The 144,179-nt window shown below is 43.1% G+C and overlaps 2 protein-coding genes across 11 annotated transcripts in view; one reads left to right on the top strand and one right to left on the bottom strand.

The window, feature by feature from the left end:
- LOC137370017 (centrosome and spindle pole-associated protein 1) overlaps positions 1–33,262 on the bottom strand; it is a 302,437-nt gene extending 269,175 nt beyond the window's left edge. For 6 of the 10 annotated variants that reach the window (XM_068031956.1, XM_068031947.1, XM_068031952.1 and 3 more), the window contains exons 1-3: positions 33,097–33,262; positions 24,723–24,763; positions 16,213–16,325 (exon numbers count right to left, since the gene is read on the bottom strand). In XM_068031956.1, the coding sequence (XP_067888057.1) occupies positions 16,213–16,311 (99 nt within the window). In that variant the 5' untranslated portion in view covers positions 16,312–16,325; positions 24,723–24,763; positions 33,097–33,262. Of the gene's footprint in view, positions 1–2,773; positions 2,801–16,212; positions 16,326–24,722; positions 24,764–24,902; positions 25,050–32,494; positions 32,514–33,096 lie in introns of those variants that run through there. The other 4 variants (XM_068031948.1, XM_068031949.1, XM_068031950.1 and 1 more) reach the window with 4 other exon arrangements.
- A 30,513-nt stretch (positions 33,263–63,775) lies between these two features.
- On the top strand, positions 63,776–122,034 carry cops5 (COP9 signalosome subunit 5). The gene is made up of 8 exons (XM_068031946.1): positions 63,776–64,101; positions 79,110–79,344; positions 91,968–92,096; positions 94,868–94,933; positions 101,069–101,154; positions 108,394–108,505; positions 120,985–121,133; positions 121,589–122,034. The coding sequence occupies exons 1-8, from the start codon at positions 63,959–63,961 to the stop codon at positions 121,677–121,679; spliced, it is 1,011 nt and encodes a 336-aa protein (XP_067888047.1). The 5' UTR covers positions 63,776–63,958; the 3' UTR covers positions 121,680–122,034.
- Positions 122,035–144,179: the final 22,145 nt, after the last annotated feature.

The following is a 144,179-nucleotide window of genomic DNA, read 5'->3' as shown; positions in this document are numbered from 1 at the left end:
AACTGTCAAACATATGAATGAGAGGTACAGGGTACCTCATCATCTTCTACTAATTGTTCAGATTGTTATAATTAATCCCTATTAACCTAGGTGAATTGGCCCTAATAGTTTGACTACCATGTTGGAGAATCACAGTCTTCCCATCACACTCTATCACTTTACCTGAACCTTTGCACTCTTTATGACCTTCTCCCTTATAGTATACTAAATCTCCAGGATTCAAATTTATCTTTGATGGTTTTATGCAACGGCGTAAGGCTTGCCAAATTTTCTCTGAGACTTCTGCCTTGATGAATTCCCTTCTCTCTGCATGTAGGGCATTCAAGTGTGCAGAAAAGGTGGAACTAATTGTAGTCCCTTCCAAGGCGAGGGGAAGGTCTCACAGCACAGAAGGTATTTTGAGATTCCACCCAAAAACCAACTGATCCGGACTATTGCCCCCAAGTATTTGGAGCTAATTCTTTGTGCAGACTGCCCGCGCCAGGGCGATGTTTGTTTGCAATTTGGTTGGTGAGCTAAGTTCTTGTGGAGCATATCAATCACTGCATGATTTCTTTCACAAAGTCCATTACGAAAAGGACTTTCAGCTGCAGGGTGCATCACAACAGCATTCATATTTTCGCACATCTCTAAATTCATCATTGGCAAATTTCACCCCCCCCCCACCCCCCCATTGTCAGTCAGAAATTTCACCAGTGCCCACCCCCGTCCAGTCCCTATCCATTTTTCCATGATTTTATCTACGATCACACTTTTGTCTTTACCGTGTATTACTATAGAAAGACTGAATCTTGTTGCAATGTCTATGAAATGCAAAATTAAAATGTTTCTGTCCTTGTCCCACTCCATTAAATCCATAGCTACTGCTTCAGTAAAATCTCTTGCTAATGGAAGACCTGCAATAGGCCATGATGGTGTCCTCCAATACTTTCTACATATTTTTCACCAATCTGTTCAATCAGCTTTGTGTACTCATCAATGACCCCTACATCTTTTAGAAGGATTTTTCATCTGTGACAAGAGGGATAAGCAAATTGATGCAACTTCAAAACAATTTGCTTCTTGTCTCTCAAACTCATTACCTGATGCCATTAATACCTCTTTAACATTCTTATTGGAGATGCTAGTTTCTGTTAATGGCATGCAATAACGACCTGATTTGCAATTTATCCAATCTACTGGCTGTCCAAATAAAACTGCTTTATCATGTTCCATGTCCAATTTCATTTGTGCCTTTTTCATGGAATGCTTGCTCAGCAGCAAGTGTATCTTACTAGATACCACATCTGTACTAATAAAGTGGCTTACTCCAGCTATTTTGCACAGAATCATCACCCTTTTCAGTGACTTTAATGTGATGTCATCCCTGAACCTGAAGCAAGTCAAACTTTTATACTTCCTGACCTTACTTCGATCCTTACTACTTCGTGAATCTAAATAACATTTCAACCAATCCATCCCATACTGTTGATGTGCAACCACTGTACAACACGGCGCAATTAAAGAGCCCACGACTAGTACAATCACTGCTGGACTGAAGCTTCTTGTGACCAGTACAATTCCCTCAGACTGATCAATATCATCTTCCACTTCTGAACCTTCCGTCTCATGCATCACCTTGAAAGCCTTGTTTAGTTTTGGGCAATTTGCCGCATATTTTAAAATCACAGCTAAAACACCGGTTAATAATTCCCCAGGCATTCCTGGGGTTGATTCGTCTGTTGTTGTTACTCCATTCCTGTGGCCTGCCAGATCTGCCAAAAATGTCTCCATCCTCATTTCTTTTGTCTGAGATTTTTCTGCTGTATTGATACCTGCGCTCCATGTCCGAGTGATCTCGAAATGCCACGACCACAGAGTTCTCCATCCTCTGACACCACTGAATGAACCATTTGTGCCATGAAGCCTGCTGGAAATGACTGCTTTCCCCAGGATTTTTTTTTTAAAAATCATCATACATCTGATCCAAAAGCACGTCTCTGAGAATCTAACTCCCGTTAAGATTAGGAGCCTAGCCATGTGCGGCAATTTAGCACAAACCAAAAATTTGAAAACAAGCACTGAATAATGAATTCCCAAATAGAATTTATGCAGTCTGTAATAGTGTGTTACATTCCATAATGTATTCCTCTATTGAATGACAGTCATCTTTCTAAATTTATCAAAGTCTGACCACGTCTGGTATGCATTTACTAGATCATCTTTCTTATAACTTTTACGCACAAAGCTTAATAGAAGTGCCAAACCTTCCTCAGTGTCCAACTGATGGGCCTCCAGCTCACAAAGTACTTTGCACCTGATCTTGCTTTTGTTCCAAGGCTTTTGTTTTCTCTTCTGTAAGACTGTAACCTGCGTCCACATATCCATTTCATTTTTCCATTGGTCATAAGCTTCAGATTCAGGGATCATGTATGTTCGTATGTATCAGTGGGAAATCATACAGACACTTCACACCTGGTTTCAGCCATTCTTCTCAAAAGTAATTGAGATCATAAATCTCTGTTTGAAAAAAACATTAGTTTCCAATCTTCACCTTTCGGCAACCATTCCATGCTACCATGTTAAATGGATCCAAACCAGACAATGAAGAACGAAACTAGACACAGATCCTTTTCTTGATAATCAGTTTAGTCACAGAGTGCAGCATTACACATCTCTGCCTTCTGTTCACCAACCCCATTTGTGTCCAGGAGGCTCTTTTTATATTCACTTCATATCCTTAATTGAAATATGCCCTTCAGCTATTTACTTTTAACATAAATTAACCATTTACCTTCAACATCATTAACGATTAACACAGAGGCATTCTCCCCTTTGTGCTGAAGAATTAAATCGGATCTCTGAAGTTTATGGAAGCTTTGTGTTCAAGGGTAAGGTGTCCCCATATCCATCTGGTAGGGCAGACAAGCCGATTGTTCTGCTTAGAGATATGAGGCAACCCAGTCATTAATGATAGCAAAGGATGCGAATTTTCCTCTAAGTAGTTCAATTAATGCAAAAGTCCTAGTGCAGGGCATTGACTGATGTTATTTATCCGTTCCACTTGGTATGACACGACCACTCAAGATAAAGCCCCCAATCAAAACAGATGATTCTGACTGCGGTGGGAGCAGCTGACTGTCTATTCAGTCCCATCACTCCACAGATCGCAAAACATATCTTGAAGCTTTCCCAAATGGGTAGGCGGTGGCAGAGTGGCATTATCACTGGATTAGTAACCCAGAGACCCAGGGTATTTCTCTGGGAACATGGGTTCGCATCCCACCACAGCAGAAGGTGGAATTTGAATTTAATTAATAAATCTGGAATTAAAAGCTAGTCTAATGATGGCCATGAAACCATTGCTGATTGTTGTAAAAACCCATCTGGTTCACTAACATCCTTTAGGGAAGGAAATCTACTGTCCTTACCGGGTCTGGCCTACATGTGACTCCAGACCCACAGTAATGTGGTTAACTCTTACATTCCCTCTGAAATGGCCTAGCAAGCCACTCAGTTGTACCAAACCGCTACGAAGTCAATAAAAAGGAATGAAACCGGACGGACCACCCGGCATCGACCTAGGCACCGGAAACGACAACGGCAAACCCAGCCCTGTCGACCCTGCAAAGTCCTCCTTACTAACATCTGGGGGCTTGTGCCAAAGTTGGGAGAGCTGTCCCACAGACTAGTCAAGCAACAGCCTGACATAGTCATACTCACGGAATCATACGTTACAGACAATGTCCCAGACACTGCCATCACCATCCCCGGGTATGTCCTGTCCCACCGGTAGGACAGACCCACCAGAGGTGGCGGGACAGTGGTATACAGTAGGGAGGGAGTTGCCCTGGGAGTCCTCAGCCCGTGAAGTCTCATGGCATCAGGTCAAACATGGGCAAGGTAACCTCCTACTGATTACCACCTATCGCCCTCCCTCAGCTGATGACTCAGTACTCCACCATGTTGAACACCACTTGGAGGAAGCACTGAGGGTGGCAAGGGCACAAAATGTACTCTGGGTGGGAGACTTCAATGTCCATCACCAAGAGTGGCTCGGTAGCACCACTACTGACCAAGCTGGCCGAGTCCTAAAGGACATAGCTGCTAGACTGGGTCTGCGGCATGTGGTGGGGGAACCAACACGAGGGAAAAACATACTCGACCTCGTCCTCACCAATCTGCCTGCTGCAGATGCTTCTGTCCATGACTGTATTGGTAGGCGTGACCACCGCACAGTCCTTGTGGAGACGAAGTCCCGCCTTCACATTGAGGATACCGTCCGTCGTGTTGTGTGGCACTATCACCGTGCTAAATGGGATAGATTTCGAACAGATCTAGCAATACAAAACTGGGCCTCCATGAAGCGCTGTGGGCCATCAACAGCAGCAGAATTGTACTCAACCACAATCTGTAACCTCATGGCCCGGCATATCCCCCACTCTACCATTACCATCAAGCCAGGAGACCAACTCTGGTTCAATGAAGAGTGCAGGAGGGCATGCCAGGAGCAGCACCAGGCATACCTCAAAATGAGGTGTCAACCTGGTGAAGCTACAACACAGGACTATCTGCGTGCCAAACTGCGTAAGCAGCATGCGATAGACAGAGCTAAGCGATCCCGTAGCAACGGATCAGATCGAAGCTCTGCAGTCCTGCCACATCCACTCGTGAATGGTGGTGGACAATTAAACAACTAACTGGAGGAGGTGGCTCCACAAATATCCCCATCCTCAATGATGGGGGAGCCCAGCACATCAGTGCGAAAGATAAGGCTGAAGCATTTGCAACAATCTTTAGCCAGAAGTGCCGAGTTGATGATCCATCTCGGCCTCCTCCTGAAGTCCCCAACATCACAGATGCCAGACTTCAGCCAATTCGATTCACTCCGCGTGATATCAAGGAACGAATGAAAGCACTGGATACTGCAAAAGCTATGGGCCCTGACAATAATCCGGTATTAGTACTGAAGACCTGTGCTCCAGAACTTGCCGCGCCCCTAGCCAAGCTGTTCCAGTACAGCTATAACATTGGCATCTACCCTGCAATGTGGAAAATTGCCCAGGTATGTCCTGTACACAAAAAGCAATACAAGTCCAACCCGGCCAATTACCGCCCCATCAGCCTACTCTCAATCAGTAAAGTGATGGAAGGTGTCATCAACAGTGCCATCAAGCGGCACTTGCTTAGCAATAACCTGCTCAGTGATGCTCAGTTTGGATTCCGCCAGGTCCACTCAGCTCCTGACCTCGTTACAGCCTTGGTTCAAACATGGACAAAAGAGCTGAACTCAAGAGGTGAGGTGAGAGTGATTGCCCTTGACATCAAGGCAGCATTTGACAGAGTATGGCATCAAGGAGCCCTAGCAAAACGGAGGTCAATGGGAATCAGAGGGAAAACCCTCCGCTGGCTGGAGTCATACCTAGCGCAAAGGAAGATGGTTGCGGTGGTTAGAGGTCAATAATCTGAGCTTCAGGACATCACTGCAGGAGTTCTTCAGGGTCGTGTCCTGAGCCCAACCATCTTCAGCTGCTTCATCAATTACCTTCCTTCAATCATAAGGTTAGAAGTGGGGATGTTCGCTGAAGATTGCACAATGTTCAGCACCATTCGCAACTCCTCAAATACTGAAGCAGTCCGTGTAGAAATGCAGCAAGATCTGGACAATATCCAGGCTTGGGCTGATAAGTGGCAGTAACATTCGCGCCACACAAGTGCCAGGCAATGACCATCTCCGACAAGAGAGAATCTAACCATCTCCCCTTGACATTCAACAGCATTACCATCGCTGAATTCCCCACTATCAACATCCTAGGGGCTACCCTTTGACCAGAAACTGAACTGCAGTAGCCATATAAATATCATGGCTACAAGAGCAGGTCATTGGCTAGGAATCCTGAGACGAGTAACTCACCTCCTGACTCCCCAAAGCCTGTCCACCATCTACATGGCACAAGTCAGCAGTGTGATGGAATACTCTCCACTTGCCTGGATGGGTGCAGCTCCAGCAACACTCAAGAAGCTCGACACCATCCAGGACAAAGCAGCCCGCTTGACTGGCACCCCATCTACAAACATTCACTCCCTCCACCACCGACGCACAGTGGCAGCAGCGTGTACCATCTACATGATGCACTGCAGCAATGCACTAAGGCTCCTTAGATAGCACCTTCCAAACCCACGACCTCTACCAACTAGGACAAGGGCAGCAAATACATGGGAACACCACCACCTGCAAGCTCCCCTCCAAGTCACACACCATCCTGACTTGGAACTATATCGCCGTTCCTTCACTGTCGCTGGGTCAAAATCCTGGAACTCCCTTCCTAACAGCACTGTGGGTATACCTACCCCAAATGGACTGCAGCGGTTCAAGAAGGCAGCTCACCACCACCTTCTCAAGGGCAATTAGGGATGGGCAATAAATGCTGGCCTGGCCAACGTCGCCCACATCTCATGAATAAAATGAAACACAGACAAATTGAACAATCTATTAACCCATGAATGAGGCAAACCAAACCAGGTATCTTTGGATATCAACAAATTAACTGTTTATTAGGAAAAAAACAACTAAAAATCTTAAGCACTACTAAGACAAACTAATATCTAAAAATAGAAATAACAGTAGAGTCCTTGTAGATTTACACTTCCTGACGAACAGTCCTCTGATTCAAAGTCCACTCACAATCTTCCAGGGTCCGATGAGGAAAGGAAAACAGTTCTTCATCAATCAGCCATTCAGTAACTCAGTTTAATATTTGAAGCTTCAAACTCTTCTTTCCAGTGATTACCACAGCAGATCAACATTTCGCAACCAATTTCAAAAGAATCAATCTGGCTTAACTTTTAGAATTTTGAGGATAAAAAAAAAATTACATTTACGTCCTTCAGTTTAAATTGACAGAGATCGCTCCTTCAGTACAGGCTGGCCCAGTTGTGTCAACTGTCTGTGTCTCTCAACTATCTCTGCAAAAAACAGTTTTTCAAACGTCAATCGCAACATTGTCTGTCCTGTCCTCGGTCTCTAAATGGTTGTATCCAGGGCAACCAAGATGCACCTTTACTCGGTAACCCCTGAAGCTTGCTGCTTTAAAGCAGTACTGATCCTTTGCTGTCTTAAAAGACACACCGCATACTTCCCCCCCACAAACAAAACAGGATCACGACACACTGCATAAGGTTAACATACAATGTGATTTAGTCACCAGTCCTGTAACTGTGGGAGTAGTCACTGATTTGCATATTGAAGGGATGGATTTGTTGAGGAAATGGCTTAGCTGGAGATAAGGTATGGGCGTCGCCAGTAGTTTCAGAAAAGCCAGTTGAGGTTGCCGAAACTGAAGTTTTGCAGGAAGAATTCCCTGGAATATTTCCAGATTGTGCAGTCATCAGGTTGAGCAAGGTAAGGCAGTCTCAGTGGTTATAAAGGACAAGCTGGATGAAATTTGAGCAGCGAGGCTTAATTGTTTCGCAGATCATCTTTGATTGAGGCAGAACAGTTAGACCCCGATTTAAAGAAAATACCTCAGACAGCATATTGAGACGTGGCTGAGAAAATCCCCGAGTGCTATTCCGGTAAAAGTTACTTATTTGATGAGAAAGTGGAAGCCTCCACAGAGGCCAGTGGATGAGGATTGGGCTGTAGTCCATCAAATTGTTGCCCCTCCCTGCTAGCACAATGAAATTTTGAGAATTGCCCACGTGATTCCGATTGCAGGTCATTTGGGTATTCATGAAGCATTTTTACTGGCCTAAGCTGCACAGGGATGTGGTCAACTTCTGTAAGACATGTCACACATCAAATGATTGGGCAGCCACAGCCTTCGATTAAGCCAGCCACAGCCTTCGATTAAGCCAGCCCCTTTAGTACCAATATCTGTTTTTGATTAACTGTTTGGTAGGGTTCTTGTGGATTGTCTTGGTCCCTTACCCACAACTAAGTCATAGGAACACAGGAAATAGGAGCAGCAGTAGGTCATGCAGCCCCTCAACTAGATCATGGCTGATCTTCTAACAATGCCATTTTCCTGCACTCTACCCATATCCCTAGTGTCATGGTCCTGTAGTTTTTTTTCTGCAGGGAATATGCGGTTTGCCTTTAAAGCTTGCAAAGGATTAGTACTGCTTTACGAACCAGCAAGCCTCAGGAGTCAGAGAAAATGCATTTTCGGTTGCCGTGGGATACAACAATTCAAAGGGTGCATTTCTCGTTGCCATAGATACAGCCACTTGGAGTGAGTATCAATACCTCTTACAATTGAACTGGCTTATTAGTTGAAGACAGTCTAACAGAAGACAGACAGCTGTGATGTTAGCAACTGAAAAAAAAGAGCTCTCAGCCATTTAAACTGAAGGAAGAGAATTTTAGTCTTTTAATTATGATCTCTCAAAATTCTAAAAATAAGTCAAGCCAAAACAGAGATCTCTGGTAATTTAAACTGAAGGAAGGGCAGTTAGACTGTGACGATCTTTTATCCCTCAACAACTCTAAAGTTAAAATTGATTCATTTAAAAAGTGTTTGCATGTTAGCAATTGTTGAAATTTGCTGGAGAAGGAAAGCATCACTTACTGCTGGAATTAGACTACGGACTGTTCTACTGTGGAAGAACTTTATTTTCCCCATCAGATGGCTGTGAGAATTTCAAGCAACATTGGACTGTCAATTTGCAAGGACTCTAATTTTTTCTATTTTAAATGTTGTTTATATCTTTATAAATAAATTAGGTTTTTTTGAATTAAAGAGTTAATTTGTTGTTTTAAAGACACCTGGTTTGGTTAGCCTCATTCGGGGTTTAATAGATAGTACAATTTGGCTGTCTCTTTCTTTAATTTGGAAAATTTAAAATGATATGTTAGGCAATCTGCGGAGGGACAGGATTGAATTACCAGTGCTTAACTCCCACCCCAATCAGAATCGTATATTTTGATTGGGGGCTTTGACTGCAGCAGTCGGTCGTAACACTTGATATCTTTAATATCTAGAAATCTATCAATCTTAGTCTTGAACATACTTCAATGACTGAGCCTCCACAGCCCTCAGGGGGGGGGGGGGGGGGGGGGGGGGGGTAGAAAATTCCAAAGATTCATCACCCTCTGAGTGAAAAAAATTCCTCATCTCTTATGGCCTACCTCTTATTCTGAGACTGTGTCCCCTGGTTCTGGACCCCCCCAGCCTGTTGGGTAACAGGTTTCTCCTAACAATCATAGATTTGTCCACTCAGTTTCCAGAGGAAATACCCTTGAAAAAGATCACAGTAAAGTTGTGATTGAGTGGTTAATTCAGTTTTTCACTGGATATGGATTGCCAAAGAAATTCAGTCAGACCATCGGTCAAATTTCCTGTCAAGGATATTTCAAGACGTCATGTGCAATTTAGCAGTAAAGCAACTCAAATCATCCACTTACCACCTGCAGTCACAGGGTACTTTGGAAATACATCACCAAACCCTAAAGAGCACGATTAAGGTCTATTGTTTTGAATATTCCCATGATTGGGATCAGGGGATACCATTTATACTATTTGCTAACAGGGACAAACCAAATAAGTCTACTGGTTTCAGTCCATTCCAATTGGCATGAGGTTAGGGGTTTCCATAAACTCAGAGATTTTTAGCAAAGGAGGATACTAACCCCTTAGATTATGTGTCAGAGTTTCAAGAGAGACTCTCAAAAGCTTGTGAAATGGACAGAGAGTATCTCAAGGTTTCTCAGCAAGTGATGAAAACCCAAACTAAGCCACAGAGTTTTCAACCTGGAGATAGGGTGCTAATTCTTTTTGCCTTTGCCTGGTGTTATGACAGGTGGTAAGGGGCGTCAGTGGTTCCCACTGTTCACCTCCCAACTGACTGCAATCATGTTTTGTAAAAATGATGCTTTAGCCTAAGTATCTTTAGGGTCAAATAAACAGACAAATGACAGATTTTCTCATAGGTTAAAAAAAAAGTAAATATTTATTTTTAAACAAATCCCAAAGTAATCCCAACCACACACACACACACGGATGGACAGATGGAAAGAAACAGGTAAGAGGTAGTTTAAAGTCCCAAATGAGGTAAGTGTTCGTAGTCTACAGAAGATTACGGAGTCGTCTTGGGAGGAAAAAATTTTTTTTTTTTTAAAGTTGCAGGCCTAATTATTCACAGTCTTGAACTTGCAGAGGTATTGTACAGTTCTAGTAGTTGTAATACAGCCCAAAGCTGGTGGTGTGTAGTTTGTTACCTTCACAGATGGTTAGTCTCAGTCACTGTGATGTCTCCACTGTGGTGGCTTTTCTTGGTCAGCAGGATTCTTCTCTTGCCTGCTGGATCCTTCTCACAGGCTTTCTGTGATGGTGGCTTGATCACCTCTCTCTATAGAGAGAGAGAGAGAGAGCGCTACCTTTTTCAGGTACAAACTTCTCTCATTAGTTTCTGTTAGGAGACATCTGGCCTTCTCCCCTGTTGCAACCACACAATGGGACAAGATATGATAATCATGGCCATTGTTTGATGTTTGAATGAGAATCATTCTGTTATGATGCTGCTTCAGACCTTATTCATCTTGGCTTGGCTATGAGTCATACTGTCTCCAGTATCCTCTGTTAATCCATTCATGTCGATCAGAGTCATTAATATGCAATAGCTCCTTTCAATTTCAAAGGGGTCCTCTGCAGAGCTATTTCAGACATGGTTAACAAGCCTCATATTTGCATACAAGTCTGTGGATTTCCAATACAGGAGGTGGGGTGGGGGAGGTCCAGGGGTGTGTCATGTGAATATGTTGAAAAGTTAATATGACTGAACATTGTCACCAGTAAATATGTGCCAAATGACAGAAGAAGTAGGATAAGGATAGTGTTACTTTTAATGAGCAAGATGAAGCAGCAAAGATGGAGAACTCTCTCAGATTGAAACCCCTGCAGTGAAACTGGCAAACAGAGAAGTGTTAGCAAGTTTAGATGCAGTTTCACACTATCTTCCTTATCAAAAGGACATAGCTGAGCTGTTAAGACACTTTGTGCAGATAAACCAGGTTGAACGCCTCTGCTATTCATGGCGTTGATGTGGGGACATCAACATCTATTAAACAGAACTCTTACTGACTCAATCCTGATAAAATGGCTCAGAGAAGAGGTTCAATATATGCTGAAGAATTATATAACTGAACCCAGTCGAAATAACTGGAGTGCTCCAGTTGTGCTGATATTGAAGCTAAATGGTTCCAAAAGATTTTGTATTGATTACTGGAAAATCAATGTGGTAACTAAAACAGACTCTTAGGCAATCCCACGTCTTGAAGATTGTATTGACAAAGTGGGGAATTTAGTCTTTATAGCAAGATTGATTTGCTGAAAGGCTATTAGCAAGTCCCTTTGGCCAACTGCTACTGTTAAGAGTATAGGATTGAGCTATATTCTCTACTAACAACAAAACTATTCAAAATGAAGTTCAACGTGATACAATGGACTTTCTGGATAAATGTTAGTTTGGTTTTGCTCAAGTCTAAAGTTAATCTGCATCTCTGTTCTTGCAGTTCATTTAGTGCTGTCAGAGGTCAAACCTAACTCTCACATTTCACAGCTATTTTTGCTTTAAAGCATATTTGAAATCACTTTTTAGGAGTGCAAAAGCTGTGTTCTAATCCCCCATGACTAAATTGGATTTTGGTCGTAACGTGCAGTGGTACATGATCCTGCTTTTTTTCTACGTTTATAAAAAATACAATTAATATAATTTACAACAACTTATAATTATATACTTATATTTATAGACCCGCACCAATCAATCGAATAAAATTTACAAAAAATATACTTAATACAGTATAAGAATTTTAGTCTGCGCCACTGATAAGCACAGTAGAATTCAGTAAATTTAAGTTTTTATTTAAAATTGCCTTCAGAAATTGATGCACTTACATAAATTCCAAGATATAACTTATAACAATACTGTTTCTACTTCAGTACGTAAAATTTAAAAGTTGCCTTGAAATTCCCACTGTGTATGCAGGTAATAGTAGGAAAATGCTTCTTAAGTTATATGCCTTGGATACTTCCTCTTGTATGCGCATTTATTCTAAATGGAAAGTAAATGCAACATGAATTCCAGGATTAAGTACTTCAGGAGACATTCTTAAATCTATTTAAGAATGGGGAAGGTGGGACCTGTTCAAGTCAGACGGTCTGCAACTGAACAGGAGTGGGACAAATATCCTTGCAGGAAGGTTTGCTGGTGCTGTTGGGAATGATTGAAACTAGATTGGCAGGGCAATGGGAACCTGAGCGCAGTCTTAGTTAGCACAATTTCAGGGCAGGGAATAGGAGGTGGAAAATTAGCAAGATTAGTGAGTGACTCTGAAAGGCAAATGTAGCAAAGGTTATAAAGTGTGCAACACAGAAATTTGGCAGTGCTAAAGAATATTTATTTAAATGCAAGGAGCGTAGTAAATAAAGCCAATGATTTGAGGGCACAGATAGACACATGACAACATGATATTGTTGCTATGATGAAAACTTTGCTTTAAGAGGGACAAGAATGGCAGCTCAGTATCCCTGGATATAGAGTTTTCAGGCATGATAGTGAGGGAGATAAAAAAGGAGGGGTTGTAGCGTTATTAGTTAAGAAATCAGTAACAGCTTTGAGGAGAGATGATATGCTAAATGAATCATCAAATGAGGCCATATGGGTGCAGCTCAAATAAAAAGGGGACAGCTGCATTACTAGGAGTGTACTATAGACCCCCAAATAGCAAGAGGGAGATAGAACAACAAATATGGAGGCAGATTTCTGAGTGCAAAAACTTTAGGGCAATAATAGTGGGGGATTTCAACTACCCAATCAACTGGGATACAAACAGTGTGAAGGGCACAGAGGGGACACAATTCTTGAACTGTGTTCAAGTTCAAGAGAACTTTTTTAGCCAGCACGTAACAAGCCCAACGAGAGGGGGCGCAATTCTGGATTTAGTCTTTGGGAATGAAGCTGAGCAAGTGGATGAAGTAACAGTGGGTGACCATTTTGGAGTATTAGCATAATCATGGAAAAGGACAAAGATAAAACATGAGGAAATTGTTCTAAATTCAGGGAAGGCAAATTTTACTAAACTGAGAGGTGACCTGGCGAAAGTGGACTGGATACAGCTACCTGAAGGAAAAATCAGTGGCAAACCAGTGGGAGGCATTCAAGAGAGAGATACTATGGGCACACTGTAGGCATGTCCCCACAAAGATTAAGGGTGGTACTGCCAAATCTAGAACCTCCTGGTTATCTAAAAGCTTACAGGGGAAGTTAAAGCAAAAAAAAGCTTATGATGTCATGCAGGCCCCCCACCTGCCAAAAATGAGGCACATATATTTCGCCACATGGACATTACATTTTAAAATTGTTGCTGGGAAGAAAAGGCGGCCTATTACAAGCCCCTGACTGGAAATACATTTTTTGCATACTAGCAGACAGTGTTGCAACAAAGGAACCAGTCCCTGCTTCCCCAATACACAGAAGACGTGGTCAGACCAGTTAAGTCATGACTAACTGGCTGTAGCAGGAATTTGAACTTGCCACAGAGTTTTGAACTGAGACAGAAAGCTGTTTGCTCCTGGACTCAAAAGACCTCTCTCCTGTCTGCTCTCACCAGTTTTGGAAACCATTGAAGACATATGAACCCAAGAGAAAAGTCTCCTACAGTGAACAAGGTTAAAGAAAAATGCTGGGCCCCAACAAAAAGCAAGATCTACCTCCAAGCAAGGACTACAGCAAGCTCGAAGCACAGTAACAAAAACCCCACTTCAGAGATTGCCTCAAAGCTCTCTACTTTATTTTTTCTTCTGCTCTTTTCTGTCTCTGTTTGCATGTGCGTATCGCATATGCTTGCTAGCGTGGGGAGCGGCATGTATCCATAGGCGTTAACCGAATTAGAGTTTAAGTGGACGTTTTAATAAATTTCACTTTTCTTCTTTAACCCTAAGAAAGCCTGTTTGTGCTCATTTCTTTGCCTTATAATTGGAAAGCGGTGAACAAGGATTCACCAAGGGAGAGCTAAAAAGAGTGTGTTTAAAATTAAAACCCTGTTACAATAAGACCAGGTGAAGACTGAGAAAGACCCCTAAATACCTTTCTCACCTGGTCGTAACAATGACGATCACAAATAACTTAATACTTTAGAAAGCCTAGAGGAGTATAGAAAGTACAGGTGTGAAGTAAAAAAGGAAATTAGAAAAGCAAAGAGAGAACATGAAACATTATTGGCAGGTAAAATCAAGGAAAACCCGAAGATGTTTTATCAGTACATTAAGAGCAAGAGGATAACTATGGAAAGAGTAGGGCCCATCAGAGATGTACAAGGGAACATATGCAGAAAATGTGGGCAGGGTTCTTAATGAGTTTTTTGTCTCTGTCGTCACAAAGGAGGGTTGATGCAGACATTGTAGTTAAAGAGGAGTGTGAAATATTGGATACGATAAGCATAATGAGAGGGGAAATGCTTGAGGGTCTGACATCCCTGAAAGTGAATAAATCACCAGGACCAGATGGATTGTATCTCAGGTTGTTGAGGGATGCCAGGGAGGAAATAGCAGATGCGCTGAGGATCATCTTCAAATCCTCACTAGATACAAGCGAGGTACCAGACGATTGGAGGTCTGCAAAAGTTGTACCATTGTTTAAAAAGGGTGTGAGGGATAAGCCAAATAATTATCGGCCAGTCAGTCTGACCGCGGTCATGGGTAAATTGTTAGAATCTATTCTGAGGGATAGGATAAACTGTCACTTAGAAAGGCACGGACTAATCAGGGATAGTCGGCATGGATTTGTTGGGGGAAGGTCCTGTATTACTAATTTGGTTGAGTTTTTTGAGGAAGTAACAAGGAGGATTGATGAGGGTTGTGCAGTGGATGTGGATTACATGGATTTTAGTAAGGCATTTGACAAGATCCCACATGGCAGACTGCTCAGTAAAATGAAAGCCCATGGGATACAGGGGAAGGTGACAGGTTGGATCCAGAATTGGTTCAGGGACAGGAAACAAAGGGTAGTGGTCGACCAATGTTTTTGTGAATGGAAAGTGGTTTCCAGTGGTGTTCCACAGGGCTCAGTATTGGGTCCCTTGCTGTTTGTGGTCTATATTAATGATTTGGACTTAAATGTGGGAGGCATGATTGGGAAATTTGCTGATGGCACAAAAATTGGCCGAGTAGTTAACAGTGAGGAGGAAAGCCGTAGAAAAGTGGCAAATGGAATTCAATCCAAAGAGGTGTGACGTATTGCATTTGGGGAGGGCAAATAAAGCGAGGGATTACACAATAAATGGGAGGATATTGAGAGAAGTAGAAGAAGTGAGAGACCTGGGAGTGCATGTCCACAGGTCCCCGAAGGTGGCAAGACTGGTGGATAGAGTGGTGAAGACGGCATATGGATTTGCTTTTCTTTATTGGCCGAGGTATAGTGTACAAAAGCAGGGATGTGATGCTGGAACTGTATAAAACGCTGGTTAGGCCACAGCTGCAGTATTACCTACAGTTCTGGTCACCACATTACAGAAAGGACACAACTGCTCTGGAGAGAGTACAGAGGAGATTTACAAGAATGTTGCCAGGGCTTGAAAATGACAGCTATGAGGAAAGATTGGATAGGCTAGGGTTGTTTTCCCTGCAACTGAGGAGGCTGAGGGGTGACTTAATTGAGGTGTACAAAATTATGAGGGGCCTAGATAGAGTAGACAGGATGGACCTGTTTCCCCTGGCAGGGAGGTCAGTTACCAGGGGACACAGATTTAAAGTAATTGGTAGAAGGATTAGAGGGGACATGAGGGGAAATGTTTTTACCCAGAAAGTGGTGGGTGTCTGGAATTCACTGCCAGGAATGGTGGTGGAGACAGAGACCCTCAATTCTTTTGAAAGATACCTGGACTTGTACCTAAAGTGCTGTAACCTGCAGGGATATGGACCTGGTGCTAGAAGGTGGGATTAATTTAGGAGGCTAGGTTTTTTGGTCGGCGTGGGCCTGATGGGCTGAATGGCCTCCCTCTATGGTTCTATTATTTTACCCTAGCTCAAGTAAACAACAATTGATTAATATGTTACACTCATCAGCTGCCCATTAACTTATTCAATACTATTCTATTAGATTCTATTCTTTAATTCTGCCATATTTTAACAGCAATACATATCAGAGAATCCACACCTGACTTCATTTTCATTCAAATAATTATTCAAATTATATTTACTGTTTTATTTTCAAAAAACTTGGAAATTATCGACTTACTCGCATCTCCATGTATGGTGGATCTTGATCCAACTCAATTTTATCTTGTGCTAACTTGGCCTTCTGTTCTTCAAGGAACCTTTCCAACTCATCTGCCATTGTCAGCAAAGTACCTTTAAAACATTTAATTTTATGAATTAGAATGCTGGCTCTATGACTAAGCACAGTTCAGCTGAATGGGAACAAACTTTCTATCTAGATTTTGGTATACTTTTACAGTCCATTTGGTGAAACTAATCAATAAGCCACCAAAATGGCAAGCAGCCAGGAACTTCCTTCCAAACAGTACCGCAGACTGCAGCAGTTCAAAAAGGCAGCTCACCACCACTTTCTCAAGGGCAATTAGGGATGGTCAATAAATGCTGGCATAGCCAGCAACCTCCATATTCCTTGAACGAATAAAAAACAAACTCAGACAATGGCTGGGGGCAGTTGGGAGCGGAAAAAAAAAAGAGAATGGAACCAGCAGCGAGCTTGTGACTGCCTTCCCAGTGCTTAATTGGAGGAAACTGCAGCTAATCCAAGACTGAACATCAGACGAGAAGTTTAACAATACAGGGGTAGTGGAGGGGTCAACAGGCACAGTGGTGAATTGAAGGAATTTATTCTCTTTAAAAATCCAATAACAATAACCTGCAATGCTTCACAAGCTTCCCTATTTCAGCATATTGAATAGATATTTAAATTAGACAAGATTCTTAAGAAAGCAGAGTCAAAGTACCTCCACCACCTACAAAGCACAAGTCAAGAGTGTGATGAAATGCTCTCCAGTTGCCTGAATTGGTGAAACTGCATTAATATTAAAGACATTCAATGCCATCTAGGACAAAGCAGTCCACTTGACTGACACCAGTTTAAACATTTATTTCCCCCACCACCAGCATACCATGGATGCAGTGTGTACTATTCACAGGATGCACTACAGCAACGAACCAAGGTTTCAACAGCACCTCCCAAACCCATGACCTCCACCACCTAGTAGGACAAGGGCAGCAGATTCATGGGAGCATCACTGCTTCCAAGGTAACCAAGTCCCAGTTGGACATGTATTGATGTTCATTCATTGTCACTGGAACTCCCTACTTAATGTTGTGGGACTACCCTAACCACATGGGCAGCACTGGTTCAAAAAGGTGGCCCACCACCACCTTCCCAAAGGCAACTAGGGCTAGGCAATAAATGCAGGTCTTGCTAGCAACACCAATATCCCAGGAATTGATTGAAAAGGAAGTACTTCTATATCAGTTACAATGACTATATCCTACGCAGTAATTAGGGACGCTCGAATCAGACAATTAAGTGGATGAGCTCATGAGAGCCAACAAATGCCCAATGACAAAATGTAAATTGAGAACATTTAAAACACGTTATGGTGAAAATAAATCACAACAAAAACTCTTCTTTAAAAAAATGTTAACTATGGCATTTTGCTAACCCTAGCAACTAACAGAGTCATCCCGAAATGCACTTTTAGTAATATGGTAGAGCAGGAGAAAGAGGAAGAAGAGTGAGAGGGGGAACATAGGAACAGGACTAGGCCATTTAGCCCCTCAAGTCTGCTCCACCATTCAGCGAGACTGTGGCTGATCTGTGAGCTAACTCCATATAGCCGAGCTTTGTCCGATATCCCTCAATACCTTTAGCGAACAAAAATCTAGCAATCTCAGTTTTAAAATTAACAATTGATCTAGCATCCTTGTGGAAGAGTTCCAAACTTCTACCATCATTTGCATGAAGAAGTGTTTCCTGATTTCACTCCTGAAAGGTCTGGCTCTAATTTTTTGACTATGCCCCCTAGTCCTAGACTCCTCAAATAGTTTCTCCCAATCTACCCTGTCTGTTCCCCTTAATATCATAAAAACTTCGATCAAATCACCCTTCAACCTTCTAAATTCCAGGGAATACAATCCCAGTCTGTTCAATCACTCCTCGTAGCTCAATCCTTAAGAGTCCAGGTATCATTCTAGTAAATATAACTGCACTCTCTCCAAGGCCAATATCTCTTTGCTAAGGTGTGGTGCCCAGAACTGCTCAAAGCACTCCTGCTGTGGTCTAAGAACAACAGAGAAGAATAGGAAAAATAGAAAAACAGAATATTATTTAAGTGGAGAGACTCTGCAGAATGCTGCAGTACAGAGGGATCTGGGTGTCCTCGTATATGAATCACAAAATGTTAGCATGCAGGTACGGCAAGTAATTAGGAAGGCAAATGGAATGTTGGCCTTTATTGCAAGGGGGATGGAAGATAAAAGTAGACTACAACTGTACAGGGTATCAGTGAGACCACACCTAGAGTACTGCATACAATTTTGGTCTCCTTATTTAAGGAGGGATTGGAGGCAGTTCAGAGAAGGTTCACTCGGCTGATTCCTGGGATAAAATGGGTTGTCTACGAGGAAAGATTGAGCAGTTTGGGCCTATATTCATTGGAGTTTAGAAGAATGAGAGGTGATCTTATTGAAACATAAGATTCTGAGGGGGCTTGACGGTAGATGCTGAGAGGGTGTTTCGTGGAGGAATCTAAAACTGGGGGTGGGGGGTGGGGGGGGGGGGCCAGTTTCAAAATAAGGGGTCTCTCATTTAAGACGGAGATGAGGAGGAATTTATCTCCGGGGGTTGTTAATCTTTAAAATTCTCTACCCCAGAGAGCACTGGAGGCTGGGTCATTGAATATATTAGGGCTGAGCAAGAAAGATTTTGTTCCACAAAGGAGTCAAGGGTTCTGGAGGGTCAGGCAGGAAAGTGGAGTTAAGGCCACAATCAGATCAGCCATGATTTTACTGAAGTAGGCTCAAGGGGCCAAATGGTCTAGTCCTGCTCCTATTTCTTATGTTATGTTCTAACCACGGCTTTATATAGTTAAAACATGATTTCTACTCCCTTGTACTCTATACCTCCAGATATAAAGGCCAGCATTCCATTTGCTTTGTTGATCACGTTTTGCACCTGCTCATGATATTTTAATGATCTGTGTACTTGGACCCCCAAATCTTTGGACACCGTATGTTTTTAGCTTTTCAGAAAGTGGATAGTCTCACATTTGGCTACATTGAAATCCATTTGCCACAGTTTTTCCACATTCACTTAATCTATTAACATCCCTTTGTTTGTTTACACTTCCATCTACACTTACAATGCCACTGATCTTTTGTGTCATCTGCCAATTTGGATAGGAGACCTTATCACATTATCCAAGGCGTTGGCAGATACAGTGACTAGTTGAGCCACGAACACAGATCCTTGCGGGACACCACTAGTCATAGCCTGCCAATCAGAGTACCTGTCCGTTACCCCTAATGTCACCTTCTGGTCAGCCAATTTCCTAATTGGGTCGTGTTACAACCAGGTGAGAAAGGTGTCTAGGGGTCCCTTTCAGCCTTCACCTGGTCTTACCGTAACAGGGTTTAATTTTGAACACATTGTGTTTTTAGCCCCCCTTTGGTGAATCCTTATTCACCACTTTTCAATAATAAGGCAAAGAAACTAGCACAAATAGGTTTTCTTAGGTTTAAAGAAGTTGAAATTTATTAAACTTAAACTCTAATTTGGTTGACGCCTACGGATACACGACACACCCATGCTAGCATGCATATGCGATACATGCAAGTAGAGACAGAGAAGAAAAATAAAGTGGAAAAGTTTGACCCAATTCTAAAGAGTTTTTGTTACAGTTCTTCAAGCTCATTGTAGAGTCCTTGATTGTAGATAGATCTTGCTTTTCGTTGGAGCCCAGTATTTTTCCTAAACCTTGTTCACTCTAGGACTTTTCTCTCTTGGGGTTCATGTGTTTTCAGTGGATTCAGAGGCTTGCGAGGAAGAGATGGGAGCAGGCAGGAGAGATCCTCTCAGTCCAGGAGCAGTCTTTGAGTTTAAACTCTCTATGGCTGGTTCAAAAGACCCCTGGAACAGCCAGTTAGTCATGTGACCAGCTGGTCCAACCAGTCCTGGCCCCTATGGATTGCATCACCCCAGCAGGCCCTGGAATGTGCTTCCACACCTCCTCACTTTCAAGTGATCAAGATCCATTGTGGGTTGAATGTGTCAGGGAATGGTCCTTTGTCTACACAAGCACCATCTATTAATATGCAAATGTCTTTTCCAACCACGCCTGATCTGTTTAACAAGTCATTTTCTCGCTCCAGCAACAGTTTAAAATCAATGTTCATGGTAAAATTAATGTGCCTCATTTTTGGCAGGTGGGGGCCTAGCATGACAGGTCGATACTTCGCCTTCAATTCAAGGGAATTCATCTAATGCCTTCTCGAAGTCCATATACATAGCATCCATAGACATTCCCCTATTACTTTAGCCACCTCTTCAAAAAATTCAATCTGATTCATCAGGCATGCCCCACCCTTTATAAATCTATGCTGGCTCCCTGCTCAGCTGAACATTTTCAAGTTATTCAGTCACTCTGTCGTTAATTATTGACACTAAGTTCCCAACAGGTGAGAATTTGGTGCAGAGGGGGAAAAGAGGGGCTGCTTTTATATATTTTTCAACCCAAAGTAACTGGTGAGTGTTCTTATTTTGTCTGCAAGCTGGGAGACTGTAACTTACTAGTACTTTAGCTAACTAAATTAGTAACTAATTGACTAATTAAATAAATAAGATTAGACCGACAAAGCAGGGATGGTGGTGTGCAGTGACTGCAACATGTGGGAACCTGTGGAATGCACTGCAGTCCCAGACAACCATATTTCAGTTAGTGTCTACAGCTGGAGTTGCTGAGCTGGAGTCTGAGTTGCAGACATTGCGGAGCATCAGGGAGGGAGAGAGTGTTACCTGAACACTTTGTTCTGGGAGGCAGTCACATCCCTTAGGTTAAATAGAATTTTAGAGCTGGTCAATGATCAGGGACATGGGTCTGTGACTGTGAGTCAGGCAGGGATGGGGATCCAGCATGTAGTGATGCAGAAGCCTCAGCCCTTGACGTTAACCAATAGGTAAGAGGTGCTCGCTACCTGTGTGGATGAGCAAACTGACCATGGCACCATGGTGCAGGAAGCCATTCTAGTGGGGGGAGCACAAAGAAATGTAGTAGTGATAGGAAACAGTTTGGTCATGGGAATAGATACTATTCCCTGCATAGGGTCAAGCAGATTAGAGAATTAAACATATGGCTCAAAGAGTGGTGGGAAGAAGGGATTTCAGTTCATGGGGCACTGGCACCAGTAATAGGGAAAGAGGGAGCTGTCCCATTGGGATAGCACTTAAACCGGGCTGGGCGATTCATATAACTTGGGCTGTGGATAGGGTTTTAAACTAACAGAGAGGGGGAAGGATATGGGTGAAGGAAGAATTAGAAATCTAAAGAGAAAAAGTTGAGGCAATCAGACATTGTAGCAATGTGGGTAAAGACAAGCAGATTGTGATGGGAAGGGGCAATAACGCACCAAGTAATGTCCATGCAGGGAGTAGTAAAAAGAAAAAATTAAAAGCACTTTACCTGAATGCATAAAGCATCTGCAATAAGATAAAGGAACTATAGATCAACAGTTTAGCTATAATCACCATTGCAGAGACAAGGTGACCAAGGTTAGGAAATAAATATTCTAGGGTACACATTTCAAAAAGAGACAGAATGGAAAAGGAGGAGTAGTATCCCTGATAGTAAAGGATGACATAAGGATAGTAATGAGAAAGGATCTTGGCTCAGAAGATCAGGAAGTACAATCAGTATGGGCGGAGATTAGGAATAGCAAGAGTCAGAACACGCTGGCGGGCGTAGTTCATAGGTCCCTAACAGCAGTTACACCATCGGACAGAGCATTAAACAAGCAATTATTGGAACCTGTAACAACAGCAATGTAATAATTGTGGGTGATTTTATCTTCATGTAGACTGGCAAAGCTGGTCTGGAAGATGAGTTTGTGGAATGCTTTTCCAGTTTCCTGGAGCCATACATTGTGAAACCAAATAGGACTAAGGCTATTTTAGATCTAGTATTGTGTAATGAGGTAGCCTTAACTTGTATAGTAAACTCATAGTAAAAGCTCTGCTGGAAAATAGTGATAATATAATTAAATTCCATATTAAGTTTGAAAGTAACATACTCCACTCACAAACAAGAATCCTAAACTTAAACAAAGCCAATTACATAGGTATGAGGGGAGAGCTGGCCAAGGTCGATTGGGTAAATAGATGAAAAGTTATGGCAGTAAATAAATGGTGGGAAATATTTAACGAAACAATTTAAAATGTCCAACAAAAACATATTCCATTGAAAAACAAGAACTCAGCAAGAAAGATCCATCCGTGGCTTATTAAGGTTAAGGAAAAGAGGCTTAAAATCTTACACAGAGTCGGAGTAAGTCCGAGGATTGGGAGTGTTTTGGAAAGCAGCAAAGGGCTACAAAATGTTGATTAAAAAGTGAATAATTGGAATAGGAAAGTAAACTAGCCAGGAATATAAAACAGATTCTAAGAGCTTTAAAAAAGGTCTATAAAAAGGAAAAGTAGCTAAAGTAGATGTTGGCCCCTTAGAAGCAAAGTCAGGAGAAATCATGGAGAATGAGGAAATGGCAAAGACATTGAACAAATATTGTGTGTCTGTCTTCACAGTAGAAGGCACAAATTACATATCAGAAATAGAGAAGTTAAAAAGAGTGAGAAAATTAAGGTAGTTAATATCAGCAGAGAAAAAGCATTGGAGAAGCTTGAAGGACTAAAAGCCTACAAATCCCTGGGACCAGATGGCTGACACCCTAGGGATCTAAAAAAGATAGCTGCAGAGATAGTGGATGAGCTGGTTATGATTTTCCAAAATTCCCTAGACTCCGGAATGGTCCCAGCAGATTGGAAGTTCGTAAATGTAACACTGCTATTCAAGAAAGGAGGGAAAGAGAAACCAGGGAATTATAGGCCAGTTGGCCTGACATCAGTCAGGAAAGTGCTGGAATCTAATATTAAGGAAGTCTTACTAATGCACTTAGAAAATCATAGTATGATCAGACAAAGTCAACATGGTTTTACAAAAGGGAAATAGCGTTTGACAAATTTATTGTAGTTTTTAGAGGATGTAACTTGTAGGGTAGATAAAGGGGAGCCAGTAGATGTAGTATACTTGGATTTCCAAAAGACATTCCATAAGGTGCCACACAAAAGGTAATATGCAAGGGCTCGTCGAGTTGGGGGTAATATATTAGCATCGATGAGAATTGGTTAACGGACAGCAAGCAAAGAGTCGGGATAAATGGGGCATTTTCAAGTTGGCAGGCTCGGACTAGTGGAGTGCCGCTAGGATCAGTGCTGGGGCCTCAGCTATTTACAATCTATATTAATGACTTAGGCAGAGAGTAATGGATCTAAGTTTGTTAACAGTACAAATCTAGGTGGGAACGTAAGCTGCGAGATGCAAAGAGGCTGCAAAGAGATATAGACAGGTAAAGTGATTAAGCATCAAGGTGGCAGATGGAGTATAATGCGGGAAAATGTGAGGTTATTCATTTTGGTCATAAAAATAGAAAAGCGGAATACTTTTTTTTAATAAAAAGGCATGAAACTTGTAAATGATGTTCAGAGGGACTTAGGTGTACTCATACAAGGAACACTGTTAGTGTGCAAGTACAGCAAGCAATTCAGAAGGCAAATTGCATGTTGGCCTTTATTCCAAGAGGATTGGAGTACAAGAATAAAGAAATCTTGCTACAATTGTACAGAGCTTTGGTGAGACCATTCCTGGCATACAATTTGCAGTTTTGGTTTCCATATTTAAGCAAGGATATACTTGCCTTGGAGGCAGTACAGCAAAGGTTCACTAGATTGGTCCCTGGGACAAGAGGGTTGTCCTATAATGAGAGGCTGAGTAAATTGGGTCTATATTCTCTGGCGTTTGGAAGAATGAGGGGTGATCTCATTGAAATATACAAGATTCTGAAGGGACTACTGGGCAGACACAGAAGTTGTCTCCCCTGCCTGGGAATCAAGAACCCGGAAGTACAGTCTCAGGATAAGAGGACGATCATTTAGGACTGAGATGAGGAGAAATTTCTTCACTCAAAGGGTTGTGCATCTTTGGAATGCTCTACCGGCGAATATACTTACTGATGAGACACAAATTTTTGGTCTCAGGGAATCAAGGGATATGGGGAGCGAGCAGGAAAGTGGCATTGAAGCCAAAGGTCAGCGATGATCATATTGAATGGCGGAGCAGGCCCAATGGGCTATATAGTCTACTCCTGCTCCTATTTCTTATGTTCTTAAGACAACAGATATTAGACTAACTGGTCTCTAATTCCCTGGATTCTCTCTCTCTCCTTTTCTAAATTGGGGAGGGGACGGGGAGGTGGGGCTGGGGCAGGAGAGAGGGAGCAGGGGGAGGGGCAAGGGATAAATAAGAGATAGAGATTATACACACAGAGTTGAGTAAAAATGTATTGAAAATCTGAAGCGTGCAGCTAATATCAAGTGTGACAGTGAAGTTCAAACTGTTAGAACGAAAAAAAATTGGACTGTTTAATCACACACTCAGGGCATCCCAAGGTGCTTCACAACAAATTTTGAAATACCTCCACTGCAGATAGCATGCCAGTTTTTCTTCAGTAATGTCCTGCAAATAAAAAAATCAGATAAATAACAAGTCATTCAGATTTTGATGGCTTTGGCTGAGATAGACATGTTCACCAGGACAGCAGAAATAATGAATAGGGCCACTGAACATGCAGCGGAGCTGGCAGATAGAGACTTACTTTAATGTTGTATCCAAAACACAGCACTTCAATTTTCCCTCAGCATTGCACTGAAGCAGGATCTTAAATAAAAAGCAATCAAAGCAACGGAGGATTTTGAGAGGGGGAGAAGAAGTGAGACACCTTGGAGTGCATGTCCACAGGTCCCTAAAGAACAAAGAACAAAGAAAATTACAGCACAGGAACAGGCCCTTCGGCCCTCCAAGCCTGCGCCGATCCAGATCCTCTATCTAAACCTGTCGCCTATTTTCTAAGGGTCTGTATCTCTTTGCTTCCTGCCCATTCATGTATCTGTCTAGATACATCTTAAAAGACGCTATCGTGCCCGCGTCTACCACCTCCGCTGGCAACGCATTCCAGGCACCCACCACCCTCTGCGTAAAGAACTTTCCACGCATATCCCCCCTAAACTTTTCCCCTCTCACTTTGAACTCGTGACCCCGAGTAATTGAATCCCCCACTCTGGGAAAAAGCTTCTTGCTATCCACCCTGTCTATACCTCTCATGATTTTGTACACCTCAATCAGGTCCCCCCTCAACCTCCATCTTTCTAATGAAAATAATCCTAATCTACTCAACCTCTCTTCATAGCTAGCGCCCTCCATACCAGGCAACATCCTGCTGAACCTCCTCTGCACCCTCTCCAAGGCATCTACATCCTTTTGGTAATGTGGCGACCAGAACTGCACGCAGTATTCCAAATGTGGCCGAACCCAAGTCTTATACAACTGTAACATGACCTGCCAACTCTTGTACTCAATACCCGGTCCGATGAAGGAAAGCATGCCGTATGCCTTCTTGACCACTCTATTGACCTGCGTTGCCACCTTCAGGGAACAATGGACCTGAACACCAAAATCTCTCTGTACATAAATTTTCCCCAGGACTTTTCCATTTATTGTATACTTCACTCTTGAATTGGATCTTCCAAAATGCATCACCTCGCATTTGCCCGGATCGAACTCCATCTGCCATTTCTCTGCCCAACTCTCCAATCTATCTATATTCTGCTGTATTCTCTGACAGTCCCCTTCACTATCTGCTACTCCACCAATCTTAGTGTCGTCTGCAAACTTGCTAATCAGACCACCTATACTTTCCTCCAAATCATTTATGTATATCAAACAACAGTGGTCCCAGCACGGATCCCTGTGGAACACCACTGGCCACACGTCTCCATTTTGAGAAACTCCCTTCCACTGCTACTCTGTCTCCTGTTGCCCAGCCAGTTCTTTATCCATCTAGCTAGTACACCCTGGACCCCATGCGACTTCACTTTCTCCATCAGCCTACCATGGGGAACCATATCAAACGCCTTACTGAAGTCCATGTATATGACGTCGACAGCCCTTCCCTCATCAATCAACTTTGTCACTTCCTCAAAGAATTCTATTAAGTTGGTAAGACATGACCTTCCCTGCACAAAACCATGTTGCCTATCACTGATAAGCCCATTTTCTTCCAAATGGGAATAGATCCTATCCCTCAGTATCTTCTCCAGCAGCTTCCCTACCACTGACGTCAGGCTCACCGGTCTATAATTACCTGGATTATCCCTGCTACCCTTCTTAAACAAGGGGACAACATTAGCAATGCTCCAGTCCTCCGGGACCTCACCCGTGTTTAAGGATGCTGCAAAGATATCTGTTAAGGCCCCAGCTATTTCCTCTCTCGCTTCCCTCAGTAACCTGGGATAGATCCCATCCGGACCTGGGGACTTGTCCAGCTTAATGCCTTTTAGAATACCCAACACTTCCTCCCTCTTTATGCCGACTTGACCTAGAGTAATCAAACATCTATCCCTAACCTCAACATCCGTCATGTCCCTCTCCTCGGTGAATACCAATGCAAAGTACTCATTTAGAATCTCACCCATTTTCTCTGACTCCACGCATAATTTTCCTCCTTTGTCCTTGAGTGGGCCAATCCTTTCTCTAGTTACCCTCTTGCTCCTTATGTATGAATAAAAGGCTTTGGGATTTTCCTTAACCCTGTTTGCTAAAGATATTTCATGACCCCTTTTAGCCCTCTTAGTTCCTCGTTTCAGATTGGTCCTACATTCCCGATATTCTTCCAAAGCTTCGTCTTTCTTCAGCTGCCTAGACCTTATGTATGCTTCCTTTTTCCTCTTAGCTTGTCTCACAATTTCACCTATCATCCATGGTACCCTAATCTTGCCATTTCTATCCCTCATTTTCACAGGAACATGTCTCTCCTACACGCTAATCAACCTCTCTTTAAAAGCCTCCCACATATCAAATGTGGATTTATCTTCAAACAGCTGCTCCCATTCTACATTCCCCAGCTCCTGCCGAATTTTGGTATAGTTGGCCTTCCCCCAATTTAGCACTCTTCCTTTAGGACCACTCTCGTCTTTGTCCATGAGTATTCTAAAACTTACGGAATTGTGATCACTATTCCCAAAGTAGTCCCCTACTGAAACTTCAACCACCTGGCCGGGCTCATTCCCCAACACCAGGTCCAGTATGGCCCCTTCCCGAGTTGGACTATTTACATACTGCTCGAGAAAACCCTCCAGGATGCCCCTTACAAATTCTGCTCCATCTAGATCTCTAACACTAAGTGAATCCCAGTCAATGTTGGGAAAATTAAAATCTTCTATCACCACCACCCTGTTGCTCCTACATCTTTCCATAATCTGTTTAGATATTTGTACCTCTATCTCACGCTCGCTGTTGGGAGGCCTGTAGTACAGCCCCAACATTGTTACCGCACCCTTCCTATTTCTGAGTTCTGCCCATATTGCCTTACTGCTCGAGTCCCCCATAGTGCCCTCCTTCAGCACAGCTGTGATATCCTCTTTGACCAGTAATGCAACTCCTCCACCCCTTTTACCTCCCTCTCTATCCCGCCTGAAGCATCGATATCCTGGGATATTTAGTTGCCAATCGTGCCCTTCCCTCAACCAAGTCTCAGTAATAGCAATATCATACTCCCAGGTACTAATCCAAGCCCTAAGTTCATCTGCCTTACCAACTACACTTCTTGCATTAAAACAAATGCACCTCAGACCACCAGTCCCTTTGCGTTCATCATCTGCTCCCTGCCTACTCTTCCCCTTAGTCACTCTGACTTCATTATCTAGTTCCTTCCAGGCTTTAGTTACTACCTCCTTACTGTCCACTGACCTCCTCATTTGGTTCCCATCCCCATGCCACATTAGTTTAAACCCTCCCCAACAGCGTTAGCAAAAGCACCCCCAAGGACATTGGTTCCAGTCCGGCCCAGGTGTAGACCGTCCAAATTTGTAATAGTCCCACCTCCCCCCAGAACAGGTCCCAATGTCCCAAAAATCTGAACCCCTCCCTCCTGCACCATCTCTCAAGCCACGCATTCATCCTGACTATTCTTTCATTTCTACTCTGACTATCACGTGGCACTGGTAGCAATCCTGAGATTACTACCTCTGAGGTCCTACTTTTTAACTTGGCTCCTAACTCCCTAAATTCTGCTTGTAGGACCTCATCCCGTTTTTTACCTATATCATTGGTGCCTATGTGCACAACGACAACTGGCTGTTCACCCTCCCCCTTCAGAATGTTCTGCAGCCGATCTGAGACATCCCTGACCTGTGCACCTGGGAGGCAACATACCATTCGGGAGTCTCGTTTTCGACCACAGAACCGCCTATCTACTCCCCTTACAATCGAATCCCCTATGACTATAGCCCTTCCACTCTTTTTCCCGCCCTTCTGAACAGCAGAGCCAGCCACAGTGCTATGAACCTGGCTACTGCTGCCTTCCCCTGGTGAGCCATCTCCCTCAACACTATACAAAACGGTATACCTGTTTTGGAGGGAGATGACCGCAGGGGACACCTGCACTGCCTTCCTGCTCTTTCTCTGCCTTTTGGTCACCCATTCCCTTTCTCCCTCAGCAATCCTCATCTGCGGTGTGATCAATTCGCTAAACGTGCTATCCACGACCTCCTCAGCATCGCGGATGCTCCAAAGGTGGCAGGACAGGTAGATAAAGCGGTGAGGAAGGCATATGGAATGCTTTCCTTTATTGGCCGAGGTATAGAATACAAAAGCAGGGATGTGATGCTGGAACTGTATAAAATGCTGGTTAGGCCACAGCTGGAGAATTGTGTACAGTTCTGGTCACCACATTACAGCAAGGACATAATTGCTCTGGAGAGAGCACAGAGGAGATTTACAAGAATGTTGCCAGGGCTTGAAGGTTGCAGCTATGAGGAAAGATTGGATCGGCAAGGGTTGTTTTCCTTAGAACAGAGGAGGCTGAGGGGTGACTTAATTGAGGTGTACAGATTTATGAGGGGCCTAGATAGAGTAGACAGGAAGGACCGGTTTCCCCTAGCGGAGAGGTCAATTACCAGGGGGCACAGATTTAATGTGATTGGTAGAAGGATTAGAGGGGACATGTGGAAAAACTTTTTCACCCAGAGGGTAGTGGGTGCCTGGAATTCATTGCCCAGATGGGTGGTGGAGGCAGAAACCCTCAACTCTTTTAAAAGGTACCTGGACCCGCACCTGAAGTGCTGTAACCTGCAAGATGCTGGAAAGCGGGATTAGATTAGGTGGATAATTTTTTTGGCTGGTGCAGACACGATGGACTGACTGGCCACTTTCTGTGCTGTAACTTTCCAATGGTTCTAAATCATGTGCTCAAATCCTGGAATGAGGCTTGAAAACACAACCTTCTGGCTCAAAGTTAAGATTACTACAACTAACATAACTGCGAGTAACTTCAGGGGATGAATTAAGCACATTACACAACATTAGAAATATTGGATTAGGTGTAATTTAACCTGTAGAATATTGGGACTGACAACAACTAAACCAAAAATCTAACAGCAAGCTCACATTATAGGGTCAGGCTCCCTGCCATATCGCAGCCTTGAAAACAGGAGATGTGAATGACATTGGGCCTTAAGTTGTGGCAGGGCACCTAATGGTATAAGCTGTTAGACTTGCATATTTATGTTTTTACATTTTTTGTGCAAGTTGCTGAAAGTGCAAGCCGATAATGTCACAGCGGAGGAAGCAAGGAATATGGGATTTAAGTGAACAGGACAAGCAACTGAGTATTTCTTTAATCAATCAGATTGAAGGAATATGAAATTAGCAGCTCAAGGACAGAGAAGGAAGTGTAAATTATATTGGATGAATTCAATGCCAAGTCAGGTAAAGCCACAGGGAAAGAAAGATTGGATTGAAAGAGAAAAAAAAAGGAAAAGTAAAAGAAAATTAAATTTTACATTTTTAAAATCTCGCACAATTAAAACTTGAAAGAATGAGACTCCACACTTCATTTTCAGTAGCAGCGAGGTTGTTTGGCAGCAATTAACACTCATCTCAAAAACAGAAAAATAACTTGTATCTAAATAGCATATTTAACATAGTAAAATGTCCCAAGGTGCTTCGCAGCAGCAAAGAAAATGCGACACTGAGCCACGAGATATTAAAGCTTAGTAAAAAAATTAGGTTTTAAGGTGCATCTTAAAGGAGGAGAGAGGAGGTGAGGCAGAGAGACTGAGGGAGGAAAATCCAGAGTTTAGGGTCTTAGCAGAAGGTACTGCCACCAATGGTGAAGCAATTAAAATCGGTGATGTTCAACAGACCACAATTAGAGGACAGCAGGTATCTCAGAGGATTGCGGGGCTGGAAGATCACAGAGGTAGGGAGGGTGTGGTCACAGAGGGATTTGAAAAAAATGGATGAGAATTTTAAAGTCAAACCATCGTTTAACCATGAGCCAATGTAGGTCAGCCAGTACAGGGGTGATGAGTGGATGGGACTCAGTGCAAGTAGTACACAGGCAGCACAGTTTTGGATGATCTCAGGTTTTCTGTGGGTAAAATGTGGGAGGCCACCCAGGAATGCATTGGAATACTCAAGTCTAAAGGTAACAAAAGCACAGATGAGGGTTTCAGCAGCAGATAAGCTGAAGCAGGGGTGCAGTTGGGTGACATCCGAGGTGGAAATATGTGATCTTTGTGACGGCGCAGATGTGGTCAGAAGCTCATCTCGGCGTCAAATATGACATCAAGCTTGCGAACAGTCTGGTTCAGCTTCAAGACAGTTGCCAGGAAGAGGGATGGAATCAGTGGCTAGAGAGCGGACATTGTGTCAAGGATCAAAGTTCCCTGTAATTTATTTTGCATACGCAACCAATTTCTTTATAGGTGCGTCCCTTTAAATTTTTTTGCATAGCCACGCACACACAATAACTTAAAGCAGCCAACTTGTGTGCGGTCAGCATGGGGACTTGCGGGTAGCTGCGTAGCCTGGGGGAACACTGGCAGGGGCTGAAGACAATGGCTTCAGTCTTCCCAACATTTAATTGGAGAAAATTTCTGCTCATCCAGTACTGGATGTTGGACAAGCAGTCTAACAACTTAGACACAGTAGAGGAGTCAAGACGTCATGATGATGTAGAGCTGGGTGTCGTCAACATACATGTGGAAATTTGCAGTGATTTCGGATGATATTATCGCATAGATAAAAAACAGGAGGGAGCTAAAGATAGATCCTTGGGGAACACCGGAGGCAAAAATGCAGGAGTGAGAAGAAAAGCCACTGCTCCAACAGTGTAGCTCTCCCCCAGTACTGGGAGAGCATAGATTATGTGCTTGTTTCTCCAGTGGGGCTTAAACCTAATGCAGAGACAAGCGTACTAACATGGAGGCAAGGCTGATACTTGTACCCAAAACAATAACTGTCCTTCTCAATTTACAGTACAATCTAGCCTGTGTATTTACAGCATTTACAGTTGTTACAATATATCCGATTACTAGAAGTTAAAACAAGTCAAAAGGCTGGAAACATGCAAGACTTGACTAGAACAATTTTGTACATTTTCCATTTCCTTCTTCTCATCAATCACTTCACATTATATCCATCATCAAGACTGTTGCCTCCACGTACCTCATCCCCATTGACATCAAAACCTTTATCCATGCCTTTCTGACCTCTAGAAACAATTTTTCCAGCATCCTCCTCGCTAACTTCCCATCCTCCTAAAATTCCAACTTGTCCAAAACTCAGCCACCTGTCCTACAGAGTCCAGCTTGCGCATCAATTCTTGACCACACTGGCTCTCTGGCATCTAGAACTCTCTCCCCCAATAGGCTGTGGACGCTGGGTGGATTGGAGCTTTCCAAACTAATTATTGTTTAGTTAAGGGCATCAAGGACAATGGAGGTACAGCAGGTAAATGGAGTTGAGGTACCTATCAGCCATGATTGAAATGAATAGCAGAATTGGCTCAAGGAGTTGAATGTCCCACTCCTGTTCCAATGTTGCTATGACCCCCAATCTTTCCATGGTCTTGCCACACCTCATTTCTGCAACCACCTTCAGCAATATCACTTCTCTTCATTCTCCAACTATGGCCTTGTATGTATCCTATCCTCATTTCACCACACCACTGGCGGCAGAACCTACCTTAATCCCATGGCAGCCCCTTCTTCAACTCGTCGACTACTCTCTCTCCTTTAAAATCATCTTCCACGCAAACTTTCAGTCACCTCTATCACTTACTCCATGGCACAATCCACTTGCAAAGCACTTAAAAACATTTTCTACATTAAAGCACTATAAAAATACCTTTATGTAAAACCTCAAAATAAAAACAGGTAATTTTCCATCAAGAAAGAGAAATGGAAAATAACCTGGCTCCACAGAATGGCGCACTCGTTGTCAGGCAACTTTGGTACACAAATTTGGTATTGAAACCAATCCTCAGACAACCTGCGATCAGTCTCGGAGCAGGATGTTACCGCAAAATGCACTCAACGCAAAAGGAAATTATTTTTTAAGCGGCCATTCAGTGACGGCTACAAAGCCTAAACGTGCAGCTCGACAGTTGTCAAGGCGATGAAACACGCACAGGGACTGGACTCGACGTTCCGGGGCTGAAACAGTGTAATTGGCAACGCGCACCACTGTTCCACAACATCGGCAGTGGCAGGGCACAGAGATATACAGTAAACTCCACAGTAAACGACCACAGCTGCCGGATAACACGGGGTCATCAACTAAAAAACACGGAGAGAAATGGGGCGGGCGCTAGATAAACGGTAAAAATCGTGAAAGCACAGAACAAGGAACGAACAACTCAATGGACTCGGGTCCTGCTCATTCTGGCAAAGGCCCTGAGCAGAATATCCGCTGGTAAAGCAGAGCTAAGTTTGCCGCCGGCTGCTTACACTCTGGGTCGCCCCTCACACTCTGCACTGAAGATTTAAACCAGTCTGCACGAGAGCCACACGCTTCTCCCACCAACCGTCCGCTGATTCCTCCGGCCCTAACTCCTCAGGCCCATCATGCATCACGGCCGCACAGAGCCAATAAACCTTGTTTTTCCAGTCTCAGACTGTGGCTTTAGCAAATGGGAGAGCCAAGAGTCATTGTGGAGACACCCGTCATCGTGTCTGCATGTCAGCCCCTACTGGGCTGGAGGCTTCAAGCTGAATAAGTTTACGATTAAACAGCTCAATCTCTCTTTTTTGTTTTTCCTCAGTCACATCTCATTCATTTTTATACCTCGTCCCGTGTTCCTTATTTTTTATTTTCCACAGTCATTTTATGTTTATTTTCGAGTTTCGTGGTTTATTCTCTAGTTTAGTTTAGTTTTAGTTTTTCCAATTGATCACTTCTTAATTGATTTATTTCCCCATGATCTTTTACAAGTGACACCACTCAATGTTGTTCCAGCTCTAATCCGGACCATAATCTCGGATAGCACTTAAGTGCGGTATTTAAGGGGTGCTGGAAATGCTCAGCAGTTCTGGCGGCATCTACAGAGTTAAGGGGCTGAATTTTTCAAGCAGGTAAGAAGGTAATATCCTGGCACGACAAAATCAAAGGCAGAGCTCGCAAGTGTGTTGGCACTAATCAAACAGAGGCGGCTTTGGTGGATCGGACACATCTGCAGGATAAAAGACAGTCGCATACCCAAGGACCTTCTGTATCGTGAAGTAGCCACGGCCAGACGATCAGTGGGGTGCCCAAAGTCGAGGCCTGCTTTAGGTCGGGAAAAAGAACCTGACCCAAACCCGACTGAACTACAGCAGACCAGAGCTCGACCCGGCCCAAGTCCCTCCGATTTTGCCCCGAGCCCGACCCGACCCGGCCCAAACCCGCCACTACTCGACCCAACCCAAGCCCGACTATCTGTTTACTTACCTTCCTGACACTGGACCTGCTGGAAGCTGCAGCACATGCATGATGACATCATAGTGACGCTAGTCGCTCTGTGCAGACTCCGTTTCATCTCAGACTCCCAACTCAGGTAAGTTTTTTTAAATTCCAGCAGAGCACTTACCGTGTGTGTCCGCCCGGCACAGCCCGACCCGACCTGACTCAAACTGGACTCGGCCCGACCCGACCCGACCCGACCCGAGCCCGAAAGCTGGCCCCGGAAGATGGGCCCGACCCGAACCGAACCCGACACATGTCGTCGGGTTCGGGTCGGGTAGCAGGCCTCTAGCCCAAAGCTCCACTTCAAGGATGCTTGCAAGCGTGACATGATAGCCCTAAATGTCAACTATCACACTTGGGAGTCACTAGCTGGCGAAAGAGGGAAATGGCGACACATCCTGTGGACTGGTGGGCACTGCCATGATGACCAGTTGCTACTGCAGCTTGGCAACAGGCGCCAACATCAAAAACAACAACTTGCAACGTCACTTGGTAGCTTCAGGTGCAGCACTTGTGCAGAACCTGCCTCTCAAGGATTGGCCTTCACAACCAGCAGCAAAGGTGCACCAAGAGAAGACACCCCACCTAAATGGATTGTTTGCTCTGTGTCCATCATCTTTCGTAGATGGAAGGATGCCAACCCAGAAGTCCCATTGTCAGGACCGAAAGCAGAACCCGACCCTGACCGGGACCCCGGGGGTGGCATTTGACTGCCATTTGCCAATTAAGAGGCCACCAGGCCTGCTGTCCATTCGGGAACAGTGGCCCATCTCCCAGAGCTGATGGCCCAATCAGAGGACCGCCAGCTCAGCAGCACCACTGGTAGAAGTGGTCAATACTGAGGCTTCATGATGAAGGAGAGGGCACCTCCATGGCAAGGTGCCTATGAAGCCAAGATAAGTTTTATTTTTAAGCATACCAGGGCCAGGCTGGCAGGCCCGGTTATTGTGCGGGAGGGGGATAACCTTGCATCAGTAGCGCCATAGCCGTGGGGGTGACTATTGCCAACGGGGACAGGGGGACGGCCCTTCCATGGACCATCGAGCAGTCATAAAGTCGGGACCACACCACCCTGGGAAGCCACTGGGAGGCCGCCAGGGTTTAACTGACTGTCTCCCCACGCTGCAGCGGTCCCTCCCTATGTCGGTAAAATGCCAGTGGGAGCGGGATGTAGTGGGTGGCCACGCCGCTGAGGTGCCCCCAGCTGGTCATATGTCGTGGTGGTTGGGAAGACGTCGCGGTCCCCTCCTGATGCCTTCTGCTGCCATTTACCAGCCCTCCCACCTCCCAGCCTGTCTCCAAAGGGCTGGTAAATTCCAGCTCAAGGTTTCAGGTTGATGACCTTTCATCAGAACTGGGAAAAGGTAGAGATGTAATAGGTTTTAAACAAGTGAAAGGTGAAGGTCTGTGATGGAGTGGAAGGCAGGAGAGATTGCCACATGCATGCTCATGACCTCTCTTCAGTAGCAGCAACTCAGTAGCTGCAGTAGCGGCACAGTGGCGCAGATGTTAGCATTGCAGCTCCAGCGACCCGGGTTGGGTTCTGGGCACTGCCTGTGTGGAGTTTGCAAGTTCTCCTGGGTTTCTCCTGGTGCTCCAGTTTCCTCCCACATGCCAAAGACTTGCAGTTTCATAGGTAAATTGGCCATTGTAAAAAAAAAATTGCCCCTAGTGTAGGTAGGTGGTAGGAGAATTGAGGGAAGGTGGGGATGTGAGAGGGAAAATGGGATTAATGTAGGATTAGTGTAAATGAGTGGTTGATGGTCAGCGCGGACTCGGTGGGCCGAAGGGCCTGTTTCGGTGCTGTATCTCTCTATGACTCTAACTAAAAGCTGTCCTGGTCTGCAGTTTCATTTCATCATTTGCCTCACCCACTATTCTAACAAAAAACTTTTTTTCATCCTTTCAAGTGCAAAGGATCACAACTTCAACAACTCATGATACCAACCTCCTTCAGATCCTTCTTCCCCTTCACTTTCCTCTGACCCCATCCCTTCTTCCAATCTCACCCCTTTCCATATATTCATGATACCCTCCAACTTTCCCTTCTCTGTCCTTAGTAAAGGTCTCAGCTTCATCCCCTTACACTGTCCCATGTCAATCAATTTCAAACTCAGCAAGACACTGCAATCTTCTTCCATCACCTTCGCTTCTGCACTCACTTCTTTGGCCAGCAGTCTTCCCCCTGCAGAGAGGACTCTTATCCATTTTCAGAATTCTTTCTCTACTTGGACCCCTCCGTCTCGCCCCTTACCTTCTCCAGAACTTTTCATTGAGAACTGCTGGGTGGCATCGGCCATCACAATTTCTCTGCTCCTCTCACTAAGTCTAACCTATCTTCCTCTGAACTTGCAGCACTCTATTCTCTTAGGTGCAACACTGACATTGTCATCAAACCTGCTGACAAGGGTGGTGCTGTTGTTGTTTGTCATACCGACCTCTACCAAGCAGAGGCCAAATGCCAGCTCTCTGACATTTCCTCCTACCTCCCCCAACCATGACCCAACCACAGAAAGTCAAGCCATTGTTTCTCAGGCTGTCCCTGACCTCTTTTACTCAGGACATCTTCCCTCAACAAACTGCAACCTCATAGTCGCCCAACCCCAAACAGCCCACTGCTACTCCCTTCTACCAAGAGGTAGAAGCCGACCCGTGAAGGATAGAAGTGGATCCAATCTTTACACATCTTCATAAACTTCTATTTACAGAGATACACATTATACACATGTACCTCCTAACCCAACAATCCCAGTTTGTCTGTTTTTATTTGTAGGAGTACAAGTGAAACCGCAGGTAATGACCACCACCTGCATACAATTAAAGACAACATATAACTAACAGATTTCCATCTCTTTCCTTAAAAAAAAAGGGAGACTTTGTACGTACAAGCAAAATTTTAAAACAAATTAAATCAAAGACTTCTATATTCTGTACAAAGCATTACGTTGCAAATCACCCCTCCTCTAGGACCCCTAACAATTTCTTTGTACATGTATTTCTCTTTGTAACACTATCTAACAGTTGATGGCTTACATCCACCCATTTCATTGTAAAGATTTCCTTCCCCCACAGCATTTGCTTCAAGCCAGCAAGGTGAATCCATAAGCTTTTCTCACTCATACTATTCGTAGAGTGTACATTATCCCACAATGAACGATTATCTACATAACATTCAATGGGTATACTATCTTCAGTACGTCCATTGTAAAGAATGGCATTTGAAATTTTTGACAAATAGATTCCCATACCCAATGCCTCCACAAGAGCCAGTGTTTCAGCAGCCAAATTATTTTTAATAACCCTTTTCATTTTCTTTGCTTCCCAAGCCAGTGGATAACATTATAACATTTTCTATTCTGAGAAACTAGTTTAACTGGCCAATCAAGCTTCACAATTGCTCTGTCTTTTCTTTAGGTATAATATAATCTTTCTGTGATAACCCAGTACAATAACCAGGATGGGAGTAACACTTTCTAAATAAGATTGTTGATTTAAAGTTCTTCCAGACCTACTTTGCTTAATATCTAAACTAATATATTTAAAATCTCCACAAGTCTGACTCCCAATTTTAAATTCTACTCTAATCTTATCAATAACATATTTCTCAAATTCCGCAGTGCCATCCTATAAGGAATCATCAACATGCATCATGAGGATGCCTGAAGTTTTCCTTTATGATGCTAATAAAATCTTGTGGGATCTACTTTTAATTGAACACAGCCTATTTTCAGCAAATTATATCTTACTAAAAAATACCATACCCTGGAAGCATCAGTCATAGATGCATTTGTTTAGTTTCCATAGTTTTCCTTCTGCATCTGCTGCCTCTTTGGGCAGTTTCAAAAAGACTTCTCTCTGAAAGGTATTGCCCTGCAGAAATGTTGCTTTTATGTCGATTTGTTTTTCATTTGTTCATGGGCACCGCTGGCTAAGCCAGCATTTATCGCTTATCCCTAATTGCTCTTGAGAAGGTGGTGGTGAGCTGCCTTCTTGAACTGCTGCACTCCTTGGGGTGTAGGTACACCAACAGTGCTGTTAGGAAGAGAGTTCCAGGATTTTGACCCAGTGATAGTGAAGGAACAGCGATATAGTTCCAAGTCAGCATGGTGTGTGGTTTGGAGGGGAACTTGCAGGTGATGGTGTTCCCATGCATCTGCTGCCTTTGTCCTTCTAGGTGGTAGAGGTTGCAGGTTTGGAAGGTGCTGTTGAAGGAGCCTTCTTGAGTTGCTGCAGTACGTCTTGTAGATGGTACACACGGCTGCCACTATGCGTTGGTGGTGGAGGGAGTGAATCTTGAAGGTTGTGGATGGGGTGCCAATCAAGTGGGCTGCTTTGTCCTGGTTGATGTCGAGCTTCTTGAGTCTTGTTGGAGCTGCACCCATCCAGGCAAGTGAAGAGTATTCCATCACACTTCCGACTTGTGCTTTGTAGATGGTGGATTGGCACTGGGGAGACAGGATGTGAGTTACTCGCTGCGGAATTCCCAGACTCTGACCTTCTATTGTAGCCACAGCATCTATGTGGCTGGTCCAGTTCAGTTTCTAGTCAGTAGTAAATCCCAGGATGTTGACAGTGGGGATTCAGCGATGGTAATGCCATTGAATGTCATGGGGAGATGGTTAGATTCTTTCTTGTTGAAGATGGTCATTGCCTGGCACTTGTGTGACACGAATGTTATTGCCACTTATCAGCCCAAGCCTGATGTTGTCCAGGTCTTGCTGCATATGGATATGGACTGCTTCAGTATCTGAGGAGTCGTGAAAGGTGCTGTACATTGTGCAATCATCAGCGAACATCCACATTTCTTTCCTTATGTTGGAGGGAAGGTCATTGATAAAGCAGCTGAAGATGGTTAGGCCTAGGACACTACCTTGAGGAACTCCTGCAGTAATGTCCTGGGACTGAGATGATTGACCTTCAACAACCACAACCATCTTCCTTTGCACTAGGTATGATTCCAACCAGCGGAGAGTTTTCCCCCGATTCCCATTGACTCCAGTTTTGTTAGGGTTCCTTGATGCCATACTCTGTCAAATGCTGCCTTGATGTCAAAGGCAGTCACTCTCACCTGGCCTTTGAAGTTCAGCTGTTTTGTTCGTGTTTGCCTTTGGAGTTCAGCTCTTTTGTCCATGTTTGGACCAAGGCTGTAATGAGGTCAGGAGCTGAGTGGCCCTGGCGGAACCCAAACTGAGTGTCAGTGAGCAGGTTATTGCTGAGCAAGTGCCACTTGATAGCACTGTCAACAGCTTCCATCACTTTGCTGATGATCGCAAGTAGTCTCATAGGGCGGTAATTGGCTGCGTTGAATTTGTCCTGCTTTTTGTGTACAGGACATACCTAGGCAATTTTCAACATTGCCGGGTAGATGCCAGTGTTGTAGCTTTACTGGAACAGCTTGGCGTGGGACGCGGCCCGTTCTGGAGCACAAGTCTTCAGTACTACTGCCAGAATGTTGTCAGGGCTCATAGCCTTTGCAGTATCAAGTGCCTTCAGCCGTTTCTTGATATCACGTGGAGTGAATCGAATTGGCTGAAGACTGGCATCTGTGATGCTGGGTACCTCAGGAAGAGGCCGAGATGGATCATCCACTCCGTACTTCTGGCTAAAGATGGATGCAAATGCTTCAGTCTTATCTTTTGCACTGATGTGCTGGGCTCCCCCATCGTTAAGGATGGGGATGTTTGTGGAGCCTCTTCCTCCTGTCAGATGTTTTAATTGTCCACCACCATTCATGACTGGATGTGGCAGGACTGCAGAGCTTAGATCTGATCTGTTGGTTGTGGGATCGCTTAGCCCAGTCTATTGCATGCTGCTTCCACTGTTTGGCATGCAAGTAATCCTGTGTTGTCGCTTCACCAGGCTGACACTTCATTTTTCGATCTGCCTGCTACTGCTCCTGGCATGCCCTCCTGCACTTTTCATTGAACCTTTATAAAGCTCTGGTTAGGCCTCAACTAGAGTATTGTATCCAGTTCTGGTCACCACACTTTAGGAAGGATGTGAGTGTCCTTGAGAGGGTTGTCACGCTTACAAAACATATGACGATGAAAAAATACAGCATCAAACTGAAGAGTTATAAAAATTGACTTTAACTTTAAAAGAAAATGGATGATGCTGCAAAAGATGCATCTGTATTCAAACATTGCCACACTGTAAAGGATGTCTAACCAGGTTGAGAGGTGTCAATTACACCCATCCTGAAACATTCCTGAATTGAATGAGTTCTACTGGAACAAAGAAGGTGTGAAGTGCAAACATCATAATCAGATTATTCTCACTCTGGGCTACTGTGTGATCACCATGGGGGAAAGACCAAACTGTCTCCTACCAGCATCTGATTTGACAAACCTTTTACCTTAAAAAGGCAGCGTTTGAGGCAGAGAGAGAGACTCAGAAAGAAGCATCAAAAAAGCTTGTCCAGCTGCAAGCTCATAGAAAATCCAACAAGCCAAGAAGGAATGCACCCTGCTGTAAATTCTACATTTTCAACTTGTACAGCCGTGAATTGGAAGTGATTCTCTGTCTTCAAACTGAACTTTCAACCAACAGAGAAATCTACAAACACATCAGGCCTGCAACCAACAAAAACCTGCCTTCTGAGAGAATTCAACAGGTTTACCATGAACCACAAATCCCTACCTCACTTGAAAACCATTTACCCCTTTTCCTCTCTTGTGTGTGTGTGTGTCAGTGTGTGCGCGCGCGCAGTCGAGTGAATGCCTGTGTGGATGCGGTTGCGACAATTTCGGAATAAGGCATATTTCTCCACAAATAATATATCCTCTGTTTTAAACCTACAAGAAAACCTGTCGCTGCCTGTTTATTTGAAAAATAAAACACAAAGGGGTTAAACCTTAATAACAAAAAACACTTGCTGCAGTCAGGTGGGAGTTGAACAGTGGGAACCATCCATAACCCTCACCATATGGCCATAACAGGGTGTAGAGGAGATTTACCTGAATGGTTCCAGGGAACGGGGATTTTAGTTACAAGGTTAGGTTGGAAAAGCTGGTGTTGTTCTCTGTGAAGCAAAGGAAATTGAGGGGAAATTTGGTATGGGTTTGCAAGAAGATTATGACAGGCTTAGATAAGTTAGGCAAGGAAAAACTGTTCCCACTAACAGACGGTAAAAAGACTGGGGGATACAGATTGAAGGTTTGGGGAAAGAGACGCAGGGGGAATGTGAGGAAGAACTTTTTTATGCAGCAAGTAGTAATGACCTGGAGCTCACTGCCCACGGGGGCGGAGATAATCAATGATTTCAAAAGGAAATCTCTGCAGTTGAGGCAGATAAGGGGACCCAGAGGACAGGAGTGCAGGAGCCTCAGCCATTGCGATTGTCCAACAGGTCTGAGATGCTTTCAGCTTGTTTGGATGAGAGTGGGGTCTGCAGGGTGGATGAGCCAACCTGACCATGGCACCATGGTACAGGAAGCCATTCAAGTGGAGGGAGAAAAAAGGAACGTAGTGGTAGTAGGGGACAGTATAGTTAGGGGGATTGACACTGTTCTCTGCAGAAAAGAGCGAGAGTGCAGACGGCTGGGTTGCCTGCCCAGTGCCAGGTTTCGGGACATCTGCTCAGGACTGGCGAGGAACTTACAGTGGGAGGGGAAAGATCCAGGCCTCGTGGTCCATGTAGCTACCATAGGCAGGACAAGGAAGAAAGTTCTGCATCATCAGTATGATGAACAAGGCACCAAATTAAGAAGCAGAACCTCAAAGGTAATAACCTCTGGATTATTCCATGAGCCACATGCAAATTGGCATAGGCAAATAAGATTAGAAAAATTAATGCATGGCTCAAAGACTGGTGTGGTAGAAGTGGGCTCCAGTTCGTGGGGCACTGGCACCAGTACTGGGGAAAGTAGTGCTGTACCGTTGGGACGGTCTACACCTGAACCGTGCTGGGGCCGGTGTTCTAGCGAGCTGCATAACTAGGGAAGTAGAGAGGGTTTTAAACTGAATAGTGGGGGCGAGGGATCAAATTTGGGAAGATATAGTAAATTGAAGTAGAGACAAGGCAAGAGAGAAAGGTATTAATATGGAAAATGATAGACTGTGACAGGAAGGGACAGAGCAAACAAATCTAAGATTAAATCAACAGATAAGGCTAGAGGTTACAAAAATAATAAAAGGACAAAACTAAAGGCTCTGTATCTGAATACACGTAGCATTCAAAACAAACCAGATGAACTGAGAGCGCAAATAGAAATAAATACATATGATCTGATAGCCATTACAGAGACATGGCTGCAGGATGACATAGATTGGGACCTGAATATTGAAGGATACGTGGCATTTAGGATGGACAGGAAGCTAGGAAAAGGTGGAGGGGTAGCTCTGTTAATTAATGATGGTATTAGCACAATAGAGAGGGGTGACCTAAGTTCAGAAGACCAGGATGTGGAAGCAGTTTGGGTAGAGATGAGAAATCATAAAGGAAAGAAGTTACTTGTGGGAGTGGTGTACAGGCTACCTAACATTAACCACACTATAGGACAGGGTACAAAGGAAGAAATAATGGTAGCTTGTGAGAAAGGTACAGTGATAATTATAGGGGATTTTAACCTACATATGGACTGGAAAAATCAGATGGGCAGAGGTAGCTTAGATGAGGAGTGCATAGAATGTTTTTGGGATAATTTCTTGGAACAATACATTCTGGAGCCAACCAGAGAGCAGACTATACTAGACCTGGTATTTTGCAACGAGGTACAATTAATGAATGACCTCATAGTTAGGGCGCCCCGAGGTAGTAGCGATCATAATATGATTGAATTTTACATTCAGTTTGAGGGAGAGAAGAGTGGGTCCAAGACTAGTATTTTAAACTTAAATAAGAACAATTATGAGGGCATGAAAGCAGAGCCAGCTAAAGTGAACTGAAAAATCAGGTTAAGGAATGGGTCAACAGAGATACAGTGGCAGACATTTAAAGGGATATTTCAGAATACACAGAATAGATACATTTCAACAAGAAAGAAAAATTCAAAGGGTGGGATCTGTGGATAACTAAAACATCTGTGGATAACTAAAACAGTTAAAGATAGTATCAAACTTAAAGAAAAATCCTATATTTGCACAAAGATGGGAGGCAGGTCAGAAGATTGGACAGAATATAAAAAAACAGCAAAGAATGACTAAAAGATTGATAAAGAAGGTAAAATTAGAGCACAAGAGAAAGCTAGCTAGAAATATAAAGACAGTAAGAGTTTCTATAGATATTTAATAAATAAAAGAGTTATTAAAAGTGAACATTGGTCCTATAGAAAGTAGGTCTGGGGAATTAGTAATGGATAATAAGGAGATGGCAGATGAATTGAACAGATATTTTGTATCAGTCTTCAATATTGAGGATACAAGTCAGGAAATGGAAGGGAGGGAGGAACTCAAGGAAATTACAATCACCAAGGAAGTGGTCATAGAGTCATAGAGTTATACAGCACAGAAACAGAACCTTCGGCCCATCGTGTCTGTGCCGGCCATCAAGCACCTAACTATTCTAATCCCATTTTCCAGTACTGAACAAATTGTTGGAGCTGTGGACTGACAAGTCCCCAGGTCCTGATGGACTTCATCCTATGGTGTTAAATTGAGATTGTTGATGTGATAGTTTTAATTTTCCAAAATTTCCTAGATTTGGGAAGGTTCCATTAGATTGCAAAATAGCGAATGCAACTCCTTTAATCAAAAAGGGAAGGGGGACAGAAAGCAGGAAACTACAGGCCAGTTAGCTTAACATCTGTCTTAGGGAAAATGTTAGAAGCTATTATTAAAGACGTTATAGCAGGGCATTTCGAAAAATTGAAGGTAATCAGGCAGAGTCAACATGGATTTGTGAAATGGAAATCATGTTTAACCAATTTATTGGAGTTCTTTGAAGAAGTAACATGCTGTGGATAAAGGGGAACTGGTGGATGTATTGTACTTAGATTTCCAGAAGGCATTTGATAAGGTGCCACATTAAAGGTTTTTGCAGAAAATAAAAGCTCATGGTGTAGGGGGTAACGTATTGGCATGGATAGAAGATTGGCTAGCTAAAGGAAACAGAGTGTATTCATAAATGGGTCATTTTCTGGTTGGCAAGATGTAACGAGTGGTATGCCACAGGGATCTGTGCTGGGGCCTCTACTTTTTACAATTTATATAAATGACTTAGATGAAGGGACCAAAGGTCTTCTTCTTCTTCTTCTTCTTCTTTGGCTTCCTTATCGTGAGAGACAATGGGTAAGCGCCTGGAGGTGGTCAGTGGTTTGTGAAGCAGTGCCTGGAGTGGCAATAAAGGCCAATTCTAGAGTGACAGACTCTTCCACAGGTGCTGCAGATAAAATTGATTGTCGGGCTGTTACACAGTTGGCTCTCCCCTTACACTTCTGTCTTTTTTCCTGCCAACAGCTAAGTCTCTTCGACTAGCCTTTAGCCCCGCCTTTATGGCTGTCTGCCAGCTCTGGCGATCACTGGCAACTGACTCCCACGACTTGTGATCAATGTCACAGGACTTCATGTCACGTTTGCAGACGTCTTTAAAGCGGAGACATGGACGGCCGGTGGGTCTGATACCAGTGACGAGCTCGCCTACTGTGTTAAATTCCCTGTCCCAAGCCCAAGGAATATACCTGCTCAGCTAGTTCACAACCAAAACATGACTCAGAAATATGGAAATAATAGAACAGATAACAGACTCATGCTTTCAACATTAAAGCCAGACTACAAAGGGTTAACGAGTGTTCGCTCTACAGAATACAAGTTACACAGATACGGACATTCATTCATAGAAGCTTCCAACATTCATACAGATGTGAAAAAAGACACTGTAACTTGCTTTTATTCACTTTGAATTTCACTAAAAGCATCTTATTTACGTTGTCCCTCTTTCCTCGACCTAATAACTATCACTTTCCCACTCTGGCTCACCCCAATCTACGTTTCCACCCTATCCTCGTAGGAGGCCGGGACAATGCCTCCCAAGGTTACTGCAGACAGAATTGCCCGTTGTCCCCCCAATCTTCCTTGAAGTTTCAAATCTTTTCTTAAACACTCATTCTCCTCCTTCTGTTGTTTCAACTGACATTTAGCTTTCTGAGTATCAATCACAGCTGCGCCAGCGTTCAGGTTAGAGACATGCTGCTGTTGTAAAAGAGCAGTCGTACACTTGTGGCACAGCTCCAAATCTCGAACCCACTGGTTCAGTCGCTCAACCTCTTTATCTCCCTGGGTAGTGGCCTCTCAGATCTGCTGAATGCTATAAGCCAGAAGGTTTTTTGCCTTCTCTACTTTTAACTTCTTCTGGCCTATCTTAGCTTGAATAAACTCTATAACTTCCCTGTATTTCTGCTCGAAGACCTGTTTAACATCTTTCGATGACATGACTTTATTTATTCTCTTTATATATTCTGAAATAAGTCCCTTTGATCACTGGTGGGTCCGTTAAGATCTCCACACTCCCCAAAAGGGTTTCCCTCCCAAGATGCCTTTGGCCCCACTCACGAACTCGAGATTCTTCCTTTCTTCCAAAATGCGTTCACAACGCGCCTAGTCCAATCTAGGGTGCCAGATTGTAAGATTGTATAATATAGGGGTGGTTTATGCCCCCTTCTAAGGTGGGAACAGACTTGGCAGTACAAAGCTTGTTGTGAATCGACTTTATTGAGATAAAGGTAAGGACACGTTTAATAAGTTTTCAGATAAACTATAGTCACAAACTCAGGCAGTGATTAACAGTCTAACGTAGATACTACCCATACTAGAGACTAGCGGCAGAGCACATGACTCTTTCTCTTGCAGCTTTTGGTTTTCAAGTTTTTTCGGTGTCTCTCTCTTGACTCTTGTTGTTGTTCGAAAATTCTCTGCCGTACAGGGACACAGTCAAAGCTTCTTTAATCCTGGCTGCTATCAATTAACTCTCCCTTTCCCCAATCATTGATTAGTCTTGTGTTAAAGGATGCCTTTGTTAGCCAATCAAGGATAATTCTGGGCTATTGCTAACTTTTTGGATTTATGTAGGTAATACCCCTTTGTGTCGACCAATGTATTCCAGGCTTTTACATTCCGAGGTTCCTTATCTAATTACAAGACAAATCTACATTTTGTTCTCACAGAAACTGTTTTTACTGTCTGCTCTCAAGATCTCACCCTTTTACTGCAAGTAAGCATTTTCAAACTTGACATAATCTCCCAGAATCCCTCTACCTTGACATCTTGCCTATACTCTGCCCTATTTCCTAAGTTTTCCGACTTACCACACTACAAAGAAGGGTTCTAATAAAGTTAAATGTTAATTTAAATAATGTCAGTTATTAGTTTATAATAGCTAAATTTTAACAATTAGTTTTCTGATTAGTAACCTTTTAGTAACCTAATAATGTTACACTATGGCTCTATTAAATTTCATCTGCCACATGTCCACCCATTCCACCAGCCCGTCTATGTCCTCTTGAAGTCTACCGCTATCCTCCTCACAGTTTACAATACTTCCAAGTTCTGCGTCATCTGCAAATTTTGAAATTGTGCCCTGTGCTCCCAAGGCTAGATCATTAATATATAGCAAGAAAAGCAGTGGTCCTAGTACGGACCGTGGGGAACATGACTGTATACCTTCATCCAATCTGAAAAACAACCGTTCAGCACTACAATCTGTTTTCCAACACTGAACCATGCTGCCAATGTCCTTTTTTATTCCACGGGCTTCCTGGCAAGTCTATTATCTGGCACTTTATCAAAGGCCTTTTGAAAGTTCATATACAGCACATCAACTGCATTACCCTCATCAACACCTTCTGTTCCCTCATCAAAACATCTGCCACAATTTCCAGCCTAACTCCTTCAGCATCCTTGTAGCATCCCATCAGGTCCTGGTGACTTAACAACTTTAAGTGCAGCCAGCCTTTTTAAAACCTCTTTATCATTTTTTAGCCCATCCAGTATCTCAACTACCTCCTCTTTCACTATGAATTCTTCCTTGGTACAGACAGATGCAAAGTACTCTGACGTGCTAGGCCCCCACCTGCCAAGAATGAGGCACATTAATTTTGTCATGAACATTGCTTTTAAACTGTTACTGAGTGAAGAAAGGACTTGTTAAACAGATCAGCCATGGCTGGAAAAACATTTGCATATTAACAGACAGTGTTTGGAGGGACAAAGCGCCATTCCCTGACACATTCAACCCAAAATGGACCTTGATCACCAGGTATTGTGTGTAAGATGAGTATTCCAGAGTCTGCTAAGGTGATACAATCCAAGACCAGTGTGTCACATGACTAACCTGCTTGGCAACCTGGGGTTTTCTGAATTGTACAAACAGTTTGAACTCAGAGAGTGTCTGTTTGCTCCTAGACTGAGAGGATCTCTCCTGTCTGCTCCCATCTCTCTCTCACAAGCCTCTGAATCCACTGAAGACACATGAACCCCAAGAGAGAAGTCTCCTACAGCGAACAAGGTTTAAGAAGAATACTGGGGCGCAATGAAAAGCAAGATCTACCTCCAATCAAGGACTCTAACGTGAGCTCGAAGAACTGTAACAAAAACTCTTCAGATATTGCCTCAAACCTTTCCACTTTATTTTTCTTCTGCTGTTTTCTGTCTCTATTTGCATGTGGGTATCACGTATGCATGCCAGCATAGGCACATCGTGTATCCATAGGCGTCTTTCAACTTTTCTTCTTTAAACCTAAAAAAGCCTGTTTGTGCTGGTTTCTTTGCCTTATAATTGGAAAGCGGTGAACAAGGATTCACCAAGGGGGAGTTAAAAACACAGTGTGTTTAAAAACAAAACCCTGTTTCGGTAAGACCAGGTGAAGGCTGAGAAGGGCCCCTAGACACCTTTCCCACCTTGTCGTAACAGAAAATTTGGGTGCTACAGTCTGGAGTTTTAACCACAGATAAATGAGAGAAATTGGAAGTGGGAAGCTAAATTGTTCCCAATCAAAAAAGAGCAAGATTTCAATGCAGGTTTTCTTGTGGTTCTGTGTGCTTGAATACGAACATGTCTGTGACTGAAGCTAGTACCCGCCCCCCCCCACACCCCTCAAGCCAGGGTGAAGTAACTTGGGATAAGTTAAAAGCACTGTCTATGGAGGAGTTGAGGGAAATGGCTGAGCAGTGTGGGATCACTGTACGTGGCAAGGCTAGGAAGTCTGAACTCCGAAGACTGGTGGTTAACCATTTTTCTCTTGAATCTGAGGAAGCAGAAACATGGTTAGAAGTCAATCCCAACAGGGTATTGCTAGTAATGCTACATTTGGAACAGAGGAAACTTGAATTAGAGGAGAGAGAAAGAGAGAGACAGGAGAGGGAGAAAGAGCCTTCCAGAAGGAATGTGAAGTAAAAGAGAGAGAGGAGAAAGAAAGCAAGCGAGGAGAGAAAAAGACTAAGAACCTTCCAGAAATAATGCGGAGACTGGAGGGCGACAGTGTAACCCCAGTGAAAGCGTCGCCAATATGGAGGAGCATAACTCAGGATTGGGTACAGAATTGTTGAAACGAGCTCAACTAATTCCAAAATTCAATGAGAAAAATGTAGAAGATTTTTTGTGCCCTTTGAGAAACTGGCAAAACAGCTAAAATTGCCAGCTGAGACCTGGCCGCTTTTAGTACAAAGCAAGCTAACTGCAAAAACACATGAGGTTTATTCCCTGTTGCCAGATGAGAGTTCATCAGATTATGAACTGACCAAAAATGCTACCCTTGGGGCATATGAATTAGTACCCAAAGCCTATCGCCAAATGTTTAGAACCCTCAAGAAGCAAACTAATCAAACTTACCTGGAGTTTGAAAGAAGTAAGCAGCTGGCTTTTGACCAGTTGCTGTGGGCTCTTAAAGTACAGCTCAGCTAGGAGAATCTCAGAGAAGTAATTCTGTTTGAGGAATTTAAACACTCTCTCCCACTCTCCATAAAGACCCACTTAGAGGAGGAGCAGGTCCAGAGAGCCCGGCAAGCAACCGTTCTGGTCAATGAGTTTGCTTTAATTTATAAGTCAGTTTCCCAGGGGAGAACCTTTCCTAGTCACCCCACAAATCCGAAAGGGATAAAGGGTGGGAAGGTGATAAGAGTCCAAGCAGTCCTGGGAGAGAAAGGAAAGCAGGAGACACAGTGAGCCCTCCTCTAGCCAAAAAGGAAGTTGCTGTGAGCAAGAGTGAGACCCGGAGACCTGTGTGCTTCCATTCTAATAAAGCAGGGCATTTAAAAGCTGCTGGAAACTAAAGGAAAACCCTGTAGGGTTAATCAGGGCACACCTGCTCAGTGAAGAAGCAAACCTGATGGAAAGCACAGAACAACAAACTGTGTCTCTTACTGCAGTAAGACTGAGACCCAGAAAGCTTACGGCTGCAAGTGCAGGAAAATTTAATAGGATTCCTGAAGATTTTGTGTCTGAAGGGAATGTAACCCCATACCCCTCGAGTGGAGCAAGCAAGCCCATAGTGATTCTCAGGGACACAGGGGTCACTAGATCCCTTTTACTGGGAAAAGGCCTGACCTTTCCCCCGGAGAGTGCAGTGAACACCAGAATGGTGGTGAATGGTATTGGAGGGCAGTGTATGCCTGTACCTGTACACCAGTGACCGTAGGGATTGTCCTCAGTTTGCCTGTGAATGGGGTTAACCTGCTTCTAGGTAATGATCTGGTGGGAGTGAAGTTTGTAGCCCCCCAGTAGTGAAAGAAAGACCGCAGGAGGTCAGAGAGACAGGGCAGTGGCAGGAGACGGACCCCTGCAGTTTCCCTGAATGTGTAGTGGATCAGACAATGATCAAACCAGCTCCCCCAGAGGAGACTGAATTGGCACCGCAGGCAGATGACCAGGTCTGCCTGTCTGACCTTTCTTTGGAAAGTTAGGAGACTCAGGGAATGAATTAAATGTATTTTCCCTAGGTGAGGCTCAGCGAGCCAACGCAGTATTATAAGAGCACAGGCTGCCCAGTCTGAAAGTGAAGCACAGCTGTCCCTGATTGCTGCTATTTAAAGAATGAGGTACTGATGAGAAAGTGGAGTTCTCCTCACAGACCTGAGAGCAAGGAGTGGGCAGTAGCTCACCAGTTAGTGATGCCGCAGAGATACCGAAGAGAAATATTAAGAAGGGCGCACAAAACTACAGTGGCTGTACATGCCGGTATACGAAAGCCCGTATAAGACAGCGGTTTGACTGGCCAAAACTCCACAAAGATGTGGTGGAGTAATGCAGGAGTTGCCACATGTGCCAGGTTGAGGGGAAACCCCAACCTACAGTAAAGCCTGCACCCCTAAGTCCTGTACCGTGATTAGGAGGACCCTCCAGCAGAGGGCTGGTTTAAACTTACCTCTGAACCAGAAGAAGAAAGCATGGAATCAGAGACTGAAGAAATAATTCTAGCTAGAATAAAGTTGCAGATGAAAAGGGAGGAAATACAGTTGGAGCTGAAACGAGAGGAGATGCAGTTTCAGAAGGAAAAAGGGGAAAGCAAGGCAAAACAGATAGAGTTAGCAAGGCTGAAAACCCAAAATGAAAATGCCACCAGCCACTCAAACGTTATCCCCAATGCAGAGCAAAACTTTGGTGTACTGAGACACTCATGGTTAGTGCCAAAATGTAATGAGGAGGAGGTTGAGTCATATTTTATCTCCTTTGAGAAAATAGCTATCAGGCTAAAATGGCTGAAAGAATTGTGGATTCTCCTCTTACAAGGCAAGGTCGTGGGTAGGGCTTGTGAAGCTTTTTCCCTGTTAACAGAAGAGAGTTCCTCTGACTATGAACAAACTAAAACTGCAATTCTAAATACATTTGAGTTAGTGCCTGAAGCATATAGACAGAAATTCAGACACACCAGGAAAAGACCCGCACATGCTTACATTGAATTCAAAAGAATTAAACGTATGGCTTCCGATTGCTAGAATCCTCATATGAAAATTTGACAGAAGTGATGTTGCTGGAAAAATTTAAAAATAGCATCCCAGTTAGTATAAAGACCTACATTGAAGAACAAAGAGTGACAAGGAAATGAGAAGCAGCAAAAATGGCCGACAATTATGAGTTAATACACAAATCCCTAACTCAGAATAAATTTGGGTCCAGTAACTCTTACAGGCTCGGGAGAGATAGCAGGGATGCAGATGAAGCAGAAATGGGCTTGAAAGAAAAGAAGAGTAGGGGAGGAAAACCAGATCAGTCTCCAACTTTTAAAAGAAGGAACCCAGGTGATAAACCGTTAGGGGCCTGCCCGATGTGCTTCCAGTGTGGGAATCTGGGCATGTCCAGGCAAATTGTTGGTATTCCAAAAAACAACAGGGAGGTGCTGCAGTCAAACCAGTGTCTGTGGCTATGAAATAAAAACAGAAAGTGCTTGAAATACTCAGCATGTCTGGTAGCATCTGTGAAGAGAGAAAGAGAGTTAATGCTTCAGGTCTGTGACCTTTCATCAGAACTCAACATTATGATCAAACCTGCTGACAAGGGTGGTGCTGTTGTTGTCTGGTGTACCGACCTCTACCTTGCAGTGGCAGAGTATCAGCTCTCAGATACTTCTACCTACCTCCCCCGGACCATAACCTCACCGTCGAACATTAAGCCACTGTCTCCAGGACTGTCACTGACCTCATCTCCTCTGGAGATCATCCCTCTACAGCTTCCAACATCATAGTCCCGCAACTTATACCTGAGAGAACTACATGCAGCAAGTTCAGAGGGAGACAGGTTAGAGTGAGTGGGGGGAGCAGAGAAATTAAGATGGCTGATGTCACGCCAACAGTTCTCGATGAAATGATCAAGAACGGGTAAGAGGCCAAAGGGAGGGGTCCAGGTGGAGGGAGAATACTGGAGATGGGTGAATGAGTCCGCTGGTCAGGGGGAGAATTCCTGGCCAAAGAAGTGAGCCCAGAGGTGAAGGTGATGGAACAAGAGCTCAATGTCATGCCAAGTGCCAAAATCATTGAGGTGGGGGCGTAAGCAGATAAAGCTGTGTCTTTTGTTAAGTACAGGTCGTTCAGCATGAGAGATGGGAAGGTCAGAAGGTATTGTGAATAAATGACATTGGGTGAGATTAGGAGAAGGGATGAGGTCAGAGGGAAGTGAAGGGGAAGAAAGATCTGGAGAGGCATTGGTCCCGTGAACTGCTGGAGCTTGTGTCCTTTAAGACCTGAAAGGAAGAGAAAAAGTTTTATATTAATGCGCCAGATAAGGTGAAGGGTGAAATGAAACTGCGGAGCAGAACAGCTTTGTGATAAGGTGAGTCAGTGCTTCTGGAGGGAGAGGTTGAGTGTATACATGTGTCAGCATATGGCACTGAGTGTGGCTTTCAGGATGTGGCAAGAACAGCAGTCCGAAGAACGTTGTATGTCTCAGTGATACCTGTAATCCTGGGTGGATTTGAAACATGAAGGATGAAATTTCAGTTGGAATTCACGTGGAATAGGAATATAGGAGCAGGAGTAGGCCATTCAGCCCATCTAGCCTGCTGCACCATTCAATTAGATCTTGGCCTCAAGGCCACTTTCCCACACTATCCCCATTTCCCTTGATGTCATTAGTATCTAGATATCTGTCCTTTTGTGTCTTGAACATGTTCAATGATTGAGCTTCCACAGCCCTCTGGGGTAGAGAATTCCAAAGATTCACCACTCTCTGAGTGAAGAAATTCCACCTTTATCTCAGTCTTAAATGGCCTACTAATTATTCTGAGACTATGTCCCCTGGTTCTAGACTCACCAGCCAGGGGAAACATCCAATCTACATCCACTCTATCACACTCTGTAAGAATTTTGTAAGTTTCAATTAGATCACCTCTCATTCTTCGAACCTCTGGAAAATACAGGCCCAGTTTCCTCAATCTCTCCTCATAAGACAATTCTGCCACTCCAGGGATTAGTCTGGTAAACCACTGTTGCACTCCTTCTATGGCAAGTATATTCTTCCTTAGATGAGGAGACCAAAACTGTACACAAAACTCCAAGTGCGATCTCACCAAGGCTCTGCACAATTGCAGCAAGACTTTACTCCTGTACTCAAAACCCCTTGCGATGAAGGCCAACATACCATTTGCCTTCCTAATTTTTTTCTGCACCTGCATACTAGCTTTTAGTAACTCATGAACAAGGACATCCAGATCACTTTGGACATCAACACTTCCCAACCTCTCACCATTTAAGAAGTACTCTGTCTTTCTGTTTTTTTCTACCCAAGTGGATAACTTCACACTTATTCACATTATATTCCATCTGCCATGTTCCTGCCCATTCACTTAGCCTGTCCAAGTCTCCTTGAAGCCTCCTTGCATCTTCCTCACAACTTACATTCCCACCTAGTTTTGTGTCATCAGAAAATTTGGAAATATTACATTTGGCCCCCACATCCAAGTCATTTATATAGATTGTGAACAGCTATGGTCCCAGCACTGATCCTTGCAGTACTCCACTAGTAACAGGCCGCCATCCTGAGAATGATCCGTTTATTCCTACTGTCATGAACACATGCTACGCCGCATGATGATTTTTAAAAATCCATCGGTTTGAAACCTGAATTAAACTTTAATAAGAAAGCAAGAGACAAAAAACTTATAAAACGATCCCTGCTAGCAGCTAAAATGGCCACTGAAATTTGCATCTAAATACCTCACATGCCAAGGTATCGAGATGGAGATGAATGTCTGGTTAATCTTCAACCAGAACAATGGCTTGTTAGTTTTAAATGAGCTACCTGCCTTACCTTCATTAACAAGATATTTAAGGCAACCTTGTAACATTAACACTGGTGGAGACAAACCATTCAAAGGGTAATTACTGAAACAATGGGACCTGAGAGAGTTTGGAATTCTTAGACGTGATTTAATTAAGATTCAAAAGAGGGAATACACTGGGCCATCATGTGAAAAATTGCAGTTTCTTCTCTCTACAGCAGACAAGCACCTGAGTTTGACCAGTGCAGGACCCAGGTGGGGGTGTTTCTGTCTGTCTGTCTGTCTCTCTCTCGTTCAGGCCACCCTACAAGTCTGAACCCTGTCTGCTATAAAACATCCAAATCTATCATTGCTGCAGACAGAGATCCTGGGAAGAAAACCATCTGCATCACTGTCTCCAAGAAAACCCTGAACCAGTTGGCCACCCTACCGGCCAGAAACCTCAGGACCATGAGTTCAGCCAGAAGACAATTGAATTACCAGACTCCATAGACTGTTTATTCTTTTTTTATTGATTTGGACTCTAATCCAATCAAACTATTCTTCTTCACTCTGAACCTATTTGTGTGTGTGATTCTTGTGTGTGTGTGTGTGTGCGCACACGCGTGAAATTTGGAGCATAGTTTATTATTTTACTTTGATTGGATTTTGGTTTTAAGTACAATAAACTAACCTCTTTCTTGTTTGAACTTAAGAAAGCCTGTTCGATTGGTTCTTTTATGATCATAGCGCATTAAGGGTTAAACACTCACTGAATTGGTAAGCATATCCACTGTTTGAAAGAAATAAACCCGGTTGTGGCCAAACAAGGAGAGGGACAAGAGGGCAACCTTTCAACCCCTCCTCACCTGATCGTAACACTACTCTCTCTTTTCTATCTGTTAACCAATTCTCAATCCATACCAGTATATTACCCCCAATCCCATGTGCTCTAATTTTGTTTACTAACCTCCTGTATGGGACTTTATCAATAGCCTTTTGAAAATCCAAATACATCACATCCACTGATTCACAAGTAATATCCTCAAAAAACTCCCAACAGGTTTACCAAACATGATTTCCCTTTCATAAATTCATGTTGACTCTGCCCAATCATATCATTATTTTCCAAGTGTCCATTTATCTCATCCTTTATTTTAGAATCTAACATTTTCTCTACGACTGATGTTAAATTAACAAGTCTGTAGTTCTCCGTTTTCTCTCTCGCTCCCTTCTTAAATAGTGGGGTTACATTTGCTACTTTCCAGTCTGCAGGAACCTTTTCAGAATCTATAGAATTTTGAAAGATAACCGCCATTGTATCCACTACCTCTATAGCCACCTCGTTCAATACTCTGGGATGTAGCTCATCTGGTCCAGGGGATTTATCAACTTTTAATCCAATTAATTCTTCAAGTATTACCTCTTTATTGATACAAATTTCTTTCAGTTCCTCATTTTTACAAGAAGGACAAGGGCATTAACTCCCCATTTTCTCTCTCCAGAGGACAAACACTCACTTTACTATTCTTTTCCTTTTTAAATACCAGTAGAAACTCTTGCTATCTGTTTTTACATTTCTAGCTAGCTTCCTCTCATACTCTAATTTTTTTTCTCCTGATTAACCTTTTAGTCATTCTCTGCCTTTAAAATATTTATCGACTGTGATTTAACCATTAGTTCATGTTTAAATTATGGTGGTTTTATAAAAGTGAAATCTTGTCCATTTGGTGTTTGGTTTCCTAAATTGTGGTCAGTCAGTGGATTTGATTCTTTTCATTTGGTGGTGGTCTCCACGGGGATCATAACAAAATATAGAAACATCTCCAAGAGAAAGCTATCAATTTACTATTCTTAACTGTGCTTTTCTGACTTTCACTAGATATATTGCATTGAATTGCATTCAGGTGATTTTTCCCATTCCCATTGGGAATCTGACTTTCCTGTCTCTATTTTCTATTTTAAGTTTCTTCCTTTTATTTTATTTTACACATCCCATCAATTACTATATTCTATCTCATTCATGATCCCTAGAGGATCTTTACTGTCCAATGCGATATTCTGATAGTATCTTTGTTAATTGTATGTCTTCTTTGGCCTCCTAGTCGCGAGAGACAATGGGTAAGCACCTAGAGGTGGTCAGTGGTTTGTGAAGCTGCGCCTGGAGTGGCTATAAAGGCCAATACTAGAGTGACAGACTCTTCCACAGGCGCTGCAGATAAAATCGGTTGTCGGGCTGTTACACAGTTGGCTCTCTCCTTACGCCTTCTGTCTTTTTTCCTGCCAACTGCTAAGTCTCCGACTCGCCACTTTTCAGCCCCGCCTTTATGGCTGTCCGCCAGCTCTGGGGCGATCACTGGCAACTGACTCCCACGACTTGTGGTCAATGTCACAGGACTTCATGTCGCGTTTGCAGACGTCTTTAAAGCAGAGACATGGACGGCCGGTGGGTCTGATACCAGTGACGAGCTCGCTGTACAATGCGTCCTTGGGATCTTCCATCTTCCATGCGGCTCAAATGGCCAAGCCATTTCAAGCGCCGCTGGCTCAATAAGGTATATATGCTGGAGATGTTGGCCGCCTCGAGGACTTCTGCGATGGTGATACGGTCCTGCCACCTGATGCCAAGGAGGGAGACGGAATGAGTTGAGACGTCGCTCTTGACTGACCTACGTTGTCCAGGCCTCGCTGCCATAGAGCAAGGTTTGTATATCAGTTGTGTTTAATTATATGCAGGTGGAGGGCATTAATTGAGGTTTCACTTAAACACATATAAAGAGACACTTACTGAAATTGTGGTGTGCTTGAGTTAGGAGATGTATGCTTGTAATGTTTCACTCTGAAAATAAATGTTAGACTGAATAAATATAGGCTCCAGTACTATCCTTGACCAACTGGCTTTCTGCAGCACAACAATCTTTAAAACACAAATCAATCATTCCCATGTGGTCCCATTTATTAACGCATTTTTCTTCTTTATTCTTAATTTTATGTGACCTTTTCCCCCAAGCCTCCATTATATTGTGCCTGACATATTACAATTTCAAAATTATCCAAATTCAAATAGCAGTATTGCTGTACTGACTGGTTTGTTAATATTCAATTTCATTTCCCCTAAACTTTCCTCCTCGATACTCAGGAACCACCTAGACTAATTTCCATCAGTTTCTTTCAATGAAATGCATAGCTTCGTGAAGAGCCGGCATGGACTCAATGGGCCAAATGGCCTCCTTCTGTGCCATAAATGACTATATGACTCTCTGAAAATTTGATTCACCCCTTAAATCTCAGGTACATTTTCCATTTAAGTGTTTGAAATAGCAACTAATATCAATTTATCTTATCAATTCCAATTTCAGAAACAATGATACCCAGGCTTGGTGGCTTTACATGGTGTTTTTACATCAGATCTAAAAGTGCTTGGAAGTAACTTCCATAACTCCCCTTGTCAAGCACTTTGTCTTGGAAGATAACAAATTACCTGAATGGGTTATGGCCAAGTCTTTGAAAAGCGAAGGCTTTTAGTCCAAATCATCATTATGCTGTGACATTTGATGTCTGCAGATATGTTCTTAAATTCGCAAAAAACTGCCAGATTTCTTGCTGCACCATCAGTATTCAAGCAGACCTGAAAACCATCATCACCTGTTTAAAAACAAAACAGAAAAAACATTGTGGCTCCCTTAAGCTCCTTAGGGGTTAATGTGTCATATTCTAATTTCTTCCTTTCAATTTAGAAATGTAAAATTTGATAATGGCTTACATATATTTATATTTGTAATACAAAAGTTGTTGCATGGTGAATAAAACAAAAAGCTGTAAGCAAAAAGAGTTAACTGCTCTGCTTGTTTGTAAGAAGGCAGAGTGAAACATTTCCAGGTATACGCAACTGCATCACTTCACTTTTTTTTTTAAACTTTCCCAATCGAAAAAGAACCAAACTCCATTTTAATTTTTTTTCCCAAGTCTTGGTATCTTTATTAAAAACTTGCACAATTTTTTTCTCCTTTCATTGAAAATTCATTAAAATAGTGGAAATCATTAGTAACATTATTATTAACTTTAAATAGAACATTCTCATGAGGGAAGACAGCATTATAGATTAAACTCCATTTCCAAACTATTTAGCATTTTAAGAGGTTTCAAGCTCAAGATTTTCTAGTACAACCAAGATGATTAAACAATCCGAATCACCTCTAAAGTCCCAAATTCCAATTGATAGCATCAAACATTAAAAAAATTCAAAACTGCCAATTTTTATATGTGGAAGTTTTGTGTCAGAAACTAAAAACCTTCACATAAGTTACAATTTAGAACAATAACCAGAATTTCACTGTGGTTGCAAAGAACTCCTGGTTTTCACAATATAACAGATTAATTAACATCAATAATACCAATGTAATTCAGGCCAACATTTATTAACTAAATACACAACACAAAATAGCACGTGCTTACAAAGAAAATAAATTACTTCATTTTTCCTGTTCTTTCTTCAGGTGCCTTTCCAAATGTCTGCAACATAACTAAAAGAAAAGTTAGCTTTCAGAGTCATAGAATGGTTACAGCACAGAAGGAGGCCATTTGGCCCATTGTGTCCATGCCAGCTCTCTGCAAGAGCAACTCACCTAGTCCCACTCTCTCGCCTTTTCTCTGTAGCCCTGATCTTCTGATAATTATCCAATTCTCTTTTGAAGGCCTCGATTGAATCTCCTCCACCACACTCTCAGACAGTGCATTCTAGATCCGAACCACTTGCTGCATAAAAAAAGTTTTTCTTCAAGTCATCATTGCTTCTTTTGCCAATCACCTTAAATCAGAGTCCTTTGGTTCTGGATTCTTCTGCCATTCCTCCACCAAAGTGTTAAAACGGATGGAGCTTCCTACAGCCATGGGCTCCAAACATTTCATAAAGGCATTTGTAAAAAGACGAGATTGCAATCTTGCAGCCTTTAACAGAATCTTTCCCTTTTATTCCATCATTTATTAATTTATTCTTTATCTTGATTTCTACCGATTTTTCAATTTCTGATGTTTGCTACCTAACCTCATTTAGAGAAACAGTCAATAAGATCACGTGTCTTTAATTTAAACTGTAATAGAATAGAATAGGAATAGAAGTCTTTTAAACTCTAGTCCAATTAAAGCAAAGTATTCTAAGAGTTAAAATTGACAAACTAGTGTAACTTCAAGGCTGAAGCTTATTTTTTTAAAAACAAACTCATTGGTGCCTTTAATCAAAATAAATCCATACCAGCTTCTTTAATTTAAAATGTAATTCAGGTTTTTTTAAAAATCTCAATTCTGGGTGCACAATCTTACATTGAAATGAGCAGACCTGATAATCACATTCAGACTTTCACACTTCTATGCAACTTAGAAATATTGATCCCAGTAATGGATTATAACAGGTTTGAATGCCTCCTTCAGTTCAGTATATGACTTCACCAAGTTCACCTTCAATCCAATATGCAACACCCCTAAGGCTTGAACCGTCTCTCTGCTCATGAGCGGTTCTGCTTTCTCTTCCATGAACATAAAATCTGCATCTATCTTTTCATCACCTACTTGCACCACAGCTTTGAAACATCCCACAGTTTGAAACGGTATTGTGGATGTGTATCGTTACAACTTCATCACACATTTCCATGATGGGCACTTGATTCTCTTCTTCTACAATTCTTCCCACAATGTCCTATCTATCACTGCCGGAATCCACAGTGATGTCCACCTTCACCCCACCAATCAAAACTGGAACTTTTCCATGTTTCCCATCATTAACTGCAAACATGTATCCCTCATCACATTCACCATCATTCTTGCAATCCTCTACTCAGCATACATTTCTGCCCTTGTTCATTCTTCTGTTCCGTTTCTCTTTTCAAACTTTTGTCTCTTCTCAGTTTTGCTTCTGCACTTCCCAGCAAAGCGATCCTTTCCTCACAATTTCTGCAGGTCTTGCCTTTAGCAGGGTAGCAAGAATCCTTCCCAAAATGTCCCAAATTTCCACATTTGAAACACTCTCAGTCTTACTTGGGCTATTCCTACCTTGCCCTCTGGAGGATCTAAGCTTATTCACTTGGTTTGAGTTTAATCCAGGATATTCCTGAAGCTGAAGTGTCTGCATCCAACTTCAGCAACTGGAATTGAGTTTCCCCAGTTTCAAACAAAGCTCTCACCCTCAATGTTTCCGCCAAAGTTAATACATCCCCTTCCTCAAGCAACTTGCGCTTCAAGTAGTTCAACCGGCAAATTTGTATGACTTGATTCCTGATCTGACTATCCAAATCATTTCCATAATTACATATCGTAGATGCTTGGCGCAATCTAGTGACAAATTGCACAAAAGTTTCCTCATCTGTCTACTTCATCTGTCGAAAAACATCTCACTGAAATGTTGCATTTATCTTCACCATATAATGTTTGTTTAATGCAGCCACAGCCTTGTTATAATCATCACAGTATTGGTAGGAGTGACCACTGCACAATCCTTGTGAAAATGAAGCCCACCTTGACACTGAGGATACCTTCAATTGTGTTGTGTGGCATTAGTTTAGTTTAGTTTAGAGATACAGCACTGAAACAGGCCCTTCGGCCCACCGTGTCTGTGCCGACCATCAACCACCCATTTATACTAATCCTACACTAATTCCATATTCCTACCTCATCCCCACCTGTCCCTATATTTCCCTACCACCTACCTATACTAGGGGCAATTGCTAATGGCCAATTTACCTATCAACCTGCAAGTCTTTGGCATGTGGGAGGAAACCCACGCAGACACAGGGAGAACTTGCAAACTCCACACAGGCAGTACCCAGAATTGAACCCGGGTTGCTGGAGCTGTGAGGCTGCAGTGCTAACCACTGCGCCACTGTACCACAGTACTAAATGGGATAGATTCAGAACAGATCTGGAGCTCAAAACTGGGCATCCATGAGGCACTGTGGACATGAGCAGCAGCAGAATTGCAGTCAACCACAATCTGTAAACTCATGACCCGGCATATCCCTCACTCTGCCATTACCATCAAGCCAAGGCATCAATGCTGGTTCAACAAAGCGTGCAATAAAGCCAGGAGCAGCACCAGGCATACCTAAAAATGAGGTGTCAACCTGGCGAAGCTACAACACAGGACTACTTGCATGCCAAACAGCGGAAGCAGCATGCAGTGGACCGAGCTAAGTGATCCCACAACCAATGGATCAGATCAAAGCTTTGCATTCCTGTCACATCCAGTTGTGGAGGAGGAGGCTCCACAAATAGCACCATCCTCACTGATGGAGGAGCCCAGCACATCAAAGCAAAAGATAAGGCTGAAGCATTTGTGATCATCTTCAGCCAGAGGTGCCGAGTGGATCTTGGCCTCCTCCTCAGATCCCCGATATCACAGATGCTAGTCTTCAGCCAATTTGATTCGCTCCACATGATATCAAGACAGGGCTGAAAGCACTGGAAGCTGCAAAGGCTAGGGGTCCTGACAACTTCCGGCTGTAGTACTGAAGACTTGTGCTGTAGCTAGCCAAGCTGTTCCAGTACAGCTACAACACTGGCATCTACCTGGCAATGTGGAAAATTGCCCAGGTATGTCGTGTCCACAAAAAGCAGGACAAATCCAATCGAGCCAATTACCGCCCCATCAGTCTACTCTCGATCATCAGCAAAATGTCATCAACAGTGCTATCAAGCGCCACTTAAACAGCAACAACCTGCTACTGATGTTCAGTTTGAGTTCCGCCAGGGCCACTGGACAAACGAGCTGAACTCAGGAGGTGAGATGAGAGTGACTGCCTTTGACATCAAGGCAGCATTTGGCAAGAGTATGGCATCAAGGAACCCTAACAAAACTGGAGTCAATGGGAATCAGGGGGAAAACTCTCCGCTGGTTGGAATCATACCTAGTGCAAAGGAAGATGGTTGTGGTTGTTGAAAGTCAATCATCTCAGTCCCAGGACATTACTGCAGGTGTTCCTCGAGGTACTGTTCCAGGCCTAACCATCTTCAGCTGCTTTATCAATGACCGTTCCTCCATCATAAGGTCAGAAGTGGGGATGTTCGCTGCTGATTGCACAATGTTCAGCACCATTCTTGACTCCTCAGATACTGAAGTAGCCCATGTCCATATGCAGCAAGACCTGGACAACATCCAGACTTGGGCTGATAAGTGGCAAGTAACATTCGTGTCACACAAGTGCCAGGCAATGACTATCTCAAACAAGAGAGATTGTAATCATCTTCCCTTGACTTTCAATTGCATTATCATTGCTGAATCCCCCACTATCAACATCCTGGGAGTCACCCTTGACCAGAAACTGAACTGGACCAGCCATATAAATGCTGTGGCTACAAGAGCAGGTCAGAGGCTGGGAATTCTGCAGCGAGTAACTCACCTCCTGTCTCCCTATGCCTCTCCACCATCTACAAAGCACAAGTCAGGATTGTGATGGAATATTGTCCACTTGCCTGGATGAGTGCAGCTCCAACAAGACTCAAGAAGCTCAACACCATCCAGGACAAAGCAGCCCACTTGATTGTCATCCCATCCACCACCTTCAAGATTCACTCCCTCCACCACCAACACACAGTGGCAGCAGTGTGTACCATAAGATGCATTGCAGCAAAGCACCATGTGTCCTTCGACAGCAATTTCCAAATCTGCGACCCCTTCTACCTAGAAGGAGAAGAGCAGATGTGTGGGAAACCATCTGTAAGTTCCCCTCCAAGCCACACACCATCCTGATTTGGAAATATATCACTGTTCCTTCACTGTCGCTGGATCTAGATCCTGGAACACCCTCCCTAACAGCATTATGGGTGTACCCGCACCAGATGGACTGCGGTGGTTCAAGGCACAGTTGCGCAGTGGTTTGCACCGCAGCCTCACAGCTCCAGCGATCTGGGTTCAATTCTGGGTACTGCCTGTGTGGAGTTTGCAAGTTCTCCCTGTGACCGTGTGGGTTTCTGCTGGGTGCTCTGGTTTCCTCCCACAGCCAAAGACTTGCAGGTTGATAGGTAAATTGGCCATTGTAAATTGCCCCTCGTGTAGGTAGGTGGTAGGAGAATGGTGGGGATATGGTAGGGAACATGGGATTAATGTAGGATTAGTATAAATGGGTGGTTGTTGGTCAGCACAGACTTGGTGGGCCGAAGGGCCTGTTTCAGTGCTGTATCTCTAAAAAAAAAGGCAGCTCCCCACCACCTTCTCAAGGGCAAAGGGATGGACTACAAATGCTGGCCTTGCCAGTGACGCCCACATCCCATGAAACGAGTAAAAAAAATCCCGTTCTCCTGTGCCATTGAGTGTTTTATTGTCGCTCTCACCGATGCCCCAGCAACGCTAGAAAGCAACAAAGCCCTCCGTGCGTTAGCTGCATCAACATTGCCCCATTGTAAAACAGATCCCCGCTGTCTGCGTAAGGCTCAAATTCTTCCAGCCATGCAACCGATCGCACACTTGTTACACTGGTTTCACCATCGGGATCAAACGAATTTACTCCTCTAATCCCAACAGATTCCGAGCTGCCAAAAGCCATATCCAACTTCAACCTTTCAGTAACCTAATCTAATATTGTCACCACTGCCAGATTCTCTAGTAATGGCACTTAACAAGACTTGCTTCACAGACTGTTTTTAGCCATCTTCACTCTACACATACAGTCCTTCAAAATGTGCTATCTGACCTTTGAACTCCCAGGTTAGCTGACCTCCTAACTCGTACAGCAAATACCGTATTGTATCTAATATGTAAATCCACATAACACTCAGTTATCATCATGACAATGGTCACAGTTACATTTCTTCTTGGTGCCCAATGGGCTCCAGCCATTGTAAAGCCCAATTGCCCTGCCTGCCGGTTATTCCACTCTCCTCCTAGAGGGTGCAGCACAGTCGGACGGCTCGAGAGGCCTCACAATAAGAGTTTGTCATGATATTGCCTCCTGTCAAATTAAGTAAGCAAAATGAAATAGGAACACAAGGTTTTACGAATCTATTGGAAACGACATTTATAATTTATCTGGCTTGTTTTTACTTTGTGAATAATTTTGCTCCCCCCCCCCGCCGCTCTGTTGGAGTGGGCGGTTCCAGACCGGGGCTGGAACAGAGGCTGACCCTGAGTTCAGCTGAGGCTGTTTGCTGACGGTTCGGTTGTAATTTTATTTTCTTAATATTAGAATTGATGAGGAGGTGTGACGCTGAACGTTAGAAGCAGTTGGCACGGTGTGGGGTGAAGGGGATATTACGGTGGAAGAAAATGGCTGGTGTGAGTGGTAACATCGCCCAGAAGACCTGGGAGCTGGCGAACAACATGCAGGAGGTTCAGAGCATCGATGAAATCTACAAATACGACAAAAAACAGCAGCAGGAGATCCTTGCTGCTAAACCCTGGACTAAAGAGTAAGTCAGCATGTTTGAATCGTTGTTTTTACTCCTGGTAGGATCTGTATTTGAAAAGGAGCAGTTATCAAGACGTCTGGTAGGCCCGACCGTTGTTACATCATTATAAAGACTTGTATATGTCAAGAAAAACAGCCCCAGTAAAGGCAACTTATTCAGTCAAATATTTTGGACAAAACTTTTTGGGGAAAGGGAAAATGTGATTTTATTACAACCACGACATGCAAGTGATAGTGCGTCTTGTTTTGTTCGATTATTTATATGTAAGCTAAATTTCCTAAGCTTTACCTAAAGACTGTTTTAATGTTGCAGTACCGACTTTGCAAATGGCAGATTACTTTTATTAGCCGGTAACAGAAATATGCAGAAGACGAGCAGAAGTAGACTATACGCTCGAGCCTGCTCTGTCGTTCCATAAGATCATGGCTGCATTTTTGCATCAACTCCACTTTCATGTCCTCATCGAGTCATAACGGCGCAGAAGGAGGCCATTCGCCCCATCGAATCCATACCAGCTCACTGTCGATCCCAACCCCTCCCCTGCTTCGCATCTAACGATATTTTAGTTTACAATAAAAATGATCATCTTGGTTTATTATAATTAAACACACCAGAAAACAAAGTGTTTCTACCTGTCCATGGCAGTTTTTCCTGGAGACCAGCAGTACTATTACATCTAACTGCTGGATCCCAACTCCTCCAAGCCAGTCCCTTCAAGAGCCATGTCAACTGGAAACTCTCGAGGTCAGTGTGTCTGATCTGACAGTTCATCTGGGTGCGAAGGTCTTCCCTGTACAGGATATTGATGGGGCAGTCTTTGCTGAATCAGGAAATCCAAGAAGCTGATCTTTTTCAGCCATTACTGCTCATAAAAGGGATGAACATTTCCACTTGATACAATATAAATAATCTCTTATTTCCATATCCCTTCATTGCACACAAATCTATCCGTCTCAGCCTTGAATATACTCATTAAATGAGCATCCACATTCCTCTGGGTAGAAAATTCCAAAGATTCACAATCCTGAGTGAAGAAATTTGATTTCATGTTAGTCCTAAATAGTGAATCCTTTGTCCTGAGACGATGCCCTCAAGTTCTAGTCTCTCCAGCCAAGGCAAACAGCCTGTCGCAATCAATCTATACCGTGGCTACAAGAACAGGTCAGAGGCTAGGAATCAATCGAGTGAATCTTTGCACCCCCTCCAAGGAAAGTATATCCTTCCTTGGGTAAGGAGACCAAAACTCTCGGTACTCCCGGTGTGGTCTCACCAAAATCCTTCTGTAATTGCAATATCACTTCCTTACTCTTAAACTTCATTGCAAGGGGTTGACGTATAACACCATTTTTTTTTTATTTGTTCAAGGGATGTGGGCGCTGCTGGCTAAGCCAGCATTTATTGCCCACCCTTAATTGTCCTTTAGAAGGTGGTGGTGAGCCGCTGCCTTGAACCGCTGCAGTCCATGTTGGGTAGGTACACCCACAGTGCTGTAAGGAAGGAAGTTCCAGGATTTTGACCCAGCGACAGTGAAGGAACAGCAATATAGTTCCAAGTCAGGATGGTGTGTGACTTGGAGGGGAACCTGCAGGTGATGGTGTTCCCTTGCATCTGCTGCCCTTGTCCTTCTAGGTGGTAGAGGTCGTGGGTTTGGAAGATGCTGTCTGGGGAACCTTGGTGAGCTGCTGCAGTGCATCTTATAGATGGTACACACTGCTGTCACTGTGCGTCGGTGGTGGAGGGGGTGAATGTTTGTGGATGTGGTGCCCATCAAGCGGGCTGCTTTGTCCTGGATGGTGTCGAGCTTCTTGAGTGTTGTTGGAGTTGCACCCATCTAGGCGAGTGGAGAGTATTCCATCACACTCCTGACTTGTGCCTTGTAGATGGTGGACAGGCTTTGGGGAGTCAGGAGGTGAGTTACTCGCCGCAGGGTTCCTAGCCTCTGACCTGTTCTTGTAGCCACGGTATTTATCTGGCCACTCCAGTTCAATTTCTGATTAATGTTAACCCCCAGGATGTTGATAGTGGGGGATTCAGCGATTGTAAAGCCGTTGAATGTCAAGGGGAGATGGTTAGATTCTCTCTTGTTGGAGATAGTCATTGCCTGGCACTTGTGTGGCGCGAATGTTACTTGCCACTTATCAGCCCAAGCCTGGATATTGTCCAGGTCTTGCTGCATTTCTACACTGCCTGCTTCAGTATCTGAGGAGTCGCGAATGATGCTGAACATTGAGGTCATTAGCAACCATCCCCACTTCTGACCTTGATCATTGAAGGAAGGTTATTGATAAAGCAGCTGAAGATGGTTGGGCCTAGGACAGTAGTACCCTGAGGAACTACTGCAGTGATGTCCTGGGACTGAGGTCATTGACCCCCAACAACCATAACCTTCTTCCTTTGTGCTAGGTACGACTCCAACCAGTAGAGAGTTTTCCCCCTGATTTCCATTGACTCCAGTTTTGCTAGGGCTCCTTGATGCCATACTCGGTCAAATGCAGCTTTGATTTCAAGAGCAGTCACTCTCAGCTCTTTTGTCCATGTTTGAACCAAGGCTATAATGAGGTCAGGGGCTGAGTGGCCCTGGCAGAACCCAGACTGAGCAGCACTGAGCAGGTTATCGCTAAGCAAGTGTCGCTTGATAGCACTGTCGGCGACTCCTTCCATCCCTCTACTGATGATCAAGAGTAGACTGATGGGGCGGTCATTGGCCGGTTGGACTTGTCCTGCTTTTTGTGTACAGGACATACCTGGGCAATTTTCCACATTGCTGGGTAAATGCCAGTGTTGTAGCTGTAGTGGTACAGCTTGGGTAGGGATATGGCTAGTTCTGGAGCACAGGTCTTCAGAATGTTGTCAGGACCCATAGTCTTTGCAGTATCCAGTGCCTTCAGTAGTTTCTGCTTATCACGCAGAGTGAATCGAATTGGCTGTAGTCTGGCATCTGTGTTGCTGGGGACTTCAGGAGGAGGCCAAGATGGATCATCCACTCGGCACTCTGGCTGAAGATGGGTGCAAGTGCTTCAGCCTTATCTTTTACACTGCCTTCCTGATTGCTTGCTGTACCTGCATGTTTACTTTCCGATTTGTGTGCGAGGACCTCTAAATTCCTATGAATACCAAGCCTTACTGGTCTCTCAATTTTTATTAAAGTCTATCTTTCCATTCTTCTTACCTAGATGGATATTTCCACATTTCTCCTTGTACTCCCATCTGCCACCTTCTTTTCCAGCCACTTAACCAGCACAGCACTGTTGGTGTACCTACACCTCAAGGACTGCAGCAGTTCAAGAAGGCAGCTCACCATCACCTTTTCAAGGGCAATTAGGGGAGGGCAATAAATGCTTGCCTAGCCCGTGACACCGCATCCCCCCGAACGAATAAAAAGGATTCATCCGTCTTGTTATGAATGCTTTAATTTTAACTGCCTTAAATTTTAACTTAGTTTTTTTTGCTATTATGGCCTTAGTAATTAGTGCCCTATTACTATTATTTAACTCTGTCCCTTCCTGAAAGAATCTGCTTGATTTTTACCCAAAATACTACTTTCCTCTACAACCTTGATTTTACCCTGACCTGAAACCTCTCTTTCCCCCCCCCCATTAAGTTAATGGCCTACCTACCACCCTAGTTATTCGATTTATCTGGGCAGTGGTCCCAGCCCGGTTTAAGTGGAGCCAATCCCAATGGAACAGCTCCTTTTTTCTCCAGTTCTGGTACCAGTGCTCCATGAATTGAAACCCCTGCCTCCCACACTACTCCTTTCAGCCATGCATTTGACCTCTAGTCTGTTTGACCCTATGCCAATTTGCACATGGCTCAGGTAATACTGAGGTTACTTCTGCGATTCTACTTGCTAATTTGTACCCTGGCTCCTCAAACTCCCTCCGCACCTCATTCTTAGTTCTATCTATGTCATTGGTTCCTGCGTGGACCACAACAAATGGATTGTTTCCTCCTCCTCCCCCCCCCCCCCCCCCCCCCCAACGCAGCCTTTGGAACTCACAGTCACAGCTGTAGAAAACAGTATCTGTCTCCCTGCCTATACTGTCTCCTATCAGTACCATGTTCCCTTTTGCTCCCTAAACTTGAGTGGCCTCCTGTACTACAGTGCTGTGCTCAATTTGCCCATCCTCTCTGCAGTCTTCTCATCCACACCAGTAGAAAATACCTCGTGCTTGTTGAACAAAGGCAAAGACTGAGGCCCCTCCTCCACCACTGCATCTGCAGTCCCCTCACCTGCCTGAGTCTCAGTCACATTCTCCTGACCCTGGCCATCAGTCACCTCTAAACCACGACCTAACCTAAGGGCTGTAACAGATGCCTGGTCCAGGTAACACTTTCACCCTCCCTGATGCATCACCATATCTGCACCTTTGACTTCAGCTCAACAATCAGCCAAAATTTCTTGAATTGCAGACAGGAACTGCAGATGTGGTTACCTGGGGCCAACTGCTCTCCATGAGTTCTCACATCTGGTAAAAATGGCCCACCTCCTCCACTGCTATTTCTATCTAATCTTATTTTAGAAAATCAAAGAATGGTTCCAACACAGAAAGAGGCCAGTTGGGCCATCGTGGCCGTGCCAGCTTTCTATCCAATTCCCTTTTGAAAGCTACGATGGAATCTGCTTCCATAGTGCATTCCAGATCCAAAACATTCGCTGCATAAAAATATTCCTCATATCGTCGTTGCTTCTTTTGCCAATCACCTTAAATCCGTGCCCTCTGGTTCTTACCCTTCTACCAACGAGAACAGTTTCTGCCATCTACTCTGTCTAGACCCCTCACGATTCTTAAGGCCGCTATTAAATCTCCTGTCGATCACCTCTTTTCCAAGGACAACCACCTCCGCTATCCACGTAACTGAAGACCCTTATCCCTGGAACCATTCTCGTAAATCTTTTCAGCTCCCTCTCAAGTCTTCACACTGCTCCTGAAGTGTGGTGCCCAGAATTGTACACAATACTCCAATTGAGGCCTAACCAGTGTTTTATTAGGGTTCATCATAACTTCTTTGCATTTGTACTTTATGCTTCTATTTATAAAGCCCAGGATCCCATATGCCTTAATAACCACTTTCTCAACCTGCCCTGCCACCTTCAAGGATTTGTGCACATGTACCTCCAGGTCTCTCTGTTCTTGCACCCTCTTTAGAATTGTTCCCCTTGATTTTGTATTACCTCTCCTCGTTCTTCCTGCCAACATGTATCACATTGCACTTCTCTGCATTAAATTTCATCTGCTACATGTCTGTTCATTCCACCAGCCTGTCCATGTCCTCTTAAAACCTATCACCTTCCTCCTCATAGTTCACAATACTTCAAGATTTTGTGTCATCCATGAATTTTGAAATTGTGCCCTGTACATCCAAGTCTATGTCATTAATATATATCGAAAAGCAGTGGTTCTAGTACTGACCCTTGGGGAACCCCACTGTATATCTTCCTCCAGTCGGAAAAACAGCCGTTCAACACTACTCTCTGTCTCCTGTCACTCGGCTAGCTTTGTATCCGTGCTGCCACTGTCTCTTTTATTTTATGGGCTTTAACTTTGCTGGCAAGCCTACTACGTAGAGCAGAGCACGGCTACTGGACCCAAACCCGACCGGGCCGATGACATGGTTCGGGTTGGGTTGCTTTTCCAGGTCCGGCATTCAGGCTCGGGTCATGTCGGACACAGTGACAGCCAGGGCGTCAAGGTGGAAACGTGCATTTGGACTCAGCACTAGTCTGCAGTGAGCTATTCCATCCAAGGTAGAGCACAATCTCTTTATTAAAGTTGATTATATTCTGGTGGTCGGGTCGGGCACGGAAAAAAGTCAGAGGACTCTGGTTGGGTCGGGCTCGCGTCGGAAGTGGTTCTGGCGGGCTCGGGTCGGATTTCATCTGCAGACCCGAGCAGGTCTTTAATGTAGAGCTTCATCAAAAGCCTTTTGAAAGTCTGTGTATGTACTTCAACCGCATTACCCTTATCAAACCTCTTGATTACCTCATCAAAAAACTCAACCAAGCTAGCTGAACATAAATTTTTTTTTATTCATTCATGGGATGTGGGCGTGGCTGGCCAGGCCAGCATTTATTGCCCATCCTTAATTGCCCGTGAGAAGGTGATGGTGAGCTGCCTTCTTGAACCGCTGCAGTCCATTTGGGGTAGGTATACCCACAGTGCTGTTAGGAAGGGAGTTCCAGGATCTTGACCCAGCGACAGTGAAGGAACGGCGATATAGTTCCAAGTCAGGATGGTGTGTGACTTGGAGGGGAACTTGCAGGTGGTGGCATTCCCATGTATTTGCTGCTCTTGTCCTTCTAGTTGGTAGAGGTCGCGGGTTTGGAAGGTGCTGTCTAAGGAGCCTTGGTGCCGAGGTCGATGCCGGGTGGTCCATCCGGTTTCATTCCTTTTTATTGACTTCATAGCAGTTAGATACAACTGAGTGGCTTGCTAGGCCATTTCAGAGGGCATGTAAGAGTAAACCACATTACTGTGGGTCTGGAGTCACGTGTCGGCCAGACCAGGTAAGGACAGCAGATTTCCTTCCCTAAAGGACATTAGTGAATTGCCGTCAACAAATTGTGCTAGCTTTCCTTAATTAATCCACACTTTTCGAAGTGACTGCTAATTTTGCCTCAGTTTATTGTTTCTAAAAGCTTTCCCACTAATGAGGTAAAAGTCACTGGCCTGTAGTTGCTGTGCTTTTTTAAATCGTTCATGGCATGTGGGAATCGCTGGCTAGCATTTATTGCTCATCCCTAATTGTCCTTGAGAAGGTGGTGGTGAGCTGCCTTCTTGAACTGCAGCAGCCCATGTGCGGTAAGTATGCTCTTACTGCTCTTAGGAAGGGAGTTCCAGGATTTTAACCCAGTGACAGTGAAGTAACGGTGATATAGTTCCAAGTCAGGATGGTGTGTGGCTTGGAGGGGAACTTGCAGGTAGTGGTGTTCCCTTGCATCTGCTGTCCGTGTCCTTCTAGGTGGTAGAGGTCGCGGGTTTGGAAGGTGCTGTCTAAGGAGTCTTGGTACATTGCTGCAGTGCATCTTGTAGATGGTACACACTGCTGCTACTGTCGGTTGTGGAGGGAGTGAATGTTTGTGGATAGAGTGCCAATCAAGTGGGCTGCCTTGTCCTGGATGGTGTCGAGTTTCTTGACTGTTGTTGGAGCTGCACCCATACAGGCAAGTGGAGAGTATTCCATCACACTCCTGACTTGTGCCTTGTAGGTGGTGGACAGGCTTTGAGGAGTCAGGAGGTGAGTTACTTGCCGCAGGATTCCTAGCTTCTGACCTGCTCTTGTAGCCACGGTATTTTTATGGCTACTCCAGTTCAGTTTCTGGTCAATGGTAACTCCCAGGATGTTAGTGGGGGATTCAGCGATGGTAATGCCATTGAATGTCAAGGACCAATGGTTTGAGATAGTCATTGCCTGGCACTTGTGTGGCACGAATGTTACGTGCCACTTATCAACCCAAACCCGGATATTGTCCAGGCATTGCTGCATTTTTACATGGACTGCTTCAGTATCTGAGGAGTTGCAAATGGTGCTGAACATTGTGCAATCAACAGCGAACATCCCCACTTCTGACCTTATGATTGAAGGAAGGTCATTGATGAAGCAGCTGAAGATGGTTGGGCCTAGGACACTACATTGAGGAACTCCTGCAGTGATGTCCTGGAGCTCAGATGATTGACCTCCAACAACCACAGCCATCTTCCTTTGCACTAGGTATGCCTCCAACCAGTGGAGAAGTTTCCCCTTGATTCGCATTGACTCCAGTTTTGCTAGGGCTCCTTCATGCCATATTCAGTCAAATGCTGCCTTGATGTCAAGGGCAGTCACTCTCGCCTCACCTCTTGAGTTCAGCTCTTCTTTCCATGTTTGAACCAAGGCTGTAATGATACAGGAACGGAGTGGCCCTGGCAGCTCCAAACTGAGCGTCAGTGAACAGGTTATTGCTAAGCAAGTGACGCTTGATAGTATTGTCGACGACACCTTCCATCACTTTACTGATGATCGAGAGTAGACTGATGGGGCAGTAATTGGTCGGGTTGGATTTGTCTTGCTTTTTGTTTACAGGACGTACCTGGGCAATTTTCCACATTGCTGGGTAGATGCCAGTGTTGCAGCTGTCTTGGTTAGGGGCGTGGCAAGTTCTGGAGCACAAGACATCAGTACTATTGCTGGAAGGGCCCATAGCCTTTGTAGTATCCAGTGTCTTCATTTGTTTCTTAATATCACGCAAAGTGAATCAAGCTGGCTGAAGACTGGCATCTGTGATGCTAGGGACTTCAGGAGGAGGCTGAGATAGATCATCCACTCAGCACTTCTGGCTGAAGATGGAGCAAATGCTTCAGCCTTATCTTTTTGCGCTGATGTGCTAGGCTTCCCCATCATTAAAGATGGGGATATTTGTGGAGCCACCACCTCCTGTTAGTTGTTTAATTGTCCACCACCATTCACGACTGGGTGTGGCAGGACTGAGAGCTTAGATCTGATCCGTTGGTTGTGGGATCGCTTGGCTGTGTCTATCGCATGCTGCTTCCACTGTTTGGCACGCAAGTACTCCTGGGTTGTCGCTTCACCAGGTTGACGCCTTATTTTGAGGTATGCCAGCTCCTGCTCCTGGCATGCCCTCCTGCACTCTTCTTTGAACCAGGGTTCATCCCCTGACTTGATGGTAATGGTAGAGTGGGTTATATGCCAGGTCATGAGGTTACAGATTGTGGTTGAGTACAATTCTGTTGCTGTTGATGGCCCACAGCACCTCATGGATGCCCAGTTTTGTGTTACTAGATTTGTTCGAAATCTTTCCCATTTCGCACAGTGGTAGTGCTGCACAACACTATGAAGGGTATCCTCAATGTGAAGATGGGACTTTGTCTCCACAAGGATTGTGCAGTGGTCACTCCTACCAATACTGTCATGGACAGATGCATCTGTGGCAGGCAGATTGGTGAGGACGAGGTCAAGTATATTTTTCCCTTTTGTTGGTGCCCTAGTCACCTGCCGGGAGTAATGCACTGTTAATTCAGTCCCACTATTCCACAGGTCACAGCATATTCATAAAGTTTCTCACCTATCAGAAATTAGCTAAATTAAACACTTTATTTATCCCCCAGAATAAAGCACTCTAAACCAGGTTTCTTCAAATAACAACAAAACTAACTATTCATTATTAAGCTAAGTTTTAAACATTAATGAGAGAAATCTACATGTATGAACAGATTTTATAACTCCTTATTCTTTCTAACCCTCATGCACACATCTATACATTTTAAACGATTGGCTAACTGGGGGAAAAAGGGTGTTTTGAGTTGTAACTGTTTGTTAGGAACAGTAAAATAATTGTTTGTCAGAGTCTGGTCGGATATTTTCGGATTGGTGAAGTGTCCCAGAGTCGAATAGTCGGATGCCACTCGATTTCTCTCCAGGTGGGTTTGATAAACAGTCTGTGATGGATAGGCGCTCAAGGCAATTCGTCCGCAGCAGGCGTCACACAGATCTTTCAGCTTCAGGTGTAGCAACAGATCTACTTAAATATTAAAGTAGCTGTCTAGCAGTAGAAACATTCTTGAGGTTTCAGGATCTTCCAAAAAAACACAAAAGGCAACAGAACTCACTCTTGAGGCAGAGATTTACCAGAGACTGGAGACAATAGGGATTTGCAGGCTTCCTCTCTGCAAATAAGCCTTTCACCACAGAGAGAAGCAATTCTTTCTCTGGATCTTTTCCTTTTCAGGGGTCTTTTCTCTCTCTTCAGGCAGGTCAAAACCATACCTTAAATGTAGCACTTCTTTCCATGAAATGTAAATATTATTTTCAGAGAGAATAGGTCTCTTTTTTTTTTTAGAGATACAGCACTGAAACAGGCCCTTCGGCCCACTGAGTCTGTGCCGACCATCAACCACCCATTTATACTGATCCTACACTAATTCCATATTCCTACCACATCCCCACCTGTCCCTATATTTCCCTACCACCTACCTACCTATACTAGGGGCAATTTATAATGGCCAATTTACCTATCAACCCGCAAGTCTTTGGCATGTGGGAGGAAACCGGAGCACCCGGAGGAAACCCACGCAGACACAGGGAGAACTTGCAAACTCTGCACAGGCAGTACCCAGAATTGAACCCGGGTCGCTGGAGCTGTGAGGCTGCGGTGCTAACCACTGCGCCACTGTGCCGTCTTTTCTCTGGTCAATGAGCAAATCACAGCTCCAGTTCACTGCTCGCTGGTCTCTCTCACTGCAGAACCAAAAACTAAAAGCTTTTCAACAGTGAAGTCACAAGATAGTTGTTAAACTTTCTGGTTGCTTGGATAAGAGTTCTGCAGCCTGCAGTGCAAACACCAAATGTCAGCATTCAGTGCTCACAGGAAAACCCCCTTCTCTCAGCTCTTAAAGACACATAGACAGTTTAAAAAAACAAAACTCTTATGACAACCTACCAATACTGTCATGGACAGATGCATTTGCAGCAGGTAGATTGATGAGGACAAGGTCAAGTATGTTTTTCCCCCACTTGGTTCCCTCACCACCCGCTGCAGACCCAGTCTAGCAGCTATGTTCTTTAGGACTCGTCCAGCTCGGTCAGTAGTGGTGCTACCGAGCCAGTCTTGGTGATGGATATTGAAGTCCCCCACCCAGAGTACATTCTGCACCCTTGCCACCTTCAGTGCTTCCTCCAAGTGCTGCTCAACATGGAGGAATACTAATTCATCAGCTGAAGGGGATGGGGGTGGTAGGTGGTAATCAGCAGGAGGTTTCCTTGTCCATGTTTGACCTGATGCCTTGAAACGTCATGGGGTCCGGAGTCGATTTTGAGGACTCCCAGGGCAGCTCCCTTCCAACTGCATTCCGCTGTGCCGCCACCTCTGCAGGGTCTGTCCTGCCGTTGGGACAGGACATAGCCGGGGATGGTGGGGCAGTGTCTGGGACATTGTAAGGTATGATTTGGTGAATATGACTGTCAGGCTGTTGCTTGACTAGTCTGTGGGAAAGCTCTCCAACTTTGGCACAAGTACCCAGATTTTAGTAAGGAAGACTTTGCTTACACTTTTTTTTTTGAACAAGTTTTGTAATGTTTGAAATTCTCCAGTGCTCTGGCATCACCCCTATATTTAAAGAGGATTGGAAGCTTATGGCCAGTACCTCCACAATTTCCACCTTCACTTCCTTCATCCACTGATGCATTCCATCTGGTCCTGGTAACTTATCAGTCATATATTTAAAGTCTTGTGTAATTAATTTGGTTTATTTTTAGTTTTTTAAACTAATTTAACAAGTCTAAATTATTAATTTAATGAAATATTAGTTATAGGTTCATAGTTTTAAATATTTATTGCCTCAAGCTTGTACAAACCACCATAAGAGTTAAAGGCAAAAATGACCACCTATGTTCCCCTTGCACCAAATTCTCACTGTCACCAGTTTCTCACCTTCCTATTCTGTTTGCAATGTACTCAGTTAATGTGATCTGTGGTTAGGATCTGTTCCTATTTAAAGCTTTTCCACAAAATTTGAATGTTGAAGTTTGAAGCCTAATGAGAAAATAGGTTTGTCTTTTAGTAAGTCACTGGTTAAACATGAAAATGTAGGTACTTGTATGAAGATCTATAATAGGGATGTCCAAGCATCAACGATCTGGCACACGCAAATCAGTCCTATTTGCACTTGTATTTCTTCCTGGCTTGTTTTTGAAATTTGTAGGCCGAGAAATTTACAAAGGACAGTTCTTAGCACTTTTGCCTAATTGGATAAATCCTAAATCAGAACACTAATATTTCTGTTAGTGTCAGCAACTTGAAATCTTTGCAAAATAAGTCAAAATAATTGAAATGGTACACGTCGCTCCAAATTGTGCATTTAAGTGCCTCACAAAGACACAAAACTTAAGACACACCTAATCCAGTTGCAAAGCATATCGTGTTTTGTACCATTTATTGGAAGGTGACTAAATTTGCGAAGATCAGACCATTGCAGCAGTGACCCAGTATAATCCTTTATCACAAACCTTGGCAGTCTCCCCACGCTGGTTAAACTGGCGTCGGGAAACCAGCATGCTGGCTGGCTCTGGTATTTTCGACTTCCACCTTCCCCATTCCCGCCCCAGCAGGACTTGAAAATCCAGCTCACTGTATCTATCATACAAGAAAATGCAAGTTAAAGATCACCCTCCATTTGGGAATAACATTTTATAATAAAAAATTTGCTCCTCTGCTTTTGCAATTTCCCTTCCACAAAGAGGATGAAAAATAACAACAGATTTTCCCAGTGGGTTCCAGCGTATGCGGGGAGGGAAATCCCAGACACTGATGTCCGGAAGTCATCCCGCTCTCTGCAGACTTTGCCTGGGGTGGGATTAAACACAAGCTGGGAGACCGCTTGGATATGTCCGGTCAATAATTGAGTGGTTAAGGTTTTATACAGCGAGTAGTTAGAATCTGGAATGTACAACCTGGATTGTGGTGGAGGCAGATACAATCGGAGCTTTCAAAGGGGAATTGGATAAGCACCTGAGAGAATTTACAGGGCTATGGGGAAAGGGCAGGGCAGAGGGACTGGCTAAGCTGCTGTTGCAGAGAGCTGGCACAACACAGTGGGCCGAATGACCACCTCCTGTAAGACATGGTGTTTATTTCCTACAAAAAATTGAAAAGTGATATTTGTAAAAAGATTTCTTGCATTTTGTCATTCCTCTTATTTGTGTCCATAGTGCACATTTGATATTGCTGCACTTGTTTCTTTTCGGAACTTTCCATTTTACTGCTGTATCTCCTGTTGCATATCGTTTCCCAGCCAAAAAATTACACTGTTTAACTACGTGGACTAATTTTAATTTTAAAAAAACTTTCATATACTCACAACACAGGTAAATGTACTTAACATGTATGTTTACATAACAAATATCAACCATCATTCAGCAACCAAGAAAATAAATCCTTCAATCATACAAGACTTGCACATGCTACTTTTCAGCTTGCCAGTATACTAACAAATGTACAGCAGTTATACATACATGAATTTGAAGATTGAGATAATGAGTAGAAATTTATGAGCGCTCTGCCTTTCGCGGCTGCATGATCCGATATCGCTGGTCTTCTGGCGCGGATATGCCGTCGCTGAGACCCAGCGATATTTTGCGTGGAGGCTCATTTAAATGAAGGGGGCAGAGTGGCCACCCCCAATGGCGTAAAGGGGGCAGCCACAGTGCCCCCAGCTACAGCGCCGTTTTTTAAAAGGTTTCAAGCCCTTAGAGGAAATTTTAATTTTTAAAATGACATTTTTATAAATGTGAACTAAAAATTTTAATAAAAGCTGGAGGCCCTTTCAACCGCCCCCACCACCCCCTTGTCTGTTTTAGGGCTACTGACCCTAAATAAACATGATTGCCAACGCGAACTCCCCTCTTTCCCCCCCCCCCCCCCAAAAACCCCGCTCGCCCCAACCTCATAATATTTGCCCTTCAACCCCTTCCCACTATCCCCACAGCCAATAAAAAGCATTTTCCCCACTCCTCCTCTTTCTCCCACCCCCGACCTGATAATTTCATTCCCTCCACCACCCCACCAGTGTCATGCCTCAGAACAGGCCACCAGGACAAGGTAAGTTAATTTGCATTTATTTTACTTCATTTTAATATTTAAATGAAGGCCCCGCACTTGGTGGCGGGCGTGCTGCACCAAGGCCTCACCGCCACTGGTAAAATGCGGCAGGGGCTTTTTGGTGTTGGGGCTCGTGGCGGACCTCTTCCGGAAGAATTTCCCGGGCCCCTCCACCATGATCCAAAATCCACCCCAATGTGTCTGATTAGTGTCAGTTACTCATTTGTTTTATTTGCAAATCAGAAGTGCAATTAGAATGAAAAAACTTGCATTCATATGATGACTTTCATAACAGGATTTCCCAAAATACTCTACAGCCAATGAAGTACTTTTTGAAGTGTTATCATTATAATGCAACAAACTCTGCTGCCACTTCGTGCAAGGTCACACAAACAGCAATGAGATAAGTGACCAGGTAATCTGTTTTTGTGATGTTGGTTGAGGGATAAATATTATTAGGATTACTTTTCTGTTCTTCAGTAGTACCATGGGATCATTTATGCCCACCTGAGAGGGCAAACAGGCCGCAGTTTAAAGCCTCATCTCCAACAGTGGCACTCTCTTTGTATCGCACTGAAGTGTCAGTCTGGATTATGTGCTCAGTATCTGTTGTGGGACTTGAACACAATTTTTTGACTCTGGCAAGAGTGTTACCACTGAGCCACGGCTGGTGCATCTGTATTCCTAATTAGCTGGTAACGGCTGGCATATTGAACAACACTTTTGTAGGCTCACGCCCCCGTGTGGACGAGCGCAGAATCTCAGCTAGTGCAGTGCTGAGAGAGTGCTGCATTTTTAGAGTTAGTCTCTTTCAGATGAGATGTTAACTGATGGCCTATCTGTCTGCTAGGGTGGGTGTAAATGATCTCACAGCATTAAGAAAGAAGAGCAGTGAGCTCTCTCAATTGTAATTAAAATTCTTCCCTTAACCAGAACCACCAAAAACTGACCATCTCCCTGTAATTTGCTGTTTGTGGAACCTTGTCATATGTAAATTAATGGCCATGTTTACCTACATGACAAAAATGCAGTCACTCATTATTTCTGCTCTGGTGTTTAGCTTTCATTTTGGCATTGACTTTTATATATTGAATAATATAGAATACTAGTGAGATACCTGACATTGTTTTTGCTTGCACAAGTAGTCAATGTCTGCCCACACGCTTCATCTACTATTCCAGACAGGTGTCCATCTGACAGAGAGTGATCTTGATCGCTCGCTCTCTGTGTGTCTGTGTATATTTGTCTATTCAAGACTTTGTTTTATTTTCCATTCATTGACATATGCATTTTTGTAACTAGTACTGAGCACTATTTTGTAAGATTTTAGTGAGCAATGCAGGAAATTTGTTTTTTGATTGTCAACAAAATGAGCACTGCCTTTTTCTAATTATGGTAACTTTATTTCTTCCAGTCATCATTACTTCAAGTATTGTAAAATCTCAGCTCTTGCACTTTTGAAGATGGTGATGCATGCCAGGTCAGGTGGAAATCTGGAAGTGATGGGCTTAATGCTAGGTAAAGTGGATGGAGAAACAATGATCATAATGGACAGTTTTGCTCTCCCAGTGGAAGGGACAGAAACAAGAGTCAATGCTCAGGCTGCTGCTTATGAATACATGGCTGCTTATATTGAGAATGCTAAACAGGTATGGTTGAAATAACTTTACAGATTCTTCCATCTTCTGAAATTATTTATTTTAAAGTACTGATATTCAAGTGGCAAATTTCTGATTTGTAAATCCAGTTTAAAGCTTTGAATAGTACATTGCTAACGTATACAAATTATTTCCAGGTCTTCGTAAACTACTTTTTGTAACTCATATCTATCTATAGCTTAGTATAAATCTTGCATCTGTCTGCACGGTCTCCTATTATTATGTTGTTGGCATGATATTTGCCAACTTTTTCCCATTCTAAATTCCTCTGCCACATTTTCTTTGCATTAATAATGGGATTTGTCTATGTAAGTCCACCCCACATTCAATCTGGTCACTTGACTCTCACAAATCACTCACAATGGTTTTTAAAAAAATACTTTTTTTCTCCTCAGTAACTGAAATTTCTATTGTCAAAGTAAGGCTTTAAACAAAAGAAAAAAATACAGCATGATTACATTTATCCATTGAAATATCTTCAATCACTGTATTGAACTGTTTATTTGAAGATCTCCATCTTAAAGGTCTGTACATGGATTTCATATTTTTGCCAAGAGCTGTGATATTGTGGGTTCAACTTGGATTGTATAATCTGAACATATGCAGAGTGCATTATTTCCCAGGATTCATCAGTACCAGTCAGCTGCATGGAAGAAATACTTTTCTTCAGCTTCGCATTCTGCCCTGCAGCTTTCCTCCAAATAATTTTGGAAAGACTATAAGACAAATTTCTAAAGCTTAATTGAGGTAACACTTGTGCGTGTTTTTTTTAAACAAGGCTTTAGCTGTGTGTGAGAATGATGGTTACAATGACATGTTGTGAGGTAGGGCTGGAGATGTACGGTCTTCATAATGAATGTGGGTTGGATTGAAGCTTAGCTTGTGGTCACATGCAACCTTTGATTCAGCCTGGCCAGGTGAGGTGGATTCAGTGGTGAGGATATAGAGTTTTTGGAGAGGCTGAAGACAATGGTTTCAATCTTCCTATATTTAGTTGGAGGAAATTCCAATTCATCCAAAATTGGATGCAAGTTAAGTAGTCTGAAATATAGAGGCAGCAGAGGAGATGAGAAAAGTGGTTGCGAGCTGGACTCTGGTGTTATCAGTGTACATGTGGAAGCTGATTCCATGTCTCTAGATGATGTCGCCAACAAAAAGAATGTAGCAGAAGGAGTGGGGCCAAGGAATAGATCCTTGGGGGAGCCCCCATGCTGATGTGGAGGTGGGAAAAGAGGCCATTAGTAGAGAGAATCTGGTTATATAAGACCTCACTCCTGAGAACTGTTATTTAAGTTCGAACCCTAGAATTCTGAAATATTGACAAATCACTCAGACACGATTTCTGCTTCGTGGTAAGTTTATTAAAGCAGATTCAAATCCATGGGGATTATGTGAATAGTCTCTCAAAGAATCTTACAAAAGTTGTACGCCAGTGTCTCTCAAAAAGTTATATGTACAATCTGCCCGAGCCAAACGAATTGATAGTTGAACTTTCAGTTCTAAGTGATTAGCCAAATCGCTCTATCCTGACCGCAGTAAGAAGTGCTCTTTTTTTCAACATTTTTATATCCCTTTTCAGGGGTGGACTTCGGTTGTTTTATTGACGGGGCCTCATTGTCCAAAATATCCAATGGTGCGTGAGTTCTTTGTTTAAACCATGGAGTGAAAGCCCGTGTTGACTTTGTCCATTTTCCATGAACTTCTGGGGCCTTATCAATTCGGTCTCCCCTCCCCAATCTCATCCTGTAACTTTCACATTCCAGCAAGCAGTCCTTAATTAGGCATATTTTAACTAAAAGATTTAACACCGCTTTGAAGTGTGGTTGCCTGTTTTTAGGGCAGTTTGCTTTCCATCACCGTCCAATGGTTCTTGCTTAATCTGTGAAAAAGTACCTTGCCGCATTTCAGATTATTTTGAAAAAATGTCTTTTAGCCTTACAAAGTTTGCTGGTACATAGAATTTGGTACAGGAGGTTTTCCTCCAATGCAGGCTGGCCACTTTTCGAACATGACTATTAGCTGTCTTAAACTTTGAAGATCGCTCACACAACGAGAACTTATCTCCTGTCTTGCTGAATTTCCAAGGTCTGTCTCTGTCTTCCCACAGACAGATGTTGCCTGTATCCCCCTCAGACTGATTGCATTGTCTGATCTTTGTCAACTGTTGCAAAAGCAAAGTAAATGTGTTAGTTCAGCAGTTTTAAAGAAGTTTTCCCAGCCAGCTTCTCAAATGATGCTGGTAAATTTGATCAAGCTCTTAGCTTTTTGCTTATTAAAGTTGGTTGTACAGCTTATCATGCTCAGCAGTTTCTATTTTACTTAGGAAAATGACTGGCCTTATAAAGCATTCTAATATACACAAAAATATAAAGGTTCAGGAGTCTGTGTATTCTTACAGTTATCATTGAATAGGTAAGAATGGAACCAAGTATTGGGTAGTCATATCAGGCTGGAAAACTGAGAAAGACTTTGAAGGAGATGATGTGGCCGACCACACTAGGGTTGCAGAGCGCGTGAGCAGGGATATTGCACCATGGTTTGCAGTTAGAGGTTGCCATTCATGACTTTGGTTACGACCATTTTGATGCTGTGGGAGGAGGAGAAATCTGATTGGAGGGATTCAAACACAACATAACTTTGGAGAGCAAAGGGAGGTTGGAAAACCAGATGGTAGTTTGCAAGAACAAAGAGGTCAAGGAGTGGGGATGATGCTAATTTTCAAAGGATGGAGTAGCTGTGCATTATGAGAGGGAGTAATTTACAATGTAGGCTGATATGCGGACCAGGGGAGGTAGCCGGGCAATTATCAATTTAGTGGCAGTGGGGTTGATTAAGCTGGAGAGGCGCCTCATCTAACCTCAGAGAGGGTACGGAGGTGGAAGAGAAACTAGAGTGAGTTGGGGTTCAGGGCTAGGTAGAAGGATCCTTGGGACAGAGTTGGCTTAAACAAGGAAAGGAGTGAGGAGCCATCAGCAGCAGATGAATGAATGATTTCTATCTAGGTGACATAGAATTCAGTGAGCTCCTTGCATTTGTTAGAAGGGTGGGTGGAAAGGGACAGGGAGATGGGTTTATAGTGGCGATTTGTTAGAACAGAGAAGAAGCTGGATTTGTAAATTTGCTTTTCTATGTCAGTGGGCAATTTTGGCAAAGGAGAATGAGGCTTGGTGGAAATTGATGGCAGTCCAGTCATAACTGGTAATGGATAGCTAAGCCAGCCATTGACCTCGAGGAAGCAATTCTGCACAAATCTCTTTCCTACACACTAAATATTCTTCAAGAAGCCTTTGAAGAGGTCTCACATAGCAAATTCATGACGAAGGTCAGAGCATGTGGAGTCAGGGGCTAGGTAGCAGAATGGATAGTAAGCTGTCTACAGTGCAGAAAACAGTAGTGGTTAAGGGCAGCTACAGACTCACAAAAGGTGGAAAGTGGTGTTCCACAGGAATCGGTACTCTGACCACTATTGACAATTTATGTAAATGATTTGGACTTGGGAATTGAACGTGCAATTCCCAAATTTGGGATGACACCAAATTGTGAGGTGTACTTGTATTTATAAATAAAAAAGGAAGTTTGTGACAAAATACAAGATGACATTAATAAACTCGCAGAATGAACATTGGCAAATTAATTTCAATATTGATGAGTGTGAGGTGGTACATTTTTGTACAAAATATAAGGCGGGAACATTCTGCTTGGATAATTGTCTAAAATGGGGTAGAGGAGCAAAGGAATCAAGAGGTACTTGGGTACACTTCCCAAAAGGTTAATGAGGCCTTTAAAAAAAAAAAATCAAGCATGGGGATTCATTTCTAGAGTGATAAAATTGAAAAGCAGAGATGTTATGGTAAACTTGTACAGAACGTTGGTTAGATCACACTTGGAGCACTCTGTACAGCTCTGGTTACCAAATTGTAAAAAGGATACGGAGAGGCCAGAGAAAGTGCAAAAAAATTTTTTTTACAAGGGTGATGCCCGAACTGAGAGGCTAGAATTATTAGGAAAGATTAAGCAGACTGGTGCTCTTTTTCTGTAATAAGGTGACCAGAACTGCACACAATACTCAAGTTGTCACCACCTAATGAGTTATATAGTTCCAGCATAACCTCCCTGCTCTTATATTCTATACCTCAGCTAATAAAGGAAAGGATTCCATTTGCCCTTTTAACCACCTTATCGATCTGTCCTGCTACCTTCAGGGATCTGTGGATATTCACTCCAAGGTCCCTTACTTCCTCTACACTTCTCAGTATTTTCCCATTAATCGTGTATTCCTTTGCCTTGTTTGACCTCCCCAACTGCATCACCTCACACTTGTCCGGGTTAATTTCCATTTGCTGCTTTTCTGCCCATCTGACCAGACCATCAGTATCTTCCTGCAGCCTGCAGCTCTCTGCCACATGGCCAATCTTTGTGTTGTCCGCAAACTTCTTGATCATGCTCCCTACATTTACGTCCAAATTTTTAATGTATGCCACAAAAAGCAGGGGACCAGTACTGAGCCCTGCGGTATGCCACTGGAAACAGCCCCCCAGTCGCAAAAACACCCGTCAACAATTACCCTTTCTTTCCAGTCACTAAGCCAATTTTGTATCCACCTTGCTGCATTTCCCTGGATCCCATGGGAATTTATTTTTTAACCACTCTGCAATGTAGGACCTTGTCAAAAGCCTTGCTAAAATCCATATAGAATGCATCAACTGCACTACCCTCATCTATCTTCCTTGTTCTTGAAAAGATTTGATCAAGTTGGTCAAACAAAATCTTCCCTTAACAAATCCATGCTGACTATCCATGATTAATCCGTGCCTTTCTAAGTGACAGTTTATCTTGTCTCAGAATAGATTCCAATAATTTGCCCACTATTGAGGTTAGACTGACTGGCCTGTAATTATTCGGTCTACCCCTCGCTCGCTTTTTAAACAGGTGCAACGTTAGCAGTTCTCCAGTCCTCTGGCACCACACCTGTATCCAGTGAGGGCTGGAAAATGATGGTCAGACCTTCTGCTATTTCCTCTTGTCATGCAGGCCCCCACCTGCCAAGAATGAGGCGCATTAATTTCGCCACATGGACATTAAATTGTTGCTGGAAAGAAGAGAAGGCCTGTGACAAAGGGTTGCCAGGCCCCTGGCTGGAAAGACATTTTTTGCATATTAACAGATAGTATTTGGAACGAAGGAGTTATCCCCTGCTCCAATACAATCCACAAACCGACATGGCCAAACCAGTTAGTCACATGAGTGATCTGCTTGGCAGTCTGGGTTTTTTTTCTGAATTGTACAGTTTGAACTGAGAGCCTGCAGAAAGCAGAATGCTCCTAGACTGAAGAAGACCTCCCGTCTGTCTGTCTGTTCCAATCTCTTTCTTATGGAATTCCAAAACCCACTGAAGACACATGATCCCCAAGAGAGAAAAGTCTCCTACAGCGAACAAGGTTTAAGAAGAATACTGGGCCCCAATGAAAAGCAAGATCTACCTACAATCAAGGACTCTACAGCGAGCTCGAAGCACAGTAACAAAAACCTCTTCAGAGATTGTCTTAAACTTTTCCACGTTATTTTTCTTCTCTTTGTCTCTATTTGCATGTATGAATTGCGTATGCATGTTAGCATGGGCGCGTTAAGAATCCATAGGCGTTAACCAAATTAGAGTTTAAGTTTTTAATAAATTTCAACTTTTCTTTAAACCTGAGAGAGCCTGTTTGTGCTGGTTTCTTTGCCTTATAATTGGAAAGCAGTGAACAAGGATTCACCAAGGGAGATCTAAAAACGGTGTTTAAAATTAAACTCTGTTACAGTAAGACCAGGTGAAAGCTGAAAAGGAACCCTATACCTCTTTCTCACCTGGTCATTACACTGTCTTGCTTCTTTTAACAACCAGGTACATTTCATTCGGCCCTGGTGATTTATCAACTTTCAAGAATGCTAATCCCATGAATACTTCCTCTCTCCCTATGTTTATCACATCCAATACTTCACACACCTCCTCCTTAACTACAATATCTGCATCGTCGCCCTCTTTTGTGAAGACAGATGCAAAGTATTCATTAAGAACCATACCAATATCTTCTGCTGCTACACATAGGTTACCTTTTTGGTCTTTTATGGGCCCTACTTTCTCCTGAGTTATCTCCTTAATGATGCCAAAACAAAACCCGCATCTAGTCAGCCAAATATTCCACCTCCCGTATATGTTGAAGGAGAGACTGTGGAATATGTTGAGCACTTTTCATACATTGGCTGTTACTTCTCAAAAGGCCACCATTGACAAGGAGATCCAATACTGGGACAGTTGTGCCATTTCAGCCTTCTACAAACTATAGCAGCGAGTGTTTGACATCAAAGACCTCCTGCAAATCAACAGAAGTTTTACTGTACAGAGTAATTGTCGTCACTATGCTCCTGTACTGCAGCTAGACCTGGGCTGTGTGTTAGTGACACATGAGTGCTTGAGAAATTCCATCAGCAATGCCTCCGCTGCATCCTCCGGATTTAATGGGAGGACCATCAATCAAAAGCGAGCTGCCTTCTTGAAGCCAGATCCACAAGCATTCAGCCAAAACACCTGCAAAATTGCCTCCAGTGGACTGGCCACTGTGTCCGCATGGCTGAAAATGGTCTTCCGCTTCCAGGTCCTTTTCTCACAACTCTCATCGTCAGTGTTCTGGGGCTGACAACGAAAACACTTCAAAGGCATTCTGAAGCTCTCCTTGAAGGGTGGCTGCATTGACCTTAATGACTGGGAGGAGCTTGCTACCAAGCGTTCAGAATGGCAGCAACTTGTCCATCAAGCTGCATCACACTTTGAGTCCCAATGCCTTAATGATGAGGCGAAGCGATGGCAGAGAAGGAAAGTAAAGGAAGCAAATCCTGCACTCCAGATCCCACTACTTCTTGGGAATTCCTGGCCCATGTGCCCAAAGATCTGGGGGTCAAAAATCGGCCTGTTCAGTCACATGAAGACCCATGGCAGAAACTCACAACCCTGAGTAGATGTCGTCCTTGAAATGAGGGACCGCCAACTACTATGGTTGACTAAAGTCACCCATTCCAATAACTTTCTTGCTTCTTTGTTCTTGTTTCAACCAAATGGAAAGTAATTTTATATGATGGCTGCAGAAATATATCCACAGTCAGTAGATGCAAAAGTAAAATCAATTGAGTACATTGTTACCCAATAGAAAAGCGTTGGTAAGAAAAGAAAACAGGCAATTTATTGGTAACTGCAGATATTGTGGTTTAAAAATAAGCAAGACCAGCAGCTGTCACCGTTATTAAGGAGTAAATTGGACAGCAACTTCCAGTGACTGTACGTGCATAGTTAAATGCATAAATCGGGAAGTTGCTGTCCAAGATATCCTGCTCCTTCAGAAGCTTTGATATAATTGGTATCTTGCTAGAGGCCTGGCTTTCAAATACGTGGAACACATGAAGTTTTGGTACTGACTAAACGTGCCAGAAAAAGTTATGGCTTACTCATTCAAGCGTAAGTGAATTTTTAATGGCATGATAAGTCTTAATTACTGCTGAACTTTTTCTCAGGCTCCCCCCTGCCCTAGCCCTGAACTTGTCTTTCTCTAGTTTCTCTCCTATCTCCCCTCATAGAGCCATATTTATACAGCATAGAAACAGGCCCTTCGGCCCAACGCGTTTGTGCCAACCAACAAGCATCCAACCAATCTAATCCCATTTTCCTGCACTTGGCCCATAGCCTTGTATGCTATAGCGTTTCAAGTGCTCATCTAAATACTACTTAAATGTTGTGAGGGTTCCTGCCACTACCACCCCTTCAGGCAGTGTGTTCCAGATTCCAACCACCCTCTGGGTGAAATAAATTTTTCCTCAACTCCCCTCTAAACCTCCTCCTCACCTTAAATCTATGCCCCCTGGTTACTAATCCCTCCGCTAAGGGAAAAAGTTTCTTCCTATCTATCCTATCAATCACCCTCTTAATTTTGTTGTGCTCTCCAAGCTCATCTTATCCATGAAAGCCCATCTCCTGCTCTCTCGACCCTATTCCCACTAAACTACTGACCACCTAACGTCCATTCCTGTCTTTCATGTTCGCTGACATTAACAGTTCCCTCTCCTCAGGTTCTGACCTCCTCTCCTTCTGTCATCATCACTCTCAAAACAACCAACCTTGACCTCTCCATCCTTACAAACTACTGCTGCATCTCCAACCTCCTTTCCTCTCATCCTTGAACTTATTGTCACCTCCCAAATTTGTGACCATTTTTCATGGAATTCATGTTTCAATCCCTCCAATCAAGTTTTCACCCCTCTTAGGATGTCATTTATCACTTTGATACATGACTGTGACAAAGGCAAACTATCCCTCCTTGTCCTCCTCGACCTGTCTGCAGCCTTTGACACAGTTGATCGCACCATCCTTCTCTGACTCCTTTCCACCATCATCCAGCTTGGTGGGATTGCACTTCCATTCTTATCTGTCTAATGGTAGCCAGAGAATCAGCATCATTGGCTTCTCTTGCTATTCCCGCACCATTCCTTCCAGTGTCCCCCAAAGATCTATCCTTGGCTCCCTCCTATTTCTCATCTGTATGCTGCCCCCGATGACATCATCCGAAAATATGTCAGTTTCCATATATATACTGTTGACGCCCAGTTTTATCACACCATCTCGCTTGACCCCCTACGCTATCTTTAAGTTGTTAGACTGCTTGACCAACAACCAGTCCTGGATGAGCAGAGATTTCCTTCAATTAAATATTGGGAAGACTGAAGCCATTGTCTTCAGTTCCTGCCACAAACTCCACTCCCTAGCCACTGAATTCATCCCTCCCCCTGCAACTGTCTGAGGCTGGGGATTAGACTGTTCACAACCTTGGTGTCATATTTAACCCTGGGATGAGTTTTCAACTACATGTCTGCACTGTCACTAGGACCACCTGTTTCCACTTGTGCAACATCACCTGACTCTGCCCTTGCCACAGCTCTTCTGTTGAAATCCTCATCAATGCCTTTGTTACCTCCTGACTTGACTATTCTAACACAATTATAAAATCATAAGAAATAGGAGAAGGAAGAGGCCATTCCGCCCCTAGATCCTGCTCCACCATTCAATAAGATCGTGGCTGATCTAATTGTGGCCGCAACTCCGCATTCCTGCCTGCCCCCATAACCCTTGACTCACTTGTAGATCAAAAATATGTCGAACTTGGTCTTGAATGTACTCAATGTCCCAACCTCCACTGCTCTCTGGGAAAGAGAATTCCAAAGATTAACAACCCTGAGAGAAGAAATTTCTCCTCCTCCGTCTTATTTTAATACTGTGCCCCCTAGTTCTAGATTTTCCCACAAGGGGAAACATCCTCTCAGCATCTACCCTGCCAAGCCCACTCAATGTTATATGTTTCAGTAAGGTCACTTCTCATTTTTCTAAACCCCAATTAGGCCCAACCTGCTCAACCTTTCCTCATAAATCAATCCCTTCATCCCAGGAATCAGCCTAGTGAACCTTCTCTGAATTGCTTCCAATGCTAGTATATCTCTCCTCAAGTAGGGAGACCACGTACTCTAGGTGTGGTCTCACCAATGACCTGTACTGTTGTAGAAAGACTTCCGTACTTTTATACCCCATCCCCCTTGCAATGAATGCCAACATTCCATTTGCCTTCCTAATTACGTGCTGTACCTGCATGCTAACTTTTTGTGATTCATGTGCAAGGGCACCCAGATCCCTCTGTACTGCAGCATTCTGCAGTCTCTTTCCATGTAAATCTGCTTTTCTATTTTTCCCACCAAAGTGGACGACCTCACATTTTCCCACATTATACTCCATCTGCCAAATTTCTTTCCACTCACTTAACCTATCTATATCTCTGTGTCCTCTTCACAACTTGCTTTCCTACCTATCTTTGTATCATCTGTAAATTTGGCTGCAATACACTTTGTCCCTTTATTGAAGTCATTAGTATAGATCGTAAATAGTTGTGGCCCCAACACTGATCCCTGTGGCATTCCACTAGTTACAGTTGCCAACCTGAAAATGCCCCATTTATAACGACTCTGTGTTTTCTGTTAGCCAATCCTCTATCCATGCTAATATATCACCCGCAACACCATGAGCTCTTATCTTGTGTTGTAACCTTTTATATGGCACCTTATCGAATGCCTTTTAGAAATCTAAATACCCTACATCTACTGGTTCCCCTTTATCCACCCCGCTAGTTACATCCTCAAAGAATTCTAACATTTTGACTAACACAGTTTCCCTTTCATAAAACCATGTTGACTCTGCCTGATTTCATTATGATTTTCTAAATGTCCTGCTACTACTTCCTGGATTCGAGGATTTTCCCAAAGACGCATGTTAGGCTAACTGGCCTATAGTTTCCTGCTTTCTGCTTCCCTCCTTGTATAGAGGTGTTACATTTGCAGCTTTCCATTCCGCTGGGACCTTTCCAGAATCTACGGAATTTTGGAAGATTATAACCAGTGCATTCACTCTCTGCAGCTACTTCTTTTAAGCCTTCTGGCCAGCATCCCACATTCTACATTCTCTAAACTTGAGGTCTTCTAAGACTATGCTGCCTGTGTCTTAACTCGCACCAAATGCAGTGCACCCATCACCCTGTGCTCGCTGATCTACACTGGCTCCCAGTTAAGCAGCACCTCGATTTTTAAAATTCTCATCCTTATTTTCAAATCCCTCCATGCCTTCGCCTCTCCCTCTCTCTGTAACCTCCTACAGCCCTCCAAGCTATCTACACTCCTTTAATTCCCGGCATCTTGAGTATCCCCAATTTTAATGGCTCCATGATTGGTGACTGTGCCTTCAACCTAGGCACTATCCTCTAGAATTCCCTCCCTAAACCTCTCCGCTTCACTACCTCGCTTTCCTCTTTTGCGACACTCCTTAAAACCTAACTCGGTAACCAAGCTTTTGGTCATCTGCCCTAATGTTGTATTTTGTTTTATAATCCCTCTGAAATGCTTTGGAGCATTTTATTATATTAAAGGTGCCGTGTAAATAGTTATTGTTTTGCAACCTCTCTGGCACTCAAAATTAACTTTACAAATGTAGAGTCTCGTCTTCAGATTTTAATTATTGTTGGAGATTTTAAAAACTTTTTCTTTGTCTCATCTCTTAATTCCATCTTTCTTTCCCTCTCTTTCTCATTTTTGTGCATTAAATTAAATATTCTAACTTACACTTCCTTGTTCAGACTCTGTCTCATTTAACAATTATCAATCTGATTAGTTAAGGAAATACAGTTGCTTACCCTGTTGACACAGGTCCCAAATCCCCTGTAGAGGGTGCCGTGATGAAATGGATTTCTGATCACCGGAGAGCCCATAGAAAGTCTGAAGAAGTGTAATGAACAGTGCTGTTCATTTGCTGCTGGCTGCAAAGTCTGGGCCATGATCTTTGTAATCAAATGTGGTGTCTCTATAGTGACCATTTAGTCTGTCACTTTCTCTTGGTTAAGGCTCTGGTTTCTCTGGTTATTTTCTTCCCAGCATAAATTGTTTTTGCAGGTGAAGAACTATTCAGTAGATGTGAATGCTTGTGAAATCCCTTAATTGAGGTCCAATTGGGCAGAACTGTTGTCTAGAATGGTTACCTGGGTATAGAATCAGAAACGAGATAGGTGTATGCAACAGTCCATAATCTCACCTAGTGGTGATATACCCTAGTGCAGAAATATTTGACATACATATGATGTAAGAATAGACATCCATCTGTAAGTTAGGCATGATCAGACTTGGATTTTAATAGCTAGATCAATTTGTACTTGAGACAATTTCTTTTATTTTGTCTCAAAACAGAAACAAAAAGTGTTTTTAGTAAGCCAGCAGATGGTGCTATTTAGCTTTGCTAACTGCCAATGAGCTAAAATGACTGCTTTAAGCCATGTTTTCTAAATTCATGAAGTCTTATTGGGACCAACTTTTAAATATCAATTACAAAGAATTATAACTAATAACATTATTTCGTTTGTCTTGCCTTTTTTTTTTTAATCAGTGCTTACTGTTAAGTCATTTTAGGGATATGGTTTTTCAAATTGCTGAACCTGACTAGTGGTATTGAGTGAACTGAAGTAGAGAAACAAGTATAAATCCAGTAATAATTTGGCATCAGATGTACATGTTGAGCTCCATCACTCAACTAGACTCAATACTTGTTTCAAGCCTGCTGCCATCAGCATTTAGTGTTTACCATATTGAACAAATACATTTTAGAAGACACAGTGCAATTGAATTTATTTTTGTTAAGAGGTTAGTCGGCATCTGTGAAGAGAATTAATGAGTTCACATTTAAGGTGTATGCTGTTCATCAGTTCTGATAAAGGTCTACACCTGAAATATTAATGCATCTTTTCTCACTGCAGATGCTGACTGACCTGTTGCTGTTTACAGCATTTTCTGTTTTTGTTTTGAATTTTCAGCATTTGCAGTTTTTTGCTGTTGATAGTTACCTTCTCTAACAAGACCTCACACCAGTTTTGCTCACACTGTCATGAGACATAGTCAGTTTAAACAAAACCTGTGTTGAGGGGTTTTGTGCTTTAAGAATGCAATTTAAATGTTTTTCCTCTTTTCATAATCTGTCTGTATTTAACTTTATTTTCCAATTACCTTAGGTTGGCCGTCTTGAAAATGCAATTGGCTGGTATCACAGTCATCCAGGTTATGGATGCTGGCTTTCAGGAATAGATGTTAGTACTCAGATGTTGAATCAACAGTTCCAAGAACCATTTGTAGCAGTTGTGGTATGTACCCTGTTATATTTGTATCTGACCTGATGTCTATTAATTAAAAATCTTGCATCTGCATGCAATTCATGTCAACTTTTTCCATTATAAGTTCCTATGTGATTATTTATAATGGAAACTGTTAATGTAAAACATGCCTTCGAAGTTGCTGTAATTTCCATTATAAATGTTCGCACTGGATTTTTTAATTGGAAAAAGGACTAAAAATGTACAATTTCAAAATGAAGAGTGAACTAGACATCACACTCGGTCTGTCTTCAGATTGAATCAGCTTTAATGACAATCAACAGTTCACATTCATTACTCACAAAACTGTAATTAGACATTTGTATGTTCAGTTTAACTTATTTAGCTTTGCAGCATCCAAAATTTGATTTGTCTTTAACTATTTAAAATCATAAAATTTACAGTGTGGAAAGAGGTTATTTGGCCTATGTCTGCTCTCAGAGATATCTACTTAGTCCCATCCTCTGTCCTAATCCTATACCCTTTTTACATTTTCATTTTTCAAATAAACATATCTACTTTGTTTCATTTCCGCCTACGCTATTCTTCCTGAGTATTTTGTAATCGGGGATGTTCAGTTCTCAATCCCTGCTATAACCTAAACCATGTCTCAGTTAATGCCATGTTATACTACACCAAAGCAATTTGTAACTTTGGCTAACCAATTTTATTCATAAAATACGTTGTGCATTAATATGTATAGAACTTAAACCTCCCTCTGCTAGTAATCTTACTAATTTTAATTTCTTCTCTTTTCTGTTTTTCTTTAATATTTCTTTGGCCATTTTTTACTTCCTTTCTGCTTTGTCACTCTTTCCCCCCCCCACCCCCCCCCCCCCACCCTCCCCCTGCCATATTGATTCTGACAAAGTTAAACCTTTCTCCACAACACTCTTTACCCTGGCAGTGAAGACGTTGGTTCCAACTTTAACTCAGGTGAGGGCCTTCTGTCCAGGACATTTGTTCCCCAGATCTAATCCCAATGACACAGGAATTGGAGGAGATTTCTGTTCATCCAGTACTGTATGTCACATAACAGTCTTGATAATTCAGCAACAGTAGAGGTGTCGAGAGAGGTGGTGGTGACGTTAGAACTAGGTGTCATAAGCATACATGTGAAAACTAAAGCTGTGATTTTGGATGATACCATCAAGGGGCAGCACATAAATAAATAGGAGGAGGCCAAGGATAAATTCTTTGGGGGGGGCTGCGGGAGGAACACCAAATGTAATGGTGCAGGAGTGGGAAGTGAAGCCTTTGCAAATGATCTGGCTATGATTAGATAGATAAGAATGAAACTAGCTGAGAGCAGTCCCACCCAGCTGGATGATCGTGGAGGGCATTGGAGAAGGATGGTGTGGTTAAAGGCTGTGGGCAGGTCAAGAAGAACGAGGAGGGACAATTTACCTTTGTCACAATCACACAGGCTGTCATTTGTGACTTTGATAGCCATTTAATTTTGGAGGAGTTCAAACATGGACTTCCGGGAAAGATGGGCATGGATTTGGGAGGCAACAACACATTCAAGGATGATAGGTTGGAGATGGGTGGTAGTTTGCAAGGGCTGTGGGATCAAGGGTTGGGATAACCGTTAACAATATCCATTAATATGGAGGCCAGGAAGGGAAGTTGGGTGGTCAGCAGTTTAGTAGGGAGCAGGTGTTGTGTTTCGTGGACAAGTTGAGCTCAGAGAGGGCATGAGGGGAGGTCGAAGAGAAACTAGAGAAAGATGCGAGTTGAGGGCTAGGGCAGCAGGGAACTTAAGAGGAAGTTTTGCCCAGTGGGCAAGTGGAAAGGAGGGAAGCGGTAGAGGCAGCTGATTGGATGGTCTTGATCTTAGCGTCAAAGGCGTCCAGGAGCTCCTCACACATCATTTAAGGTGAGGGTGGAAGAGACATGGGAGATGGCTTAAGGAGACGATTTGCAGCAGAGGAAAGAAGCCATGGGTTATCTTTACATACCAGGATGATCCTGAAATAATGAGCAGTTTTAGAAGATGAAAACAGGACCCAATCGTGCTTTATGTGGTCCACCCAGATCTGGCAGTGGATAGCTAAACCAGTTGTCCTCCATATCCATTCAAGTCTGTATTCTTTGGACTTAAGGGAGCGGAGATGAGAGGGAACGGCCAGGGTGAAAGAGAATTTTGGATTTACTGGGGACAAGGGCATCAAAGGTGGAGGTGAGGGTGAGGTTGAGCAAAATCAGAAGCTGCAGTAATGTTGTGGGGAACAGAGGGCCAAAGGCTAGATGGCTGGGATTTTGAAAGTGCAGTGGTAGATGAATTGGGGGTTAGTTTTTTCCAGGGCGGTTGCAGAAGGCGATAGGGTTGGCGTGTGGAAGGGGGATGTGGTGCAGAGTGGTACAAGGAAGTAATGTGATCGATATGATGGGAATAGTAAAACCATGTGAGATGGTCAGGTCAAGGATGGGGCAATGAATATGGGATGGGGGGTTTACAAGGAGGGAGAGATTAAGGAAGGCTAAGAGGGCAGTGAACTCAGAACTTTAAATTTAAAAGAGTTCAAAATAGTCTTTCATAACTGCATCTATTTCAATTGTCAAAAAGTAACTTCATTTAATAAGTATTCTGATGGAGTAAATTACAAGTTTTACTGTGTGCAATGTGCCAAAGATATGTTCATACATGAGCTATTTATGTGCATGTGCACATTTCAGTTGTCTTTTTTAAGGTAATTTCTGTTTTTTTAATACTGTTAAGAATTTATAAACATTTATGTTGATCAAACTTATTTTTTCAGATTGACCCTACAAGAACTATATCTGCTGGGAAAGTAAACCTTGGGGCTTTCAGGACATATCCTAAGGTAACTCATTATGCTAATTTTCTCTCTTGGCTTCCTTTCTTCTTCTCCAGAAGATATTGGCAGTTACAGGCTCCACTCAATACCTTATGAATCTGTCCAACCTGGCTATGATTCATTAAAAATAGTCACTGTTTTCGATTCGCTATTTGATACCGATGAATAGGCCAGGAGACCCCTCCCTCCTTTTGGAAAATGAGAGTAATTTTAGTGCACTTACTGTCACTCTGCCTGAGAGTAGGAAATTCTGCACAGACCAGAGATCAAATGCCAGATCTTCCTAATCCAGGGGTCTGCAACCTGGGCTCTGGAGCCGCATGTGGCTCATTAAGGACTCCTTTGCAGCTCCCAACCTGGATCGAGTGAACCCATTTTGATGGTAATTAAATGGCTTGTTTCATTTTTTTTAAAACATTGTGCTTGTGAGAAAGTATCATTCAATTAACAGCTTTTTTGTAAACACCTTTAAAATGTTGTTGAAATGTGTCTTTCTTGTTTTTCATTATTATTGGCATTTGAATAACAGCAGTGTGGCTATTAAGATTTGCATTTTTGACAAAGGTTGCTGCCCCCTGTCTTAATCCATATGGCTCCACTACCCACCACTTCAAACATTGGGAGAGAACCTAACATAAATGTAGAAACGGAAAGTGCTGGAATTACTCAGCAGGTCTGGCAGCACCTGTTTCTCTGAGTATTTCCAGCACTACTTGTTATTTTAGATTTCCAGCATCTGCAATATTTTGCTTTTATTAACATAAATGGAACCTGGATCGTAAGAATCTTCAGCTTTGTGGCTTTTAAAAAAACATCCTGTATTGGAAGCACGCACACACTTGCAATCCACAAACATTTCCCATTAAATTTTGCTGTGTCAACTAGCACAATGCAACTGTAGCCCTCCCACTAATCATAAGATCATAATAAATAGGTGCAGGAGTAGGCCATTCAGCCCCTTGAGCCTGCTCCGCTATTCAATAAGATCATGACTGAAACTGATCTGATTGTGGCCTTAACTCCATCCACTTTCCTGCCTGTCCCCAGAACCCTTGACTTCCTTGTAGATCAAAAATCTATCTAACTCAACCTTGAATATATTCAATGACCCAGCCTCTACTGCTACCTGGGAAGAGAATTCCAAAGATTAATGACCCTCTGAGAGAAGAAATTCCTCCTCATCTCTGACTTAAATTGGAGACCCCTTATTTTGAAACTCTGCTCCATAATTCTGGATTCCCTATGAGTGGAAGAATCCTCTCCGCATCTACCCTGTCAAGCCCCCTCAGAATTTTATGTTGCAATAAGATCACCTCTCTAGCACTGTAATTTTTGCCACTACCATTGTGCAGATAAATGATCCATATAGCCACACTTCCGAAGCTTGTGGTTCTGCAATTCACTTTAAGTATCTTTAACTTTATTTTTGCTTATGTGCTTCTGAATTGCTTGTTTTGGTCTTTGCTGTCCCTCATACCTTGCTGTCTGGGCCCTTTTTGTCTGTGCCTCGACTGCCCACTTGGATTTTAACCCTGCACTGGCCTCAGCCACGTCTACACTCTTGCTGGCTCTTCCCAGCTGCCCTACTGATATTTGTAATCTCTGCTAGCTGTCCTGCTGCTCTTGGTGACTTCTGGCAGCCAACCCACTGCTCTTGGCCTCTCAACAACATAGTAAATCGTAGTAAAACGTCCCAAGGCACTTCTCAGGAGCATGATCAAACAAAAGTTGACACTGAGCCACATTAGGAGATATTAGGGCAGATGACTAAAAGCTTAGTCAAAGAGTTAAGTTTTAAGGAGAATCTTGCTGGAGGAGAGGGGGATATAGAGAGGCAGAGATGTTTAGGGAGGGACACCTCGGAGGGGTCATGCAGCGAGGCAATATGGGTAGAGCTCAGGAATAGGAAGGGTGCAGTCACGATGTTGGGGGTTTTCTACAGGCCTCCCAACAGCCAGCGGGAGGTAGAGGAGCAGATATGTAGACAGATTTTGGAAAGATGTAAAGGTAACAGGGTTGTAGTGGTGGGTGATTTTAACTTCCCCTATATTGACTGGGACTCACTTAGTGCTAGGGGCTTGGATGGGGCAGAATTTGTAAGGAGCATCTAGGAGGGCTTCTTGAAACAATATGTAGATAGTCCAACTAGGGATGGGGCCGTACTGGACCTGGTATTGGGGAATGAGCCCGGCCAGGTGGTCGAAGTTTCAGTAGGGGAGCATTTCGGGAACAGTGACCATAATTCCGTAAGTTTTAAGGTACTTGTGGATAAGGATAAGAGTAGTCCTCGGGTGAAGGTGCTAAATTGGGGGAAGGCTAATTATAACAATATTAGGCAGGAACTGAAGAATTTAGATTGGGGGCGGCTGTTTGAGGGTCAATCAACATCTGACGTAGTCTTTCAAACTTCAGTTGATTCGAATCCAGGACCAGCATGTTCCTGTGAGGAAGAAGGATAAGTTTGGCAAGTTTCGGGAACCTTGGATAACGCGGGATATTGTGAGCCTAGTCAAAAAGAAAAAGGAAGCATTTGTAAAGGCTGGGAACAGACGAATCCCTTGAGGAATATAAAGACAGTAGGAAGGAACTTAAGCAAGGAGTCAGGAGGGCTAAAAGGGGTCATAAAAAGTCATTGGCAAACAGGATTACGGAAAATCCCAAGGCGTTTTATACGTATATAAGGAGCAAGAGGGTAACCAGGGAAAAGGTTGGCCCACTGAAGGACAGAGAAGGGAATCTATGTGTGGAGCCAGAGGAAATGGGCGAGGTACTAAATGAGTACTTTGCATCAGTATTCACCAAACGGAAGTACTTGGTGGATGATGAGTCTAGGGAAGGGAGTGTAGATAGTCTCAGTCATCTCATTATCAAAAAGGAGGAGGTGTTGGGTGTCTTGCAAAGCATTAAGGTAGATAAGTCCCCAGGGCCTGATGGGATCTACCCCAGAATACTGAGGGAGGCAAGGGAAGAAATTGCTGGGGCCTTGACAGAAATCTTTGTATCCTCATTGGCTACAGGTGAGGTCCCAGAGGACTGGAGAATAGCCAATGTTGTTCCTTTGTTTAAGAAGGGTAGCAAGGATAATCCTGGAAATTATAGGCCGGTGAGCCTTATGTCAGTGGTAGGGAAATTATTAGAGAGGATTCTTCAGGACAGGATTTACTCCCATTTGGGAACAAACGAACTTATTAGCGAGAGGCAGCATGGTTTTGTGAAGGGGAGGTCATGTCTCACTAACCTATTTGAGTTCTTTGAGGAAGTGACGAAGATGATTGATGAAAGAAGGGCAGTGGATGTTGTTTGACTGTATGGACTTCAGTAAAGCCTTTGACAAGGTCCCTCATGGCAGACTGGTACAAAAGGTGAAGTCACACAGGATCAGAGGTGAGCTGGCAAGATGGATACAGAACTGGCTCGGTCATAGAAGACAGAGGGTAGCAGTGCAAGGGTGCTTTTCTGAATGGAGGGCTGTGACTAGTGGTGTTCTGCAGAGATCATTGCTGGGACCTTTGCTGTTTGTAGTATATATAAATGATTTGGAGGAAAATGTAACTGGTCTGATTAGTACGTTTGCGGACGACACAAAGGTTGGTGGAGTTGCGGATAGTGATGAGGATTGTCGGAGGATACAGCAGGATATAGATCAGTTGGAGACTTGGGCAGAGAAATGGCAGATGGAGTTTAATCCGGACAAATGTGAGGTAATGCATTTTGGAAGGTCTAATGCAGGTGGGAAGTATACAGTAAATGGCAGAACCCTTAGGAGTATTGACAGGCAGAGAGATCTGGGCATACAGGTCCACAGATCATTGAAAGTGGCAACGCAGGTGAATAAGGTAGTCAAAAAGGCAAATGGCATGCTTGCCTTCATCGGTTGGGGCATAGAGTATAAAAATTGGCAAGTCATGCTGCAGCTGTACAGAACTTTAGTTAGGCCACACTTAGAATATTGCGTGCAATTCTGGTCGCCACACTACCGGAAAGACGTGGATGCTTTGGAGAGGGTACAGAAGAGATTTACCAGGATGTTGCCTGGTCTGGAGGGCATTAGCTATGAGGAGAGGTTGGATAAACTCGGATTGTTTTCACTGGAACGACGGAGGTGGAGGGGTGACATGATAGAGGTTTACAAAGTTATGAGCGGCATGGACAGAGTGGATAGTCAGAAGCTTTTTCCCAGGGTGGAAGAGTCAGTTACTAGGGGACATAGGTTTAAGGTGAGAGGGGCAAAGTTTAGAGGGGATGTGCGAGGCAAGTTCTTTACACAGAGGGTGGTAAGTGCCTGGAACTTGCTGCCGGGGGAGGTGGTGGAAGCAGGTACGATAGCGACGTTTAAGAGGCATCTTGACAAATACATGAATAGGATGGGAATAGAGGGATACGGTCCCCTGAAGTGCAAAAGGTTTTAGTTTAGGCAGGCATCAAGATCGGCGCAGGCTTGGAGGGCTGAATGGCCTGTTCCTGTGCTGTACTGTTCTTTGTTCCAGAGCTTAGAACCTAGGCAGCTGAAGGCACGGCCACCAATGGTGGAGTGGTTAAAATCGGAGATACGCAAGAGGCCAGAATTAAAGAAACGTAGAGATTTGAGTGTTGTAGAATTGGAGAAGGTTACAGAAATGGGGAGGAATTTGAAAACCAGGATGAGAATTTTAAAATTGAGGTGTTGCTAGAACAGGAGTCAATGTAGGTCAGTGATCACGAGTAATGGGTGAATGAGGCTTGATGTGAGTTAGAATATAGATAGCTGAGTTTTGGGTGAGCTTTAGTTTATGGGGGTGGAAAATGGGAGGCTGATCGGAAGAGTACTGGAATAATCAAATCTCGAGGTAACAAAGTCATGGATGATCTGCTTTGGTGTCATCTATGTCTGTTCTACCGTTCTTTTTGGCTGTCCTGCGCTTCTCAACTGGCCAACCACGATTGTTTTTTTTGGCTGCATGTTAATTTTACTGTAGCCGAGAGACACAGATTGTACCAATGGAGAGATCCAGGGTGCGAGACAGACATTGGGAGCTGCAAAGAAATGGAAAATGGAGAGAAGCTGTTGGAGAAAAAAGGTGTGGGTGCGAAAGAGCGGAGTAGATATGGGAGAGCAAATCCAATGGCATAAAGATGGTTAGGGATTGGGAGCAGATAGCGAAATCACATCACTAATCAGTTATGGGAGGCAGAAATCACAGATGGAATGAAAGTTAAGAATCAGGGAGGCAGAGGGCTCTCCATAAGCAACTTCTTGAAAGATTTACTGGTAGAAATGCGTATTAATTTTAATTGTAGTTGCTCGGTTTTATTTAAATGAAACAGGAAATTTAGTGTTCAGTTCTAAAGAGTGTGCAGGGACAGGGGGACCTGAGGTGCATGTGTATCTTTGAAGCTGCATGACATATTGAGAGAGAGGGTAGCAAAGCATATGGGGTCTTGGGCTTCATAAATAGAGGCATTGAGTTCAGAAACAGGGAAGTTATGCTGAACCTTTTTATAAAGCTCTGGTTAGGCCACAACTAGTGTATTGTATCCAGGTCTGGTGACCACACTTTAGGAAGGATGTGAGGGTCCTTGAGAGAGTGCAGAGGAGATTTACCAGAATGATTCCAGGGATGGGGCATTTTAGTTACAAGGTTAGTTTGGACAAGCTGGGGTTGTTCACCTTGGAGCAAAGGAGATTGTGGGAAGATTGGATAGAGGTGTTCAAGATTATGACAGGTTTGGATAAGGTGGACAGAGAAAAATTGCTCTCATTAGCTAACGAGGACTAGGGAACACAGATTGAAGGTTTCGGGCAAGAGATGCAGAGGTGATGTGAGGAAGAACATTTTTATGCAGTGAGTGGTAATGACCTGGAACTCGCTGCTTATGAGAGTGTTGGAGACAGAGACAATGATTTCAGAAGAAAATTGGACTTGAAGGAAATAAACTTGCAGGGCTACAGGGATAGAGCGGGGGAATGGGACTGACTGGATAGCTCTATGAGTGGACTCGATTGGCCAAATGGTCACCTTCTGTGAAGTAAATGACTATAATTCTATTTCTTTTAGGTATAAAAGGAGGGAAGAACATTCATCAATTTTACCTATTTTCTGATCAATTTAAGACCACCTTGCTTTTAAAATATCTCATTCTATTGCATGTTTTATTTTCTAGGGTTATAAACCACCTGATGAAGGACCTTCAGAATACCAGACTATTCCACTTAATAAAATAGAGGATTTTGGAGTACACTGCAAACAGTAAGTGAACACCCAGGTAGTTTTTGTCTCATGTGCATATGCTTTTTAATAATAAACTTTGTATGATGTACATTTCCGATAAATGTTGCACTTTAGAGTATTCTCTGACTTAACCATGACCAACATTGTATAGAATATATTGGCCCGGATTTTGTGGGAGTAATGATTGTAGAGCTGTCAGTTTCAAAGGAGTAATGCACTGTCAGCGTTTGCCGCATTACTCCTTTGAAACTGATAGCAACTTCTGGAGTTGCAAATGCATACTTAAATATGGAAATCCAGAGGTTGCTGTCAGTGATTCTACGCTTCTTCAGAGGATATGCTGTTGAGGTCCCCTGTTACGGACAGAATTGAGAGATAACTGAAACGCCACTTCTTTTCCCTTTACTGTCCGTAATCAGTGTTTTTTTGACAAGTAAGATGTGTGTGTTTCTTGACCCCTAAGTGTATGGCCAATTTGAATAACCAGCAGCATGTTTTTCGTAGGTTTAAATAAAGGGGATTATTTTTATTCACGCGTTCATTTGAAAGTCTGATGCTACCTCTCTCTCTCTCTCTCTCTCTCTCTCTCTCTCTCTCTCTCTCTCTCTCTCTCTCTCTCTCTCTCTCTCTCACACACACACACATTCGAAAGAAAACTGTTAAAAAGGATAGTGCACTTGTACAAATTACAAGCAGAGGAATAGTTCGTAAATCACGTGATGTGGCTCGTATTGAGGAAAAGGCATGTGTTGCAGGCCCGGTGAAGAAGGCGTTTTCGCTCCTGAAGTGTAGTTAGGTGGATTCGACAACCGGAGTCATAGATCGAGTCATTGCAGGATTCTCTCGCAGGGGTGGATTTTCAGCAGGTCACAAAGTTAGTTGCTTGTAGTCTCATTACTAGGAGATTGGTTTTCTGTACTGGTGGACTTGTAAAGGAACAGACTTGAAGACCTTAACATGTCACAGCGTCCAGTTCCTTTAAGGCACAATGGTACTGCCTTGTCTGCTTGCTGCTTTTTTTTTTGCGGTCTGTATTTTGAAAGATTTTTAAAAGGAGACCAACATGGCTGCCCCACCATGTGACTTCTCGCAGATTCTTTTTCAGACATGGTGGCGGTCTAAGGCATTCATCCTGAGGAGGGTTAAGACAGTCACCTTCTTTGTTTCAGGAGAAACCCATTCACTTCAGGAATGTCCCTGGGTCCTGATGGACTTCATCCTAGGGTGTTAAAAGAAGTGGCTAATGAGATAGTTGATGCGTTAGTTTTAATTTTCCAAAATTTCCTAGATTCGGGGAAGGTTCCGTTAGATTGGAAAATAGCGAATGTAACTGCTTTATTCAAAAAGGGAGGGAGACAGAAAGTAGGAAAGTATAGGCCAGTTAGCTTAACATCTGTCTTAGGGAAAATGTTAGAAGCTATTATTAAGGACATTGCAGCAGGGCATTTAGAAATAATCAAGGTAATCAGGCAGAGTCAACATGGTTTTGTGAAAGGGAAATCATGTTTAACCAATTTATTGCAGTTCTTTGAGGGAGTTACAGGTGCTGTGGATAAAAGGGAACCGGTGAATGTATTGTGCTTAGATTTTCAGAAGGCATTTGATAAGGTGCCACATCAAAGGTTATTGCAGAAAATAAAAGCTCATGGTGTAGGCGGTAACATATCGGCATGGATAGAAAATTGGCTAGCTAACAGGAAACAGAGAGCAGGCATAAATGGATCATTTTCTGGTTGGCAAGATGAGTGGTGTGCTACAGGGATCTGTGCTGGGATCTCAACATTTTACAATTTGTATAAATGACTTAGATGAAGGGACTGAAGGTATGATTGCTAAATTTGATAATGGCACAAAAATAGGTAGGAAAGTAACTTGTGAAGAGGACATAAGGGGGCTACAAAGGGATATAGATATGTTAAATGAGGGGACAAACACCTGGCAAATGGAGTAGAATGTGGGAAAATGTGAAATTGTCCACTTTGGCAGGAAGAATAAAAATATAAGCATATTATCTAAATGGTGAGCAATTACAGAGCTCTGAGATGCCGAGGGATCTGCATGTCCTTGTCTATGAATCGCAAAAGGTTAGTATGCCGGTACAGCATGTAATTAGGAAAGCTAATAGATTGTTATAGTTTATCGCGAGGGGAATTGAATACAAAAGTAGGGAGATTATGTTTCAGCTATACAGGGCATTGGTGAGACCACATCTGGAGTACTGTGTACAGTACTGGTCTCCTTATTTAAGGAACGATGTAAATGTGTTGGAGAAAGTACAGAGAAGGTTTACTAAACTAATACCTGGAATGGGCGGGCTGTCTTATGAGGAAAGGTTTGTTAGGCTAGGCTTGTATCTGCTAGAATTTAGAAGAGTAAGAGGCGACTTGATTAAAACATATAAGATCCTGAGGGATCTTGACAGGGTGGATATGGAAAGGATCTTTCCCCTTGTGGGAGAATCTAGAACTAGGGGTCACTGTTTAAAAATAAGGGGTCGCCATTTAAGACAGAGATGAGGAGAAATTTTTTCTCAGAAGGTCGTGAGTCTTTGGAATTCTCTTCCTCAAAAGGCGGTGGAAGCAGAGTCTTTGAATATTTTTAAGGCAGAGGTAGATAGATCCTTGATAAGCAAGGGGGTGAAAGGTTATTGGGGGTAGGTGGAAATGTGGAGTAATCAGTTCAACCATGAATTTATTGAATGGCGGACCAGGCTCGAAGGGCCGAGTGCCCTACTCCTGCTCCTAATTCGTATGTTCGTAATGTCTTCTGATGTTTTCAGGAAGGGTGTTAAGGACACCTTTTAGTCTGGAAGGTATTCTTTAGTCCTTTTGAGACAGAGAGTCAGTTTTTGAATACACAGACCAAAGGTCAGCTGACTTTCGGTGACAATCTTTGCAGCCCATGTCGACTTTTAATGTTCATTGTGGTTCATTTAAAACAAAAAGAAAATTCAGTTCCAGAAGATGCTATGTTGAATATAGTCCATGTTTAAAGTTATGAAAGGGACATGCCTCTACTGGGCATGACATCCCCACCGCTCCCCCCAACAGAATGCAATCAATTAGAAATAATTGAAGTGATAAGAACTTGTGCTCTTGGTCTTGCTGTAAAAATCTTTGAAAAGGTTGCACCTTGTTGAATTTTTATTTTTTTATTTCGAGATACAGCACTGAAACAGGCCCTTCGGCCCACCGAGTCTGTGCCGACCATCAACCACCCATTTATACAAATCCTACATTAATCCCATATTCCTACCACATCCCCACCTTCCCTCAATTCCCCTACCACCTACCTATACTAGGGGCAATTCAAAATGGCCAATTTACCTATCAACCTGCAAGTCTTTGGCTGTGGGAGGAAACCGGAGCACCCGGCGAAAACCCACGCGGTCACAGGGAGAACTTGCAAACTGCGCACAGGCAGTACCCAGAATTGAACCCGGGTCGCTGGAGCTGTGAGGCTGCGGTGCTAACCATTGCGCCGCCCAGTGAGGTGTAAGTGGATTTTTAATAGCGTACTAAGTTCATAATTACTACTAGACAGCCTCACTGGCCCTGAAGGTGTAATTTTATATTCGTGGAATGTCAAATTTATCATGATAATTCCACATTTTTAAAATGTTTTAAAGATTTGTTTCTGATACACATAGGATTAAGGTAGAAAGTAAAATGTCCCAATGAAATTGAAAGTGAACGGATTTAGTGCTTTTTAACTCTCTCTGGTTTGCTGTCTGCTAAAATATTTCACTGTGATTGATAGCTTGCCCTGCATGGTGACATTACTGCTGGATGCCTGGAGATCTGATGAAAGATCACAGAGCTGAAACATTGGCTGGAGTTTTATGTTGGGCTGAAGACCCCATCCCCCAGCCGAAAAAGTCCATGAGTGCGCCTCTGCCGGGCCTGGAAGCCATACCATAATTTTACGTGGCCCAGTCCCTTAATTGGCCTTGGGTGGGACTTCTGCTCCTCCGAGGCAGCAAGTCCTGCCTCCAAAAGCTGCTGGCCAATCAGCAGACCCTTAAGTGGCAGTAAATTGAACATGTAAGGGCCGTAATTGGCCTGGGGCAGGCGGGCTGCTTCCAGCTGCCACCGCTCGTAAAATTGCTGTGGGCCAGGAAGGCGACGGGAACGACACCCCCCCCTCCCCTCCCCTCCCCCGCCTCGCACTACTGTATGAAATTTTGATAGTGCCATTATAAATGCAGACATAACTTTTAAGGAAAGTGCATGCAGACAAGATGTTTAATGTCTATAATAAAAAATCTTAATTGCGCACACTTCCTGCTTTCGAAACCTTATTACCTGTCATACTTTTGTCGATGTCCATATTTAGAATGAAAACCTGAGTACAAACTTGTCAGACCATTATTACACACTGCCTTAAGTGAGTTGGTTTTGTATCTCCAAGGTCTTCGGCCTGTACCGCAGAGAAATAATGTATTTAAAACAAATTATGTCTAAGTCCTAGTCTGGTTTTTTTCTACTTCACCTGAAGACCAAATTTGGTCCTAACTCTCCATGTGTATAAAATTTACAATGGGAAAAGTTGACGCTAAAGTGACAACAGAAAGAAATGTAAGTAGACTGAAAGTGTGTGTGACTGTAACTTTATTATATCTATCCATTTATTAATTCTCACCATGTACAATTTATGAGTGAGCAGGCAAATAAGTTTCAGGATTATGTCTATGTCACTCTTCAACAAAGTACCTGGGAAGTGTTCAAAAATAGTTTGAGATCAAGATTGAGGATAGACTCGCACTCCAACAGTCTGCAGTTGAACATGTTGGTGAGGCATACTGCTGCCTTTACACGTGCGGTATATTTGCACCCAAGCTTGCAAACTATTGATCACCATTAGCTGGTGATTAAAATATACACAAAAGTACAGTACTGGATTATCTTGCCTGAGAATCTAATTTTAATTCTATTCCTCCCTCATTTTAAAAAAATAATTCAAAAAACTTACATTTTTAACAAGCCTTATGATGTCAACATTTCAAGTACATCAAACAAAAGTTCAGTGACTGTCACGTAAGTAAACCCAGTAGTCAGTATGTGGCAGTAGTATTTCACAGAAAGAAGAGTGGTTAATCTGGTTTTTTTTTTGGTTGAGGGAAAAGTATTTTCCAGGGCATTGAAAAGCCCCTCTTGTTCTTCAAAAAGTTACAAACATATGAATTAGGAGCAGGAATGGCCACTCAGCCCTTCGAGCCAGTTCCGCCGTTCAATAAGTTCATGGTTGAACTGATTACTCCACATTTCCACCTACCCCCGATAACCTTCTACCCCCTTGCTAATCCAGAATCTATCTACCTCTGCCTTAAAAATATTCAAAGACTCTGCTTCCACCGCTTTTTGAGGAAGAATTCCAAAGACTCACGACCCTCTGAGAGAAAAAATTTCTCCTCATCTCTGTCTTAAATGGGAAACCCCTTATTTTTAAACAGTGACCCCTAGTTCTAGATTCTCCCACAAAGGGAAACATCCTTTCCACATCCACCCTGTCAAGACCCCTCAGGATCTTATATGTTTCAATCAAGTCACCTCTTACTCTTCTAAGTTCCAGCAGATACAAGTCTAGCCTGTCCAATCTTTCCTCGTAAGACAGCCCACCCAGTCCAGGTATTAGTCTAGTAAACCTTCTCTGTACTTTCTCCAACGCATTTACATCCTTCCTTAAATAAGGAGACCAGTACTGTACACAGTACTCCAGATGTGGTCTCACCAATGCCCTGTATAGCTGAAGCATAATCTCCCTACTTTTGTATTCAATTCCCCTTGCGATAAACAATAACATTCTGTTAGCTTTCCTAATTACGTGCTGTACCTGCAAACTAACCTTTTGCAATTCATGCACTAGCACACCCAGATCCCTTGGCATCTCAGAGTTCTGCAATCTCTCACCATTCAGATAATATGCTTTTTTTTATTCTTCCTGCCAAAGTGGACAGATTCACACTTTTCTACATTATACTCCATTTACCAGGTCTTTTCCCACTCACTTAACCTATCTATATCCCTTTGTCCTCTTCACAAGTTACTTTCATCCCTATCTTTGTGTCATTAGCAAATTTAGCAACTATACCTTCGGCCCCTTCATTTAAGTCATTTATATAAATTATAAAAAGTTGAGGCCCCAGCACAGATCCCTATGGCACACCAGTTATTACATCTTGTCAACCAGAAAATGACCCATTTATGCCTGCTCTCTGTTTCCTGTTAGCTAGCCAATCTTCTATCCATGCCAATATGTTACCCCCCTACACCATGAGCTTTTATTTTCTGCATTAACCTTTGATGTGGCACCTTATCAAATGCCTTCTGGAAATCGAAGTACAATACATCCATCGGCTCCCCTTTATCCACAGCACATGTAACTCCCTCAAAGAACTCCACTAAATTGGTTAAACATGATTTCCCTTTCATAAAATCATGTTGACTCTGGCTGATTACCTTGAAATTTTCTAAATGCCCTGCTATACCGTCTTTAATAGCTTCTAACATTTTCCCTAAGACAGATGTTAAGCTAACTGGCCTGTATTTTCCTGCTTTCTGTCTCCCTCCCTTTTTGAATAAAGGAATTACATTTGCTATTTTCCAATCTAACGGAACCTGCCGCGAAACTAGGGAATTTTGGAAAATTAAAAAGCATCAACTATCTCACTAGCCACTTTTAGCACCCTAGGATGAAGTCCAACAGGACCTGGGGACTTGTCAGCCCGCAGTTCCAACAATTTGTTCAGTACCACTTCCTTGGTGATTGTAATTTTCTTGAGTTCCTCCCTCCCTTCCATTTCCTGACTTAAAGCTATTACTGGGATGTTACTTGTACCCTCGATAGAGAAGTTCTTTGACATACATCTGAACTACTCAAACATATGAGGCTTTCATTTAATGTTTTAATGAAGAACGGTATTGCTGATGCAAGGCATGTTGCCTGTGTTATGAGCTCAAATCAGGTATGGGTCTTTACTGGACCAAGATGAAGTTTTTTTTTGTAGAAGGTGTGGTCTGCTAAATGTTGGCAGGTGCATTTTATCTTGCAATAGCGTCCAGTGCAAAGCAGTTTTGTTGATGGCTGTAACAAAGTCCATTGCCCAGCTGATTTTTTGTGAATGATGATGCCAGCAGAGGAAGATTGAATTATTACAAACGGTATTTTAAATCCTAGTGAGCACACTATTATAGATTGTATACAATCAGAAAATGTTCCAGTTTGATGTTGTAATGTGAAGGATTTATTTTTCATTAGGTATTATGCCCTTGAGGTTACTTATTTTAAATCATCTCTGGATCGTAAACTACTTGAACTTCTGTGGAACAAGTATTGGGTAAACACACTCAGCTCATCAAGCCTGCTCACGGTGAGTTATCTACACTTCTGAATTGATTTAATTTGACATGGTGTTGAAGGCAATGAGCAAAAGTTAATTCTGTTTTTTTACAGGTACAACATTATCTGTCTTGCTCATTATTTGCAAGAATTTTTTTCTTGTGCTTGTGGCCCACATACAAATCAAAAAGTGCAGACTTGACATGTATTTGCAACTGTAGCATTGGGGCAGTGTAGTTTTGCATTGCACCGACGCTAAGATTGTAGTAGAAATGGCGCCAAAAATAATCCGGTTCCAACCTGACATTGGAGTGAAGTAACATGAGACTCCTTGGAGTTTTGCTCCTCTGCTCCAATTAGATCAGTCCTAACATGCAGACCAAAATTATTAAGCTTTTTACAAATACAGGTGAACTGTTGGATCAACTTATACAATTTTTAAAAATTGAGAAGTATAATGACTGCTTGAAGACCAAGGAGTTGAAAGTTAGGATCACAATGGGAAAAGTTGTGTTTAATAAAAACAAAAGAGGATATTGACTGGGCGACAGAATAGAGAACGAAAGAAAAATTAATTAAGTGTTTACTATGGAATGTGGTGCTGAAACATGGACACTGAGAAAAGAGAAGGCCAGACTTCTAGAGAGCTTTGACATGTGGGTTTGGGAAATTCTTAATGAATGAAGTGGTTCCCTCCCCTCCTACAATTACTCCTCACTGGGAAAAATAACATTTGATGTAAAATCTATATCATTTGTGTTTTGTAAATATCATCTTTTTCAAAGGATACGTTTATTCTTGTGTTAAAGGGAGGTTACATCCACAAACTGTGACATCAGTTTTAATCAGCTAACCATTTGAAAGAGCCTGAAGGGGGGTGGGTGGGAGTATTTTTTTTAAAAAAGGGAAAGACTATAACTAATGTAACTATGAAGTTCTTCCCTGCCTCTCCATCCCCCCTGCTTGTGCCATGGCCTGCCTGCCCTGCTCCCCCTCGTCCCTGCCCCTCCTCGTCCTCTTCTACCTGACTAGCATTCGAGTAGCTTTACAGGCTTCCCTTATCTGTGCAATTTTATACTTTATATGCCTCTAAGGTTCACTCCATCAACTTTCCCCTTAGGGTGTCAACCCAGTAACAGAGGCATGTTGTCAATGGTATGTTAATTATGTTGTTAGATGCACAGGTGAAGAGCATTGTTTAATTAAGGACTTAGAGCAGATATAAAGAGAGACTGCTGGGACACTGGGTGAAAAACAGGAGGCAGTGATATGTAATGCTGCATTCTGTGAATAAACCAACTATCAAGAAAATGATCTGTGTCTAGCTTCATTCTCCATTTTGCTTGGATCTGTTTAACACGTGTGCCAGGCTCCGCCTACCAATTCATCCCACCAAGCATTCAGAAAATGCAGATAGCCAGAAAATGTATTATTGTACAAGATGTCATTTAGTATATACAGAATGATGGACAGAGCTGTGCGAGTCTGTCCTCTACACTAGTAAAAATCCAGAATTCTTTGAATTGGTCAAATTCCATTTTATTTTGAGTCACTGTCTATCAGAGGCCTTTACATGATGTTACCACCAGGTGAGAATGGTGTCTAGGGGTCTGTTACTGTCTTCACCTGGTCTTATTGTAACAGGGTTTAATTTTAGCCACACTGTGTTTTGAGCTCCCCTTTGTGAATCCCTGTTCACAGCTTTCCACTTGTAAGACAACGAAATGTGCATAAACAGGCTTTCTTCGGTTTAAATAAGAAAAATAAAATTTATTAAATCTTAAACTTAAACTCTTAATACGGTTAACGCCTACGGATGTATGACACGCCCACGCTAACATGCACACTCAATACACACATGCAAATAGGGACAGAAAAGAGGGGAGGAAAATATAGTAAAGCGTGGTTTGAGGCAATATCAGAAGAGTTTCTTGTTTACTGTACTTCGAGCTTACTTGATTGTAGGTAGTCTTGTCATTCTTCAAAGCCCACTGCTCTTGAACCTTGTTCACGTAGGAGACTTTTCTCTCTTTGAGGTTCACGTGTTTTCACAAGATTCAGTTCTGTGGGAAAGAGATGGAGGCAGGCAGGACTGGAGAGAAGGTTCTGTTCCAACCAGGAGCACATGGCTTTGAGTTCAAATTCTGTTTTCCCAATTTAAAACTCCCCTAGTTGGCAGCAGGTAGTCATGTGACCGACTGGTTTGACCAGGTCTCTTCTGCGTATTGGGGCAGGGGCTGGTTCCTCATTGTTCCAACACCGTCTGTTACTATGCAAATATCTTTTCAGTCAGGGGCTTGCAATTTTAAGTTTTAATGTTCATGTGCTGAAATAATGCGTGCCTCAGTCTTGGTAGGTGGGGGACTTGCCTGACAATGACCTAAACAATTATTTTGCGAAACACTGAATCCTTGATGCTCTCAGCAATGCCACAGAGATTCACTAGTAATATATTCAGGATCTTGTGTCTGTGTGCCTTTTTGTCATTTTTGTCTTTATTGTTGCCTATGTCTGCATTTTAATGTTACACAGGTCATGCTATAATACCCTGCTGTCAGTTGAGATGCTACAGCACCATCACAGTGGAATGATGTAATTAAAGTTTTATGTGGATAGTTTCCATTATAAATATGGAAATATAAAACCAAAGACAGAATCTATTACTTTAAAATGGAGACTGAATTAAAGTCTACATTCCATGGTTCAATGATCCCCTGCCATTTACCACCGCTACACCTGTAAATTACTCTTGGTGTTGACTCTCGATGTACAATGCAGGATATCAGCATGTATTACTAAAACTACTGAGGTATTAGTATCTTAATTGCTCGTTAACCTAATTAAATAAACACAAATTTGTCTTTTCTCATTCATCTAAATCATTGCTTCCAATTTTATTCTTTGAATTTTATTTCTATAAAAAAAGTGTGTTTAACCTTTATTCAGTGTTCTTTAAAGTAATACTTGTTTATCCTTTATCCAGAGTCTTCTAGGTCCTATTAGCCTTACAGTTGTGGAACCATATTTTTAAAAATAAATTGTCACCTGATTGGGTGAAAACTTTCTGAATGTCATCTGAGGCATAGAACTATGAAGATTGACATAAAAGCAGAAAGTGTGGAAATAAGAGGTTTGGCAGCATCTGTGGAGAGAGAAACTGAGTTAATGAGCTGAATTTTATTGTGGCGCCGCCGCTGACTGCGGCGCCTTGAACTCAGCAGGGCGCCCGCATTTGTCGGCCGCTGCCGAGCCGCTCTCAACATGTTACACGGAGAGGTGGGGCATTCGGCGCAGTGAGAGTGTCTTCGACAGCTGTGCAGCAGGTGCTGGAGCCCTATTTTAAGTGCTTTAGCACCTGTTTCCTGACAGTTTTCAAAAAATACGTACCTGACTGCTGAAGAGTGGGGCTGCTGTCAATCTGGCAGCAAAGCAGAAAGTACTGCAGAAATCCAGCAGGTCAGGCAGCATCTGTGGAGAGAGAAGCAGAGTTAACTCGTCCAAGTTCACAGACCTGAAAGTTAACTCTGCTTCTCTCTCCACAAATGCTGCCTGACCTGATGAGTTACCCCAGCACTTTCCGCTTTGCTGCCACATACTTACCCTGCTGTGTCCCAGTGTCCTGTGAAGTTGCGATCCTCTTCTCCCACTCAAGTGTAATGTTCCTTCTTGTAGGTGTGCCAGACCTGGGTGAATAATCTTAATTTTGCAGTCTAGGACATGAGACTTAAATAGACCATAAACGGTATTAGAGATTTACAGAGAACACACTGACACAAATGGGAATGCACGGGTGTCACAGCAATGTAAATACGTCTTTCACGAAATGTTCCTCACCAACATGTGTGTCCTTTTCTCTGTGGGAAAGATGTGTGCCAGCATGTAGTGCCAATGCAACATCCCTTCTGGATGTTGGCCCTTCAGGAGAGCCAATGTATGCAATAACAGCATTGCCATGCCACTATTACTCATGAGCATCTCCACGGACTCAGTGACATGGACATTGGCTCAGTCAGCTGCTGCCTCTAATGGTTTACACAGGGATGCTGCAGATGTAGACTGGTGCACAGCAGGTGAGCGAGGGTGATGTGTGGCTTGCAGAGCTCATGTCAGTTCCGATGGAGCAGACAGCCTTTGTCTGATAAGCCACTTCCGTACGTCCCTACCTCACTGCTGGTCCTGCGTGCAGAGCCTAGATGCCACCTGCCCTCCCATGCGTCTTTCATGTTGTAGGACTTCAGCGTTCTCATAGTCCAAGGGGGAATCCTGTCGACGTCTCTCCTCATCATGCCAGGCCTGGCCCCTATTGGGTGCGTAGTTGTACTGAGTAGCAAAGAAAGGAGCTGGCCTTTTCGGCCCGTAGTACAGGGCATCGCCCTATCCATCCAGGCATTGGAGGAGCTCCTTCAGCATGCCGTTCTCCTGCTCAATGTGACTCATGTAGCTCAGTGGCTGGCATCGTATCTCTCCTCTGCAGCAGTGGTGGAGTCTCTCACTGGTGTTGGGAGCCCATGTCTGCAAAGGATAGCCCTTCCATCTGAGCCAGTTTAGTGAACAGAGGTGGCAGCCAGGACTGGCACAAGACCCAGGTGTCATAGCAGCTGCCTGAGAAGCAGTCACACATTCGCTGCAGACATCTGCAGTGTTCACATGCCAGCTTCACCTAGATTGGGAGGGTCTAGATTGAAAGGTCTCTGGTGGGCCCCCAAGAGGCTGCAGAGGTGTGAGAACTGCTGCCACTATGAGGAACAAAGACATGGGGTGTCCACCGGAGCCCATGGGCTGCAGGTCATCCTTGAGCAGGGCACAGACACGTGTCACCCCCCTCTCTACATGCACAATCTCCTCTGACACTGGTGCTCTGACATCCAATGGCATGTCATGTGGGGCCTGTGGATGCACGGCAACCCTAATGGCGGGCTCCCCTTGGGGGCTGGTGCTCACGACTGGGGGCCTCTACATGGATCGCACCTGCCTGTTGGTATTGCCTCTGGCACATATGGATCCTCACGTGCAGAGGATCACACAATGTAGGATGAGCCATACCTCTTTCCATGTAATAAAGTTGAACGCTGCATGTATTCAAAGGTTCCTAACGGCATGGATTAGTGTTGATGGGTACATCAGCAGCTTTCCTGGATCAACTTTGTGGTGTGCCATGGTATTGCCCATCTTGGCCAACACTGAGTGGCACAGCATGACCACATCAAGATCCTACCAGCTGAATTGATTTCCCCCACCATCCATACAACTTTAATGCTCCTGCCCTTTCTGGCACCCTCCCCACACACAGTGTCGAGTGTGCCATTGCCCACCTCGCAAACCCAGAGCATACACTGTTAACGGAGGGATGGTACACAGTACCTCCTTTCATGCCAGCGCAGTTTTCCCTCCAGTAATCACAGACCCCCTCCCTTTCAGAATGCAGAGTTAGACCCCTGTGTATACCCCACTCCCTCCCAGAATGCAGAGTTAGACCCCTGTGTATCCCCCCTCCCGCTTCCCTTTCATAATGCAGAGTGAGGACCCACCAGCTTTTCAGATCGTGAATGGGACGGCACGTGACTGCAGCCCATTCAACGAAAAGTCCAGCCGTGTCAGTGGAGAGGTTGGGGGCTGCATAATCAGCATAGGTAAGTAAGCATTACACTATGCTAATTGTGGTGCCGCCGCTATGCATGGTTTCAAAAAAATATATAAAATAAATAAAAGATAGAACAAAAAAGCCTGAAATCTGGTCATAATAGTTCTTTTACGCTTGTAATCTGGATATATTTGACTACCAAACCATTCAAGTTGCTGGACTCTGTTCTGATTTCGTAGGTTTCCATGCAATAGCTTGTAATTAACATTTTTTAAAAGTATCTCCCATAAAATTCATAGGCTCAAACAAGCTGTCCAGTTGATCTGCCCAGTTCCGAAGAAGGGTCACTGACCCGAAACGTTAACTCTGCTTCTCTTTCCACAGATGCTGCCAGACCTGCTGAGTGGTTCCAGCGTTTCTTGTTTTTATTTCAGATTTCCAGCATCCGCAGTATTTTGCTTTTATTATTGTCCAGTTGATCTTGTGTTTATAATCCCTGTGCTTGGCAGAAAATGTGATGTGGGCCAAGATTATCAGGAAGAAAAAAGTACCTCAATTTCACAATAAATCTTTTGTAATACTACTAGGTTTGTCATGAATCAGTGATACTTCAAACCAAAGCTTGAAAGCTTCCATTATTGTTGGAATGCACCTGGCAGTTTGCAGAGGCTAATTTAATACCTAAAGACAAAACAAAAAATGTCATTGCTGATTAAATGAATACAGATTATCTGTTTATATATGGTCTTCAGGTAGTGACATTTAAAGGAGCCATCTTTAAATGGGATGATGCCAGTGGCAATAAGTAGTGTAGAATAATAACTTGTAAGGTTGGATTGCTTTTCCTGTTTCGTTGTGATTGTTCTTGAGCTGGAATGATTATATAGCCTGATAGCTTTTTACCTTAAAGAAACAGAAATTACTTCATGTCTTTATCACTCAACAATATTGGGATCCTATGGCACATATAGGACCCTGATGTCATTTGTATGTCGAAACAGATGGTGTCCATGCTGCACATGCTCCAACTCACCTGAATGGAACACAGCTTAAACCAGTGTCCCTTGAAGTGATCATTGGAAGCTACTCGGACAAATCAGGTTTATGGTAAAATTTTGGAGAACCAGTTGGGAATGCTCTTTCTGCGGCTGCACATGAGTCCTTCCAGCCGTTGCCTAACCTATTGGCCTCAGACGATTATCCTGGCCCTCCCATTTAAAGGTGAACAGATGGATTGGCTATATGGATGGACCACTGACCATCCCTGAATGGTGCCTACTTTGTTTAGTGCAGATGGTTCGCTAATTCTATTCATGGCCTAACCACAAAAATGATTCAAACATCTGCAAGCTTTATCAGGTGGTGGGCTTACTGCAGTCACCATCCACCTAATGAATTTAACTCTTTCAACAGCACCTTCCAGACCTGTGACATGTACCACCTAGAAGAACAAGGGCAGCAGGCACATGGCAACACCAACTGCACGTTCCCCTCCAAGTCATACGTCATCCTGACTTGGAAATATATTGCTGTACCTTCACTGTCACTGGTTCAAAATCCTGAAACACATGAGCAAATGATCTAGGAGTAGGCTATTTGGCCCCTCAAGCCTGCTTTGCCATTCTATAAGATCATGGCTGATATGTTTGTGGACTCAACTCCACTTTCTTGCCTACCCCCAATACCCTTTGACTCTCTTGTTTGTCAAGAATCTGTCTACCTCTGCCTTAAAAATATTCAATGACCCTGCCTCCACCACTCTCCAGGGAAGAGTGTTCCACAGACTCGCGTCCCTCGGACGGGACGGCGCAGTGGTTAGTACCGCAGCCTCACAGCTCCAGTGACCCGGGTTCAATTCAGGGTACTGCCTATGCGGAGTTTGCAAGTTCTTCCTGTGACCGTGTGGGTTTTCGCCGGGTGCTCCGGTTTCCTCCCACCACCAAAGACTTGCAGGTTGATAGGTAAATTGGCTATTATAAATTGCCCCCAGTATAGGTAGGTGGTAGGGGAATACAGGGAAGGTGGGGATGTGGTCGGAATATAGGATTGGTATAAATGGGTGATTGATGGTCAGCACAGACTCGGTGGGCCAAAGGGCCTGTTTCAGTGTTGTATTTCTCAAAAAAAAAAAATTTTTTCCCTCATCTCTGTTTAGTTTTAGTTTAGTTTAGAGATACAGCACTGAAACAGGCCCTTCGGCCCATCGAGTCTGTGCCGACCATCAACCACCAATTAATCCCATATTCCTACCACATCCCCACCTGTCCCTGTATTTCCCTACCTATCAACCTGCAAGTCTTTGGCATGTGGGAGGAAACCGGAGCACCCGGAGGAAACCCACGCAGACACAGGGAGAACTTGCAAACTCCACACAGGCAGTATGTCTTAAATGGGAGACCCCTTATTTTTAAACTGTGCCCCCTAGTTTTAGTCTCTCCCACAAGGGAAACATCCTTTCAACCTCCACCCTGTCAAGTCCCCTCAGGATATTATATGTTTCAATAAGATCACCTCTCCTCCTTCTAAACTCCAATGAATACAGACCCAACCTTTCCTCAAGATAACCCTCTCATCCCAGGAATCAGTCGAGTGAACCTACTCTGACTGCTTCCAATGCAATTATATCCTTTAAGTAAGGAGACCAAAACAGTACACAAAACTCTAGATGTGGTCTCACCAATGCCCTGTACAACTGTAGCAAAATATTTCTACTTTTATATTCCATTCCCCTTGCAATAAATGACAACATTGCATTTGCCGCCTTAATCACTTGCTGTGTCTCCAGACTAACTTTTTGTGTTTCATGTACTGAGACACCCAGATCCCTCTGCATTTCAGAGTTGTGTAGTCTCCATTTAAATATGTTGCTTTTTTATTTTTCCAGCCAAAGTGGAAACTTTATCACATTATACTCCATCTGCCAAATCTTTATCCGCTCACTTAACCTATCTATATCCCTTTGTAGACTCCTTATGTCCTCTTCACAGCTTACTCTCCTACCTTTTGTGTCATCAACAAATTTAGCAACTGTACATTCTGTGCTTTCATCCAAGTCATTGATATAGATTGTAAATAGTTGAGGCCCCAGCACTGATCCCTGTGGCACTTCACTAGTTACAGCTTGCCAACCTGAGAATGACCCATTTATGCCTACTGTCTGTTTCCTGTTAGCTAACTAACCCTTTATCCAGGCTAATATGTTACCCGCCCCCCCACCCTAATATGGATTATTTTGTTTAGTAACCTTTGATGTGACACCTTGTCAGATGCCTTCTGGAAATCCAAGTACATCACATCCACGGGTTCCCCTTTATCTATGTTGCTTATTACTTCCTCAGAGAACTCTAATAAATTAGTCAAAAATGATTTTCCTTTCACAAAACCATGTTGACTCTGCCTAATTGCATTAATATTTTCTAAATGACCAGCTACAACCTCCTTAATAATAGATTCCAGCATTTTCCATATGATAGATGTTAAGCTAACTGGCCTGTAGTTTCCTGCTTTCTGTTTTCCTCCTTTCTTGAATAGCGGAATTACATTTGCTATTTTCCAATCCGATGGGACCTTTCCAGAATTTAAGGAATTTTGGAAGATTAAAACCAATGCATCCACTAGCTCAGCAGCCACTTCTTTTAAGACCCTTGGATGAAGTCCATCAGGACCTGGGGACATATCAGCTTTTAGTTCTATTAATTTTCTCAGTACCCTTTCCTTGATGGTAATTGTTTTAAGTTCCTCTCTCCCTTTCAACTCTTGTTTCACAATTACTTCTGGGATGTTATTTGTATCCTGTACGGTGAGGACGGATGCAAAAAAATCTGTTCAGTTGCTCTGCCATTTCCACTGTCGCTAACAGCACTCTGGGTGTACCTACACCACATGGACTGCAGCAGTTCAAGAAGGTGGCTCACCACCCCCTTCTCGGGGGCAATTAGGGATGGGCAATTGCTAGCAACACTCGCATCCTATGAGCAAATTTTAAAAAAAAATTCCTGCAACTCCATGTTTAAATCACTCCAATCAGGCTTCTGCCCCTGCCACAGAACTGAATGGGCCCTTCTCAAAATCTCACATGACACCTATGTGACTGTGACTAAAGTAAACTTTCACTCCTCATCCATCTCAACCTGTCTATAGCCTTTGAAATGGTTTGCTACACCATCCTTATCCAATGCTTCTCCTTCCAGCTAGACTGTCCTTGCCTGGTTCCAAAAACAAAGAACAGTACAGCAAAGGAACAGGCCATTCGGCCCTCCAAGCCTGCGCCGATCTTGATGCCTGCCTAAACTAAAACCTTCTGCACTTCAGGGGACCGTATCCCTCTATTCCCATCCTATTCATGTATTTGTCAAGATGCCTCTTAAACGTCGCTATCGTACCTGCTTCCACCACCTCCCCCGGCAGCAAGTTCCAGGTACTCACCACCCTCTGTGTAAAGAACTTGCCTCGCACATCCCCTCTAAATTTTGCCCCTCTCACCTTAAACCTATGTCCCCTAGTAACTGACTCTTCCACCCTGGGAAAAAGCTTCTGACTATCCACTCGTCCATGCCGCTCATAACTTTGTAAACCTCTATTCTTATCTATCCAGTTGTAGCCAGCGACGCCCACATCCCACAAACGAAAAAAAAAAGCAGCTCAAATTATAGAATGAGTTAGAGACATATGTGGGTAGAGCAATGGTAAATTACATTTAATCCAGATGAGTGAAGTATTCCACGTAGGAAAGAAAAATCTAACACACATACTCCATAGATGGTGTTTATTGAGCCAAGAGATATAGGAGCTCTAGTAGATTCAATAGTAAACATATCCAAACAGTATGAAATCATAATCAATAAAATGTTGAACTCCATTGACAAAACAGTAGAATAGGTAAGAGGAAGTCATAATCGAACGATAGTGGTCTGGTCTGGGACTGCATCTATTTCTGATCACTGAGACACATTGGAGATAATGCAGCACTGAAGGTAGTGCAGCAAAAAAAACACAAGCCATGCCTCTAGTGTTACAAGTTTGAATAATGCCGAAAAACTGAAGCAACTTGGGCTTTTCAACCTGCAAAGTGGGTGCCTGAGTACAGATCTAAGAGGTATAACAAGATGGTTAAGAGAATTGAAAGGGTACATTGGAATATTTAAATTGAGAGTAGAACAGGTCCAAACTGGTAAAAGTCAAATTTATGATAACAGGAAATTATTTTTTACCAAGAATAATCAACGCATGAAACAGACTCTCGGACAACATTAAAGTTGTAATCCGTTGTAATTGTTCAAGAAATAATTGGATGCTACAGTGAGGGAAATGTAGGGAGCTTTGGAATGGATGAATCAAATTTGGCTGAATGGCCTTTCTCATCTTTAATGATTTTGGGAACTTCAGAAACATACCAAACAAAGGGACACAGAGTAGATTTCCCCATCCTAACTAGAGGTCTTTTAACAAAAAGTTGAATTATAAAATCCAATATTGCTCTAATGGCCTGTTTTGTTATTTAGAAAGAAAGACTTGCATTTATGTGGCTCCTTTCACAAAAACTCAGGACCTCCCAAAAGGCTTTACAGCCAATAAAGTACTTCAGTGTAGTTACAGTTGTAATATAAGAAAGGTAGCAGCCAATCTGTGCACAGCAAGCTACAGCATACAGCAATGTGATAATGACCAGCTACTTTTTTTTTTAAAGTGATTTTGATTGAGGGATAAATATTAGCTAAGACACTGGGGATAACTCCTCTGCTCTTTGAAATAATGCCATGGGATCTTTTATATCCACATGAGACAACAGGCAGGGCCTTGGTTTAATGTTTCATCCAAAAGATGGCACTGCCTTCAGTACTGCACTGCAGTGTCAGCTTATACTTTTGTGCTTGAGTCTGTGGAGTGAGACTTGAACTTACGACCGACTGTGAACCATGGCTGACTAATTGCTCTCACCTGAGAGAAGGAGGCACTGATGCAGAAAGAACTACACAGCGAAAGAGACACAGGCAGAGAAACAGACACCAATGCATTCCAAGAAAACATTCACAGGACATCAAATTTAATATTTGCTGAGATTGCTTTGAAAAAATCAGTGCTGCCAGACTTCAGAACCCCGAAGAAGGGTCACTGACCCGAAACGTTAACTCTGCTTCTCTTTCCACAGATGCTACCAGACCTGCTGAGTGATTCCAGCATTTCTTGTTTTTGTTTCAGAACCCCTCTATCAGACATGTAAGAGCCATGCTTTCCATCTCCCCCTCACTACTGACAGACACTACAAATGCAGCAGTGAGCCAGACCCCATATTTGCTTGACAATTTTGCCAAATCACTGGTTACCCTCCTCCAAGGTAATACCAGATTGAAGAATCCCTCAATGCTGTCAAACTCAAACAGCTCCACTGCAGTGCTGCAGACCTAAGGGCATCCACGCTATAGTTGCCAAAGACCAGTACTGCTAAATAAATATGAGATGTATATCTGCATCTTCCATATACATATCGCATATACTACATTTTCACCTTGGTGTGTATTCTCAACTTTAAAACGGGTAAGTTATAAAATTTAAATACATAGGCAAGTTAATATATAATAAAATAGAAAAGGTTGACTGGGTGAATACAGATGTAATATTTTTAATGTATTATTGATTGACTTCATTTAGTGTTGCTTACAGGAATTTAAGACCACTTGTAGATTTCAGGTGAAACGATGTGATGGATATTCAGGCTGCACAGATGTAATGGTCCTCATTTTGAAGTCATGCTGTTATTACCCCTACATTTCTATTATAAAAATCCCATCTCCACATGCCTATATAAATTTGCCACATTGTTATTACACTCCCTCATCAGTGGGGGCACTGTGGCAGATCATTTGAGTCTCCCAGTTGTATTGTAGAGAAATACCTTAATAAAAATCTTCTATCTGCATTTTTCACTGCAGAATGCTGATTACACAACAGGGCAAGTCTTTGACTTGTCTGAAAAGTTGGAACAGTCAGAAGCCCAGCTTGGTCGAGGCAGTTTTATGCTTGGTTTGGACACTCATGATAGAAAATCTGAGGACAAATTAGCCAAAGCTACACGAGATAGGTAAGGGCATACTCATCTTAATATTGCACATGTAATGCCACCAAATTATGTATTGTATTTATTGCATATGTAAATTGTATAACTGAGTTAGTTGAAAAGTTAAAGCTGCAATGTTCCACAACTGAATTTCTCAATTTTTAGAATTAAAATTTACTGCCTTATGGACAAAGTGGAACAATATAAATTTATACACCTTCTGCAAATGTAAACTCTTTTGATTTTTCAGAACTGTTGGAAGAAAGTAGAGATAATGATGGAGAAAGCATCTTGCTATGTGTAGCAATTATTGAAAAGCAAGTCCTCTCTTGCACTGTAGCATGGGATTACTTTGTCTTTTTGCCCCTCCAGAAAGTACCTGGCCTACAATTGGTGCCTACCCTGAGATCATTTATTTTCAGAAACAAGCTAGATTTTAGCAGTTCCAGTTTAGTCATTTTTAATTTTTTTTTTTCCAGCTGCAAGACTACCATAGAAGCAATACATGGCTTGATGTCTCAGGTTATTAAGGATAAACTCTTCAATCAGATCAATATACCTTCTGCTTAATGTACTGGGTCTCAACAAAGAAAATTGCTTGTCGAATGTGCTTGTGGTGAAGATACTCATTACAGTTTCAACTTCTTTAAACAGCATCTGTAGTTATTTCTCCAGTATCCTGGTGGCCCATGTATTCGAACTACTGGCTGTTTTTCTTCATTTTCATTATCTTGACTGGCGATATTACATAGTTTGATAAAATAGCAGTTGCCAGACCACCTCACTTCATTATGGGGTAAACCCACTCCTTTTTGGGGCATCAGGAGTCCAAATAAGAAAAATTCCACTATGAAGCTTCTAAAAATGGAAAAGTGTAAACAGTGTGTACTTCAGTGTGTTATTAAAACAAGTTAATATACCAGAAGTTGTTCTTTGTTTTAAAATTGAGTTGCACCAAAGATGCACAGTGATTCCAAATCTATTATGTATGTTTTTTTTTAATACACTGTTTTGCAATTCACCCACTGAAGACATTCACATATGGTGCTAAACCAAGAGGTATATTAACAATAAATATTTTATTTTTTACAGCAAAGCGCTTGTGTTCTGTTATAAAAGCAGTAACCCAGCCACATATCGTACTTTGCTCCTTCATACACAGATTATAATGCATGTGATTTCTTAACTTAAATTGTGGTTTCAGTTTTAGGGCAGTCATTTCAGAAATGCTTGACTGCAGATACACTGAGTTGATTATCTAAGATAGCTCCTGAACTAGCAGCTTCTTACTGAACTCCTCTTTGCAACTCTAACCTTGGTCATCCATAGCTGCCTTTTTCCCCAATCTCCTCTCTTCCATTTGCTAATAGAGCCAGAGGATCTTAAGCAATGTATTTTTGTTCAAGTTACATATTTAAAGCTGCATGTGCAGAGCCCATTGCCTATCTGATTCTGCTTTACTGTGCTCTTTTTAACTGCTGAAACTATGCTCAAATTTGACTTCTCAACTCATGGATTGCTGTGCCATTGGGACTCTGCTGTATTACCGGACTACACTAGGCATCCTTGACTGATATGACTTTGCTCTGCATAGCAGTAGTGTCAAGAAAACACGATATGCCAAATGAGAAATATTACATCATAGGTTGGCAACTTACATTAGACTCTTAATAGAGAAAATCCTACAGTTAACTTTTTTAAAAACTGGCAACCAAGAGGGCCACTGCAATTTGCATCTGAAATACCAGCAGATCGAATTGGAGACACAAGTCTAACAAGAAGCCCAGCCAGGACAATACTTTGGCTAACTGAGTCGATGATTCAGATCAGCCTCGTTAGTGGGACATTCAAAGCCATCTTAAGGCATTCCTAAGTGGAGATGTCCTTCCAGGGAGTAAACACTAGTGACACCACCTGATAGAGGTTTTGGGTTTTAGACTTTGGACCTCATTAAAAACAAAGGGAATTGAGAGAATCATGTGACTGTCCATCTCTGAAAAAACTGGGAATTTTGTTACACATGAAAAAACAAGCAGTAACTGTGTGCAGCAGCAAAAAAGGCTATTGCCTCCCTTTTTCTCTCTCTCTCTCTCTCTAGCCAGAAAACATCAAGTTTGAAAACCATCTGCAACTGTCGACCCTGCAAGCCTACAGGTTGCTACAGCGACCAGGAGAAGAGAGCCACCTACAAGTCTGCCTCCAAGAAAACCCTGAGTCAAGCAGGCCAGCCACAAAGTGCACGGCGACCAGCCAAAGACTTCAAGAATACAACTTCATCCGGAAGGCCACCAAACTCACAAACTGTGTATTTAAGTTTCATTTATTCTGGACTTTAATCCAACCACAAAACCTACTTTCCACTCTAATCTATTAGTGCGCGTGTGTGATTCTCGTGTGAATGTGTAGCGTATTTATTATTTTAAAATCTGGTTTAGATTAAGTATCATAAACTTTCCTCTTGTTTAAACTTGAGAACACCTGTCTGATTGGTTCTGTCACAATCACATTAAAGGTAAAAGGCAAAACACTCATTGAGGTGTTAAGTACAAGCCCTTTAAAAAAAAATAAACCCTGTTGCAGTCAAATAAGAGGAATAGTAGCTTAAGTCCTGGTAATATTTTCTAATCTGGGCCCTGCACAAAAATCCATTTTCTCCTGGGACAAAGTCATTTGTTCATTGCTTTTGGACCTTGTGATCTCAATAATGCTGCTGCTGATGCGGAGACTGCATTCTCTGCTAGGTTGTCTCAATTCTGGTAGCAGCCTGCTGCTACATCCTCAGCTTTCTGCTCCTTTGCTGGATATTTTTCACAACGCTCAGCTAGCTCTAATTTCTTATGCTCGTTCCCATCCTGTTCTGTATTCTGATCCACTGCTGGCTTTGCTCAGCCATATTCTGTCTGCTTTCCATCATCACTCACTCCATTCATCCATCCACTCCTCGGTTCTCCATTTTCCCCAGGAATACAGTGCAGCCACTGATACACAGCATCTTGCATAACTGTTGGTTCACTCACTCTCTGTGTGACAGGCATGTTGAGGCATTTGTTACTCCCCCCTCAGCAGAAGTAACCTCAATCCCCCTATCCTCCTCTCACTGACCTTCAACAGCTACTTGCATTTATATAGTGCCTTTAACATAGTAAAACACCCCAAGGAACTTCACAGGAGTGACATCAAACAAGATGTGACACCAAGTCACATGTGATGCTAAGACAAATGACCAAAAGCTTGGTCAAAGAGATAGGTTTTAAGGATCTTAAAGGAAGATGAAAAGAGGTGGAGAAGTTTAGGGAGGGGATTCCAGAGGTTGGGACCTAGGCAACTGAATGCTTGGCCACCAACAGTGGAGCGATCGGAATAGGGAGCACATGAGAGGAGAGATCTTGGAGGGTTATAGGACTGAAAGAGGTTACAGAGATGAAGAGGGCTGAGGCCATGGAGAGTTTTGAAAACAAGAATGCAAATTTTAGAATTGAGGTGTTGCCAAACTAGAAGCCAATGTAGGTCAGTGAGCTCAGGACTGATGGGTGAGCAAGTCTTGGTGCAAGTGAAGATATGGGCAGCAGTGTTTGGATGAGCTCAAGTTTATGGAGGGTGGAAGATGAGAGGCCAGCCAGGACAGCGTTGCAATACCCTAGACATAACAAAGGCATGGATGAGGGAGCTGCAGAGTTGTGTGACATTATGAAGGTGGAAGTAGGTGATGGTGTGGATATGTGGTTAGAAGTTCATCTCAGTGAAATAAGACATCAAGATTGTGAATGTTGTGGTTCAGCCTCTCTCAGTTACTAAGGCTAGGGAATGGACTTAGTGGTGGGGCTGAAGACAATGGCTTCTGTTTTCCCAATATTTTGTTGGAGGAAATTTCTGCTCATCCAGTACAGGAAATCAGACAAGCAGTCTAGAGGCAGTGGAGCTAATCTTGCCAACCTCATTCCCACGGCACTCACCGCTCCCACTACTGCCTCTTTGGAATCTACAGTGAATCAAAACTCACAGCCCCTCTCTACATCTCCCTCCTGAATGTCCATTCACTTCTGAACTATGCCTCGTCATGGATGATTGCATTTACACCGTGGCCTTGACAGAAACTTGGCTCATAGATAATGACACCTTACCCCATACTGTTGCAACCCAACCTGGCTATACCTTCCATTGCCTGCACTGTTAGGTTTTGACAAACCCTAATATCCAAATGATTTGATGTTGATCTACATTGGTGACAGTGATTAAACTTTCTTCAGCACAAGTAAGACTTGATGCATTACAGCAACTGAGTAGCAGTTTTCTGTGCATAACGCAAATTATGTTATCTTGTTATGCCTTGGATAGAAGCTACAATGACAGGATATATGTGCCTTCTGGCTCATGCCCCAGCTCCATTCTCTGAGTATGTCTCTTCCTGAAGTCTTCTACACTTTCTGTTCATACCCCCTTTTTAATACCCCTTTCTATAATTCAAAACCACAAATGTTTGCTAGGCCAATCATTGGATTCTACCATCATGTTGCTGTCCAATTACAGAAATTCAAGTAATGTCCCTGCTTGCTTATGTTTCGATAGCTCATTTTGACAGTTGGAGCTGTTATCAATGCAGTTAATGTAATGCAAAGAAACATGTCACCACACTGGAGAGTTTTGGAGTGTTCTGATCACATCTAAGTTGATAAGGTCAGTACAGCTATAGTAATACAGAGAAACATCTCTCCACTAAAAATGTCTCCACTTGAGTTTGGCTCTTGGGATCACATCCAAAATTGATTAGTTTACCCACCTCTCTTTGTTTCCATGGGAACAAAGCTGCCTCAGTTTACTGTCTTTCTCTGTTGTGCAGCGTATTTGAATTGCACTTCTTTGGTTTCGTTCTTGACACCAAACTTGGAGGTGTGGCAAACAGTGAGAATGAGAAGGTATCAGTTGCGTGGAAAATTAGGAAGTCAAAGTTAAATGCACTGGCTTTCTCAACCCCTCTCCTGCCTCTGCGTTTTCAGACTACTTGTCTGACATCCAGTGCTCCATCAGCATTCCGTGTCATTAGCCGTGTCATTAGAAACTGACCACAACTTCAGGATGTCAGACGTATGCAGATTAGTGCAGGGAATCCTGAAGTTGCAGTCCGTCACTCAGTGTTCCACCACAGGCTGTGGACTCCTTCCAGAGCTGGCAATTATTGAAATCAGCAAGGACTTCAACTTTACTGCTCCCACATCATTGCTAGGAACCCCAGAATAAGTTGACTTTGTTCAATCAAGTGTTATTGGGTTTTTAACCGTCAAGTGATTATTAAACTTTATTGAACAACAGAACTGGCACTGAAAAGTAATTTTATATTCATGGACTGCTGTTAAATAATTAGATATTTTTAAACTAATTCTTTTTAAAAAGTATCAATATTTTAGCTTCTACCTTCATCCAATTGTATTCCCCAATGTTTAATTTGCTCCATGTAAAAATTTTCAAAAGTGATTTTATTTTACTACTATTTGTTTCCTGGTTGGGTGTCTGTGAAAATCCTTTATGGGACATTGGCACCAGTACTGGGGAAGGAGGGAGCTGTTCTGATGGGACAGGCTCCACCTGAATCATGCTGGGACCAGAGTCCTGGCAAATCGCATAACTAGGGCTGCAAATAGGGCTTTAAACTAAATATTGTGGCGGGGGGGGTGGGGGGGTGTAGGGGGGGGAGAGTTCAGTTGCGTGGAAAATTAGGAAGTCAAAGTTAAAGGAGAAGGTAGAAGTGCAGGTTAGTGATGAGGCTGATTGTTACTAGAATATAAAAGGAAGGGACAGAACGTGTGAACGTCATATTGCACTAAGGAATCATACAAGTGTAGGGAAATTTGATAATAGAACAAATTTAAAGGCTTTGTATCTGAATGCACAAAGCATTCGGAATAAAATAAATGAGTTAACAGCGCAAATAGAGACAAATGGGTATGATTTAGTGGCGATTACTGAGACGTGGTTGCAGGGAAACCAGGTTTGGGAATTGAATATCTAAGGATACTCAGTATTTTGGAAGGATAGACAGGAAGGAAAAGGAGGTGGTGTAGCTTTGTTAGTAAAGGAAGAGATCAGTGCTGTAGTGAGAAATGATATAGGCACTGGAGATCAAGACATAGAATCAGTCTGGGTAGAAATAGGAAATAGCAAGGGAAAGAAGTCCCTGGTGGGGGTAATCTATAGGTCCCTAAACAGTAGTTCCGCAGAGGGGCACAGTGTAAACCAGGAAATACTGGGGGCTTGTAAGAAAGGTACAGCAATAATCATGGTGATTTTAATATGCATATAGACTGGATTAATCAAATTGGCAAGGGAAGCCTCGAGGGAAAGTTCATTGAATGTATTAGAGATTGTTTTTTGGAACAATATGTTGTGGAACCAACCAGGGACCAAGCTATTCTAGATTTGGTATTGTGTAATGAGGTGGGATTAATTAATGATCTCATAGTTAAGGATCCTTTAGGGAAGAGTGATCATAGCATGCTAGAATTTCAAATTCAGTTTGAGGGCGAGAAACTGGAGTCTCACACTAGTGTTCTGGAGTTAAATAAAGGTAATTACATTGGCATGAGGACAGATTTGGCCCTAATGGACTGGGCAGGAAGGCTTAAAGGTATGACAGTTGTTGAGCAGTGGCAGTTGTTTAAGGAGATATTCAATTTATCCCAACTAAAATATATTCCAGAGAGGAAGAAAGATTGTAAGAGGGTAATATAATATCCATAGCAAAGCAAGGAAGTTAAGGATAACATAAAGACAAAAACTAAGGCATACCATATTGCAAAGGCCAGTGGCAGGCTGGAAGATTGGGAAACTTTTAAAGATCAACAAAGGGTTACTAAAAAAGTAATAAAAAGAGCAAAGGTAAGTTATGAAAGAAAACTAGTGCAAAATATAAAAACGAATAGCAAAAGCTTCTATAAGTATTTAAAGGGGAAGAGAGTAGCTAAAGTGAATGTTGGTCCCTTGGAGGATGAGACTGGAGAGTTAATAGAGGGGAACACAGAAATGGCAGAGACACTAAATCAGTATTTTGCCTCAGTTTTCACGGTGGAGGACACTAGTACCATCCCAATAGTAACAGGTAATGCAGTGGTTATAGAAAGGGAGGAACTTAGAACAATCATCATCACTAGGGAAAAAGTACTGAGCAAACTATTGCGATTGAAGGCAGACAAGTCCCCCAGGGCCTGATGGCCTACATCCTAGGGTCTTAAAAGAAGTGGCAGCGGAGATAGTGGATCCATTGGTTATAATATTCCAAAATTCCCTGGATGCGGGAAAGGTTCCAGTGGATTGGAAAAATGCTAATATAACGCCCTTATTCAAAAAGGGAGGATGGCAGAAAGTAGGAAACTATAGACCAGTTAATTTAACATCTGTCATTGGGAAATTGTCAGTATCCATTATTAAGGAAGTAATAACAGGACATTTAGAAAGTCAAAACGCAATCCATCAGAGTCAGCATGGTTTTATGAAGGGTAAATCATGTTTGACTAATTTGCTAGAGTTCTTCGAAGATGTAACAAGCAAAGTGGATAATGGTGATCCTGGAGATGTAGTATATCTGGACTTCCAGAAGGCATTGGATAAAGTGCCGCACAAAAGGTTAATACACAAGGTAAGATCACATGGGGTTAGGGGCAATTTATTAGCTTGGATAGAGGATTGGCTAACCAACAGAAAACAGAGAGTCAGGATAAATGGGTCTTTTTCTGGTTGGCAAGATGTAACTAGTGGGGTGCCACATGTTTCAGTCCTCGGGCCCCAACTATTTACCATCTATATTAATGACTTGGATGCAGGGATAGATGGTACTATAGCCATATTTGCATATGACATTAAAATAGGTGGGATAGTAAATTGCAATAAAGAAATAAGAAATTTACAAATGGATATGGATAGCTTAGGTGAATGGGCCAAAATTTGGCAGATGGAGTTTAACGTGGATAAGTGTGAGATTATCCATTTTGGTTGGAAGAATAGAAAGGCAAATTATTATCTTATTGGCGAGAAACTTCAGAGTGCTTTGGTGCAGAGGAATCTGTGTGTCCTCGTGCATGAATCGCTGAAAACTAGTATGCAGGTACAGCAGATAATAAGGAAGGCAAATGGAATTTTGGTATTTATTGCTAAAGGAACACCCTATAAAAGTAGGGAAGTATTGCTGCAACTGTACAAGGTATTAGTGAGACCGCACCTGGAGTATTGCATACAGTTTTGGTCCCCTTACTTGAGGAGGGATGTAGTTGCATTGGAGGCAGTTCAGAGGAGGTTCACTTGATTGATTCCAGAGATGAGGGGTTTGTCTTATGAAGAGTGATTGAGCAGTTTAGGCCTTTACTCTCCAGAGTTTAGAAGAATGAGAGGAGATCTAATTGAGGTATATAAGATGATTAAGGGGATTGACAAAGTAGATGTAGAGAGGGTATTTCCTCTTGTGGGGCAATCTCGAATGAGAGGTCATAGTTTTAGGATAAGGGGTGAGGACAGATGAGGAGAAACTACTTCTCTCAAAGGGTCGTGAGTCTGTGGAATACACTACCCCAGAGTGCGGTGGATGCCAGGACATTGAGTAAATTTAAGGAGGAGCTAGACAGATTCTTAATTAGTAATGGGTTGAAGGGTTATGGAGAATGGGCAGGAAAGTGGAGTTGAGGCTGAGATGAGATCAGCAATGATCGTATTGAATAGCGGAGCAGGCTCGAGGGGCTAAATTGCCTACTCCTGCTCCTAGTTCTTATGTTCTAATGTTCTTAAAGAACATTGCAATCGGTTGCAGTACCACTGCACAATGAGGTGAAATTCCCACCAGAGGAATCGCTAGATCTCTCAGTGAGACTTATTCCAAGGTCAGCAGCAAGCTCCCTTGCTTAGCCGCTAACTGCAAACTCCAAGTCATTACCTTTGATCCCTGCCACAAACTTCATTCCTTAGCAACTGATTCGATCCCCTCTTCTAGCCACTGTCTCAAGTTGAACGAGACTGTTTGTAACTTTGGTATCTTATTTGACCTTGAGCTGAGCTTCTGACTCCACATCCTCTCCATCTCAAAGTCTGCCTACTTCCACTTCTATATCATCTGTCTCAAGAACAACAACTTGCATTTATATAGAGCTGTAGTAAAACATCCTAAGGCAATCCATCCCTGTCTCAGTTTATCTGCAGTTGAAACCCTCATCCGTGCCTTTGTGATTTCTAGACTCACCTATTCCAGTGTTCTTGGTGGCCTTCTGTTGCCCATATTGTAACTCGCACCAAGTCAAGTACACCAATTAGCATTGTACTCACTGACCTACATTGGCTTCTGGCCCAGCAACACCTCTATTTTAAAATTCTCATCCTTATTTTCAAATCCCTCCATGGCCTCACCCCTCTCTATCTCTGCAACCTTCTATAACCCTACAATCTCCAAGATCTCTGTGCTCCTCCAATTCTGGCCTCTTGCGCATCTGCACTTATAATTGCTCTGCCATTGGCAGCCATGCCTTCAGTGACTTAGGACGTAAGCTCTGGAATCCCTCCTTAAACCTCTCTACCTCACTCTCCTCCTTTAAGCTGCCCCTTAAAAAGGCTCTTTAACCAAGCCTTAGGTGTCTGAATATCTTTATGTGGCTCGGTGTCAAATTTTATTTGAAAACACTGTTATGAAGCAACTTGGGAAATATTAAAACGTTATATAAATGCAATCTTTTATAGGTATAGCACTGAAACAGACCCTTCGGCCCACCAAGTCTGTGCCAACCAGCAACCACTCATTTATACTAACCCTGCAGTAATCCCATATTCCCTGCCACCTACCTACACTAGGGGCAATTTACAATGGCCAATTTACCTATCAACCTGCAAGTCTGGCTGTGGGAGGAAACCAGAGCACCCGGTGAAAACCCACACGGTCACAGGGAGAACTTGCAAACTCCGCACAGGCAGTACCCAGAATCAAACCCAGGTCCCTGGAGCTGTGAGGCTACGGTGCTAACCACTGTTGAATTGGGGCTACATGAAAATCTTTCCCCTAGTATGTGATATTCTCAAAACCTTTAGAAACTTAGATGCCTCCATATACTGAAATAAAACTGTTATCTGTTCGAATGATTACTATTAAGAATTAAAGAGAGTCAGACAATACATTTTTATTGAGTTATAAGTTTCTGCAACTAATGATCAGAGAAGGCCATTGAAAAATGTATAAATGGATTCAAGAGGCAAATTATGTGTTTCCGGAGAGTGAAAGAGTATTCTACCAAATATTGAATCTGTGTTGAATATGTACTTCATGTAATCACTTTAGTATTAACAAAACATATACCTGATGACTACTAACAGATGAGAGGTACTGTTGTAACCTCACATATACCTTTGATTCAAAAGAAAAAAAACTTGCATTTATGTAACACCTTTCACAACCACTGGACATCCCAATGTACTTTACAGCCAATTAAGTACTTTTGAAGTGTAATCGTAATCACATTGTAATATAGGAAACAAGCACAATAAGCTCCCACAAACAGCAAGGTGATAATGACCACATGATGTGCTTTTTTGTGTTGTTCATTGAGGGAAAAATAGTGGCCAAGACACCAGGAATAACTACTCTGCTCTTCTTCAACGAAGTACCCATGGGATCTCACATCCACCTGAGAGGGTAGATAAGGCCTCAATTTAACATCTCATCCAAAAGGCAGCACCTCCAACAGTGCAGCACTGGGGTGTCAGTCTTGATTTTCATGCTTAAGTCCTAGTGTGGAACTTGAACCTTCTAACTCAGTAGGCACAAGTACTACCAAATGAGCCACAGCTGACACATTCATTAGAGTAGCTCTATCTTTGGATCTATATCAGATCACCCTTTTCTATTAATTGAGCAAGTATACAGTAATTAACCTGCACAAGGGTGTTTGAAACCATACAACCTAAAAACTGTCAAGCTTTCCAATACAGTTAGGTAAAAGCAACATTCTGTCCCTAATATAATTAACAAAATATGAAATTACCAACATAGAGGTAATTGCACACATTCCAACTAGATACCCAAATGAGGGCCACAAAATAAGGAACTTCATCATGGGGTCCTTAGACTTCTTAGCCTGAGAACAGACCAGGAATGTAACATAGCAGGTCAAGTTTGTTGAATGAACCTTGAAAGAAGCATAATAAGATAAAAGTAGGAAACAGTCCCTTCCATTGTCACAGGCCAGTAATTGTTTAACCAAAGGGGTACGGCACCCTAAACACCACTCAACTCCCCCTTTGCCCTGAAAAATTGGCGATAAGGGGTGAGCTGACTTCTTCTGTTGTTGAGAAGACATTCAATGCCTAATTGGCCTTCTTGGAAATGCCCCAGTAGCGCAAATACCTATGTCAATAACACTATATATACCCGCTGTCAAAAGTGGCATAAAAGAGAGAACAGTTGCAGAGTCAAGTTGTAGAATCATTAGGACAAGGCAAGGGATGATCCTGGAAAGGGACCAGGCAAAAGTTGTCCATTTGAGAAGAGGATCAGGGATCCAAATAACATACCCTAGGTGGAGTGAGAACTAATAGCAGATTCCCCAGGCAGGGTGCAAACTAAGAGCCATTGAATAGCAGATACTCCAGGTGGGATGAGGACTTTCTTCAAGACTCCTAACAATGGGCACAAGCTCTACCCAGGACAGCATGGGGGATACCATTCTCATTCTGTACTGTAAGCTACTGTTAAGGCACATATAGGTGCTGATCCTTGTGTGAAACTTAACAAAATACCACTGTACCATATTAGAGTCATGTGAATCATTGGGAAAAGGTTAAAATATCCTATAAGACAGAAGGGATCGAGAGATATGGTGAGAAAACTAGTAGGTAGGATTGATGTCTGAAAAAGGGATGGGCTTGTTGAGCCTAACATCCTATTCTTGTTCCCAATTCTTACATTCAAACTACGTAACAATGAATTATACTAAAATAGAAAATCAGCAAATCCTTTGTTAAATGATATTTTCCCCAACTAGTATATACTAAAACAGATTTTTTTTCATTCTACCTCATTAAAAAGGCAAGGGGCTCTCCAGTATGTTTTCAATTAGTAAACGGTCACTTCATTTCCTTTAGAAAAAATCAACAGTGGTTATAGAATACTAAACATCATGAGCTTAGAATATTATTTTTAGAAAGTTGAATGCTGATAAATGGAAGTGGCCATATTACCATGGTGATAACTGAGATTAATGATAAATGGGTTCCTTCATTTTTAAGCTTATAGTGACCTATAGTGCTTAAATTACTAAACTGATACACAGTAGGCTTAGGTTCTTATGTAAACTTCATGCTTACTTTGGATTTAATAACAGTTTTAACAAGCATGTTAAATGATTGGCAGAACCCCTCTGTTGAAAAGGTAATGTTTGATTAATTACACTCTGAAGTTTCCTTTTTACTCAAAAAAATCTGCACGCACTATGCAGGAAGAATATCCTTTACAGGAAGGTCAATTCTTAAATGTTCATTTTATAGGTCACTGAATTCTTACCAGATTTTTAAACTTACATATTTTTACTTAATACACTGTATACACATTCTGTTTTGCAGTACTGTGAAAGATTCAGTGATCCTTGTGTTAACTGGCTCAACAAACCTGGGAACTGCAACCTGTATCCAATACTCTTGCAGATGCTTGTGATATCTCCTAACCAATGTAGCCTAATCTCACATATACATATTGTTTTCCTGTTCAGACCTTTCTGATGAATAATGAACAGGTAAATGGAATATCTGGGAGGGGCGGTGGGGGGTGGGGGGGGGGGGGTTGGGGGGGAGACTTGATAAATAGTTAGTAAGTTATACAATACTAGTCAATTTCCTGTGGCTTTGAACATAGTTAATCAAGACCAATTTGAATTTTTTTAGATCAAGCTCAGTTAGATGGAGGGAGATAATTGAATCAATGTGGGAGAGGGAAATAGGGGGAGTAGGAAGCAAATGAAAAAGAGCAGGGAAGTAGGGGAAGGGGAATATGCAATGGAGAGAGGCAAGAAGGAAAAGGTAAGGATATAAGCATACAGGAAGGAGAAAAGAGTGTGGGGGAAATGGAGAAGGAGGAGGGAAGGGATGAAGAATGTGATGGAGAAGAGGAACAGGAAGAGAAGAGAGGAGGTGGCAGGGTAATTGGAGAGAGATGGGGAGGAGCATTGTGAAAGGGGCACAGGAAGAGGTACTCTTTAGTGGATTGTGTGGCTCTGCCCCTCAGGGGTGAGGTGTCATTGACCAAAAAGTTCAGCAATGGAGCTGGGGGTGGGGAGAGTGGTGGATGTACTGGAGAAAATCAGCCTGGTAGGAAAACTGAGACATGGGAAGTGAATACCAGCCAGTGAATGGGAGAAGAAGCGGTTGCTGTGGGTAGAATATGCAGTCAGGAGGAGGGGCGATCCTAAAAGAAGATATGAATGGGGTAGGAGGGAAGGGCTTGTAGACTTGTTTGGTGAAGGGAGGGGGTAAGACGGAGCCTGAAAACATTATTGTCTGGGGTTGGCGGCCAAATATTTGCTCACCATTTCATTCTTTTGGAGTTCCACGGTTTTCAAGATTGCTCTTCTTCAGATCTCTTCACCATTATCAGACATTATCTGGCATTTATTTTCAAATTAAATTCTTTATTCTTTTCTTTTTGATGACTCCATTGGATTTTTGTTTCACTTTGTAGGTCCCTTGTGTGCTCCATTTTATTTCATTCCTCCATCTGCAGCTGTCCATATTGGATTTGGTTGTCTACTTTTCAAACATAAATGGGCATCTATTTACTTTCATTGTCCTGCCACTTTCTCTGCTTCATTTGAAGACATACTCAAGGTATTGTATAATGGCTAGTTTTCACATGTTTGCTGACGACACTCAGCTCTATCTCACCACCACCTCTCTCGACTCCTCCACTGTTGCTAAATTATCAGACTGCTTATCTGACATCCAGTACCGATGAGCAGAAATTAAGTATTGGGAAGATTGAAGCCATTGTTTACGGTCCCTGCTCCAAACTCCGTTCCCTAGCTACCGACTCCATTCCTGTCCCTGGCAGCAATCTGAAATTAAGCCACTCTGTTCGCAACCTTCATGTCACATTTGACCCTGAGATGAGCTTCCGACCTCATAATTGTGCCATCACTAAAACTACCTATTTCCACCTCCGTAACATTGCCTGACTTTGCCCCGTCTTAGTTCATTTGCTGCTGAAACCCTCATTTAGGCCTTTGTTACCTCTAGACTAGACTATTCCAATGCACTCCTGGTTGGTCTCCCACATTCTACTCTCTATAAACTTGAGGTCATCCAAAACTCTGCTGCCCGTGTCTTAACTTGCATCAAGTCCTGTTCCCTATTCCCCTGTGTTCGCTGACCGACACTGGCTCCCGGTCAAGCAATTTAGAATAGTGAGAATGGAAGTTAAGGCAGTTGTATGTTCCTCCTGCAGAATGTGGGAGGTAAGGGTCGCCAAGAGTGTCCCTGCTGACTGCATCTGCGGGAAGTGCACCCAACTCCAGCTCCTCGAGAGCCGCGTTAGGGAACTGGAGCTGGAGCTGGATGAACTTCGGATCATTCGGGAGGCGGAGGGGGTTATTGAGAGGAGTTATGGGGAGGTAGTCACACCTCAGGTAAAAGAAGTAGGTAGATGGGTTACCGTCAGGGGAAGGAGAGGGAACCAGCAGGCAGTGCAGGGATCCCCTGTGGCCGTTCCCCTCAACAACAGGTATACCATTTTGGATACTGTTGCGGGGGACGACTTACCAGGGGTAAGCAATGGGGTACAGGTATCTGGCACAGAGTCTGTCCCTGTTGCTCAGAAGGGAAGGGGTAAGAGGAGCAGAGCATTAGTCATTGGGAACTCCATAGTTAGGGGAACAGATAGGAGGTTCTGTGGGAACGAGAGAGACTCACGGTTGGTGTGTTGCCTCCCAGGTGCCAGGGTTCGTGATGTCTCGGATCGTGTTTTTGGGATCCTTAAGGGGGAGGGGGAGCAGCCCAAGTCGTGGTCCACATAGGCACCAACGACATAGGTAGGAAGAGAGATGGGGATTTAAGACAGAAATTCAGGGAGCTAGGGTGGAAGCTTAGAGCGAGAACAAACAGAGTTGTTATCTCTGGGTTGTTGCCCGTGCCACGTGATAGCGAAGCGAGGAATAGGGAGAGAGAGGAGTTGAACACATGGCTGCAGGGATGGTGCAGGAGGGAGGGTTTTGGTTTCCTGGATAATTGGGGCTCTTTCTGGGGTAGGTGGGACCTCTACAAACAGGATGGTCTTCACTTGAACCAGAGGGGTACCAATATCCTGGGGGGGAGATTTGCTAGTGCTCTTCGGGGGGGTTTAAACTAATTGAGCAGGGGAATGGGAACCTATATTGTAGTTCCAGTGTACAGGATGTTGAGAGTAGTGAGGTCAGGGATAAGGTTACAAGGACGCAAGAGGGCACTGGCAAGCAAGAACTTGGTTTAAAGTGTGTCTACTTCAACGCCAGGAGCATCCGGAATAAGGTGGGTGAGCTTGCACCATGGGTTGGTACCTGGGATCTCGATGTAGTGGCCATTTCGGAGACATGGATAGAGCAGGGGCAGGAATGGATGTTGCAGGTTCCGGGATTTAGATGTTTCAGTAAGAACAGAGAAGAGGGTAAAAGAGGGGGGGGTGTGGCATTGTTAATCAAGGAGAGTATTACAGCGACAGAAAGGACGTTTGAGGACTCGTCTACTGAGGTAGTATGGGCCGAGGTTAGAAACAGGAGAGGAGAGGTCACCCTGTTGGGAGTCTTCTATAGACCTCCGAATAGTTCCAGAGATGTAGAGGAAAGGATAGCGAAGATGATTCTCGACAGGGGCGAGAGTAACAGGGTAGTTGTTATGGGGGACTTTAACTTTCCAAATTTGACTGGAAATACTATAGTTCGAGTACTTTAGATGGGTCAGTTTTTGTCCAGTGTGTGCAGGAGGGTTTTCTGACACAGTATGTAGACAGGCCAACCAGGGGTGATGCCACATTGGATTTGGTACTGGGTAATGAACCCGGCCAGGTGTTAGATTTAGATGTAGGTGAGCACTTTGGTGATAGTGATCACAATTCGGTTAGGTTTACCTTAGCGATGGGCAGGGACAGGTATATACCGCAGGGCAAGAATTATAGCTGGGGGAAAGGAAATTATGATGCGATTAGGCAAGATTTAGGATGCGTAGGATGGGGAAGGAAACTGCAGGGGATGGGAACAATCGAAATGTGGAGCTTATTCAAGGAGCAGCTACTGCGTGTCCTTGATAAGTATGTACCTCAGGCAGGGAGGAAGTTGTCGAGCGAGGGAGCCGTGGTTTACTAAAGAAGTTGAAGCGCTTGTCAAGAGGAAGAAGGCGGCTTATGTTAGGATGAGACGTGAAGGCTCAGTTAGGGCGCTTGAGAGTTACAAGCTAGCCAGGAAGGATCTAAAGGGAGAGCTAAGAAGAGCAAGGAGAGGACATGAGAAGTCATTGGCGGATAGGATCAGGGAAAACCCTAAGGCTTTCTATAGGTATATCAGGAATAAAAGAATGACTAGAGTTAGATTAGGGCCAATCATGGATAGTAGTGGGAAGTTGTGTGTGGAATCAGAGGAGATAGGGGAAGCGTTAAATGAATATTTTTCGTCAGTATTTACAGTAGAGAAAGAAAATGTTGTCGAGGAGAATACTGAGATTCAGACTACTAGGCTAGATGGGATTGAGGTTCACAAGGAGGAGGTGTTAGCAATTTTGGAAAGTGTGAAAATAGATAAGTCCCCTGGGCCAGATGGGATTTATCCTAGGATTCTCTGGGAAGCTAGGGAGGAGATTGCAGAGCCTTTGTCCTTGATCTTTATGTCGTCATTGTCGACAGGAATAGTGCTGGAAGACTGGAGGATAGCAAATGTTGTCCCCTTGTTCAAGAAGGGGAGTAGAGACAGCCCTGGTAATTATAGACCTGTGAGCCTTACTTCGGTTGTGGGTAAAATGTTGGAAAAGGTTATAAGAGACAGGATTTATAATCATCTTGAAAAGAATAAGTTCATTAGCGATAGTCAGCACGGTTTTGTGAAGGGTAGGTCGTGCCTCACAAACCTTATCGAGTTTTTCGAGAAGGTGACCAAACAGGTGGATGACGGTAAAGCAGTGGATGTGGTGTATATGGATTTCAGTAAGGCGTTTAATAAGGTTCCCCACGGTAGGCTATTGCAGAAAATACGGAAGTATGGGGTTGAAGGTGATTTAGAGCTTTGGATCAGAAATTGGCTAGCTGAAAGAAGTCAGAGGGTGGTGGTTGATGGCAAATGTTCATCCTGGAGTTTAGTTACTAGTGGTGTACCGCAAGGATCTGTTTTGGGGCCACTGCTGTTTGTCATTTTTATAAATGACCTGGAAGAGGGTGTAGAAGGGTGGGTTAGTAAATTTGCGGATGACACGAAGGTCGGTGGAGTTGTGGATAGTGCCGAAGGATGTTGTAGGGTACAGAGGGACATAGATAGGCTGCAGAGCTGGGCTGAGAGATGGCAAATGGAGTTTAATGCGGAAAAGTGTGAGATGATTCACTTTGGAAGGAGTAACAGGAATGCAGAGTACTGGGATAATGGGAAGAATCTTGGTAGTGTAGATGAACAGAGAGATCTTGGTGTCCAGGTACATAAATCCCTGAAAGTTGCTACCCAGGATAATAGGGCTGTTAAGAAGGCATATGGTGTGTTAGCTTTTATTAGTAGGGGGATCGAGTTTCGGAGCCACGAGGTCATGTTGCAGCTGTACAAAACTCTGGTGAGACCGCACCTGGAGTATTGCGTGCAGTTCTGGTCACCGCATTATAGGAAGGATATGGAAGCTTTGGAAAGGGTGCAGAGGAGATTTACTAGGATGTTGCCTGGTATGGAGGGAAGGTCTTACGAGGAAAGGCTGAGGGACTTGAGGTTGTTTTCGTTGGAGAGAAGGAGGAGGAGAGGTGACTTAATAGAGACATATAAGATAATCAGAGGGTTAGATAGGGTGGATAGTGAGTCTTTTTCCTCGGATGGTGATGGCAAACACGAGGGGACATAGCTTTAAGATGAGGGGTGATAGATATAGGACAGATGTTAGAGGTAGTTTCTTTACTCAGAGAGTAGTAGGGGCGTGGAACGCCCTGCCTGCAACAGTAGTAGACTCGCCAACTTTAAGGGCATTTAAGTGGTCATTGGATAGACATATGGATGAAAATGGAATAGTGTAGGTCAGATGGTTTCACAGGTTGGCGCAACATCGAGGGCCGAAGGGCCTGTACTGCGCTGTAATGTTCTAATTTCTAATGTCTTGATTTTAAAATTTGCATCCTTGTTTTCAAATCCCTCCATGGCCTCGCCTCTCCCCTTCTCTGCAATCTCCTCCAGCCCCACAAGCCTCCAAGATATCTGTGCTCCTCTAATTCTGGCCTCTTGTGCTTCCCAGATTTTAATCGCTCTACCATTGTTGGGCATGCCTTCAGTTGCCTAGGCCCCAGGCTTTGAAATACCCTCTCTCCAACTCGCTTTCCTCCTTTGTAAGATATTCTTCAAAACCTACCTCTTTGACTAAGCTTATTGTCATCTGACCTAATATCTCCTTTTGTGGCTCGGCGTCATACTTTGTTTCATAATGCTCTTATAAAACACCTTGGGACATTTCATCATGTTAAAGGCGCTAAATAAATACAAGTTGATGTTGTTACATTGATAATAGCACCTACACGTGTAGTAACTTTGACATTCTGAGAGCACCTACCATTTTTATTCTAGATTGAAATTAATCTCCTAATTTGTTGGCTCGGATTTTGCTGTAATAATGACAGCAAAATTGTCAGCATTCACTGTCATTACTCCTCAGAAAATGACAGCAACTTCTGTAGTCTGCACATGCGAAGTCAAATGGGGAAATCCAGAAGTTTCTATGTTATTCTCTATTATGAAAAGGAATTCCATATATTTTTTAAATAACTTTTTTCTAAACTGTGTTTGCGTTTGAGCTTCTATCTTTAATCCCATGTGGATGTCCCAATTTATTATTTCACTTTCTGTAAAATTTTTAACTTAAAATGAAGTAATTTAGTGGTTTTTCACTTCCTGGTTTGCGATCTGTGAGAAATACTTCAATGTGATTGTATGCTTACCCTGCTTGATGACATCAACGTTCTGGATGCTTGGAAATCCATTTGATTGGCGCCAGATTCAAACTGATGTAGGGAAACGGAAGCCCATACCATAGAGATCTCTGGATCTGTGTGAGCAATGTTCTTCAAGGTCAGTGGTAAGCATCATTGCTTTGCCACTGACGACAAAATCCAGACCATTATTTCTTCTGTTTCAGGTTTACCAAATCTAGTCCTTTCAGTATCACTGTCTGTCAGTGCAGATAACTCGTGTCCATTTGTTGAAAGTTTGGCACATAATGGTGTCTTGTACTGCAATAGTAACAATGTTTGATATCATTAACAAGATTTATCAAGACATAATCCACGACTGAGTACAAGAAAACGTCCAGTGTTACAGCCAGGTGAGGAACGGGTCTCAGGCTCCCCCTTTCGCCCCTTCTCTGGTTTGACCGCAGCAGGGTTTATCCCTTTTTTAACAGAGTGATTGATATTACCACCTCAGTGAGCACTTGCTCCTGTTCCTCTAATGTAATTGCAAAAGAACCAATCATACAGGTTTTCTTGAGTTTAAACAAGAAAGGTGTAAGTTTATTATTCTGAACACTCTAAACCGGTTAAAATTACTAAAATACGCCACGCATTACACGTACATATTCACACAAGAGTCACACACATACACAAATAGATTACAGAGGGAAAACAGATTTGGTGGTTGGAGTAGAGAGCAGAATAAATGGAATTTAACTAGTGTATCAGTCCCAGAGTTCTCAGTTGAAATTGTAGTCCTGACGTCCTCGCTGGGCCACTGGCATGGTTGCAGGCTTGCGCCTCAGGCTCCGGAAGGCAGAGGCTTTGACCCTTGTCCCCTAGTTGTTGGCTGTGGTGGTCTGTAGGCTTGAGGCTTTATCAGTTGCAGCCGGGTCTTCTCTGGATCTTTACTGGAGTGAGAGAGAGAGAGCTGCTCCGTGGATGGCTTTTCAGTTACTGCTCTCTGCTTTCTGTCTGACAAAGCTTACAGTTTCCCCAGAGCTGCACAGGCAACGTTCCAACTGATGAAATTAATATTTCCATTTGGCATGTCGGGTTTTCATGACACCAGCATTATCCATGTTTGGGATTTGGCTATTTGAGCTGCCAATTAAACTGACCACTACCCACCCAAGCGTGAGCTTCCATGGCAGCACTCTGTGCTGGGCTTGTATGGAGTAAGCCATACCAGTATATCATCCAATCTTGTCCTTGGGATATGTTATCGAATCTTTTCTTCTTCTTTGGCCTCCTTGTCTCGAGAGACAATGGGTAAGCGCCTGGAGGTGGTCAGTGATTTGTGCAGCAGCGCCTGGAGTGGCTATAAAGGCCAATTCTAGAGTGACAGACTCTTCCACAGGTGCTGCAGATAAAATTGGTTGTCGGGGCTGTTACACAGTTGGCTCTCTCCTTGCGCTTCTGTCTTTTTTCCTGCCAACTGCTAAGTCTCTTCGACTCGCCACACTTTAGCCCCGCCTTTATGGTTGCCCGCCAGCTCTGGCGATCGCTGGCAACTGACTCCCACGACTTGTGAACAATGTCACAAGACTTCATGTCGCATTTGCAGACGTCTTTAAAGCGGAGCCATGGACGGCCGGTGGGTCTGGTACCAGTGACGAGCTCGCTGTACAATGTGTCCTTGGGGATCCTGCCATCTTCCATGCGGCTCACATGGCCAAGCCACCTCAGGCGCCGCTGGCTTAGTAGGGTGTATATGCTGGGGATGTTGGCCGCCTCGAGGCCACAATGAATCACATTGTCTCAAACTTATGCAGTTAGTGACAAAGATCATTTTGCATAAACCCATCAAATGGATCTAAATTCTAATCTGCATCCCCAAAACCTCTATATTATGGATTTAACTTAATTGTCATATCGTAATACAAATTACCCAATAGTCAAAAATCCCAAAACATGACATGAAAATTAGGTATAATTTTCAGTATTATAGCTTGTAGAAATGGGCCTCATAAAAACTTCCCAGATTTTGATAATAAATGTAAAGTTGTTCACTTTGGTAGGAAGAATAAAAAAGCAGAGTATTATTTAAAAGGAGAATGACTGCAGAATTCCGAGGTGCAGAGGATTCTAGGTGTTCTAGTGCATGAGTCACAAAAAGTTAGTATACAGGTACAGCAAGTAATAAAGAAGGCTAATGGAATGCTGTCCTTTATTATGAGAGGAGTTGAAAATAAAAGTAAGGATGTTATGTTTCAGTTATACAGGGTATTAGTGAGACCACATCTCGAATACTGTGTGCAGTTTTGGTCTCCTTATTTAAGGAAGGATGTAAGTGTGTTGAAGGCGGTTCAGAGGAGGTGTACTAGATTGATACCTGGAATGAGCAGTTTGTCTGATGAGGAGAGGTTGGACAGATTGGGCTTATTTTCACTGGAGTTTAGAAGAGTGAGGGGAGACTTGATTGAAGTATATAAGATCCTGACGGTTTTGACATGGTGGATGTGGAAAGGATGTTTCCTCTTGTGGGTGAGTCCAGAACTAGGGGGTACTGGTTTAAAATTGGGGGTCGCCTTTTTAGGACAGAGATGAGGAGAAATTTTTTCTCTCAGAAGGTTGTGCGACTTTGGAACTCTCTGTCTCAGAAGGTGGTGGAGGGGGGATCATTGAATATTTTTAAGGCAGAGGTAGATAAATTCTTGTTAGGCAAGTCAATCAAAGATTATCAGGGGTAGACGGGAGTGTGGCATTCGAGACACAAACAGATCAGCCATGATCTTATTGAATGGTGGAGCAGGCTCAACGGGCCGAATGGCCTACTTCTGCTCCTAATTCGTATGTTTGTCTGTTTGTAAATAAAACCATAGGCATATTGTAAATGGTTCTCTCTCTTCAGGTGTTGTCACTCCCTCTTTTAAAAATTTGTCATCATCACCCTCACCTCAAAGAACCAACCCTTGACCCCACAGCTCTTGCAAACTATCATCCTACCTCCAACCTCCCTTTCCTCTCCAAAGTCCTTGAATGTATTGTCGCCTTCCAAATTCATTCCCATCTTTCCTGGAACTACATGTTTGAATCTCTCCAATAAGGTTTCCGCCCCGCCAGTACCAAAACAGAGCTTGTCAAAGTCACAAATGACGTTCTATGTGACTGTGACAAAGGTAAATTTTCCCTCCTCATCATTCTCGACCTTTGTGCAGCCTTTGACATGGTTGACCACACCATCCTCCTCCAATGCCTCTCCATTGTCATCCAGCTGGGCGGGACTGCTGTCACCTGGTTTCATTGTTAGCTATTTAAGCGTAGCTAGAGAATCACTTACAATGGCTTCTTTTCCTGTTCCTGCACCATTACCTCTGGCGACCCCCAAGGATCTATCCTTAACCCTCTCCTATTTCTCGTCTACATGTTGCCCCTCGACGACATCATCTGAAAGCATGGATTTAATTTTCGCAGGTATGCTGACAACACTCAGCTCTACCTCGCCACCACTTCTCTCGACTCTTGCACTGTTGCTAAATTATCAGACTGCTTATCCAACATCCAGTACCGATGAGCAGAAATGTTCTCCAATTAAATATTGGGAAGACTGAAGCCATTGTTTTCGGTCCCCGCTCCAAACTCTCTTTCCTAGCTGATGACTCCATTCCTGTCCCTGGCAACAGTTTGAGATTAAGCCAATCTGTTTGCAACCTTCATGTCACATTTAGGCCCGAGATGAGATTTTGACCTCATATTCGTGCCGTCGCCAAGAACACCTCTGTAACATTGCCTGACTTCATCCCTGTCTCAGCTCACCTGCTGTTGAAACCCTCATTCATACCTTCATTACCTCTAGACTTGACTATTTCAATGCACTCCTGGCTGGTCTCCCACATTCTACTCTCTGTAAGCTTGAGGTCATCCAAAACTCTGCTGCCCGTGCCTTAACTCATACCAAGTACTGTTCCCCTATCTTCTGA

This window comes from Heterodontus francisci, chromosome 5 (genome assembly GCF_036365525.1).
Source record: "Heterodontus francisci isolate sHetFra1 chromosome 5, sHetFra1.hap1, whole genome shotgun sequence".
Taxonomy (NCBI): domain Eukaryota; kingdom Metazoa; phylum Chordata; class Chondrichthyes; order Heterodontiformes; family Heterodontidae; genus Heterodontus; species Heterodontus francisci.
The sequence above is the reverse complement of the archived record's forward strand: the minus strand, read 5'-3'. Positions and strand labels throughout refer to the sequence as shown.

Excerpts from the sequence above, each read along its gene's own strand:
- cops5 (XM_068031946.1), top strand. The coding sequence starts at position 63,959 with ATGGCTGGTGTGAGTGGTAACATCGCCCAGAAGACCTGGGAGCTGGCG. Across the intron at positions 101,155-108,393 it reads TTTGGAGTACACTGCAAACA|GTATTATGCCCTTGAGGTTA; the intron begins GTAAGTGAACAC and ends ATTTTTCATTAG. Across the intron at positions 108,506-120,984 it reads GCTCATCAAGCCTGCTCACG|AATGCTGATTACACAACAGG; the intron begins GTGAGTTATCTA and ends TTTTCACTGCAG.